Below are 144,179 nucleotides of genomic sequence, written 5' to 3'. Positions count from 1 at the left end.
TGATTACAATGATCATAATGTTGTATTGTCACATAAACTCAGTGTATATGTAAAGTTTTATAAGAATCGGATGAGGTAATTGAAGAATTCTTTGCGAATTTTTGAACAATTTACATAGATACGAACTAGGGTTCAGAACCGGGAAATCCCGGTCCCGAAAGATCCGGGAATTCCCGGTTCCTTTGAGACATCAAAGAACCGGGACTCGAAATTATTAATTCCAAATTCTTTCGGGACTGGGTAATAATAATTAAAAACATATTTTTTGTTACGTGCGAAGGACTTATGATACTTTCTAGCGGTTGAAATCAAACTGTTCTAAATAAATAATGAAGCTATCTTTTACTGTTCTTACTTCTGAAGTTATTTGAAGTTTCTATAATGTTATTAGCAATTATTGAAGTTTAAATATGTTATTTTATTATTTAGCATAATATTGCTGAATGTATTAGTTATTTTTTTTGTGTTATGTTTTTTTAGGCATTTGCACTGTTCGGTTTTTATATGATTCAAAATAAAAAATATATAAATTGTCAAATTAGTAATTTTTTAATGGCCATAATGCGTTCTTTCAAAATCATCGAACAACTAAATCATTTCCATAGATCCAGTGACGTACCGTGGCTTTGAATTTTGAGACCAAAAACTGAAACAATAATTTGTCAAAAAAATCATATTACAGCTATATGTTTTATTTTGCATAAAAATGTTAACTAATAAGTTAGAATAATTATATTTCTTCCCTAACTAAGTGGTTTTATCGCTAAATTTAACTAAAGCTAAGTACAACACAAATCTTAAATACGTGGACTATTATAACAACAAATACATCGTAAAAGACTATTTTGGTAGCATTCTAAACGAGGATTCAAGTTATTGCCGTTTAAAGCTAGTAATTATTTAAAATAAATTTTTAGACACTCTGTATAAGGTAATAAAGTTTTTATTATTGCAACACAATAACTGACCAATAAATAAACTTCAGTAAATATTTAGTATTAAAAACTTTGATACCCTCGGAGAAATGAAGCCTTAAAATTTATACTGCAATTTCACAAAATTGAAAATATTTCAAAAAGGGTAAGGTTTAAGTGTAATAAACCTTAATCAAATTTACCTTTATTTTAACCGTAGAAACTAAAAATGTAATAATATATAGGGTGTTCCGTTTAAAAAATACAACTTTGATATTTTTTATTTATTTGGGACACTCTGTATCTTGTAAAAATATTTTTAAATTGTAGCTCTAATAGTCCTTCAACGAACCCAAAACTTACAATTTGTAAAAATCTTGTCGTTTAGCTACAATACTCCGTGTCGTATGTGGTGAAAAACCCTGTATTTTTCTACGATTTGAATTAAAAGTGTTTATAACAATATTTTCTGAGTATAATTTGAAACTATTCAGTTTTTTAAAAAAATATGATTAGCTTGTTTTTGAGTTTGTTTATCTCTGAAAATGAAAAAAAAACAAACAAATATTTGCAATAGGATTTCAAATAAATTGTTATTAAATATTTTTTAAAGTGCATATCTATTATCGATAAAATTATTCTAAGTAACTAAACAGGAAAAATATCTCACTACAGTAACGAATAAAATAATAATAGTATTAAATAATGATAATTCGATTTAGTGCATAAGATGATGTCAGTTATAGTGATAAATTACAAATATAGAATTAGGTATGTTAATTTTTTGATGTATGTTTTCTGAAAAGAATTACATTTATTATATTACTACTTATTATCGGAACAATAATTGGGTGCAAACAAAATAAGTACCTTAAAATATAATATTTATATTTTGAGGTACTATTATTGGTCATACATTGGGTCATTCGTCTATATGGATATTTTTTTAATATTATTTTTCTTAAATATACACAAAACATCTTCTTCTTAAGGTGCCGTGCAGATTCCTGCGTAGGCGTTCATCTTTTTCTTCCTCATCAGATGGTTCTATTAATTGCAGCGAATTGGAGTGCTTGGAAGTCCTGTATGCCTGTCCAATAACGAATATTTCTCAGCCAGGATAGCTTCCTTCGGCCTATTCGCCTTTCCCCCCCCCCCTCGATTTTACCCTGGAGAATTAGGCCCTGAAAGTGATAACGTTCTCCATGTAGTATTGTCCCAAATAGCCTATTTTCCTCTTCTTGACGATTTCGAAGAGTTCACGTTCTTCTAGATCAGCTCTTCGGAGAATACCTTCATTCCTAACACGGTCGACCCAGGACACTTAGCATTCGTAGGGTCCACAATTCGAAGGTTTTAATTCTGTTTATTGTTGCTACCTTGAGTGTCCATGCTTCCACACCATATAACAAAACGGACCAGACATCACCATTCACACCATTCACTATTCTGTATCTAAGGCCGAAGTTCAAGTTCCTATCTGTGATGAGAAACCTTCGAAGTTTTAGAAAAATTGTTCTTGCTTGCTCGATCCTGCATTTGATCTCCTGATCTAGATCCCACGTTTGGTTACCCAAGCATCCCAAGTATTTAAATGGTGTGACCTGCTTGATGACCTGTTCATTTAAGTAAATTCTGGTGTTCGGGATGTTGTTTCTGCGAACAGCCATAAATTTAGTTTTTCTAGTATTAAAAAAATTCAAAGAAATATAATTTTTTTTGAAATTTTCTTGGACTGACATTGTTTTTAATTTTGATAATTTACACAATGTGACTAATCCAAATCCCAAAGCTACTGAGCTTTTCTTTGAGAGTTTTCGGGTTTGTTCTTGTTAAGAAGCTTTAGGAGATAGTCAAGGACGATAGAGAAAAACGCGAAAAAAATGCAAGACCGCAAGAGTTTTGCATGCTTGGTCTTGCAGATCAAATATTAGTCTTGGTCTGGCTTTTTATGCAAGACCAAGATCAGTGTCGCTCTTCACGACACTAATTATTAAAGATATTAGTTTGTATTCAATTGCATATAACGTTACTATGTCGTCAACGTACATCTGTAGGTTTAGTACTTTCTATGAGAAAGAAATGTTATAAAAATACATTTCTCAGATGCAAAAAAACGCAAAGGAGAAATATTTGGTCAAATTTGAAGTGTTGGTTTGTTCTTTTTAGCCCTATTTTCATGAATTTTTTAGCAAGCTGTATATAATTACATCAACTTTAATTCGTAAACTCATTTTTATGAACTTTAGTATTTGGCATATTATACAGGGTAAATCGAGGGGTTGTTTTTTTACCCTAACTTTAAAACACCCTGTGCAATAATTTCGTGTGTAAATTTTCCTAAAATATGATTTTGCAGTCAGAACCATGTCTCCTGAGCATTTTGGTTTTTGGATCATGTCAATACATGCCTTGGTTAAATTTTAAGTGCGAAATGAGCCACCAACAATTTGCAATTTTTTCAATAATTATCATTTCTTTTCAAGTCATTTTTTTCGGTAGGCGGCTTTGGTGATTATTGTGTTTATTATTATTATTAACTATATACTACTATGAACTGCCCATCATGTTCGACGTTTGGCAAATACTTGGCAGGAGGATAAAAGGTTGCGAAGCAGTATCAGCTTCATTAAATGAATTTTGCTTGGTCTTTAAAGAAGAATGGGAAAACCGAGGGGTGTCTCACTTGGGTAAAAAATGTACATGTACTGCCAAAATATCACTTTACTACCAAGCGACTGCCAATGACTGCAAAGAAGACTGCCTATGACTGCCATGTAATTTTTATAGGCGACTGCTGTAGGACTGCCAGCGACTGCCAAGAAAATGTACATGTAATTCCAATAGTGAGACGCCCCTCGGGGAAAACATAAAGCAATATGATATATGCAGCCTGAATCACATTATTAGGGTATTTTTTACATTTTTTTTTTCTGTTAGTATACTTGAGTATTATACAGATGTTTTATTTAATATCATTAGTTCTGTCATCGTTATTAATAAGTAATGATTTGAATATTATCAAAAAGTAATGATAATTAAAAAAAAATTGCAATTTGATCGTAATCAGTTCATTTCGTTCTTATAAATTAACCAAAGCATGTATTGACAATAATCAAAAAACCAAATGCCCAGGAGTCATGGTCCTGACCGTAAAATTATATATTAAGAAAATTCACACACGAAATTATTGCACAGGGTGTTTTAAAGCTAGGGTAAAAAAAACAACCCCTCGATTAACCCTGTATAATATGCCAAATACTAAAGTATATAAAACACTTAGTTTACAAATTAAAGTTTATATAATTATGTACAGCTTCCTAAATAATTCATGAAAATAGGGCTAAAAATAACAGAAATTTAACTTTATAGTTGACCAAAAATTTCTCCTTTGCGTTTTTTTTTTGCATCTGAGTGTAGATAGAAGAAACTTTATTTTATAAACATAAATTAGAAATAGTATATAAATAAATAAAAAAAATAATGCAGAGTTATTGTCAGAAATGATAGTATAAATAAATAAATAACATATTTATGGTTCTATTCTCTTTGGTTTAAATTATTAAATGTTAAATAAAAATATAAAAATAAAAATATAGACTTACTCGAATAATTCGGATCGCACTATACATTCGTAGACCTCCTGGAAGCTGGAACAGACGTGGCAGAATCCGTCTTTAAGTGGCAGCACGAAATAGTCCATTAAAAATTCCGCGACCCACCCGTCATCGTTTTTTTCCAGTCCTTGTTGTTTCTGGCTGTGACCCTCGCCCCACATGGGGTACACGAAACCTTTACCGAACTAAAACAAGAAAAGCACCAGCATAGTGTAAAAACGAGTAAAAAGAAAAACATAGTCGATGGGGAATTTTTCACGTCAACATTTCTGACAAATACTGACGCGCGACAGCTTAAAATGTCCCGAAATAAGTATACAGGATCGTTTCGAAAAAAGCTCTGTTTCTCCATCGAGAAAGTTACATATTTTAAACTTTATAGAAATAAAGGACAGAGAAGCCTAAACCTTACCGCTTTGCATAAAAGTAGAATATAGAATGAGTGGGTGGAGGGGTTAATCACCGCGACATTAATTTGATCTATTGTGTCCCTCTTCCTTGAGTTATAACTATACATACAGTCTATAACCCATAATACATGTTGTAGGTGGGACAGGGTATTTCCCATTTTCCTCTGACAACAGATGTACCTCATCCGAATATTAGGAGGTTACCTTTCCACAGGTACCCGTGAGGTGGAGGCTGGAGGATCTGTCTTCATTTTCTCCACCTCTTTAACTTGATTTCTCCTCAGACTTGATACCGGTGTTGTCCCGAATCTATAATAGAAGATATATCTCTCTCTATTGTCTCCTTGGATTTGAGGTCAATTCCTATTGTGAGGACATGACATCATCTTCCTCCCTCGAGTGGATGACTCGTCAACTCTATGTAGATTTCCCGACATTAGAGTTCTCTGAGCCTGGATAAGGCTCAGCAGGTAGGTGGTGTCATTCCCCTTGCTCCTCGGCAGAAATACCGTAATGGGCACCCCTTTTGGGATGTTTCCTTTCTTCACTGCAATCAGTCCCGACCTCTTCTTCTTCTTAAAGTGCCTATCCTCTTTGGATGTTGGCTATCACATTGATCCATATTACTTTGTCCACTGCCGTTCTGAACAAAGCTGTTGACGTCATTCCGGTCCATGTTAGTAGATTTCGAAGCCACAATATTCGTCTGCGTCCCGCTGATCTACTGCCTTCTATTTTCCACTGCAGTATGAGTTGGAGTAGGCGGTATTTCTCGTTCCGCATGATGTGTTCGAAGTATTCCAATTTTCTGCGTTTGACATTCACCAGAAACTCCAACTCCTAGTTGATGCGGTATAGTACAGTCTCATTTGACACGCGATGCACCCACGAAATCCTAAGCATGCGCCGATAGCATCACATCTCAAATGCCTCCACACGCTTGCATGCTGCGTCGGTAAGGGTCCACGCCTCTGCTCCATACAGAAGGGGAGAGCACGTAGCATCTCAGGATTCTGATTCTAGTGCGGACGTTGAGGGACAGGTTGCATAGTATATGTTTTCGCATTTTGTTAAATGTCCCTCTCGCGATTTCGATTCCTAACCTAACCCGACCTCTTACTTTGGTATTACTGGACGCCTTATTGAGCTTACTAAATACACTACAAGGTGTCTCGCCAATGCAATTATAAACCAGATATTGATGGTATGATTTAGTCGGTATGATATAGGCGACATTTCCACAATTCTTTTATGTAAATACAAATAAATAAAATACTACGAAAAAAAATTGCCTGTTAAGATGAAATAGAAATAACGCTCAGTGAGACATACCGGGAGCGTCTTAAAAGTGGGTTACCCCTATAACTTTATATTTTTTCAGTTAAAAAACGAGATTTGGTATGTTAGTATATAACATAAATTATGATTGATTGGCGTATTCAATTATTTTCGGTCACTTCCTGTTTCACCGGAAATGCCCAAGTAGCACAATACATTATTATGAGAGTGAAGTGTTTTATATACGATTTATTAAAGCGATCTCATACACTGAATTGTTATATAATAAACGCAAAGAATACAAATTAATCATAGAGACAAATGTGTTTTATTATTTTGTTATATAGATGTTTTGGCGACTAATTTATAAAACATTTTTATAAATATATTCGTTACTATGCTCAGGAACGTTTATATAACAAATCTTATACAACTATCTATGCTTGAGCTAGATATATTTTATAACTGATTTATAATATAATTTAAAACAATTATAAAATATTTACAAAACAGCTATAAAAATATGCATTTTAGTTTATTAAAACATTATCGACATGTTTTATAGCTGTTTTTACGACTGATTTATAAAACAATTTGGTCTTCGCTATAATTTAGTCGCGACCGCTACTCTAAGAAAACAATTTTATAATTGCTGTTAAAGAAACGAATTAAAATTCTTATAAAGCGATTAAAAAACAAAAGTGTTTCCCCAAATACAAAAATGTTATTTAGGAAACCTTATAAGCATACTATAGAACTAACCTCAAACTTTGGTTTTGGTCAGAATTTAAAATATATTTTAAAATTGTGACTTTATCTCTAAAACTTAAAATGTCAAGTCTTTCTAACTGGAAGATTTTATTGTTGATATTAAACATATTTGTGTCTAAGTGTAGCTAACAAAAAATAAATAACATATAAAAAATAATCTGGTTTTTAAATAGCAGGATAACACGTGAGGTGCAACAATATTGCTATATTAAAACCCTACGTTATTATTCCGTGGCGTTCGTATCTAAAAGGTGAAGGATAGAAAGTCATCCAATGTTGCCAGAAAAAAAGTCTGCAAGTATAATTAAAAGTCAAATTTGTGTTTAATTATATATTTTTTCCTTATTATTTGCCGTAGAAAAATCGATAAAAATTTTAAATTTTAAAAATATTTTCCTATGTTTTAAGTATCGATGAACCTACTAGCGAATTTAAAAACGCACGTCTATAATTTTATTGTTGTAAATGTGACAGCACCGGAAGATATAGACGAATTTAATTGTATTTTGCCGACATTATTTTAAGTAATAAAACAAATATGTTCCGTATAGCATCATTGTAAAACAAGTTAATTGTATAACTGCTCCTTGAGCAACAAAAATGTTTTGTTAGTCGACGCCATGATTTTATGATGATGATTTGGACGACTGTATGTTGGCCATTTTATCGAGTCGGGATTTACAAAACAAAGTAATCGAAATTTAATTCAAAATAAACGTATTTATAAGAAACGAATTAGTTTTCAATAATATTGGATATTGGACAATGTCGATTTTCCAGTTGACAGGTAATTTTGCAGTAATTTCCTAAAAATTAAATACTTATTATAACTGCAAAATCTTATTAAAATGAAAGCGCCTTAAAATATTTCCACAAATATGGATATATAATATCAGTAAAATTTTCTCCGCAGGAAAATTTGACTCCTGGAGCGCTTTAGGCGATATACTTTTTACACAATTTACATCTTTCTTTAAATTAGCCATGTCTGTCATTTAAATAGAATATATTTGTACTTTGCAATTTTAAAATCAGTTTTATCTTGGTCACTATAAATACACGATATTATAATTTTATTCTTGATAACTAAAAAATAAAAATGCAGATGTATGCTACAAAAACCATCTATTAAACATTACAAAAGAAGCAGCTTAGCGATGGGATATATACCAACCATCTGGAGAAGAGCTAAAGTCATCTTCATACCCAAAATAGGCAAAACTGACTGGGCTAACCCCAAATCATTTAGGCCTATTAGTCTCACATCGTTCATATTAAAAACGATGGAGAAAGTAGTGGACAACCATATTAGAGTAAATCATCTACAGGTTAAACCACTGCACGATAGTCAGCATGCATATAGAGCGGGTAGATCCACAGAAACTACTCTGTACCAGTTAACTGAGCTAAGACAGGCAAGCCTGGATAGCAAAGAAACAGCACTTTGTGCCTTCTTGGACATTGCAGTGAGGTACATTTGACAATATACCTCACAACGTGGTCAAGCGATCTCTTGAAACAAGAGGGGTGAACAGTACGATAATTCGCTGGTTTTGGGAAATGCTCTCAACACGAACAGCAGTTGTACCAAAACTGTAGTTGTTAAAACAACGCAAGGAACTCCACAAGGTGGAGTGACCTCCCCCCTACTGTGGAGCTTGGTAGTGGATGAACTAATGGAAGAATTAACTCTAGCGGGAATACACTGCATATGGTATGCAGATGACATAGTCATCATTGCACGGGGGAAACATGAAGGCACCCTGTGTGATATTATCCAAAGAGGACTCCGCATCGCTGAGAGATGGTGCAGGACTGTCGGGCTGAGTATTAACTCAGATAAAACAGCAGTAGTGCCATTCACCAGAAAGCGAAGTTTGAAAAACTTGAAAAGAATGTATCTAGATGGAAAGGAAATACTGCCATCGCTGGAAGTGAAATATCTGGGAATAACCCTGGATAGTAAACTTCTCTGGAACAGGCATATTAAGAACATTACTAGCAAAGCCACAAAGACTCTCTGATATGCAGAAGACTGGGGGGAAATAGGTGGGGCTGCGCCCCTAACATTTTGCGCTGGTTGTATTACCATGATAGTAAGACCCATGATTACTTATGGAGCAGTTGCTTGGTATACAAAACTAGAGCAACGTACAGCAAGGCAAAACCTGTGCAAAGTAAAGAGACTGGCATGTATCTGCATCACAGGTGCATGAGAACATGTCCAACAGCAGCAATGGAGGTCATTCTAGACCTAACACCACTGCACATCGTCGTCGGCAGTTATGCCAATGCGACAATGATTAGAATGGTCATTGACGGAAACAGTACTGGGAGAATTTTCAGGTCGGGGGCTTGGAACACCCTCAAAAATAAAATTCCACTTCTCCACCTCCCAGTGGATGACATACCAATAATTTACAACTTTGAGAAACACCTCACTGTAGTATTGAGTAATAAAAAGAATTGGAAGAAAGAAACGCTTACTCAGCATATAAAAGACCATACCATCACTTGGTATACTGATGCTTTCAAAACCAAAGCAGGGACAGGGATAGGAGTATTTGGGCCGAAAACTAAATACTCCGAACTAATGGGCACCTACCCCAGTATCCTTCAGGCAGAAATTTACGCTATCGAAAGATGCGTACAATTTATCTTAGATAGAAACTATCGAAAACAGGAAATTGCCATCCTATCCGATAGTCAAGCAGCACTTAACGCGATCAACTCAGTAACCATCAATTCGAAGTTGGCCAAAGAATGCCTAGAGAAGCTTAACAAATTAGGCAAAGAAAATAAAGTCGGTGTAGTTTGGGTGCCTGCTCACCAAGGGATAGAAGGCAATGAAAAAGCAAATGATCTAGCTAGAAAAGAAGCGAACACTCCACTAACTGGACCAGAACCGTTCTGTTTTCCTAACGGGAACCAACTGAAAGCGGAACTGAAGAATCTGGAAGACTCCATCCGTAATATAGAATGGGTGTCCTCCAACGGTCTAAGACACTCGAAAAAGTTCCTCAGAACTTACGACCGAGAAAAATCAAAGGTTTTCCTTGATTTAAGTAAAAACAATCTTTGGATTGTCACGGGGTTTCTAACAGGACACTTTCTCCTCAACGAACACCTCAGTAGGCTGAAACTGAGAAACAACGGCGAATGCAGATTTTGTGGGGAAAATGGGGAAACACCAGAACACCTTATCACTGAGTGCGCCGAGACGACAACCATTCGTGCCATGAACCTTGGCACGTCTGATGTCGAGGATGGAGAGCTGGCCTCTGTGGAGCCGTCTCAGATACTGGCTTTTCTTAAAGCCCTGAGACTGTATGATGAGTTATAACTCGTTATAACTCAAGAAAGGGGAACACACAATAGATCTATAAGGTCGCGGTGATTAACTCCCCTTCTAAACATTCTACATTCTACATGCTACAAAAATATTTTAACTGAGACAAATATGTTATTTTTAAAATATTTATAAATCTTTTATAAAACAGTTTTATAAATATTTTATAATGTACTCAATATTATTTTGTAAGTGTTATCGGAGAGTTTTTAACGTACTTCTAAATAAGTATATTGTTTTATAAACCTGCGCCTATTTTGCGCGTGTTTATAACTATCGTATTAGGGTTTATTAAGCACTTAAAAAATACTATACTCTGTTTTTTTTCTCAGGTAAGATTTCGACAGACGATGACAGAAGAAAAGCAGATGACGTCCCATACCAATCTATTTATTTTACTAAAAAAAGTTTCTAATCATTTTTAAGTTATCTATGGATGGGTTTAAATATAAATCCGTCATACGTCGTGTCTTGTTGTTTTTAACCAGTTTTATTGGTTTATTTAAAAAATGACAGATCGTATTTCAATTTTATTGGTTTGACGGAACGATGAACGACAAACGGACGCCGATGCGTATGAACTCGCCTTTAGATTTTTGTCATTTTTGACGCTTGTCAAAGTCTTGCCAAATTCTAGGTTATAATTTTGTGTCAACTTTTGTTAAATACCCTGCGTTTTGGAATATGATGCATTTTGATTCGTATTATTACGTGTGTTTTGTGTCTTTTGAAGTCAAGTGGAGGAAAAATCGAGTGAAAATTAACTGTAGACCCAGAGCACAGTTTATGGTTAATACTCGCTGCCAGGGCAGAAAGTCTTATACACCAATGAAGTTGCTATCGATAAAGTTTGTATACCATTTCGTCGTAGATAAGTGCATCTTGTATATGGTAGAAGGATCAAACTAAACACATACTAAAAACTGGAGTAGCTGTAAAATATCGATATCACACGATAGGTAAATAATGGATTTTAGTACTGCAGAAAAATAATGTCAAAAGGTACTGGTTTAAAAAAATTAAGATTAAAGTTAATTAATCAACCTTTAAGGTATAAAATTTGGTAGGTGTTATTATTAATAAAATAGTTTGTTTTATTTACCTATGTTGTTTTATTTATTCCTGTGGAATATTACAAATTTGTATTTGTACATAAGTTATATTGATAAATATAATCATAAATGCGGGTAGTTTCATAAAGCTTGTAAGTAAATAATAGTTCTTTTTTATATTTTTTTGGTATGTAGTGTCTTGTTCTTGTTTGTTTTGTATTAACACATACCGTTTTTATTAAATAAAATAACTCGATTACATTTTTTCAATTTTATACAGTTTTTTCATAATATTTTGAAGTAATCACTTGTCATCTTGTCAATCGAATTTTAAATATTTCCTGCTATGCGTTCCAGTTGTACCAACTTATTTCTTTGTAAAATAAAATAAACTACTTTGAAATTAAAATGACAGACACATCTATCACTGTCAAGGATCTTCTCGTTGGACAGACTATACATAGTTATCATGAATTGTTATATAGCACTCTATATAACCATTTTAAGCACATTTATGCCACTTGGGTGACTATAACTTTTGATTTTTAAATGACACCCTCGGTATTTTTTTTACTTTATTCGATAGAAAATGTCATTCTGAACAGAATGACATATCATATGTCAACTTTTGACATTCTCGCTTAATATTTTTTTTTATTTTAAAATTCAATCTAGAGTGCCATATGGCTATGTTAAAACACTAATTCTTAATCAAGGGGCCTTGGAAAAATAAATTTGATCGTTTTTTTACGTGTTACGTATCCTGGCCAGTTAAAAAATGCTCAAATCGTATTTTTAATCATATCTCAATTTTTTCAAATGGAGCGAGCATGGTTCATTAGCATATTTGGAAAACGCATTTTTTACGAATAATTTGATACCATACACTTGGTATTTCGAGTCAAATTTTCGTTACGAACCGCAAGTTATAATTTTAAATAAACCATATGCGAAAATGTCAAAAGTTGACATATGATATGTCATTCTATTCAGATTCTTATTTTCTATCGAATAAAGTAAAATAATACCGAGGGTGTCATTTAAAAATCAAAAGTTGTAGTAATTTTCCGGTGAAACAGGAAGTGACCGAAAACAATTGAATACGTCAATCAATCCTAATTTATGTCGTATACTAACATACCAAATCTCTTTTTTTTATCTGAAAAATAAAAAAGTTATAGGAATGAGCCACTTTTGAGACGCACTCGGTATAAAAGGCACAGATATTCATTTACAAGCCTTTTTTTATTGAAATTTATTGAGGATTAAAAATTTCAAATATGTTTTTTTTCTTGCAGATATACTTACTTTTATTGACAAACACTTATTGGATTAAAAAAAACGTAAAAAAATAAATTTTATACAGAATCCCTTATACTTAGTCCTGAATATAAAGTGGTGGAAAAAGCATCCTTTTTTACCTTAGCGGCTCCGAACTGATTTGTTTCATTTTTTGTATTTTCTTCCAGATTTCCAGATGACACGCAGTCGATACCAGGAGCGAAACAGCAACAATATGGATTGCCTACGAATTTCAACATTTCAGAACACCCGCCTGTTGTGATGAGAGTTAAATCTCATAGAGACAGGTAAAAATTTTGTAAATTATTTATTTAGGTTTATTTAGGTAAATCACAGTTTAAATCAATCTACAAAAAATCATCCGCCTTGAATATTGATACTATTATCGCTAATAAAAATCATGATTCCAGTGATCAGAGTGAAACCCAGAGAAAAAGGAGATCGAGAAACCGATTATCCAACAGAAGAAGTACCGGGTACGTCACACCTGAACAAATAGAAGAAGCTAAAAATATGGGCGAAAGTGGTACTAGTCCTCAAGTTTAACAAAATTATTTTAAAGGAACATGCAGCCCACTTTAAATTATTTTAGTAATACCTAAAACTGATTTTTTTAGTTTGTAACTAACAATGATATTTTGTTCTGTAAATGTCAATCATATATCTTATTGTATTTTTATAAACTTATGTAAAATGAGTACTCAGTACCTGAAACTTAAAGTGCAGCATTGCTTTCTTAAATTGATATGAAAATCCAACAATGAAATGTCAAGCCTTGTCTAGACATAACGTTTTACCTGTCAGTCTTACCTGTTCAGTCAAAACGTTTCAAGTAAATATTTTCTGTAGACGAAAAAAAAAAGGACGTTTTACTTGAACTGAATTAAGACGAAAGGTTTTAATTCTTCTGTCTAGAGAATTGACGGGATCATTTAGTTCTACAACAAAATTGTCATTTTGCCTACAATAGAAAATTAAAAATCTAATAGTTTTGCATAGTTTCAAAAAATAATGTAATTTTACAAATTTCTTGGAGATATTTGATCATTATTAATGATTGTTACCAAATACGACAAAGAGTTATGTATAGATGGGGTTAAGATGGCCGACCGTCTTGAGAACTGTTGTCAGTTTACTAAAAAGTCTTCCGTTTTACCTCACAAGCAAAACTGAACGTTATGTGTGGACAGGACTTAATGTATCAAAAATAAAACAATGCTTATACCGATCGTGATGGTATCTTTAGATAGATATTTTTCAATTTACTATTTTTAATACTAATTGCTAATAACAAATGAGAGAAAAATTTAAAACTCAATAAAAAGAATTCCTGTGAAAACTTGGAATATCAAGGAAAAAATTGAGAGAGAAAAAAATTGCCGGATGGTGCTTCGGCTTTGGAAACAGGAAATCCCATGCAAATTTTGAACTGTCAAAATATTGGCACTCTTTTACAGCGAAGTGGTAAATAGGTTTTTCTAAAGGTTTGAGTATGCTGAAAACATGCCAAATTTGAACAATTTTGTGCAAACCGTTTCTAACTAATTTAAGAAAAACTGTATCCTGTATCTATTTTTAAATCAAAACTGAACAGGTGGTAATGCAAAACCAGGTAAATGCCAACATACAAACATCTTTCAAAACACAAAATACACTTAGATCTATTTTATCACAGACTAAACCAATGAATAAAGAACAACAAACAAAAAAATGTAATACACAAAATACCATGTGAATACGATAAATTTTACTTTGGTGAAATATAAAGATTATTTACGAAAGGGAGATTTTCACAAATCTAAGATTTGTCAGCATTCATGGGACACAGGGCAAGAACAAATTTTAATAACGCCAAAATTATACTTAATGAAAGAAGCGATAGCCTCTAAAAGAAAAATAAAAGAGGCTTTTTTAATACAATCTATATAATAAAAATAAATGTATTGCTCATGCATCTGTAGATGTTAGTAATGTATGGCAATCGCTTCTTTGATTTTAAAGAACGTAACATAAATAAACATAACATATGTAAAAATTAAAAATAATCATACAGAAAGTTTGGGGCTTTTTGGTTTTACCTTATTATGTAATTGTAATCAGGTAGTAATTGTTAATTTTGAAGTTTAACTTGATATAATGTCATTTTAACAGAACGTCAACGGTTTTTCTAGACGTATCTGTTTTAAAAAGCGAAAGTGTTTTCGAATAGTTGAATTTTCAATATTTTAAATAGTTTTTTTCTTTATTCTTTGTATTTTTAGCTTCCGACGACGGAAAGAGATAAACTTTCCGAAACGTTAAGCAATTTTTTTGTTCATTAGGCAAATTTGTATGTCTGGAAACTTAACTTCTGACAAGTAGTTTCCGTTTGGATTAACGCCAGAAGTGTTTACAAAAAATAACTATTTTATTTTGTAAATTTTCTTGCAGTGGCGAAATACTCCTGTAGGATTTTTTGGAGAGATGAATCCGCCACACAGATATATAGTCATTTTTTAAGAAAGAGATATATTTCTACAACATATTAACAAATTGCATTCAAGCATAGGTTGCAATTTAAGCTAGTTGCAATTTAAGCTATGTGAACATTTGCCTGGTTCTGCATTCTTGCCTGTTCAGTTTTCATTTAAAAATAGAAGTAGTTTTTCTCAAATCAAACGCAGTTTTTCTCAAATTAGTTAAAAACGGCTTGTCCAAAATTGTTAAAATTTGATATTTGTATTCAACATACGCAGACCTTTAATAAACCTATTTACGACACTTCGCTGTAAAAACAACAGGGGAGCTAGTACTAGAACAGTTCAAAATTTGATTGATTTCCTGTTTCCAACGTCGATGCACCACCCGGTATAGTGCCATAAAGTGTACTCAGGTAAAATTTTACATCCTTTTTAATAATACTTATCTAATGGTTTAATAAATCCTTTAATAGTGTTTAACAACCTTTGTTGTTCAAGTGATTTAGATTAAAGAGTAAAGAGTGTATCACTCTATTGATATTCTAACTAGTTTTAGGAAATTGTAAAAAGACTTACTTACAATAAAATAGAAATCTAAGCAGTGTTTTTTTTTCTAAACAATGTTTCAATAGTTTCTGTATGTAATTAGATAAAAAAAATAAGTAATGTCTCATACAAATTCAATCTGACATAAAATAGTAAATACAGAGTGTTTCAAAGAACATGTGCTATCTCTAGTCGCGAGATTCTTCACGTAAAAATAAGATTTATTTTTATACTGGCTTTTGTCTCACTGAGACTGTATCATGAGTTGGGGAACAGCACTTCTCTTATCAGGCAACAGCTTGGCGTAGTTTTGAGAAAGTCACCTATCCAAATGTTCAGTTTGCTTAATGTCGCTTAGGGAATGCAATCCCGCACCAAAATGTCAATCCCGCAAACCCGCGGGATTAAAGCAATCAATTCCGCGGATCCGCAAAATTGCGGCACTGTAAACAATAGTCATACATTTGGTCCTAAATGGTACAAAAGGCATTGTACATTTTGCATAGGCCCATAATATATTGATATAGCGTGTATCTTAAACTAGCTGTACAGAAATTTGAACCGATGTATACAGAATGTTCAAAAGTATACTCGTATTTAATATTAAATAAACTTAAATTTTATTATAATTTATCTACTTATTTTATAAATAAAAATATTATTCTGATGTTGAAGTTTTTTTAACTTGTGTTAGTTATCTGCTTTTAGATACACTCTATATGAATAATGTTTTGGCATATGCAGAATGTACAAAGCTTTTTGTACCATTTAGGACCATACGTATGACTAAAAATAGATATTTTTCGATAAAACGTCGTATTTTCCTTAAAACAAAAAAAAACCGATCGAACTGCTTTTTCTAATTTCAATACAGATTAGTCGTACTTGGTAAAAATTTCGATTTTTTAATAATTGTAAATTTGCAGTAAAAAAGATTCTTGACCAAATTTTCACACTCTTATAAAACACCCTGTATACGAGAATTCACTAAATATATTTTCGAAAACCACATAGCATCTTAATCACAATAGATGCATCTAAAACCAGGTCCAAACCGCATTAAATTTACCCTAAAATTTTACTTGTCCCGATAATTATGTCCGGCGCCGGCGGTTTATTTGACGAAATTGTCCACAAGTACTAGTTAAACGCTATTCTTCACTTCACATACGTCAGAAAGAACTCTAACAATGTTTGTTTCACTTATTTTTAATGGCCAATCTATAAGGGGAATCCCCGGGTTCCGAGCGTCGACGCATCGACCCGGAACGAAGTGGTTTGATCTTGTTTGAGATCGATTCGGCTACCCAGTAGTAATGTATCGATCCCGCAGATCCCGCACTGTAAACCCCGCAACTTTGATCCCGCGGAATCTCCAGCAATCCAACATCCAGCATCCTAGCGGAGAACCGATATACCGACACAGCTGAGCTTTTTCTGTCTAGTTTTTTTTTCTTTTAATGCAAATTATATTAACGTGAATATTGAAATAAATAAATAAATAATTTTATTTGTTTTAGAAAAATGTATATATTTTTACATTAAAAAGAGTTTATCTGCCCATTGAATTTTGCAAAGGTTATTTTTATACAAATACATTTAGTGAAATTGAATTAACAATATATATTTTACAATATAGGTTACAACACAATAGGATAGTCCTCTGTTATTGCCAATTTAACATCTATCAATTTAACAATCAATACATTTAAAAGTTATTTTAGATAGAAGTTTTTAGTTTAGTTGTGATAGCAAACCATCCCATACTATATGAAAAAAATATAGAAACATTTGATATTTTTTAACACCAATAGAGTAACAGTGAAGGGTTTTAGGCGATATTAGGAATTTATTTGAAAAAGAACAATGAGCAAGCAGTAAGCATTGATTTAATTTATTATATGTATGGTGTTATATATTAGTATAATTCAATGATAAATTTAACAGTATAAAGACTTTGAAAAACATTAATAGATTCAAATGAAATTAAAATATTAATTAATACAATATTCAACTTCTTATTGATTTACGCGTTTTATTAATAACTACTAACTTTTTCCCGCGACTACGTTCGCGTTACACTTTGAATCGTTCATGCATTGATTTAAATGATTATTTAACTCTTTATAGATAGAGCTAGTGAGCCTTATAAATGCACTATTTAAACTATGTTTTTAACAGTTTTAGAGCTACTCGTATTTCATATGTAAGTTAGCAATTGTTGATTTTCTCGATATTATACAGGGCGAGTCTTGAATAAGTGCAAATATTTTCAGGACTGGTAGATCTCAATAAAAGAAACATATTTCCTCTTTACCGTTTTTCAAATAACTTTTAAATAACCGAGTTATTTTACTTTAAAGATTTTCAAAAAAAAAACATATGTTTTGCTTAAATTTTGAGAACCACTGGAGCTTTTCGGGTTTTTCTGTCTGGTAAATTTATTCTACTAACGGATAAGCAAAATTATCGGGAATTCTTGCTTAATGGAAACTGATCTAGAAAAAGAAACTTTGGTTGTGATAATAATTCGAGCATACAAAATTAAACTTTTTGTGTTTTTACAGTATCGCATCAGTTTTGTTTTAAAAGTAAATAAATCACTTTAAACACAAGTGCTGAAATTTTTCTTATTATGGTATACGGTTCCTTAAAATATCTGGCATTATTATCAAAAATTAGCCACCTCAAAAAAGCTGCTTTTCCGGTTCGTTCATCAATTAAATGCTATTCAATCTCTTTTTTGCAAAAAATTGACCTGTCTGAACAACTCATTTACAATTTTTTTTTTGGAATTAAACTCTATTGAAAAAGCAGAATCATGCGTGAAATTTCAAAAAAGGATATTGTAAAAATTTCAATATTTGACATTTCTGCTATTTTATCAAACTGTGTGTTTCGTATTTTAACATTAGGAGGAACTGATCCTAACTGTATACCGGGTGTGTTTAAAAAGTGGTTCACCCTATAACTTTTTTATTTTTTCAGATAAAACAACGAGATTTGGTATGTTAGTATATGACATAAATTAGGATTGGTTGACATATTCAATTGTTCAATGACTACAACTTTTGATTTTTAAATGGCACCCTCGGTATTTTTTTACTTTATTCGATAGAAAATGACACTGTGAATACAATGACATATCATATGTCAACTTTTGATATTTTCGTATATGGTTTATTAGAAATTGTAACCTGCGGTTCATAACGACAATTTGACTTGAAATACCTAGTGTGTGGTATCAATTTATTCGAAAAAAATGCTTTTTCCAAATATGCTAATGAACCACCCTCGTTCCATTTGAAAAAAATTAGATATGATTAAAAATGCGATTTGGGTATTTTTAAAAAATCAAAAGTGCCATTTAAAAATCAAAAGTTGTAGTCATTTCCGGTGAAACAGGAAGTGGCCGAAAATTGAATACGTTAATCAATCCTAATTTATGTCATATACTAACATACCAAATCTCATTTTTTTATCTAAAAAAATAAAAAAGTTATAGGGGTGAGTCACTTTTGAGACGCACCCGGTATAGTTTACCAACTTGGTTAATTAGGATGTAGGTATTGTAAAGCCAGGTTACAAGCAAAATACTTTACCCTTAATAAAAGTGACATTACAATTTAAACACTGAAATCATGCAATAATATAAATAGTAGTCTAAAAATTATACAGGGTATTTAAAAAAAACATGTGTCATCTGTCGTTGTCCCTACGACAGATGACACATTTTAAATTTCAGATTTACAGAGTTTCAATATACAGGGTGTCTGAAAAAACATGTGCGTGTGGAGATTCTTCTTTGTTTCGTAGCTACGGGAGGTTCAACTCTTCAATTTTTTTTCGATTTATTATAATTTTCTTCCAAATAATTTTAGCGATTCGAATGAAATTTGGAAGGTAAAAGACAGATTCACCAGGTACGTGCATATGGGTGATCACTGGGATATTTTTCTAAAAAACATGTGCGCCGCTGACTTTTTTCCCCTTATTAGCTAGTATGTAGGCTATTTAATGCCGATTAAAAGTTGTATCTTGATATTTTGTCCATTTTGATCTTCTCCATGAGATAAACGCAATTTTATTAATTACAATTAATAAAATAAAAATAAAAACAAAATTAATAAATTATTTATTTAATGTAATATATTACTAAATTTTATTAAAATTACCACACTAAAGTAAAGTGCTAAATACAGCAAATTTACCCCAAAAACAATGGTATTTAAGATAATTACAAATTGCTTATTATTTAAAAGTTTTTTTTCCTTCATTCTGTAACTTTAAAATTATGCATTTCCGGCACCCATGATATAGGAACTTTTTTATATTTTTTGATGAGGAATCAATGAGTAATTATTTAACATTATAGCAAGTTAATGATATTAAGTTTTTTTAAAGATTACTATTAAAATTAGCAAAAAAGGATGCTGGAAAACATTAATACAGGATATAGACTCAAACCCTTGGGGTACCTAAAAATTAGTAATACATAAGCTTGGTGCACTAATATCAGGAAACGTCATGGACGCGAACACAACGAAAAATATTGTAGACACTTTATTCCCCACGCACATTGTGCGCTCTGATGTCGCCATAGAGCTGGTAGAGGATATTCCTGCTTTCTCACTAGAAGAACTACAAAAAGCCGTCGGGAGTTTAAAAAATAAAAAGGCTCCTGGCCCAGACGGCATGCAGGCGGAAGTTCTTAAGATAGCACTTCAATCAAACCCTGATCTATTGCTGACAATGTATAATGCTTGCCTGTCGACAGGAGTTTTTAGCAAGCGTTGGAAAGTTGCACGCCTTGTCCTGATCAGCAAAGGAAAAGGAGATCCAACAGAGCCGTCCTCATACCGACCATTGTGCATGCTTGACGCAGCGGGGAAAGCCTTGGAGAAATTACTGAAGCCACGATTGCTTAGCGCAATAGAAGATGCTGGGGGATTATCTCCTAAACAATATGGTTTTCGGTGTAGAAGATCTACAACTGATGCTGTGATGGAGGTAGTCGAAGCTGTTCGAAGAGCGGAAAACCGCAACCGCCATTCACGCCGCATTGTCCTACTCGTGACCTTTGACGTTAGGAATGCATTCAATTCAGCAAACTGGAACGATGTGCTTACAGCCTTAGAAAAATCTTTTCACATACCGAAATATCTTCTACTAATGATAGACGACTACTTAAGAAATTGCGTTCTCATTTACGAAACTAAAGAAGGGTAGAGAAGGAAGGCGATAACATCGGGGGCTGCACAAGGATCTATCCTTGGTCCGGATCTATGGAATGCGTCTTACGATGGCCTATTGAGAACAAATATGCCCGAGGAAACAGTATTGGTCGGATACGCCGATGACGTCGCCGCACTTATCGCAGCTAGAGATATGGAGATGGCCCAAATCAAATTAAGGAGTGTGATGCTAACTATTAATAACTGGATGACGAACCATGGACTATCACTGGCTCTTATGAAAATAGGAATTGTGGTTCTCACAAAAAGCAGAATAAACACAGTGCTCCCATTCTACATAGGGGGAGAGTTACATCAAAACCAGCAGTAAAATATCTTGGCATCAACCTAGACAATAAAATGACCTTCTGGAAACAGATAAAAATGACCGCAGATAAGGCCGCTAAAGGTGTCACAGCACTGAGTAGACTTATGGCCAACACGAGTGGACCCAAGTCAAGTAAACGGCGATTATTGATGTCGACTGTTCAATCGGTCCTTCTATATGGCGCTGAGATTTGGGCAGTAATTCTGTCGAAGGAAAAATATAGAAAACGTCTAGCCCAAGTGCAGAGACAGGCAGCACTCAGAGTAGCTTCATCTTACCGCACAGTTTCCGAACCTGCAGTGCTGGTTATCGCAGGGATAGCACCTATAGCTCTACTTGCCAGAGTATGGTATGCCATATACCAAAGAAAAACCGAATTGAACCAAAAAGAAGTTAAAAAGGAGGAAATCAACAGGACTTATGAAGCATGGCAGAGATTGTGGGAACAGGAGAGTAGGGGTCGCTGGACTGCGCGACTTATTAAATCGCTGAAAACCTGGACACAAAGGGAACACGGGGAAATAAATTATTACTTGACCCAGTTTCTTAGCGGCCACGGCTATTTTTTATCGTATCTTGAAAAAATGAGACAGGTAACATCACCAGTATGCCTTTACTGCGAAGGTTATGACGACGCAGAACATACCTTTTTTACATGCAAGAAGTGGAGCGTATACAAAAGGAATATCGAGGAAGAAATTGAAGTATAACTATCCCCTGATAACATCGTCCAAAAAATGCATCAAAGCCCTGAAAACTTGAACCGCATATCAAGGTATGTGGAAAAGATACTGAGGGAAAAGAAAAGCGACCTGGATAACCGCTGATACCATAAACAGAAGCGAGCCCGAAGGCGATAAAAAACGGACTAGTCTCGAAGTAATGTGCCAAACGGTCCCGAACTAGAGTCCAAGACGTAAAAGGACGTGTTTTAGTCGGTATTTATTAAGAGAACCCGACACTTCGTACTAAATTCAATTCTAAATTGCATTTCACCTTCTTACAAAAAAAAAATTAAATTGCGTTTAGCTCATCGAGGAGATCAAAATGGATATAATATCAACTTTTAATCGGCATCAAATAGCCGCACACTTTTGCTAATAAGAGTAAAAAAAGTCAGTAGCGCACATATTTTTTTTTAGAAAAATATTGCAGTGACAACCCCTATACAGGGTGGCGCACCTCATTCGCCTAGGTTGATTATACGAAAACGGAAAGATGTAGAAACAAAATATTTTATGAGTACATGTGGTAAGGCGATGTGGATAATTTAAAATTATTTTGAAATGTACAGGGTGTGTCAGAACTAAGATCCATACCAAAGTTATGTTTTTTCTTATGGAACACCTGTTATTTTATTTCATTTTTGGATTCTTGGGCATAAAATAAGGCATTTACTGTAAGGGTTTAATATGTCTAAAAGTTTTGGTTTTTGAAATATTTAAAGATATTTAAATATGCATGCTATAATAAAAAAGTTTCTCAACACCTCGTACATTACTTTTCAGAATTAATTCTTGTGCTGACTTTCAAGCTAGAGAAATAAACTTTACTAAAAAGCCTGATTGCTTCCTTAAATGTATACAGGGTTATCAAAAATTGCTGGTCTATTTTAAATATTTATTTTAACTGGACTTTATTTAAATTTATAAATGTTTATTTTCACTTAATTTATCTACAATAAGGTTAATAAGTAAGTATTTATTATTTTATCAAGAAAAATGAAGCAGTATCTGCTAGCCGAAGGAATAGATGTGTTACTAGTGATTTTATTTTGTGAGGACAATTGCTTGGGGGGGGGGGTTAGTCTGAAGGGTTTATGCTCAAAGATATTCAAATAAAAATTTTCTTGACAAGCGTACCTTTGAAAAACAACTTTTCCTATTTCGCAGAGCTGATACTGTGGTATATGAAAGACCTATCAGGCAGAAACCTGTCGTTGGAAGTGAAGAAAATTAATTTGCCTTAATTGGTTCTTTTATAGAAAATCCAATATTTCTACAAGTCATCGTAAAATAAATCAAAAAGAACTACTTCTTTATTTTTCTTGAAAAAATAATGAATACTTACTTATTAAACCATTGTAGAAAAATTAAATAAAAGTAAACTGTTATAAATTTAAATAAAGTCCATAAACTAATGTCGATTTTGAAAATAGCTAGTGTCACTAGAAAATTGCCATGGCGACACCAGCCATCTTGATTACAATTTTATTGAAAAAATTTAGGGCACTCTTAGCATTCGTCGAAGGATCCACATTTCGAAGGCTTCAATCATTATTCAATTCGGTTTATTGTTGCTACCTTCAGTGTCCACACCATATAAGAAAACAGACCAGAAATAGCACTTCACCATTCTGTATCTAAGGCCGAAGTTCACGTTCCTATCTGTGAGAAGCCTTTGAAGTTCCAGAAAAGTAGATCTTGTTTGTTCGATCCTGCATTTGATCTCCTGATCTGGATCCCACGTTTCGTTAACCATGGATCCCAAATATTTAAATTGTGTGACCTGCTTGATAACCTCTCCATTTAAGTAAATTCTGGTGTTCGGAATGCTGTTTCTGCTAACAGCCATAAATTTAGTTTTTTTAGTATTTATGCTTAAACCCAGTCTTTGGCTTTTATTGTTAACCTTATTTAGAGAGATTTGGAGATCATTTGCATTGTCTGTCAATATCACTGTGTCCTCTGCATATCGGATATTATTAATTGTAATGCCATTTATTTTTAAATCAATAGGACTGTCGGAGATAGACTCAGCAAATGCTTTTTGTGAAGAAAATTATAATAAATGAAAAAAATGAAGATTTTACCTCCTGTAGTTACGAGTTACGAAACAAAGCAGGAATCGGACCTATGCTAATTTCAAAAATAAATCTGATTTTTACGGGAGGAATCTCTCCACGAGAGATGGCACATGTTTTTTGAAACACCCTGTTTAAGAGAAAATACAAATTTGAAAGCTATTGAAGTTGTTACGTCGAATTCTACAATATTATAGTTTTGAGGTTTCAATAATATTATTGTTACGGATTCCGTGGGTCCACTATTTAAACTCACGATAAAATACTTAACGAATTTATTTGTTTCACTCTGTACACAAAACTTATACTGTTTACAACACAACTTATGCAACTACTATTACTCTAACGGTATTTCGCGGTATTATCAAACTTCAGACTATCTTCAGACTTTAGACTTCAAAACTTCAAACTTGTCCAACTGTCAAAGCGCGGGCCTTATATACCTCCTGGCGGTTGTTTCTAGATTTTTCTAATGAATTCTATAATTTTCTTTACTTTCTGGCGAATGCGCCAGGTTCCTCAATGCACGCCGCGACTTTTTAGCAGTATGCAGTTATGCAACCAGTAATACACCTTGACATTGCCCCCTTCTCAAATTTGATCGTCCCGATCAAGGTTTCCTGTCTGGTATCTCTTCAATCGATCCAGATGAACTACTTTCATCTTACTTCTAGGGCTGCGTTGAATCTGGTACACAACATCATTTATCCTCTTGATGACTGTCTAAGGACCTTCCCATGCTGGAGTTAACTTTGGGGACCTTCCTTTCTTGCGCTGTGGGTTATACAACCATACCCTATCGTCTTGTTGAAATCCCGTAGAATTAGCTCTGAGGTCGTAACGAGCTTTCATCCGGTCACTGGCTAGCGTAATCTTACTTCTCACGTGCTTATGAACGTCCAGTAATTTTTCCTTCCTAACGATTCTTTCGAACGACAGTCCAACGTTATCTTGTTCCATTTTTCCTCCAGATCGAGTACTTGGTCCTTGTCTAGCTGCGCCAATCTTACAACGTTGACACCATTTCTTAACATCTTCACAATAATCCACCCAGTAAAAACGGTCTCTCAGCTTGCTCAGGGTCTTGTTTACCCCAAGATGGGCTCCAGTTTTACCACCATGAATTTCTTCCAATACCTGGGTAACTTTCTTCCTTGGTACCAGTAACTGAGTTGTTACAGTCCTGCCATCCGCACTTTCCCACGTGCGCTTTAACAATCCATTCTCAATAACCAGTGAATTCCACTGAGCCCAGAGAGCTTTGAAAACGAGCCCTCTGTCCGCAATATCCTGCCACGGTGGTCTCTCGCCGTTATCTTCCTTGAGCCCTAGTATTGCTCCGATGTCTGGATCTTCCATTTGGTCTTTCCTCAACTGTGCCGTCGTCCACTGTTCATCAGCTCCAAGCTTAAAACTTCTTATTCTGATAGTGCTTTCGCGATGTTTCATTTTCTTGTCCAAGGTAGCTCGTCGTCGATCTAGGTCGTTGTCGATAATTTGTACCCGTCCTACACGGCACCCAGCGGTTTTCTCTAGTTTCCCAAACACAGTCTTCTTGGTATCACCAGGTATCATCACAATTTCCGCTGATCTTTCTTCCATATTTCCTGCTATCTTCTCTTTAGACACAGCAAATTCCTCATTTCCGATTTTCAGGATATTTCTCTGGTGATCGAACGAAAATCCATGTTGACGAATCACATCCATGCCCAAGATGAAGTCATCTTCAATATCTGCCACTAAGACGCTATGCTGAAACTTCAAATTTCCTAACTTCAGTTCGACGATAGCCTCTCCCCGTACAACGGCCATTTCCCCCGTAACTGTACGTAAACACACTCTTCTTCTCAGAGGCATCAGCTTCAATCCTTGCACTGAGTTAGCCCGCACCAACGATACCATAGCGCCAGTGTCCACTGTCATTCGGATTCCCTTTCCATTGACTTTCCCGTCGATCACCAAACTGTCAGCGGTTCTTCCTAGACTTCTAATGGAAAAAATCCTGGGGGCTCTGTTCTCCCCAGTCAATACTCGCTCATTACTATTTATTTCCTGGTGCCTATGTTCTCTTGATGGTAAACGGAATCGCACTTGGGCGCGGCAATCCCGTTTAATGTGGCCATTCCTGCCACATCTATAGCAACTTATGTCCTGGGATCTTCCGATGTGCCGATGTTCTCTTGCTGATGAACGGAATGGCATATGGATGCGGCAATCCCGTTGGATATGGCCATTCCTGCCACATCTATAGCACCTAATGGATCTTCTCTGGTTCTCTGTCTGGGTGTTGTTGACTCTCTTGTTCACTAGTAATTCACATAGTTTATTAAACATCTCCTCCAAACGTATGTGAGAACTCTTTGGCTGTTCCTCAACCGATACCGAGCCTATCTTCGGTTTAGGAATGGCGCTAAATGCAGCTTCTATTTCCAGCGCCCTGACGAGTACTTCGCTGCTGGTAGAAAATCGGGATATTTGCAGCGCCCTCTGCAATTCGTTGTCCCTCAGTCCGCTGATAAAGCACTGAGCAGCGAGTTCCTCCCTAAATCCTTCCGGTGCTTCTGGATATGCCAGGTGTACCAGCCGACGTAAGTCTGCTTCAAATTCCTGCAGACTCTCTCCGGACCTCTGCAGGCGTGTCTTGATCTGGGCCTGGTAAAGTTGACGTCGATGTTGGTCGCCATATCTTCTGTCCAGTGCAGCAATCAAAGATTGGTATTCCTGCTGTTGGGCTGCAGGAATAGTTTGCAACAGTTCCAGGGCAGGGCGTCGCAGCGCGATGACAAGCGCTGCTGCTTTCTCTTGGTCAGTCCGTCCATTGGCAGCAGCCGCTGCTTCAAACTGGCGGTGGTACATCGTCCAGGTGGTTTGTCCATCGTAGGTCGGAGCCTTGAGGTTCGCAGTTCCATGAACGCCAGGTGTCCTTACTTGTACCTTGGTCTTCTGTAGGTCCATCTCTAATTTTTCCATTTTCTGCTGAAGGCGTTCCTCAAGACCTTCTACGGCTTCTTGAAGGTGAATGTCTTGCCTTTTTTCCAGTTCTTCAAAGTTCTTCTTAAAACGGTTTTGATCTTCTATTTTGTCCTTCTGGCGACGTACTTCTAAATCTTCAACAATTTTCTCCAACCGTTCTTGTCTAATTTCTTGATTTTCTAGAATTTTCTGAACACGGTCCTGTTCTTCTTGTCTTTCTCTATGACGTCGCTCCTCCAAACGAATTTCCAAATTTCCTATTATTTTCTCAAGCCGGTCCTGTTCTTCTTGTTTTTCTTTCTTTTGACGCGCTTCTAAACCTTCTAACATTTTTTCTTGATTTTCCATAAGTATTTTCTGTAGGCGGTCTTGTTCCTCTTCTTTCTCTCTTCTCATATTCTCCATAAAATCGCCTAATAGTTTGCTTACTTCCTCCATTTTCTTCGCCTGTTCCCTTGTACCAACCATAAAAATACTCTAATCCGGTCCAAAAATCTTCCAATCCACTTAATTTCTTCTTAAAATCCTCTTGAATCGCACTTCCGACACCAATTGTTACGGATTCCGTGGGTCCACTATTTAAACTCACGATAAAATACTTAACGAATTTATTTGTTTCACTCTGTACACAAAACTTATACTGTTTACAACACAACTTATGCAACTACTATTACTCTAACGGTATTTCGCGGTATTATCAAACTTCAGACTATCTTCAGACTTTAGACTTAAAACTTCAAACTTGTCCAACTGTCAAAGCGCGGGCCTTATATACCTCCTGGCGGTTGTTTCTAGATTTTTCTAATGAATTCTATAATTTTCTTTACTTTCTGGCGAATGCGCCAGGTTCCTCAATGCACGCCGCGACTTTTTAGCAGTATGCAGTTATGCAACCAGTAATACACCTTGACATTATAATAGATTTTGACCAGTAGTATTAGTAGCAGAATTATAGAAAAATTAAGATAGATCAAAAGATAATTAGTAACAACAAAAAACAAATAAGTATATACCGCTATTATATACATAGAATGGTACTGTGATCATAAAAAGTCAAGGTAATCAACACCATAAAAACAAAAATATTCATATTCTAGTAATATGGGGATATACCCAAATGTTTTCAGAAATAACAGTATGTTACATAGACTTACTTTAAAATAGAAAAGTAATAAATAATAAAAAAGTAAAATCTAGTTAAAAATATATAGAAAGTATATATGCAACTATAATATTTATTTTAAAACATCTTAAAATTATTCATATAAGATGTATATTATTAATACTAAAAATGATAGAAAACAGAAAAATTCACGGAAAAAAAATTGCACAGAAAAATAATTTTTAAATAAATTAGGTTTGGAATTCCGCTATCTTCGACAATTGACAGCTAGCGTCACGCATGATAATAGGTTATACTAGAGTTGCCAACTTCTGAAATAAAAAAGAGAGGACGATAGTATGGTAATTAAAGTTTTTAAATAATATCAATGATTGAAAATTTTAGAGTGGGTTGTTCAATGGTTAAAAAACTGATATTGAAAGCTACAAATTTGCTGACTTTTCCTGAAACTTATTTATATATAACTTTGTTTTGTTTGATCTTATATATACTTTGTTTTGTTTGATCTTAAAAAGAGCTTTTCAAAATGTTAAAGTAACGATCAACCCCCCTCCCCAGGTCCTGTTTCGTATTTTCATAGTCCAATGTCCTTTTTTTTTACTTTGCAAAAAGGTGGCAATATAAAGTGGCAGAAAAAGAACAAAGGATTTGACAAGGAGTAAAGCTACTAGTTTCCTTATACTATGGCAATAGTATCATCTAGAAACAAATAACAATCTAACTTAATCAATTATGAAAACATTTCTCGCGACTGAATTCATTAAACCGATCACGAGATTTAACTAATTAACATTTTAGTCTTGTCCATTTGCTTGTTTCTTAATTCCTGAAGGCAAAGTATCACATACACCGAACAAATACAATATTTTTTAAATCCACGACAATTTAATATTTTTTTTTAAAATAAAATTAGCTTTTTCTATCTTTTTCTTTTCTTTTTTCTATTATTTTTTCTTCTTATTATTTTTAAAAAAAGTCAAAATATGGTCTTCTAGGTGATGAATAAGGGATTTTCTGAAATTCATCGCATAAAAGAAGGTGAAGGTAGGAGTAAAATTCACTATAAAATTCTTTTAAAATCTATCCTAGGTGTATGAAATTTTGCACAGACATCTCAGAGCAAAGAATATTATAGTTGCCTTAAGGTATGAAAGTGAGTATTCGTAACGAGATGCATATACAATTTTCGAAAATGTTTACCCTAAAACTGTAAAATTATGGGTTTCAAAGTCAGAATCGAGATTTTTACTGGAGTGATCCAACCACCATATTGTATTGACTAATAGTGGGTCCAATGGGACCCTCCACTGCGGCCGCGAGGGCCTATTGTTTTTCAGTTTCTACAAGCTCTTTAGTATAAAAGAGCGTTAAAGTTATACCCTCAAGACCCAGCCTTTTAACATAGGCCGTTATGTCCGAGGGTGATATGTTTCCTAGGTCTGATAGGTCTAGCATGGGTTTGCCAAACATCTCAAACCTGGTCCTGCCCCCAGCGGGGCAGGTACACATAACGTGCTTCATTGTTTCGTCATCTTCCATACAGAGTCGGCATACGGCGTCTTCCACCAGTCCCATCCTCTGTAGACCCGTGTACACTGCAGTAAGTGTACGCGCTTCATTCCTACCAACCTTTAGGAGTTTTCCTGTTCTATGTTTGGATGGCCCTGATAGGATTTTCTTGGCATGTTCCATGACTGGAATGACAGTTCCGGGTCGCACCCCTAACCCATTCACAGAGCCTGTCTCTTGCGATATTCTTTGAAACGTTAAGTGTCTGTTCTGGGCCCACGATTGGCGAGCCTGCACCAATTTTGGCGATGGAATCAGCACGTTCATTTCCCTCTAGATACATGTCCCGGTATCCATATTAGCGACACTTTATCCCTATCTCCTAATATATTGATAGTTTCTTACAATGTAGTTGTAAGCATTGTAGTTTCTTACAATGAAGAATCGTAATAGACGTGCTTTTCGTTGCCTCAAATGCTTTCAACGCGGCTTGACAAACCGAAAATATGCATATTGTTTTCCCGGTGTATTGCTGTTCTACCAGCAGTTGCACACAGGTTTCAATAGCATATAGCTCAGCTTAGAAAATTGTGGTGTGTTTTTCAAGACTGAGGTAGATCTCCGTCTTTGGACTGCTGAAGTAAATTGCTGCGCCAGATCCTTTTTCGTTTTTGAATCCGTCCGTGTACCAACACATTTCCGCATGTAATAAACCGTTTCTCGGCTTATCCTATTCGTCCCTATTCGGAAACAGGACGTTGTAGGTGCATGTCAAGAGTTGGACTGGTGGTGTGAGATCCGTAACCATTCCCAGAATCTCATCCGACTGTAGTTCGTCTACTAGTCCGTTTTGTATGAACATGATTGTTCCGTGACTTTCTCGTACCATATTTAGAAACCTCTATGTAGCCCATCTCGCCTCTCATTCCTAAAGAATTTGAAGAGGAGGTAAGTCGAGTAGGGTTTCCATAGCTTTTGACGGCGTGGAATGGAAGGCACCAGTCACCGCTAAGCATGTTTGTCGTTGTAGTTTCGACAATTTATTCTTTGCCGTTGTTTGGTTGTCTGCCACCAGGCAACTGCACCATATGTGATCCAACCACTAGTAATAGCCGCCGAATTGCCAACCAAACGAGCAAAATGAGGATAGCTAACTATTTCAATCATTGTTGATCGCTGCGTATTAGTCTAAAATCTCAACGAGTTTGATCACCGACAATACCGTGGTGTGTAACCGCGTTTAACTCAACCGGTTCTGATCGATTCCTTTTCATATTTATTTGCTGGTAGTTCCGTGAGAGTACGCGTATAGTAAATGATAAAAATGGTTGGTCCAAACTGGATAAAATCGGTTTAAAAAGGATTTTATGAATGAATCCTAGTAATTGACTTGTTTTGTTTGTTTTTATAGTACAACCGGTGTTTACGAAAGGGGCTCATTATAATAAGAGTAGATGTAAATAGAAATGGAGAAATCGTGAGTATATTTTTTTAATTAGAACATCTAAACAAATTTTGGAAAATATTTTTTATTTTTTTTATACTATTATTATTTTTTATTTTTACTATTTTATATATTGTTTTCTGTTATATCGTCTAATTTTTAAAATATTACAAAAAGAATATTTTTTTTAAATATACAGATATATTAAAATTATTTTTATTATTAAAATATTTTTCTAATTTTCCATTTTGCAAAAGAAATTTTTTTAATAACTATTTTGAAGGGAAACTATATGCAGGGTGTTCTTTAGTTGCATGCGAATATTTAATGGGGTGATTCTTGGACGTATTCTAAGATAAAAATTCTTAGAATATATGTCCGAAACATCTTAACTTTTGAGATACAAGGTGGTAAAATTATCTTATCTTCTTTATCAGAGTTATTAAGCAAAAAAAAATCATTACAACTTACATGTTATTACAGACATTTTTGTGAAATTTGATACACGTCTTCTATGCATCAAAATGCATTTTTTGATGTATAAAAAATGTTTTTGATGTATCTGAAGAAAACTTGAATATAAATATAGAAAATTCAGATAAAATTTTTAAAGCATAAATAAAAACGTGGGTGTTTTTTAAATACTGTATTCTTTGGAATTTTAATATTTTATAACATTTGATTTTCAAAAAGAATCTCTTAAAAAATATAACTAAAAAAGAGTCTATTGCGCTGTACTATTCGGGTCGCCCTCAAGGGTCCGGTAATGAAGGTAAGGGCTTAGCCCGATCCTGTCGTGTTAAGCCACACCCAAAATTCCAAACACACGTGCTTTGATTCAGCCTTGATTAAGGTTTGCATGCAGAGCTTCACCATTTGCCATAAAATAGCGAGCAATTTGTTACAAAACAAATAATAATAATAATAACAATAATAAATAACAATATTTTGTTGATGTTTGACCAAAATCTTAAAAATAAAGAAGTTGTCTAAAAATGTGCTACAATACGGATATAGTAATAATCCTTTATCTTTCATTTCCTTCTTCATTTGTGTAAAAATACCTAGCCAGTTTACATAAAACCTGTGATAAAACGTTAAATGCCGAACGCTTATTTTGCTACTTCTTCGGACTAGTGAAATAGACTCTTAGTCTCTCAGTCCACCTCCAATTTGGCACTGAAACAAAAATGTTGAAATCTAAAGAAGAAACATACTTTTTTCTACGATCGTGCAAAAAGTAGCTATTTTTTATAGGGGTCGTCATTTTCTTGACAACTTATTGATCTTGTCTTGAAATGATTTTTGATTTTCAAGACAAGATAAGCAATTACTTCTCAAGATCAAGATTTCTTGACAAGAAATCAAGAAAATCTTGAAATGGATTTTTTCACTTGCCACAAGGTTGAACGATCAGGTGGGGTAGGTAGTTGCTAGATAGCTGTTCTGTGACTTATGCGTTATTTAATGTGTGTTTTTCGGATGAGTGTACTTTCTTTTTAAACGGTGTAGCTAATCGGCACAACTGTCGGTACTGGGCTGAGGACAAATGCACACAAAACCCTCAGAAATTGAACGTGTGGGCTGGTATTTTTGGAAATTCTATTGTGGGTCCTTTTTGTTCTTCCTGGAAATCTAACAGGTAATATGTACTTGGATTTACTGGAAAATACCATCGTTCCAGCCTTAACTGACATCATAGAGAACAATCCTGGATACGTTGAAGCAGAACTAATATTTCAACAAGACGGTGCACCTCCACATTACCCTCAAAATGTGCGTAATTATTTAAACAATAACTTTCCCGTTCGGTGGATAAGACGAAGGGGTGCAATTGAGTGGCCTCCCCGGTCACCAGACTTGACCCCTGTAGACTTTTTTCTATGGGGACACATAAAAAGTAAAGTGTATGGCACTCCACCCGCCTCATTAGAAGACTTACGAAGACGAATTATTGATGTTTGTCGCGTAGTGACCCCGCAAATTCTTCAGGATGTTCGAGAACGGTTTGAAAATAATTTGTATTACTGTATGGAGGTTGACGGGCAACATTTTGAGCATTTGCTTCATTAATAAGTTAAGTTTTTTTAATTAATTCAATTTATGCGTTTTTTTGCAAAAAGTATATACTTTTCAAACTTCAATCCTTCATATTTTCAAAATGACTGATTTTTAAAAACGAAGCGGGGAAATATAGAGAATAGAAAGCCCTTTTCATTGCGGCACCACTTGACCCCCCTTCCCTTTTGAAAAAAGTTGGGGGATGACACCCCCGCTTAGAGGGTTGAAGATTTTGCAATCATTTTTGGGGCAAAAGTTGTCCCCCTCACGAACAAAATTGACGTGTTTTTGGACTTTTTCAAAAAATAAATACCCTGGTCGTTATGCCTTGCGGAACGTTTTCAATGGGCCACCCTGTATTATATGAATATCCATTAAATTGATGGATAAAAATGGATAAAAAAATTATTAAGCAAAAAATATTTGAACGAAGCGGCACTTTGTCGGATGTCCAATGTCCAAAGTTGACATAAGTACGTCTAAAGTCGGATGTCCAAAGTTGGCATACTGTGGGCTAAATTAAATTGGAATCTTTTTAATGCCTAATAAATTTTTAAATTTTAAATGTTTTTTTATAATTTTTTGGATATGTAATGGCCTACAATATTAGAATAAAAAAAATTTTTGCAAAGCGGGTCTACTTTAGTGGCATACAGACTTTTTGAATTAATGTAAAACTTTTAAAATAAAAAAAATAATAATACATTTTAATGTACGCCACTGAAGTAGAGTAGCTTTTATCATTGTTGTTTTGACTGTTTTTATCTGTAGTAGTATTATCACCGTCACTATACTGTCAAAGTCACTAATTAAACTTCTACGTTCAGGTGTCTGAGGTGGTAGGTATTCTAAACCAGATTCAATTACCAGGGCCTTCTTAGGGGCCCGGGCGGCCGTCCGGGGCGGCCGTTTATCTGTGGCGGCCATTTGCCTGGGTTCATTTTTTAAAGTTGGAATTAAAAAATATTTATTTTAAAACAACACATCCGTTATCATAACACAACTACCTATTCAATATTTAACAATAAAATTTCAAAATATGTGATATCAAAATTATTAACTTTTAACCAAGGTTGTCCCTTGATGAATATGAGGAAGACCCTGCTTTATGGCCTTTTCGAATTTCCACCAAATGCTTAGACTATCTCGCAAAAAAAGTCCAGTTCAGTTAACAGAGAATAATTGCACGTTTCCCATAAATGAAAAAGGAAGAAGGTTTACTAGTAAAAATTATTGCAGACAATTAGCCAACGGAGAAAATACTCTAAGGGAATGGCTAATATATTCTAAATTACTGGATTCAGTTTATTGCTTTCCATGTAAGTTATTCTTTTCTGCAAATGATAAATGTACAGGGTGAGTCAACGATAGAGTAAAGTCCATTATCTCATTTGTTTCGAGGTTTACAAAAAAATGTTAAATATAAAAGTTATAGGGAAGGTTAGGATACACATTTTAAAATTATTATAGAGTATACAGGGTGCTTCAAAAAAGTGTGGCGGATATAACATATGTTTTTTTAAATGCAACACCCTATTTTTTATTTTATTTTTAGATTCTGCGTAAAATTTCATAACTTTTTTATATATAATAGAAAACAAATTTCTTGCAGTAGAGGTATATAATAAAATTATATAAAGATTCTTGCCACTTAACTGCTAATATAGAAATTTAATTCTACGCTGTGTTTGTCATAATGCGGATCAACCTGCACTCACTACCGGTTTCGGAGCCCTACTCCATCATCAGGTGAGCTTGGGAGTTCCACAAAATGACAACCACAGCGCAGAGATAGTTAATTCCGACTTGTCGCGAAAAAAGCCTTTATTTACTATCGATAGTTGTGCCTCGGTGGTACGAAAGTACTACCATTGCACGCAGGCCGCTATCTCGCGATGCGGGACTTAATATCTTACCGCTACTTTACGACAAGTCGTGTATATATACTCTGCGCTGTGCTCGACATATTGTGGAAAGACCCAAGCTCACCTGATGATGGAGTAGGGCCCCGAAACCGGTAGTGAGAGCAGGTTGATCCACATTATGTCGAACACAGCGTGGAATTAATTTCTATATTAGCAGTTCAAGGCAAGAAACTCTTATATAATTTTATTATATATAAAAAAGTAATGGAATTTTAGGCAGAATCTAAAAATAAAATAAAAAATAGGGTGTTGCATTTAAAAAAAACATATATTATATCCGCCACACTTTTTTGAAGCGCCCTGTATATTCTACAATAATTTTAAAATGTGAATCTTAACCTTCCCTATAACTTTTATATTTAACATTCTTTTGCAAACCTCGAAACAAATGAGATAATGGACTTTACTCTATCGTTGACTCACCCTGTACATCATTAATTGATAAAAACGGCTTTCGGGATTGGAAACATCTTTCAGAAACATAACCAAACCGAACTTCTCATGAAGTTAGCAAAATGCATATTATGAATTGTTATGATAAGTGGAAAATGCTTCAAGAATCTTTTGAGAACAACACTACCATTGATGCCACTCACCAGGAAGTGCTAAATTTAATAAAAGAACATTGGAAAAATATTTTGAAAAGAATAATATCTATTATACCTTTTCTGGCTGGCCAAAATCTTGCTTTGCGCGGGTCATCCGAAAAGTTATACGTTAAAAATAATGGGAATTTTTTGAAAACAGTTGAGTTGCTTGCTCAGTTTGATTCCATCATGAAAGAGCATCTTAATAAAATTGAAAAAACTCAAAATTTGGAAAGAAAAACCATTATTTAGGACACAATACCCAAATTGAATTAATAATTTACATTTCAAATAATATTAAAAAGAGTATAATTTCTGATATTCTGAACTCAAAATATGTTTCCATTATCTTAGACTATACTCCAGATAACAACAGAGTAGAGCAGCTTACAATCATATTGCGATATAAAAAGGAAAACCCGTTCACAGTTAAAGAGTTTCATAGAATATTCACCTGTAAATGATACAACTGGCTGGGGTCTTACCAGAGAAGAACACGATTGTTCTTCTCTGGTCTTACAAAAACTCTGGTCATGCTGTCAAAACTTAATGAATTGGGCTTGGACATTAAAAATGTTCGTGGTCAGGGTCAATTCTTGTATGAAGCTCAGGATAAACCAATAAACGACCCATGGCAAAAATTTAAAATTAAAATTTTCTTTGTCGTTGTGGATAAAATTACTAACTCAATTGACGAGAGATTTCAATTATTGAGAGTTCATTCTAATTACTTTTCATTTTTATATAATATTCCTGAAGGAATTCTCCAAAACAATAAAGAAGATCTACTGAAACATTGCCTTGAAAGAGTTATACTTAACTGATGGCGAAAGCAAAGATTTAAATGGTCTTGAACTGCGAGATGAACTGATTTCTTTTGGTGTCTTGATTGAAAAAGAAAATGAGAAAATAAATAACCCACAAAAATTTTTAGAATTTATCTATTCAAAAAATTTGGATGGAAATCTACCAAATATTGTAATAGCACTAAGGATTTTGCTTACACTACCAGTTTCGGTAGCTTCCGGGGAGCGAAGCTTTTCCAAACTAAAAATAATTGAAAATTATTTGCGATTCAGTATGTCTCAAGAACGCCTTACTGGATTAGCATTACTCTCAATGGAAAATGAAATTGCCAGTAATTTAAATTATGATGAACTAATTTGCTCCTTTGCGGAAAAGAAAGCTCGAATTATGTTTTAGTTATGTTTAGTTTATTATAAGATTATTCTTCTGTTTTTCTAAATTTGTATATTAATATTTTTGTAAATATAATTTATAATAAGTAACGTTTCCGAAAAAATATTTTAAAAAAAAAAATTTTGTGGTATTTTTAGAGAGGAGAGGCATCAGCTATTTCAGAAAGTTTACCCGGGGCGGCCAAAAACCTAGGGTCGGCCCTGTCAATTACGAACGGCTCAGATTTGCTGCTCAACGAACCATCACAGTCACTCATTTTAATGTTAGATAATAATAATAATAATTAACAAAATTATGTAAATCTGATGATTTTGGCTACTGTAGTATAATGGGCCCAAAGTTTTTGAATTTTTTGAAAATTAAATGACCCTCGATTTTACGCATAAACCTCACATTAACCAATCTCACCGCGGCTTTTAAACAGGGGGTTCCCCTTTAATAAACGAATTTTAAACGGGGGTTCCCCTTTTGTCAAGATATCAGATATCAAATTTCAAGATTTCTTGAATCAAGACAAGAAATCAAGTCTCAAGAAATGGTCAAGATTTTTTTTAATTCTTGAAAATATTTCAAGACAAGACAAGAAATTGCTTGTCAAGACAAGATTTCTTGTCTTGCCGATCCCTAATTTTTTACACTATCTATTGTATTAAAAGTCAAATTTTTTACACTAAAAAATGTTAGTGTCTTCTTCAAAGGTGAATATCTAAAAAAATAAAGCTCTTGAGATAAATCAGAAAACAAACTATCGAAAAAAGATACACCTAGATGACGAAATGACATTTAAATTCCTTGCAGTATTAACGTAATCAGGGTGTTTCGAAGCCAAAATATCAACATTTTGTTTTTCCTCGTATAATTTATAGATGGCAACTTTCATTTTAATATAGAAAGAGGCACTAGAAAGTCAAATAATTTAGCTACAAATTGCTTAAAAAATCATCAAGATCGGTCCACTACATCACAATATACAGGTTTATTCACCACATACGACACGGAGTATTGTAGCTAAACGATTAGATTTTTGCAAATTGTAAGTTTTGGGTTCGCTGAAGGACTATTATGGTGCGTTTAGACTTGAGCACGCACGAGCTGAGCGTGCGCGCACGGCATTCGTTCGCGCTCTCGGCTCCGATCAAATTAAAAACTTATTTTTCGACGAATGAAGTGATCCATTTGTGCGCGCACAGTAGAGTTATGTTGGCAAAAATAATGGACGACCAAGAAATAGTCGAGGCTGCAGGCATTGTTATGCACAGCTTAATTATTAAAAAGAACAAAAATCGAAAACATCGTCGTTGGTGGCAAACCCAAATTTTTAGAAATCGATATAATTTACTGCAACAACTTAGTGTCTGAGGAGGGCTATGATCAGTTCAAAAACTTTACAAGAATGACCAGGCCCGACTTTGAATATTTAGAAAATTTAATAACACCAAAAATTACGAACAAAAGATACAAATTTTAGAATAGCAATTTCATTAATATCGACACATTCAATACTAATTTTATTTACAAGGTTTTGCCATGCGTTATATTTTTTTTTGATTTTTTAATAATACAAAGAATCTTTAACATCCCAAAATATGGGCAACTTTTCATATTTTTCAATTAATAATAACGAAGATTCATTGATCCACTCCATAATTTTAATAAAGAAAACGAAAAAAAAAAATACACACGCACATTACAATTGCCGGTCCAATTGAGCGTTCGTGCACACATAAAATCCCTTTGAGCACGGACCAAAAACCGACACCAGACAGCTCACGTTCGCGGCTGCTCGCGCACAGACAGATTCATAGTGAGCGTGCGCGCACAGCCGTTTACACTTGAGCATTCGCGGAGGATCAGTGCGTGCGTGCTCAAGTCTAAACGCACCATAGACCTACAATTTAAAAATATTTTTACAAGATACAGAGTGTCCCAATTAAATAACAAATATTAAAGTTTTATTTTTTTAAATGAAACACCTTGTATATTATTACAGTTTCAGTTTCTACGGTTAAAATAAAGGTAAATTTGATTAAGGTTTACCGCATTAATCTTACCGTTTTTTAAATATTTAGGTTTATGTCAAAATACAGTAATAATTTTAATGCTTCATTTCTCTAGGCGTATTTAAGTTTTTAAAACCAAATATGGAAGTGAAGTATTTCTATTTACTAAATTTTGTGTTATAATAACAAAAATTCGTACTACTGTACTACCTTATTGAGGGTGTCTAAACATTTATTTTAAAACGATTTTAAGAGAATCAGATGCACAATTTAATTGTCTACCAAATTTTTTTTACCAACCTCTTCAAGTTTTCGTAGAAAATGCATTTTCTTATAATTTGGACCTCATTTACCCATGGAATATTATCACTTAACATTAATTTTAAAGATGTAACAAATTTTTAAAGAGTACATATACTAGTATTGTAGATATAGATCGTTTATTTCATTAAAAAATAAAAAAAAATTATTTAATTATTTGTTAAGAGGGACAATTAATATGATCCCAGTATTCAAACTACATTAATTGACTGTTTTCGTTGATTAATTATAATTGCTCCAAATATTAAGAAACTGAATTTTGTATGTGTATTAGATAAGTGGTAAAAAGTAACACCTTAAAAATTTTATTTAATTTTTTGACGAATGCTTATTTATAACAACAGAGACGTTTATTTTCATAACTTATTATTATATTGATTTCTGATTCAAATCCACATTTATTTAGAATAATTTATTAACTAACACAATTAAGTATGCAATTAATTAATATTTGGGCGGAAATAATGGTGGTATATTTAATTAATGGCATACTCTTTTATAAAGATTTAAATAGTTTTCTTTTTGTATATAAATGGGCTAGTAATATTATCGTTTTTAGTACCTGTACAATTTGTACATTTGTTGGTTTAAAAACAATCTAAAACGTCAATATTCCATGGGTATATTGATAAATGAGGACTAAATTATACGAAAATGCATTTTCTACGAGAACTTGAAGGGATAGTTAAAAAATGGTATAACACAATTTGATAGCACAATTAAATTGTGCATTTCATTCCTCTAAATATACAGGGTCTTCCATTTAAATTAAACAAGTTATTGCCGTTTAAAGCTAGAAATTATTTAAAATAAATTTTTAGACACTCTAGAATTGTTGTTGAGGTACTAGATATTTTAGAATTGTTGTTGAGGTAGTATTATTTTTATTATTGCAACACGATAACTGATCAATAAAATAAACTTCAATAAATATTTAGTGTTAAAAACGTTGATACTCTTAGAGAAATGAAGGCTTAAAATTTTTACTACAATTTCACAAAATTTAAAATATTTCAAAAACTGTAAGGTTTAAGTGTGATAAACCTTAATCAAGTTTACCTTTATTTTAATAGTAGAAACCAAAAATGTAATAATATACAGCGTGTTCCATTTTAAAAATACAACTTTGATATTTTTTATTTATTTGGAACACTCTGTATCTTGTAAAAATATTTTTAAATTGTAGGTCTATACTCCTTCAGAGAACCCAAAACTTAACATTTGAAAAAATCTAATCGTTTAGCTACAATACTCCGTGTCGTATGTGGTGAACCACCCTGTGTAAAACTTTAAAATAGATGAAAATTTTTAGGTTTTTCCCAGTTTTATGTGCCGGTGCACAGTGGCTCCCCTTAATAAGCTGCGCGGTCATAACTGTTAAATATCTAGATATAGCTTGACTGCACCTTTTTTAATAGAAATTGATAACAAATGCTAAATAAATGTATATAAAAAACTTAATGTAGTATGTATTAAAAAAATTGGTCCCAGTTCATGTGATTTGCATTTTAAGTTCTAACTATTCGGAAAGGTATACAGATTATGTTTGCACATATGTACAGGGTGGGTCAAATTCGACGCTTTTAAATGGAAACACCCTTTCCTACAGGAGATAGACAAAAACTAATATCGGAGCTCAATTTTTGTCAAAAACATGATGGTGAAAACCGCATATCGATATCTGTTACCGTTTCGGAGTTACGGGGTGTTTTTCAAAAATATGCGTTTTTAACAAATCGCTGTAACTTTTTTGCTATTGAAAATTTTGTATTTTTATGAAAACATTTCCAAAGCACCTTTTTACGTAGAATTTAATGGTTCAAGTATACTTTTTTTTAAATTAATAATTTCAGAATTATCAACAGAAAATTTGATTTTTTATATGGGACACCCTGTATATTTTTAATTTATTGAAAAGAATTTAAAATTTCCTTTCCAAAAATGTAACATACTTGATATTTTGCTCGATTCTTCTTCGAGATATAGAGTATATAAAAATTCGCCCCCTTTAAACAAGTAGGCTTTGAACGGCACCGGCTGTAATGCAAAAAAATCTAGCTGTGAGCATCAATTAAAACGAAAATAATATTTGCTATGAGAGATGCAGAATTTTATTACAATTTAAAATATATTTAACCAACATTAACACATTTAAACTATATCTAATAACAATAAAAATAAATAGCAAACCAAGGCATGAGATTTTGCTACAGGTGTTCGACATATCGACCGTCTTCTGTTATGGACAGATGGGGCAGTTTTCGAACATTTCTCGCGTTATTCATTAATTCAGTGGGGGTGAAGGATACCCTCTCATAACTGCTAAGTATTTTTAATTCTTGTCTAGATTATACGGAAGAATAAGAAACCTTTATTCTTCCGCAAATATATCCATAGGATTAGATCCATGGGCACTAAGTCAGGCGGCCTCGACGACAACGGCTGGGATCTTGGTTAGCTATCCAATTATTCTTGAAATTGGCTGCAAAAATTTGCTGATAACTTCAGCGTTCAGAGGCGGTGCGTCGTCTTGCGGGAAAAATATGTTTTCGAGTTCCATTAAGGGCATATCATCAATAAGGGGCCCAAAGCCTACTAGCGTTGATTGAAGGAAATAAGAAGATGCGCAACCTTATGTGTATTATCAGTTCTTTCAATCAACGCTACTTGTTAAAAGTGACCAACTTTTAAAAATCCTGTATTTCGAAGGGGATTATAACAAAATATCAAGTGTGCTATATTTTTAGAAAGGTAATTTTAAATTATTTTCAGTTAATTAAAAATATAGAGGGTGTCCCAAATAAAAAATCAATTTTCCTGTTGATAACTCTTAAATTATTAATTTAAAAAAAAATATACTTAAACCATTAAATTCTACGTAAAAAGGTGCTTTGAAAATGTTTTCATAGAAATACAAAATTTTCCATAGCAAAAAAGTTACAGAGATTTGCTAAAAATGCACTTTTTTGAAAAACGCCCCGTAACTCCGGAACGGTAACAGATATCGATATGCGGTTTTCACCATCATGTTTTTGACAAAAATTGAGCTCCAGACACCGATATTAGTTTTTGTCTATCTCCTATAGAAAAGGTTGTTTCCGTTTAAAAGCGTCGAATTTGACCCACCCTGTACATGTCTTTTCATATTGAAGAGGTCAAATTTATTTTAAATGTTGAAAAAATTAAAGAGACAGTTGTTTCATTTTATAAATACAATTTTATTGTCAATTGATATACAGTGTGTCCACGACCACGAAATAAGTTGACACGAAGAGGAAAAAATAAGTTACTTTTATTTTTAGACAAAAACTCAATCTTTAACCACCCGGTATAAGATCCGGCGACAATTCGCGGCAGCCAGTGGCAATTAATTTATATGCAATATACTTTAAGCAACAAGTATTATCATGCCGTTTAAGAGGATTTGAAAGGGAAAGTAGTTAAAAGTCTTAAAGAGTGACAAGCAAAAATGTAAAAATACTATTTTTGTTGCCTTCAAATAAATTGCCATAAACTAATATTATGTATAGGTTTAATTAAGTGCAAAAAAGAAAAAACAGTTCTTTTTACCTTCTTTTCGAACGTCCATTACAGAAAAAGCAACAGCTTTTATCAATTTTAATAAAATAAATAATTAATTGGCGTTATCTGAAAACTGTTTATGTCAGCTTGATACCAGTAGCAAAAAGGTGACATTTCTAATAAAAAAAGCGCTACACTAGGCTTACTTGATTTTGTTATTTATTATGTATCGTTTACAGGGGAATATAAGAAAAGTATTAGCAACAGTTTATTATATTTTTTTTTTATTTTTTTGTGTTTGAATAATGTTTAATAGAGATTATGTTATACCGATTATAATATTATTTTGGCGTTGAAGTAAATACAATTTTATTTGCCTTCATTTTTTTATGGGAAATGAGATTATTTTCTGCGAAAATAGACCGCCTAATTACGACACGTGCAATTCATAAATTTACACTAGTAACATTACATTTTATTGCCGTATATTGATTATTCTTGGTCTTTTATATGTGTGTTTGTAATAAAATGCGGTATGGAAAATAACAAGTTATGCATATTACGAGATATATTTGTACTGTATATAATGTTTCTATATGCATGTGCATATATAGGGGAGACGTGTGCTATTAGTAACACAGATAAATCTTAAATATATGAGTCAAACCGCTTAGCATTCATAACTTTTTATATTTATAACATTTTTCCAAATATTAGAGAAATGTTTATCTCTGACGTTTTGAAAACTATTATGAATATATAAAGTGGTTTTACCGTTGATTGAAGAAATAAGTTTCCAATTTTTCCAAATAAGTTTCCCAAATTTTCCCAATTCATTCATTCAACGGTTTTACACTTAATGTAAGATTTTTCATAAAGTGGAGTTAATCGAATTGTGCAGTGGAACGGCTCATATAAAGGTATATTTTGTCTATTAGATATACAGGGTGAGTCTTAAATAAGTGCAAATATTTTCAGGGCTGGTAGATCTAGATAAAAGAATGATATATTACATACCGAGGAGGGAAGTGTTTCATTAGGGCTCGAACTCACTGACGACCAGGTCGCAACGACCTGGCCGTCGGCTGGCCGGATGTATTGCGTTTTTAGCTGTGGCCAGATGAACGACCAGTTTCAACAGAGTCTAACGATTTTTTACGTTTTACCAATTAGAAAATATTGTTTCAGAAATGTTAAAATATCCGAGTTAACTAAAAAGCGAAGTTGCTAATCACAACAAACAAAAAGCATTGTGTACGCGTGACCGAGAAAAGGGAGATATTCTGTTTCTTTTTTCTACTGATATGGCGCCCTTATCGACTTTAGAAGTAAATATTAGGGCCATCATGAAAAAAGATCGTCAGACACTGGCTCTAAATATAAGCAGGTAGAAAGTTTAGCTTCCAGTTATTTCAATGTTTACAATATAACGAAGAATCTACACCGGTAATTACTTCTATTTTTATGAATGTTTAAGTTACTTTCTTAATTTTTTTTTAAGTAATGTACCTAGTAGAAATATAGTCTAATGAACCCTGTTTGAAAAACGTTAAATTAAATATCATATTTAAAATACAGTTGTCCTCCTTGTACATAACTACAATACAACTAAAAAAACTAATTTAATAAAAAAAAACAAGTGGTTGTAGAAAAACTTTAAATATTATTTTTTTTATTTTTTAAACATCGAAACTCAAAGGTATAATAACAGAGGTATCATACCAACCATAAATAGAGTCGGTATGTCATATAAAAATGTTTTGAGTTTTTACTAGAATCGATCCTTGATAAAAAAAAGGGATTAGATTTAAGTTTACCTTTGATCCAGTCTGTATACTATTTTTTGGATTTTCTGCACGTGTGCAAAAACTACACTAAAACACTATAACTTATAGAAAATAAAATATTGTGCCTTGAATTTGAGGGATTTCATCTGAAAAATTATTAATTTGGAAGAAAACCGGCAACAAGCGGCAGAAAATAATAATATTTCCGTGCAGTCTTCTGGTCGCAACGACCAACGGACGGCCAGGACGTTAGTGTGCGCCATAGAGAAATATAAAATAAAAGAGTTGTCATTTCCATAGTCAAAAGTAGGCAACACGTTTAACGAGGATCGATTGTAGCGCACCCTTGAGCCCTAACTGAACTAATCGAAATATGACAGACGTTATCGGTAAAATAGGTATCTGCATTGCCTACCACAAAAAAGGCGGGCTGTTTAAATGTGAATATAAAATTTTATGTATTTTTAAAAATATTACGAAATTAAAACTGCAAAAAATATAATGAAAGTTTATTTTTAAAAACGGAATATTTGAAAAGTATAAACTATTGTACACTTTTCAAATGCTTACAGTTAAATGCTAAATTAAATTTGATAATATAAAACATATATGCTGAATTAACTTCGAGGGGTAAACTCCTGATGAATTTCTGTACACTAATGCCAAAGTAATGCCAAATAATTTAGTACTAATACCGATAATGCAAATCTTGTACACCACCAAAATACACCAGCGGTTTACCCTTCGATTTACCTATAGTATTATAAAACGTATTTAACAACGCCACTAACAAAGCATATAAGATCGCAGGGTTTGCAATCTATGCTATTATAACAGATAAAGATTTAAATAAGACATCATCAAAAATTAATTCACCTTTAAGTTGAATTTACAAACTCAGCAGTCAGCAGTTGAAGTTCCAGTTGAGGTAGCAAATGTTCAACACTGTTAAATGAAGGCGCAAATTTATAGTCAGTTCGTTTTACGTTCACAGAGTTCAGAGATGGGCAATGTCTTTACATATCGAACTTGCTTTGCATGATACCCTTTCCTGGATCGTGTTCAAATCACATCATCGGCTGAACAAAATATTACATGATGATGGCAAAACACAGCACAAAATATAAAGTTCAAATCATAGAGAAATATAAGGTCTCTGGTTCCTCGGGAAATAAAACTTCGTCCATAATTTCTGTACGCACAAACACAAAACAAACAAACAAAGTTTATGCTACACAAAATAATAACAAAATTCCAAAATTCAAAACAAAATTGTAAACAATTGCAAAATACAAATAATTTGCCGTCATGTCACTTGTCATTCTTGTAATGACACGTGACAGGTAGCAGGTGGCGACGCTTTGGAGCCCTAACTGAACTATGCAACATTATGGCCAAGTTAGACAACCTTTCAAACACTCTTTTATTTTAGTTACTTTATGGTGTGCGCTATCAGGGCCAGTCAAACTGAGATATACGACCTTGAACGATCCGTTTGTGGGGTAGTAATTTCCTGCGGCGCTAGATGGCGTATTTTTATTTGAATTTTTATAGTTGCCTAATAATTGCGTACAAAATTATTTTTGTAGTTGCCTAAATAGGCCTATTAATTATGTTCTGTCATTATTCTGTATGTCAAATCAGTTTTCCGTTTCCGGCTTCTACCTTCCTCTTCAGTTGTGTTTTACCATTGAACGGAGATGTGCGTTTCGCTGTTTTCTGGTTGTTTCGCTGTGTTTTTTTGCAATCTTCATTTTACAATCGTGATTTTGTATTTTTGAATTTTTTTGAACTTTGTTTTGTGTTTGATTTTTAAGATCTTTATTAAAGGTAAGGTCTGAGTTAAAGATCTTTGATTTATCTAAAAATTTTATTTACTAATCCCAGAAAAAAAAAAAAAAATGGTTTTAGAGGTAGCTGCGGCCTGGCCGGTGCGACCTGGTCGTCAATGTGTTCGAGCCCTTACTGTCGAGAGATTGATATTCTTAATCGAAGTGCGTAGCGTTGAGATTAACTAAATCTCGAGACAATAATGAAAACTTTCCTCCCAGGTTTGTATACTATTTTATTTTCAACCATATCATTAATTAAAAAAGAGAGACAGTATTTTATTTTGAAAAAAAATTAAATATGCGAAAAATTTTCGTTTTCTGTTTTGGCATTTCCATATCTATAGTTACCGGTTGGTTGTTATGGCGCAAACCTTCAACAGCAAAACAAATGATTAAATCACAGTTTTGAATTTCTCGTTCGCTTTTTCGAATTCATATAACATAGAAAGTCAGAATGTTGTCGGAAAGTTCTGATAATGAAGATTATACTTTATTATTGGTACTCCACCAGAACTTACAGAAGCTGCAAAAAGAGCAGAAGCCAGTTTGCTTCCAGAGCAAAGTAGGGGGCGCTATGAAATAGCATTGAAAGTCTACGGAAAATGTTGTGCCGAAAGAAATGCTAAGAATATTGCTTCGGGGACAGTCTTGATGGCATATTTTAGCGACATGGCAAGGCAGAAAAAGCCATCTACTCTTTGGGCTACATATAGCATGATACGGACAATGCTGATACGCGCAATCTTTAAAAAAATGTTTTCGTCTTAATTTAAAAATCTGTATTTACTTCCCGCCCACGGGAGGGAGTTTCCACCCGTGGGTGGGAAGTAAAAGATAGAAAACTGACATTTTCCAACCTCCAAAAAGTCGGAAATGTCAACATTACTTATATGGTTGTAAATAAACATATTTTCTCTTACTCGTTTTTCAAATTTTTGTACAAAAAAAATCATTTTTTTTTGGACAAAAAAAATCAATTTGGACAAAAAAAAAGTCCAAAATAACCGAGTTATTTTACTTTGAAAATTTCCAAAAAAAGTTTTTGCTTAAATTTTGAAAACCACTGGATCTATTCTGGGTTTTCTTTCTTGTAAATTTAATCTACTCCCTATGTTGCCATATTATCAAGAAATTAAGTTTTTTAGCTAAAAACTAAAAAAAAATCAATAATTTTAAAAAAAAAAATTCAAATTTTCAAAATTTTCTTTTTGCGAAAAAAAAAACTTATAATCGTGTTTCTGGGATCGAAATATATTACCCCTAAAAATATTTGCACTTATTTAAGGCTCACCCTGTATAGATAAATATAAGATAAAAACATACTAAACCAGAGTATAGTATAACAGGCACTTGCTTCTCCTACAATTTTTTATTTATTTCCAACCAAAGTTGAAAGTGTCTTTTACTAACTGCATTAGCAACATTAATTTTAATAAAAATACTAGTATATATTTAAATTTAAAGTATACTTACAATTGAAATATGTCCTAAAATTATACACAAATTACAATAAAAAGCTCTTTAAAATTAAAATTAACTTCTGTTTTAAAACACTACAAAAAATGTTGTTTACTAGTAGAAAATATTGTTGACATGACCACAGACAACGAATGTATTATCTGCGGTAAAACTAATTAGGACTAAATCAGTAATGTACCCAAACTATCTTTTTTTTCTTATAAGTCTAACTTAAAAATAAAACTCATTTAGTTCGTTGTTGAGTGTCATTTAACACAGCAGGAAAAATGTAAGTTAATGTCTATTTTAATAGAACTATTTTTTACTATACCTATGTAATAAAATTTCAGATATTGTTTATACAGGGTGTATCAAAAAACATGTGCCATCTCTCATGGGGAGATTCCTCACCTAAAAATAAAATTAATTTTTCATGTCAAGATAGGTCCGATTCCGCTTTGTTTCGTAGCTACAGGGTGTTAAAGTCTTAATATTTTGTCGATTTATTATAATTTTCTTCCAAATACTTTTAACGTTTCGAATGAAATTTTCAGGGTAAAAGTTATTATAAGTGCGAATATTTTAAAGCTAAAAAAGTGTTGACATATTCAGCAGGGACGTGTATATGGGTTATCACTAGAATATTTTTCTAAAAAAAACATGTACGCCATTGCCTTTTTTCTCTTGTTAGCGAAATAGTGTAAGCAATTTAATGCCGATTAAAAATTGTCTCTTGATATTTTGTCGATTTTGTCCTCCTTGATAAAGTAAACACAATTTTATTAATTTGCCTTGATCCAAGTCTATAATAGCAACCTTTAAAAATAATTTTAATATCATTAACTTGCGAAAGTTTTAAATAAGTACTCACTAACTCCTCATCAAAAAATATGAAAATAAGTATCTATAGACATGAGTATTGAAATGCATAGTTTTAGAGTTTATAAGATGTAACTTATAAGATGTTAAATATTTACTTATAAGATGTTAAATATATTAAAAATAATATCTATTTTATTTTTTATTTGAAATTAATCTAGGTTGGACTAATAGTAGTAATAGCTAACAGTAATAATATTTAATAATAAATTAGGTAAAATACATAATTCTTTAATTTTATTTTTATTTTAATTTTATCAATAATTGTGATTAATAAAATTGCGTTTATCTTATCAAGGAGGCCGAATTCAACAATATATCAAGAGATAAATTTTAATTGGCATTAAATGGCCTATACAATTTTGATATCAAAAGAAAAAAGTCAGTGGCGCACAGTGTTTTTTTTTTGAAAAATATTCCAGTTGTAACCCATATGCACCTCCTTGATGAATTTATTGACAGTTTTTTAGCATTAAAATATGTAGCACTTATAGTAACTTTTACCCCCAAAATTTCATTCGAATTACTGAAAGTACTTGGAAGAAAATTAGAACAAATCAAAAGATTATTAAGATTTTAACACCCTGTAGCTACGAAACAAAGCAGAATCGGACCTATGTTGATATGAAAAATAAATCTTATTTTTACGTGAGGAATCTCCCCACGAGAAATGGTACATGTTTTTTGAAACACCCTGTATACCGGACGTTTCTCAAAATAATTTTTATAATATATCTGTTTTTTTTCAGGAGTACCATAATAGAACATGTACCTACCACATTTCAAAATGATTCGACAGCGATAGTAACAAATAAAAATTCTTGTGATGAACTTAAAAATATTTTGTACAAACTTGGAGCTAGTGATGGTGTGCTATACGAAGCCAAATCGAAAAAATTGCCTCATTTTCGATATAGTGACGGGTATCTGAATATGGCTTTTGAAGACGTCGACGGGTAAGTATTTTTTTTATTTTACTATTATTATATCGTACATGGTTATTATATACAGGATGAAATTCCTGCCCTAAATTATACGTGTGACCTCATACTATTTTTGTTACTTTTTTTTATTTTTGTCAATGAATAGGCTGTGACTTGGGGTGTATTCCGTTGCTTACCTTGGTTATGGTTTTATGTTCCGTTTCTATCGGTTTCCTGAAAGATTTCTTATTACGGAACACGATTCCTGAAAAATTCGGTTATAACTGTCACCAATCTAACCAGTGCGGGAAGGCTGGTTTTTCTGGTTTTGTTTGTCAATCAATGTCATTTATGTGACAGAAATCAAGCAAATATTGGAAGTTCGAGTGAAATTCTGATTTAATTTCTAAAATTTGTAATAATATTTTGTATTTACATCCAAAAGCAATAGAGGTAGGCGGTAAAGGTAAATAAATTTCATTAACTAAATAGAATGACTTTTTAGGACCATTTAAACTTATCATGCAGCCATTGTGTCTTACAGTCAGGAACATTTAAAGAAAACATAAAAAACAAGACACCAAGTAATCGCGAATGTTTTGTAAGCCATAAAAATATAAATATTGATTAGATTTGTTTATTTATTATTGATCTGTTTTAATATTGGACCTGCAAATCTTCACTTGAGTTGTCTAACGAGTTTAACAGTTTATTAATAAAGTACTGTTCAATATTAAACTCCATTGAAAAGAAGAAGCAAACGTAAAAGCAGAGAATAGGTAGGTACATTAAAAATGCATAAAAGATAAATTTTATAATAGAGGTATTGAAATTTAGAAAACGTCAACATTTGACAGTTCCAGTATTTTCCCAAACCGTTCCGTATCAAACCGATGTTTTTCACGAACCGTTGTTTACCGTAGTTTACCGGTCGGGTTCGCCTGGTTTTGCAACGGAATACAGCCTTTTGAGGAGCTCTGAAGGAGAGAAAAGCAGCAGGTACTAATTTTTAACCCCTTATAGGTTGATGGTCGCCTAATCGACCACTTTAATTTAACCAACTAATCAGTCGCGTTGAAGCGTATTATTGCCCAGTTTGTTTGCTATGCTTATTTCTATGCGCGCTTTTGCCATTTAATCAACCATATCTATACGTTGGCCGAATTGGCGTGAAGAGTTAATGTAAGTGGTTGAATATTCGACCAGTGAGCGTTGATAACACTGAGTTCGCTGTGTGTCATATAGGTAATAATTGACATCTAACCATTTTCTATGCAAATTTCGTGTGATAAAAATTTAAACATATAGAAACAAATATATCTGTGACGTTTATTTCTTTTTATTTAGTGCACTAAATTTACGGCTCGCATGATATTTTCTAAAATTGTTAACAGATCCTATATACAAGGTACTACGGCTGTAGGACGCACTATTCGTCGGGCATGTAGCTCCTAGAATAAAAAACTTGAACATTTTGTTTAAGTGCAAACCTAAAGTACATACGAGGATGTATTTCAGGAAAATATTTTAACTTCTATAGGGTGGCCCATAAAAGTATCAGTGAATCGGGATATTTATTTTAAATGGAACACCCTGCATATTATTGCATTTTTGGCTTCATTTCAGATCACTTTACATAATCCTAAGATATGAGTAAATAAGTTTCGATAGTTTCAGAGATATTAATAAATAAATAAAAAATCTCTTTTTTAGCCTTTTTTAAAAAAATTATTAAAAATACAGGAAATGTTCTGAAATCAAACTTATTTAGGTATTTACTTTGGATGGTCTATACCTACTTTGCTATAAATATCGTAATCGTAAATCATACAGGTTGTTCAAAATTCTACGCCAAACTTTCTAAAATATAAAATAATTTTTCTTTGTTTTTATAAATGGAACACCCTGTATATTATTCTTTTATTAGATCGAGAGTTAAAAACTGAACAATTTTTGTATTTAAAGTATTTCAAAATTTTTAATGGTTTCGCAGGTACACGCAGTATTATTTCATATGGCTTTTTCAACGGTAAAATACCAGAGAAAAGCTAATACCAGATAAAAATTTACTATGGAAAATGCCATATGAAATATAAAACCGCGGATATCTGCGAAACTGTTAAGAAGTTTGAAACACTCTAAATACAAAAAATGTTAATTTTTTAATTCTCCATCTAATGAAAAAATCATATATGGGGTGTTCCATTTAAAAAAAGGAAGAAAAACTATTTTAAATTTGAGAAAGTTTGGCGTAGAATTTTGAACATTGTGTGTGATTTACGATTACCATATTTAGAGTAAATTAAGTATAGACCATCTAAAGTAAATACCTAATATAGTTTTGATCTCAGGAGATTTCTTGTATTTTTAATAATTTTTTTAAGAAAGGCTGAAAAATATATATTTTTTATTTATTTATTAATATCTCTGAAACTATCGAAACATATTTATTCATATTTTAGGATTATGTAAACTGATCTGAAAGAAAGCCAAAAATGCAATAATATACAGGGGGTTCCATTTAAAAAAAATCATCCCAATCCACTCACACTTTTTTGAGCCACCTTATAGAAGTTAAAATATTTTCTTGAAATACATCCTCGTACATACTTTATGTTTACACTTAAACAAAATTACCAAGCTTATTATTCTAGGAGCTACAGATGCCCGACGCACTATTGCCGGACCCTGTATTTTCGATCATTTCTCATAGGATGCGAGTTTCTAGATAAACAAAATTTGATTTATTTGATATGGGATGGGCATACTTTTGAATAGAGAGCTAACAGAGATAATCAAAATTAACTTACTTTTTTCTTACATTGGATGATACATACAGTTTATACATTGGGTCATTACATATTATATATTTGCTTTAACAGTCTCTGGTTGAAAAATGCGCCACCACCCCCTCACACCCTTATTTTTTAACTTTTTAAAAAAAAATTATTAAGAAGATATGCTCTCTTTGTGCCAGTTTAATATTTTTGAAGTCAATTTGATAAAACTAGAAAATAATTAGTATTTCCCTATAAAGGGTTAAAATATGCATAATTCTCAGTCACTGATACAATTATCTAAAAATACAATTTGGAGATATGTATGTAGTTTTTGTCACAAAAGTGAGCGATATGTTTTTATTATTTATTTTGTATTCTCTATTTTTTCTCAACAAACTAGAAGATTGAACTAACCATATTTGGTTTTATTATTTATGAGGCGTTAAGCAATTTACAGCTCTTAATTAGATATCAAAAATTACGGTAGGCAATTTAACTATTATCAAGTTTAAGGCCTTATATCTCTGGAGGCAATTTATATGTACCCTTCAACTCCGACGTTTATACCCGCGTAGTATTGAATAATATAAAAGGTACCAGCGAAATACCAATCTTAAACTCATTAATTTACTACATTATACGCATTTCGGGACGGAGCCAAAGGTTGGATGGGCCAATGGGGACGAAGGGCAATTGTCTGAGGCTCGAGTGGTTTTACAGATTTAAAATGCTTTCTAAAATGTAACTTTTTCGCTAAAAAGTGATATTTAGCAGATACTTAATGTAAATTTAATAAGTATATTGCAGAGTTGCAAGCTCATAGAAAACTTATTTTTTTTTATTTAAATCATTTTAATGACTTAAGTCATTTAACTAGTGACATTAAGTCGGCTTAAGCCATTTTTCAGAAGGTGACTTATCTATAAGACTTAAAATTTAAGTCTTTCAAAATGACTTGTGATTTAAATCTTTCATTGTTTTTAGAAAAGAATTAAATCATTAAAAAAATTTAAGTCATTTTATAAAAGGCTTAAGTCAGATTTTTATATATTTATATGATTTATTTTTAACAGCAGCTTTTCTTTTTAAACTGTTAGGCGGCAGCAAGCAGCAGAATAAAAGACACGATACTCAATACCACTAATCACTAGCAAATAAAATAATTTTCGAAAGGAGTATGTTGTCTTTCAAGTGATTCCCCGACTCCGTTATGTAGCCCGAAAGACGAACAAAAGAAATTGATTTCGAACATATTGAAGAGTACCTTAAAATCCTCTAGCCCTCAGCTTTTATACCATCGACATATTACATAGTGATCAGAACACATCACCACTTTTTAATTCTTTACAAAAATGACATACATGTCTTGAATTAAAATGATCTATCTAAGACTTAAGACTGAAATCATTTAAACTTTATGTTGAATTTGACTTAAGATGTAAATCATTTTGATTTTAGAATTGACTTAAAACTTAAGTATTTTTGAAAGTGACTTGTTGCAATTTTGGTTTACTGTAAGTTATGTCAAAGAAACCCATTTAACACCCATTACTTATCTATGAATTGTTCTTAATTAAATTATCTTGGTAATCAAAAAGTACAGGGTGGTCCAATAGGGGATACCCTCGTCGGCTGTAGACACTGTCAGTATAGAGAGAAAGCTGAGACACGTCGGCTGAGACACTGTTAGTATATTTATGTACAAATCAGCAAAGAGAAATTTTAGTTTCAAATTTTGCCCGTTAAGGACTGTAACAGCAACACAAAATCGAAAATACCATTTTTTCTTAATTTTTTTTAATCGAGAACTATCTATTTAAGAACTACCCCATACAGCACATCAAATCATATTTACGATGTGTTTACATTATTAGACGTAGACACAGGGTGACACAATTCCCCCGATGTAAATATGCGACGTTTACACATTGTAGTTCAACACGTATGCACAAAGGTTAAACGTCCGTCTCACAATGTAGCCACAGTATAGCATTTACGTATACACAAAGTAAGGGATACACAGTGTGCCGTAGGATACACAGTGCTTGTGTATTACATTTAAACTCTGTTTACACATTTTTTTTTTTTTTTTTTGAGGTGTAAAATACCTTTACGTACGGAGTGTGGGACTCCGTACGTAAAGTACTCCGTCTCTCCTTAAGCTGTCTGGAGGACACTACCCACTAAACGTCACCCCCTTGCTCCTGCCACGTCTACCTGGACCCGCTGGACGCATCTTTATCTTTTTTTATCGTTTACACATTGCAGTTGTGACTACCGCGTGTGTACGTATGTATTTTGCTTCGTATATACATCTTGTGCTAGATAAAACAACTTCTTATGAATGAACTTAGGAAATAATACAAGTTTTGGTGCCTAACTTTTCGTTCTTTTTAAGAAATATTTATTCAATAACACCAATTACATCTTTTTAAAACGAAAATTAGGAAGGCAAAACTTTGTATTTTCCAAAAGCATCTCGATCGTAAGTTCAAGAGAAGTAGCCTTAAAATTATTGTTCCATTTTTGTTTTGTATTAAATGTACCATTTTTCTTCCATAAAATGGATTAAGTGGTTAAAAAATAAAATTCTTATATTTCTTTATATCATGAAACGCAATAGCGCAAATAACACAATAATAATTATTATTTACACTGCAGAAACCAGAAGTAAGAAAACACTGTAAAAGAACAAAATTTGTATCAAAATGTATTAAAAATATAAGTACCTAGTATAACAACATACTAAAATCACGCTAAAATAGTAAACACTGGTATATCGCCACGATTTGGTGGACCTCGTTTAGTTATTTTTTTCTCCTCTTTTCCCTCCAAACAGTTGGTTTGTTAGCATACTCATTGAACGAGCACTCTGTTGGACTTTGTTGTATTTTATTTCCAGTTTCACAATCTCACCCTTAAATTTTATATGAAACTGATTATTGAATATTAAACATATCTGTATATTGATCCATCAATAACTTACCGAATATTAGTGTAAGAAGTTCTTTGAAGTTGAAGTGTTTAAATCTTTCTTCCTCTGGTCCATTTAGATTTTTGTTATTTCCAAATTAAAAAAAAATTATATTACAGAGCTAACCTCTTTATCATTATACGAGAATATTTGGAGTTTTCATTCATTGGAGTCAAAATTTGGTAAATTGGGTATCGAGTAAGGGAAGAGTCGCTGCTATAATATTAATAATACTCTTAAGAAGGTGTAACAACTAACAAGGTAATTAAAAACTTGTGCTTACCTCAGGGGTGGATACAGGAATTTATTTTAGGGGGGGCCCAAAATGAAAAGCAATGTAGATTATGCTTTTTAGGACGCCATTTTTAACCCAAAAGCCTAATATTTTACACAATTCACAGGCTTTAGGGGGGGGTCCGGGCCCCATGGGCCCTCCCCCTGTATCCGCCACTGGCTTACCTTAAAATATCATTTAAACTACACTACACAAACAGAACATTTATATAGAGCTTCCGAATGATAAAACAATAATGGCTGCTAACAACTCTTAGAAAGGAGAAAGGAGAGAGGACACATAAGATACACTTGGTCGGTGTATCTACGCTGAGGCTACCTGCGCGTGCGCACACCTTCATTTCTGGCTAGAATGTAGACACAACAGTAAACTATTACAAAGTGTCTATATAGATAATTTATATTATGTGTATACGTCACATTTTTACAAGATGCGTACTATAGGCACACATATGATACGAAGTATCACTAAAAATAAAAAAAACCTGCGTGTATCTCATATGTATATGTTAGAACTAGATGAACACTAAGGTTCACTTTAACATATTTTGTTTCTCATGTGTCTCCCGTGTAGAAACGTAATTTCATTTGGACGTGCTGTATGGGACATATCTCTTCAACCAGCTACACACTTTTTTGCTAAAGACTATTTTTATGTATTTTCACAAATTAAGTGTAGGAATGGTGGTTAAATTTTTTTACATTCAAATGTTGATATCTGTGTTTTGGATGATCCGATTTTAATCTCCTTGGTGTTTAAAAAAGTACTTTTTTCTCTAATAGTGATGGATAACGAAAATTTTAGATATCATGTAGCTTTCATCTTCAGACTGATCACTCAGAAAAGTGATCTTGGTCATAATATTAAAATAAAATTTACCTTCATTATGTGTTACAAATTACAAACTACTGATTCATTTGGAGTGTCCTTAGAGTGTCCTTAGTCAGGTTACGGATGTAGTCTTCCAGATTTTTGAGTTTGCACTCTGAGAAAGGTCTCTTGAACTACTAACAGTACCTACCATCCACCGTACCAGCAGTTTTCTATTAATCGGATCTAATCAAATTAAAATCTTTATAACTACATACTTATTACATTAAAATTGTCAGGAATGCAGTACATTTTAAACTATATCCTCGCTCAACCTCATGCAAAATCAACACATTTTTATTCTCCCACCGCATTCTTCACCTGCCCGTCCATCACCTTGCCTACTCGGGCGCGCGATTTCTCCATACATATCGCCCGTTTCTCCCGTAATAAAATCGGGAAGTGTTCCCCCAGGAGCCCTTCCCACACTCCCCCCATCCAACTTCCAATCTGCCGTTTAACCTGTGTGCCTGTGCCCTGCCGGCCATAAATACGGCGGGCCGATGGCAGGAGGAAGTCGATCGTGGTGGTGCTAAGGATTGGAGGTAAAAAACGGGTCGGTTTGGTTTCGGAGCTGGTTTAGAGTGATAAAAGCAGTGGCATAAACCGTTGAAAACCCGTAGAGTTAGATCTGAGATCGTAACGCGCTTTCATCCGATCGCTTAATAGCAGGGGTGGATGGGGAAGTGGAACCGGCCCGGGAAAAACAGGCAACCGGCCCAAATCCACAAAAACAAAATGACCATAACGAAGAAACATATTTTATTTATTAATATATAAGTAAGGGTGTTTTTCGCTCGTGCGAAAAAGCTCTTTTGTCTCCGGTTTTAAAAATAAAAATAAATCGTCTTGATCAAAATTTTCGTAAAGACCAATATTGGGTCGGATATCTGAATTTTTACTACAAAATGGCTCAGTTTTACAGGATTCTACTACTTTATTTCCATTATCGATAACGGTAATTTGATCTTGAATAGGCTACGATTTTGAGTCACGATTTTGAAACAATATAAGACTTCCTGATCATTCTATTCAGCTGACCCAATATTCTGTGAAATGCATTACTTTTAGCTTTTCGGGTATATACTTCTTACACATTGTAGAAAGAAATTCTCTCTTTTCTGCTACAGCCGCAGCCTCCCCATGTACACGTGTTTTTAACTGAATGAGGTCGGCATTAAAACTGCAGCATTTTTTAGGTTATTATATAGTTCTTATCACGAAACTTTTCCTCTATACTTTTCTACATTTGGCATCTTGTATAATAATGCCATGACTCAAACGAAAAAAACCTAGGCAATACCTAGCCAGCGGATATAAATTTGTTCTCATGTAATGTTGTTACACTCCATAATAAGAATATTTGGATTTTCGAGACATATTAATATTTTATTATCTAATCTAGTTTAAACCTTCTCTTCTCTACTGTCTCAGTAATTTTTTAAAAATTCATTTTAGCAACATTTTAAACAACAATTTAGACTTGGCTTTTAGTTCTCAGACTTGGCTTTCCAGTCCGTCCCCAATTCAAACCAAGTATAGATATGTTTTCTCCGTCAACCGCAGAGTTCGCGTCAAATTCGTCTACTTTTTTACAAAGGGGAGCTCGAAAAATATTGCACCGAGGCCCCCAGTTGTCAATCTACGCTACCGTATTCTTAGTATACATTTAGATCGAGACTATTTAAATTTACCTAATGCTATTCATTCTTTTTTTTTGCTGCCAGTCTAGTTATTAATAAAAGAATAGTGGGCAAAACTATACAGGGTGAGTCATATAAGTGCAAATATTTTCAGGGGTGGTATATATTTCGACCCCAGGAACTCGTCTATGAGTTTTTTTACAAAAATAGATGTTAAAAATCGAGCTTTTCTTTTAAATTTTCCTGTATATTTTAGAAAACGTTTTAGAACTTCCTGTTCAGCGCAAATTTTCCCCTACGGTGTAGTTTCTTAATCTCTGATATTACGGCACTAAAAGAAATGCAAATACCGAAGGTGGCTCAATTTTTTTAAAAAATAAATCTATTTTTTTTTTCAATTTCCAAACTTTAATAACTCGATAGGACTTTTTTGAAACTCGATAAAGAGAATATATTATGTTTATTTTATTAAGATCTACCAGCCCTGAAAATATTTGCACTTATAGACTCACCTTGTATAATAAAAATTTTCAAACCGAACAAACAACAGATGATTATTAAAATTATAAGTGTCTCAAAGAAAGACATTTTATAATAGTTATTTTACAAATTGGTGTTTATGTATAAAAGCAATTGCTAATACAATCTTTTTTGGGCTCTGATCGGGACCGGCCCACCGGCCCATCTTTCCACCGGCCCACCGGGAATTTTCCCGTTTTCCCATATGGGCCATCCACCCCTGCTTAATAGTAGAGATGAGCAATAAATCGCAAACTCCGATCCAACTGCAGCGATTTTAAAATCGCTATCGCAACCTGCGATTGGCTCTCATAGAAAACTACGATTAAGATTTCTTCTATTTGCAAGTTTCAATATAGACAACCAGTATTACTGGTATATAGCTGCGATTTGCAGCTTTGTTGCGATTTGCGATTTTGCTGCGATTGTGATTTTGTAAACTCTATACGCGAGTTTGAATTTTTAGGAGTTCCGATTTGCGTTATTGTTGTGAATGTATAATTTTTTCGTCTATTGAAGCATTTTATAGTCAATTGAGATTGTTTTTTTTTTCTCTGATGTTATTTATTTATAGAGAAAGTATATTATTTTCTAGGACCACAATTATAATGTTTCTCAAGAATGGTTCGCCCCTCTAACTTTTTTATTTTTTTTATAAAAAAAAATTAAATTTGGTATGTTAGTTATTTGTATGTCATATTATGTTTAAAAAATCTAGTACAATGTTAGTTTTTTCGTTTTATATGTTTTTTTTTCATTGTAGAAATTAAACAGAAAAAAGTGACGGTAATATTCTGAGGTTATCCCAAAAACTTTTTTTTATTAACAATATTTACATACATTTGCTTTGCATTATGGGTACGTTCTCTAATTTTGAACACCCTGTATGACCTAAGATTACGATATTTATACCCAAGTAAGTACAGACCAACTGTAGTAAATATAGGTACCTTAGTTTACTACTTTAGTTAGTAGTTTTTATTTCAGGACAGGTTCTTGTATTTTTAATATGTTTTTTTAACGTAGGCGTAAAACATATTTTTATTTATTTATTAATATTTCTTAAACTATACTTATTAAAACATATTTAATAATATCGTACGATTATGTAAAGTGATGTGAAAAGTTGTTGATGTGTTGTGATGTGCACATTATTTGTTACTCCAAACTCTCGTGTTGCGTGTTGTATCATCTACAGGTCCTATCTCAGGGGCGGATACAGAAATTTGTTTTAGGGGGGGGCCCAAATAAAAAGTAATGTAGAATATGTTTTTTAGGCGCCATTTTTAACCAAAAAGGCAAATATTTAACCCAATTTATAGATTTTAGAGGGGGGGGGGGCCCGATGGTCCCCCCGCTGTATCCGCCACTGTCCTACCTCATCGCATCCCCTAAAACATTTCAAGTTTATTTCGTTTTTTATCGAGGAATCACACACTATTGAGACTGTTTTGGTTTAATTTTATTCACCCTTTTCCGCTTTATATCCATCTAGTTTTTGCTTAATAAGCATTCAAACTTTCTTAGATTTTCGATTTTTGTATTGTAGCATATAAAATAGGTAGATAGATCTACCTACTTTTGGAGCCCTTATTCATTAGTAGATACTAGAATTGCTGGATGCTACTACACAATAATAAAAGCTATAAATGTAATAAATTTTCGAGCAATACACATTTAAATTTAAATTTAATATTATGCCTATCTTGTATAGCTCCCGTAACAAAATTTAAAATAGAACATAATAAAATTTTCCTTGTTATATCACCTACCAAAAGGTAACTTTTGTCATCTGGCCCATTAGCTCAGTTGGTTAGAGCGTCGTGCTAATAACGCGAAGGTCGCGGGTTCGATCCCCTCATGGGCCACACATTTTTTTGTTTTTTTTTTGCAGAAATAATTTCATTGAAAATTAAAAATATCTTCCTAATTTAACTAATTTATTTATTATATTTTCAGTTATATTTTTATTTCTAACGTCTTAATTTAAAAATCTAAATTAATTGTAGTGCGTACGAAACATTAAATAAAACTCCTTTATTAAATTCAGTTTTTGTACAAACTCAAAATGATAAAATAACAAGAAAATATATTGCATATTAATTATTACTCAAGAAGTATTTTCATAATATCAAAGCTCATAAAATAATAATAATATGCATTTTTGAATACCTTTTAATACTATGTTGCCATCTATACACAATATCTAGAACTGATCTTTAATACCTTTTTAGATTTCTAGGTTCCCTTTACCTAGTCTCTGATTCAGGGTACAGATGTCGCCACATGTACTAGCGCTGATCGATATCCCAATAAATCACATCAGAGGTTGCCAGTAACGCAAAACTAATTTATTTTTAATGTTTTATTTATTATTTTCTAGCTATATTTGTTGTTCTTTTTAAGTGATATAGTTGGAAATTATTAATATAAAATTTTATGTGTATATGAGGCAAATCAAAATGACTTTTTTTAATGATTTTGTAGAATGTATAAACATGACAACGTCGTAGGCTTATCGAGATACAAGAAATTATCTTTGCTATTTTAGTAGAAAATAAACAGAACCAAATAAATTGCATAGAACTTTTTTAAACAAAATAATTTTAGTAAATTTAAATTATTCAATGCCATTTTTGACCGCCTGACAAGTGAATCACCAATCAAAAAGCAGGTTGCATTTGACAGTTGACGAAGTAGATCAGTAGATAAACGTCAGTTTCGATTGTACCTCGCCGTTGAAGAACTTCTCTGAGCGTTTTTACCCGAGAAAAATCACAAAACTTGAAATAAACAGTTTCTTAAGATAGTTTAGGTAAGCTCTAATGATTAAGTAGTATTATCTTAGTGTTTTTTGGGTATATTATTCATATTTTGGGAGTTGTCGTTCAGAATGTATTAGGAAAAATCAATATCATGAGTTACAGGGAAATAAGTTAGCTATTTTCTATTAGAAATAGATGGTGTATACTTAAAAATGTTTCCGAACATAATTTGTTTCATTCGTTACGTATTTGCGCTAGTTATAAACAATTATAGTTTATTGTTTAATAGCATTGTTTGTTTTTAATATCTGGCGGCTGATTTACAAAATGTAACCTTGCAATAGCATGTTCAAGTCCCTTTTTTATGTTTTTTGTTTTATACTTATTTCTTTGAAGTTGCTGAGTTAAAAAAGAATCAGTGATTTTGTTGCTAAATAATTTTCATGAAAAAATCTTATGAATAGATTTAGTACCTACTTTTATTGTATTTTATGTCCCAGATCAATTGGTATTTTGTAAACAATTTTTCTTCATTAATTCGGAGGAAAATATTGCGTTTTATTTCCACCAACTGAATCTGGTGTAAATCTAGTTTTAACCGATTTCACTTAACTCACCAAACCGCATCCATTGAAGATGTTAAATAATATGATATTTAGGTAACTATCTGATCAGCAGGTTCAAATTTTTGGCATGAATGTTTTCAGTTTTTCAAATTTTAATGTTGAAGTTCAGCCGAGTGTAGAATGCCCATTTAGAGAAACTACTTATTAGAACTGATATTTGTTTTAATCATAATTAAATATACCTAATCTTGAATTAAAATTTCGTTTAGGTAGGAGAATATTACAATTTATGAATTTATACACTTGAGGGATTTATTGGGTAGTACTGGTATTTTAAATTAAGTGTGATTGTCATTTTAGAGTTGTTACATACAAACTTATTATTACCCAAAAAGATAGGTACTCTGACACTTAATAATTGTGGCACAACTACAAACTTAAAATTAATTACACATTTTATGTTTGTTCTCAAACTTGGTAGACAATTTTAGTAAAAATACTAGATTTAACTTACGGTTTGGTTTGTATATTGTAGAATTAGGTAGTCAAAATGTTAATTTAAAGTAACAACAGAAATTCTAAAATAACATAAACTATAGGTTAACTATTACTTAGTTAAATTTAAATTAGGTTGAATTAAAGTACATACTATACATTACTAACTAGATTGAAACGATTTTATATCCTTTTTTTACATTTTTTTTTCAGAAACCCGTTTCATATATTTTAATATTAAAACTTTATATACGGATAAAGTCCCATCTACACAACATTTTACCGGTCTGTTTAGTAGATACTGATAGTTGACGGCAGTGACGGAACTTCTTTCTGTAGATCTCTAGACACGGCCTTTTGTCTTAGCCCCGTCTAGACATAAATTATTACCTGACAGATAAAATTTTAAGGCGGGTTAAGTTTGAACAGGTAAGACTAACAGGTAAAGCGCTATGTGTAGATGGGGCTTTAGGCTCTAATATAAATATTTAGTTACATTTACAACTTTTTGTATTATGTTTTAGAGCTGAAATAATTATTTTATTTCAAACAAAATATTTTACATTTATTTACATTAGCTTCTAGCCTCCACAGGCAAATTTGGATTGAATAAATACGGAAAATTTTATTGGAAAGTAACGTAAATAAATATACGATATAAAAAATTTCCGGGAAAAATTAGAAAACTTTTATTTTTATAAGATATCCCGACTAAAAAAAAAGCGAAGATGAAATTATAGAGAAAAAGAAATAAGAAATAAGAAAAAAATGTTAAAGAAACAACTAATATAAAGTTTGGTTTGGTTAAGTTATTAATAAAAGTTCTTTCTTTAAGTAATTTATGAAATTGTGTGGTTATTGTAAGCTTTTAACCTTTTAAAGAAACTGACTGGTATTTTTTCGATAGGTGAATTTTTGGGAATATGTTCTAAATCTAAGTATAACTACCTGATACTCTTAGGTAAAGTAGTTTTAAACTCAATGGGCATTCTAAGTGAGGTCTTATAAGTGGAACAAGGCTTCCTTACCGTTTTCAAATATTCATTCCCTGAAAATTAAATTTATTCAAATTTTTAGGGAACTTTTATCATAATATGTATAGTGTGGGATGCAGGAAAACCGATAAGCTTAACATATACACTTCATAACACAGAAATTGGTAATAATATCTATACTGTTGCGACATTTCTAGAAATAAGTTGGGTATTTGGCCACTGAAAAGGAAATCTAAAGGTGCGTTTACAATGGTGCGCTGCGACGCGAACACGCAGCGCGCGCTCCCGGCTTTTGTCGCGCGTTATTTTTACTATTTTTACGAATATTTCGCGATCTATAAAAATCGTGCGAACATTCGTTTAGTCATTAATCTCTGTCATGCGAAAAGAACTGTACAATTTTAATAGGGAGCAAGTGCGGCTTTTTGATCACTCGATTAATAAACAATATTCAAAGAAAACACAGAAAAAGAGAATGTATTCAAAGAAAACACACATAGTCACAGATAAATGCGCTTCTTGATGATGTCTTTACCGGCCGTCCCAATTGCCTGAACCAATTTATCTTAACGCGATACTGGAGGCAGAATAAGCCTTTTCCCTCTGTTTAAAGTGGACTAGCCTTGAGCCTCATAATATGGTATTCTTTCGTGTCTCACTACTATATTCCCTCACTAACCCCCATTCGGCTGAACTTCCCCACCCTGTACATACACATACATCGGCCCGTGTCCGCAGGCCTATTCTAGGTGGGCAGCATGAAGGCTGCCGCAGTGCAGGGCAGCGGCGCGTACGCCTCCCTGTCCAGGGGGGCCACGGAGAACGTGTACCGCCCCACCACGGGCACGGTGGCCGTCCCGGGGCTGCTGGACGGCCTGAAAAGGGTCTTGGGGCTGAGCGTTGCCGCAACACCAGTCAGGGAGAAGAGGGAACCGCTTCTGGAACAGGTGGGTGGTACCGGAAGAAGAGCCGTGGTCGTGGCAGCAAGCAGGTAGGTTATGGAGGAACGTGTGGATGGTGTTGGTGCGGGAGGTGGTGGTAGTAGTGTTGGCAACGCTGGATGATTTATTGTTATTAATAATAACTTTCATAAAGCAGTTTGGTTTGGTTTGTAATCCGAAAAAGTAGCAAAATAAGCGTTGGGCATTTAACGTTTTATGTAAAACTGGCTATAGGTATTTTTACACAAATGAAGAAGGAAATTAAAGATGAAGGATTATATTATATCCGTATTGTAGCACATTTTTAGACAACTTCTTTATTTTTAAGATTTTGATAATCAAACATCAACAAAATATTTCTGAATGTTTGGACTAAATTTTCTCGAAAATAAAGACATAATTTAAAATTTCGTTATAATACTGAACTAGATTTAAGTTTTGTGATTACAGTGATATATAATTTATATGGTTTTGTAATAAATTGCTCGCTATTTTACGGCAAATGCTAAAGCTTTGCAAACCTTAATCAATCCTTATTCAAAGAACGTGTGTTTGGAATTTTGGGTATGGCTTAACACGACAGGATCGGGCTAAACCTTAGGCAGATTTCTGAAATATGTAGTTCCTTCGGCCATACACCCGCTTCCCGTTCCCTAAGAGCGATCCGAACAGTACAGCGTAATAGACTTAACTAGTAATTTAGTTGGATTTATCGGTAAGTGCAGGCTTTTCGCTAGAAAGTGACATTTTTTCAGATTAGAGATCGGAGTATTAATTGTAAACTAAATTGTCACTTTTCAATCCATTAAATGAAGTGTGCAGTCAAGAAGAAAGATGTGATATTTATAGATAGAAATTTCTATCATCATTTTACGTCTTGGAGGTATCTTATCTGTCTGTCTGTCTGTCCGTCTGTCTGTAACACGATAACTCAAAAACCGCTAAACCGATTTTAACCAAATTTGGCACAAAAATACTGTGGCACCCGAGAATCTGGCTATTAGTTTTTGGTGTGGTGGGGGGTTGGTAAGGGGGTATGGGAGGTGGTTAAAAATTTGAAAAAATTGTAACTCCAAAATTACAGTAGCTAGTGAAACGCGGTTTTCAATTTAAGATTAGGAATAATATTTGCAACAAAATTTGTAATAACATCAAAATCAGTCAAAGTCGCAGTTTTTGAGATAATTGAAACCAAAGGAACTGCCTACCAACTTTTTATTAACATATTTTAGTATGGGCGGCTATACGTATACGTGCCTCCCTGCGCCAATTTTTTTTAATATCTTAAAGTTTCTAATTGATTTTAGCACTCCATTTTCTAATTCAAGCACATGTTTTTTCGGGTAATTTCGTATTTATCTTGATTTTCTCTCTGATGATGCGCTTCTAAACCTTCTAAACCTTCAACAATTTTCACCAGCCGTCTTTGTCTAATTTCTAGATTTTCTAGAATTTTCTGTAGGAGGTCTTGTTCTTCTGGATGACGTAATTTTTCCTCTTTCTTTTCTTTTTCTAATCGAGCTCGCTCTTTTCCTTTTTTACGTATCTCTTTTCTTATATTTTCCATAAAATATCCTAATAATTTGCTTACTTCCTGCATTTTCTTTGCTTGTTCTTTTTCCCCAACCATAAAAATTCAAATCCGGTCTAAAATCTTCAAAATCCACTTAATTTCTTCTTAAAATATAAAAATTCTTTAAAATCCCACTTCTGACACAAATTGTTACGGATTCCGTGGGTCCTTAATTCAAAACACACTATAAAACACTTAAGATTGGTTTACCCCTGTGGGGCAGTTTCCAGTGACGACACCTACAATTATTTATTAGGTTCTTTTTGTGCTCTAGTAGTTTTTGTCTTTTTGTTATCTACCACTGGCCACAGTCTTCGAGTCTTCACGATGTTGTTACGTCTCTTTCTAAGCCTTCTAAATCTTCAAAAATTTTCTTCAGCCGTTCTTGTCTAATTTCTTGACTTTTTGTCGGCGGTTTTGCTCTTATTGATGTAGTAATTTTTCTTCTTCCTTTTCTTTTTCTAATCGGGCTCACTTTTCTTGTTCTTTACCTAGTCTTTCTTGTTCCTCTGGTTTCTCTTTTCTCATATTTTCTATGAAATCTCTTAATAATTTGCTTACTTCCTCCATTTTCTTCTCTTGCCCCATCCATAAACATTCTCAAATCCGGTCAAAGCTTCAAAATCCAATTAATTTCTTCTTAAAATTTAAAACTCCTTTGATATCCCAGTTCTGCCACAAATTGTTACGGATTCTGTTGGTCCCTAATTCAAAACATACGATAAAACACTTAACTAATTTGTTCTATTAATGTAAGTTTATTAATTATGACATGGAAATTTACTACAAGCAATGTATTTAATTGGTGTTGTCCAATAGAGAAAATAAAACCATTAAATATAAAGCAATATTTATGAAGTGTTAAGTGGGCACGAAAAATATTAAAGCATTTAAGAAAGATATCAATCTAAATTAAAGGAAAACGGTCCAAATTTTCTTTCATTTTCTTCAGTCTATTATAATTTTATTATTATGCCATGCCGTTGGTATCGATTACGACCTTACAAACAAAACGCGAGAAAGGGAAATTGAAACATTAAATATCAGGTTATAATACTTCAATCGTAATAATATGTAAGTATGCATAGTAAAAATCGAATTTTGAAATTAATAATAAATCATCTAGTGTTGCCTTTGTTTGTTGTTTCTCGGCTTTTATTTGTTTTTCTCATTTTGGTGCTTTTTGTAGTTATTATTTGTTTAATATTTACTAATCAATATTTAATGGAGACAATACTCGTATTTTAGTAGATCTTTAGCATAATGATAGCAAATAGAAATTATTATGAATTGTGTTACGATGTAGGCCGTATATTATTAGTAAGCCAAATATAATAAAGGGTATTTTATTCATTTATTTTTAGCCTATTTATAAAATGAATCAATCGATTTAAGGTCACGGTTTTTATAGTCATAAACCGTTTTCAGGACACCTATCAATACATACAGGGTCTCAAAACACATGCCTAATCTTTTGTGAGGATGTGATTTCCCACGTAAAATCAATATTTATTTTTTATATCAACATAGGTCCGATTCTACTTTGTTTCGTAGCTACAGGGGGTTAAAGTCTTCAATTTTTTTTTCGATTTATTTTAATTTTCTTTGAAGTGCTTTTAGCGATTCGAATGAAATTTTGAGGGAAAAGTTAGTATAAGTGAAACATCTACCTATACTAATATATAAAATCCTTAAGTGCCTGACATACTGATTAATCACGATCCTGCTCAAACCCCTCAACGTAAGAAGCTCAATTTTGGCATACAGATTGATTCTAAGGTGTAGAGCAGTGATTCCCAAAGTGGTCCAGGTGGACCCCCAGGGGTCCACGGGAGACTTGCTGGGGGTCTACGTAGGCGTGAACAAAAAATGGGGGTCCATAAGATGTTAATGGGGGTCCACGAAAATTTATCTGCTTTTGATAGTAAAGAGCAAAAATGTAAGCATAGTTTTTATAAATGTATACAGGGTGTTTCGAAAAATCTGGTCATTGATTAATTACGATCCTGCTTAAAGCGCTTGACGTAAAAAGCTGATTTTTGGAAAACAGATTGACTATAGGGTGTAGAGATTCGATAAGAAAGGATTTTTCGAAACTCGAATTCTAAGAGGGTGAAACTATTCTTCAAATATTAAAATATTTTTTATTTAAAAACCGGTGAGTTTTTCGGAAAAAACTCTTAAACACGTATATTTTATTTTGTTGTTTTACATATTTTAAGATTTTTATAAATTTATACAGGGTGTTTCATAAAAATATGACCATTGAGTAATCACGATTCTGCTTTAAACTGCTTGATGTTTAAAGCTGATTTTTGGCAAACGGATTGACTGTGGGGTGCAGAGGTTCGATAAGGAGGGGTTTCTCGAATCTCAAATTCCAAGAGGGTGAAAACGCTCCTCAAATATTACAATATTTGTTATTTAAAAAACGGTTAGTCTTTCGGGAAAACGCTTGGGCAAACATAATTTATTTAGGTTTTTACATATTTTGAAATTTTTTAAAAAATCGTACAGGGTGTTCCAAAAAGTTGGGTAATTTCTTAACCACGATTCTGCTTAAACTGCTTGACGTAAAAAGCTTATTTTTGGCAAACGGATTTTTCGAAAGTCAAATTCCAACGAGATGAAACTACCCTTCAAATATTATCAAGTTATATAATAATATCGCCATATTGTTTTTTCTCATGCTGACATAAATGTGAGAAAATTTTATCCAGTTTGTATGTTAATGGAAATTCTTGCTTTGCTTTATCATCACCATTACAAATGATTAATTCGACGCGAACGAAGTCGCTGGTACACGCTAGTATTTTAATAAAACGTTTCATTCGTTGTCACTGGAATATCAGTTGGCCGAATGAAAATTACCCGAAAAGATGGATGCCCGAAAAAAATATCACCTAATTACAATTGACGGAAATAAAAATTTCCTGAAATTTCGATTTGTCGTAAAAGATTTTCTATAATACAGGACATTTCAATGCAGTTTAGATATCATTTTAAAAACAAAACTACTGAATTTCTGAATCTTGATATACCTATTTGTGTTATACAGGGTGAGTCTTAAATAAGTGCAAATATTTTCAGGGTTGGTAGATCTCGATAAAAGAAATATATTTTCTTTTTACCGTTTTTCGAAGAAGTCCAAAATAACCCAGTTATTGTACTATGAAAATTAAAAAAAAAATTAAGCCAAAGTAACCGAACCACTGGATCTTTTCTGGAGTTTCTTTCTTGTAAATTTAATCTACTACCTATACTGCTATATTGTCAAAAAATTATGTTTTTTGACTAAAAACTAAAAAATCCAAATTTTCAATTTTTTTTCACGAAAAAAACTAATAATCGTGTTTCTGGGGTCAAAATGTACTGCCCCTTAAAATATTTTCACTTATTCAAGACTCACCCTGTATAGGGATCCTATGTATCCTCGTAAAAAATTAGAGATCAAGTCCTATTTCATATTTGAGACACTAGTTTACGTGACCCAGCATATTTCTGAAAAAATAATATCTTTTAGATTTAGATAATCACCTTATAGATAGAATAGTTACAGCTTCATATTTTGGAAATCCAAAAAAATTCCAAATACCTAATTAAATTAAAATTTACCAAGTAAAATAAATGCATATGGATAAAAACACTAATTAACAAACTGATAAAAGGAACTCAACCTAAACAACTAACAAATTGATAAAAGAAAAAGAACTAATAATGTTAAAAGAAAAGAAATGCTTTGGCTTCCATATTGCCGCAGCTTATTCATATGGCCATGGCGTATCTTACGTCAGTACATAAAATAGCTAATAAAGTAGGTACGCTAGAGATCCAAACCGTAGGAAATAACTTTAGTTTTGCTAGGAATATAAATTGCCCTTGCCGTACATTAAAGCGGTCCGATATCGATTCGGCTTTTCTAGGTAAGTTCTTGTAAAGGGAACATTAGGACGATAAGCACGGGCACTATACATATGTTGAAACATTTCAGATACATCTAATGGAACTAATATTCTATAATTTTGTATTAATTATGAACATTATTTTTGAATAAATACATTGATAAGTGGAAGTATCTACTCACATATCTTCTTCCATGAACTAATAGTGCGGTCGAGCTACAAAAATCCGTGTGTTTTTATAAGGGGGCCTATTTTTTTAATTCTAAATAATTTTTAAGGTGTAACGTTGAAATTAAGCCTGGAAGTCACTTCGAAAATTTTGGCGTTTGGTCGCTACATTATATCATAGTATAAGGAAACTAGTAGCTTTATTCCTTGTCAAATCCTTTGTTCTTTTTCTGCCACTTTATATGACCTTGTTATCGCCTCCCGTGACCACTGACGTAGCTGTATAGTCGTGGTCTATTAACTAGGCCGAGTATAGTCGTGGCACTCGCCATAGTTTCACAGATATGTATTTAGGAAAATATGAGTTCACAATAAAATAAAATAAAAAAAAATTGATCATCGAGTAAAAACTTCCTTCTAAACAGAATATTTTCACATTTCGCGCAGGTAACAATTAAAATATATAATGCCATATTTTTATAATATTACCTATTTCAGAGATTTTCTACAACTTTCTTGTGATTTAAAACTAGATTAATTTTCTGTAGATAACTGGATTCGGCATAAAATTCTGCATATAGTACACTGTCTTTATTTAAAGCACACTGCGGTGTTGCCATTCTATATCTTATTGACTAAAAAACTTTGGTTAAAAACATTATATACGAAAAGTGGTAAAAAACTAGAGTGAATATAATAACTTTATTAATACTTCGCTGAAAGATACAAATGAAGGATACTAGAATAAATTCGTGTAGGAAAATTTACTTTATCGTATACAAAGTATTTTTATGGCGTCACCAAAATCGTAATATTTAAAATGTTCAATCTCATTTTTTTTAAATGCAACACCTTGTATACTATTTTTCTTTCAGATGTAGAACGACCAGTGAGGCCTCTACAGGTGATATAGAGCTAGCGGAGCTCTATTCTCTATTCGCCCCATTCAAACTGTGTTTCAAAGATGCTCAGTTTCCGAGATATTTAATAAGATTTTTTTGATTTTTTAGGAATTTTCGAAACATAGTTTAAATGGAGCGACTACTTACCGTTTCCAAGATAATTGCGTTTTTCGATATTGGCAAAATTTCAACTTTAAATTGTTTTCTAGGAGTTCTTATGAAAATCTAAGAAACGAAAAATTGATCATGGGAGAGCGTAATAGACCGACGCGACGGTGGGTAAATGGTTTATTAGAATTGAAGGGTTTGGTAGATATTATAAAAAAAAGTTACAAAAAGCAAAAAAAAAATTGTAGACGTGTTGGTATCATTTTTTTTATTCATTCATTCATTGCCATTACTCGCTGACGAGTATTTGACACGCATCAGAAGATAGTTACGCAAGGAGTTTTCTTGCATGAGCTTTCCTGTGACTGATGTTATACGTGATGCGTGATGAATACGCGATGTTATCTCTCTTACGCATTCCGGACATTCAAAAATCTCATTACTTTGTTGTCGCCTTACTTTTTGGTTGTCGTTGTTAACTGAGTTTACAATTCTTCGCCATTGCGTTCTGTTGTGCACTGATTCCTGCCAATTTCCTTATACTATACTAATCCTCCTACTTCCTCCCATTTTTATACTATATTCGTATCCCTAGCCCATAACCTCTATAATAACCCAGGTTACATTTCTATCTTGAAATATTTTTAGTCGAATTGCCGCAACGATAATTCTACAACTGTTTTAAGTTTCTTCTAGATTTTTTTAAATGTCGATTTGTCTAAATGTAAAAACTCTTTCTATATCAGTAGAACTGGTTTAGAGTAGAACATTCCGTAGATATATAGTGGTCTCATTATTTTCAATTCGTTAATCCTCCTGGATACAGGTGTTTCTGACGCGAATTAAATCACCATTAGTACACAAATTCAAATAATTTATGCCACTCTGGACATTAACTGCGTTCTATTTTAGTGCGGAAAAACTCTGCATTATCGAATTAAGCTGCGACCTTTCTCTGTTCCTCTGGTCTCCTATTTATTTTTAGATATCAATTTTTTAATAGAAACGATTAAACCTGTCCATTATCCTATCATCATAATGTATTCTTTGTAAACAAAACGCAGTAATAGTCGTAGTAGCTTGTGCTTTGTTTTTTATGGCTCCAAAATACAGTATGAGATATGAACTTTTTAAATTAAACATATTTCTTGGAAGGGTTGCTGATCATCACGGCTACTTCATTTTTTGGCATATCATCATCATCATCATTTTCAGCTTATTCAACCATTTTCAATTATTGCGTAGCCTTCCTCATATATTTAGATACTTTCTTTGTATTAGTTGGGCCCATTATAGTCTATTGTTGGCTATGCGGGCCCAAGTTATCCCTGCTAATTTCTTAATGTCATGGTCCTATCTCAGGTTCGGTCTTCTTCTAGGTCTCTTTAATTCCTCGTGGCTACCATGCTGTAATTTATATGATCGATCTGTTTTCCGTTCTTGCCAGGTGTCCTGCCCATTGCCATTTGAGGGATTTCTACTTTTTGACGTATACAGGGTGCTACAAATTCGAGGTACGAGCATTGGTATCTCGGTAACCGTAATAGATACGAAGATGGTTAAATTGGGGCAAAGTTACGCCTTGGGATGTTCACCAAAATGCCATCAAAAAAGTTTTAAAAATTTCAAGGATTGCTGAGTTTTTTCGAAAAAACGGATTTTTTTGAAAATATTGATAATTTGTGAGATACAGAGACCACCTTAATCTGTTTAAACACGGACCTGCATTTTTTATTTCAGATTTTGAAAGAACTCGGTCTCCTGAGTACAATGATATGCCACACTTTATACTTTTTTTTTGTTTCGGACATTTAAACACAAAATTTATTTAAACTAATTTCAAGTCCGGCTCTGTTTTTTAAATACAGGCAGTCCTCGTACTTACGGCAGGTTAAGTTCAGGATGATTCACGGTACCCGGACCGTACCCGAGCCGGGCACGTTTCGTGAAGTAGACACCGCGCCACGTCCGGGCCTTCTGTTTATGCTACACCGAGTTGATAATGGGGCTGTATTGGTTCTGGAGTATATTATAAAACACAGCCCCATAAACACACGAAGATTTAATACGAACAATGCCAAAGTTCTCATTTGTTCGCAAGTGAAGTTGTACCAATTAAAGTTGATGAAGAAAGAACAACACCTGCTCAAAGGGCAAGATGAAGAACCTATCTTTTAATTACATCCTTTCATTGTCCAGTTTTATGCATTCCCTGTCATTAAATACTGCTGTAAGATTCACTACCTACTACAGACATGATAAAAAGTGTACTTTGTGTATACCATAACTGCAGATTGCAGTCGGGGCACCAGGAAAAGTCCATTCATGCTTTCCGCAACGTGGCGGGAAAGGAGTGGATCCGAGAAAAAAATGTACGCCGACATTTCTGGGACGGGGCACGGACGAGTTCCGGCGAAGCTCGGATCGTGCTCGAAGCCTGGCATGAATGTATATGTGTAAAGGATGATCCACGGTACACCGGACCGTACCCGAGCCGGGCACGTTCCGTAAAGTAGACACCGAGCCACGTCCGGGCCTTCAATATATGCAACACCGAGTGGACAACGGGGATCATGACTATCATGTCCGTGCCGATTATATTCTAGAAAACAGTGTTGCCGCAGTGGTACATTTGTACCAAATTTGATACTTTTAGTTCTATTTGGTACAGTGGTACTACATTTTCAAATCCAGGATGATTCGGTATAATAATTATTTCCCACGCGCACCAAAAATGAATATATATTTAATAATTATCGTCGTTGATATTGCATTAAACGCGCTTACCGATACCATTCGGAGACAATCCGCATTAATTAACGACGTATTATAAACGTTGTAATGTCTATAGGGTTGCATATATTAAATAACCCGAAGAAAAAAACTTAAAAATTTTCTGTTTCTAACATGCTTCTATATTTGCGTTTTTTTTAATAAAATTTAAGTTTTCCAAGTATCGTGTGTAGTATTAGAATTACTTACATTTCTTCAACCTATACATACTTATAATTGGGTTTTCTGAATTTCTATTTCATGTTTTTCGTCTCGATTTGTGTCTTTCTCCAGGAAGTTTTTTTTATGTAGAAATTTATGAAGAAATTCACAACGACCAAACCGGTTAAAGTCATTTGCAGATGTATTTTGTTGTGCTTTAAAAAATTGTACCAAAGTGGTACATTTTTAGTTTATAATGTGGTACGCGCTAAAAGTTGGGTGCGGCAACACTGCTAGAAAACAGCCGCTATAGGCCCGTAGATGAACGAAGTATTTAGCCCGGGCGACTCATTTATGTTTGCCGCAACGGGGCCGGACCGTAGCGGATCCGAGGAAAAATGTACACCGACATTTCTCGGACGGGGCACGGACGCGTTCCGGCGAAGCTTGGCCCGTGCTCGGCTTAGCATGAATGCATAAGTATAAATAACATTTGACAATGTTTGGCGTGCCTTCACCGTCGCACGGCTCCGGCCCGTCACGGTGTACCGTGAATCACCCTTTACGGTGTAGCGTGAAGCATCCTTTCTTCAAAAGTCGAAACGACCCGCGACGTAAGTCGAATCTTATTTTGTCATAAGATACTATAGAAAATGGAGAAGTTAGGTACTTTTGTAAGATAAAAATACGATAAAACAGATAAAGAGATGTGGGTTTGTATATATTAATATTATTGTATTTTTAAATAATTGAGGTATGAGAAACAGTGTATTGTAATGTAGTTAAACTTATAATAATACAAGAAACAAAAAAAAAACTGAAAAAAAACAAAAATATAAAAAAAGTATTTTTTTTTATGAAAAACAAATTAGGGCAAGTATTTTTAGTCCCGTTTTTTCATTATCTAATCAAAAAAGTATTTTTAACTATCCATATAACAGTAAATATAATACATATATACTAATATGACAACTACAGAAATACCAGAGAGTAAAGTAGACATATTTAGAAAGTATATATTTATTTTTTTTGGTTGGAACTTTTATTGTGGGTATCGTCAAAAGTCGTAATAGTTGCTAATTAAGTAACGATCAACACTGTCCCACTTTTTCATTATGAGGATCTGTCAACCCTGCTTGTATGTTGCTAAAATTTTATTGTTTATGTCCAAACATCTTTTAAAATTTGGATCGTTCTTTTCAAAAAATGACGTAACTCGAAACAGTGGGACGTAACTTTGAGGAATAGTGACAAAAATTTGTTCGACGTAACTCGAAACGACGTAAATCGAGGACTGCCTGTATTTAAATTATTCATCGTTACAATATTGATAAGCCTTCAAATTTAATTACGTGGGGTAAAACATTGAATACGAAAAATCAAATTCAATAAAAAAAATAATTGCATTACTTGACGTCATTTGTAAAGTGAAATCAATATTTTTTCAACATTTACAATAAAGAGTACAAAATGCATTCGAAGGATATAAGAAGAAGATATGTTCAAAGAGCTATAAATAAAATCGAAAGAATAATAAATTTGTGCAATAGGCAAGGTGGTAATCCTTTCGAACATGTAGAGCATTAGAAACTAGTTTGTAGAAGGTGATTTATTTATAATAACTACAATTAATATTATGCATATTGTAAGATCGTACACTGAGAATTTCAAATTCACAATAAAAAAGTTAAAAATATCTTTAAATTGCTGAGCTGATATTATTTATTTGAATCTTCAATTGACTCGATTTTTTCTAATTCGATGTTAATTAGCGCTGATCAATATTGTTGCAATGAATATAATCAGATTAAATATTTTAAGAAATATACCAGGGTCGGACTTGAAAATATTTTAAATAATAATTAAATAGTTTTGTTGTTGTTATTAAAGTACCCAAAACAAAAAAAAGTATAAAGTGTGGCATATCGTTGTACTCAGGAGACCGAGTTCTTCAAAAGCTGCAATAAAAATGCAGGTCCCTATTAAAAAAAAGAAGTCGGCATCTGTATCTCACACAAATTATCAGCTAATTTGAAAATCTAAAAATACTGTCAGATAGCCCTAATAAAGTGGCTATGAGAATATGCAATTAGTTTTTCGATTTTCTAAAAAGTAACGAAAAAATAAAATTGATTTTCAAAAAAATCCGTTTTTTTCCAAAAAACTCAGCGATCCTTGAAATTTTTAAAACTTTTTTGATTGCATTTTGGTGAACATCCCAAGGCGCAACTTTGCCCCAATCGTATCGTATCGTATCTATTACGATTTCCGAGATACCAATGCTCGTACCTCGAATTTGTAGCACCCTGTATAGTTGTGTATTACTGTGTAGCAGAAAACGTGCCTTATTTAATCCATCCCAGAAATTGTCAAAAAACATCTGAAAGTCCACATATCAAATTCGTCCAATTATATCGATAGTCTTTATATGTTATAAAGTAGTATTAGGAACACTATCATTGTTTTAGAGCTTTTAAGTATCAAGACTTTCTTCACCATAACGGATTTTACTCGATAATGGATATACTTAACGGATAACTTTCTTAAAGATATCAAAATTCTTTTATGTTGTTATTTTGAACTGATAACGGTTAGTCAGACTTAAATTAGTTCACACTTGATCACAGTCAGTGATACTTCTGACCGAAACGTTATGTAAACAAAAAATAAATAAAGTCAATGGAAGTCCGAAATTCTTGAATACCGTAAAAGTTTTAATACCGTAAAATTAGTGCACAGTTCCATAAAAAATTACAACATAAAAGAATTTTTGGACGAAAAAAAAATTTTCTTTGAAAGAAACGTTGTATAAGCAAAATAAATAAAGACAATGGAAGTCCAAAATTCTTTTAGTTTTCATACTGAATTTTACGGTGTTTAGGAAATATTTTTCATTCTTGTGCATCTCACATTTTGATGCATGATTTAATGATAAAATGCTAATTTTCTCATGCATGTATACTATCTTCCCACATTATCTAGGGCAGAATCCTTGAAACAAAAAACAACGTAGAAGCACTAAACTGCGTTTGTTTAGTATGCATTTGCGGAACATCAATTATGGTCATTCGTTTAAACAATTAGTTCGTTAAAACAGTTAATAAAGGATTAGCTTAGGAATGTAAACGTACGCCTGGTACTAACTACATAATGAAGAAGATTAGAATTTGAAAAAATAATCTGCTTTTAACGTAAAAATTTGAGTTAAATGGAGTTAAATGCTGGGCGGACTGCCAGGGTTCCTAAAATTAAAAACAGATAAAAGTAACTCTGGAAAAGACTTGATATTTCACCTCCTCCTCCTCCTTCCTCTTACTCTATAAGAGTATGGTGACATTATGATATCGCATTGATTGTGTCTTGATTGATGTCATGTTGTTCTGTTTTGCGCAGCAGTACTGGCCTTGTGCAAACTATGGCCTATTATCGTCTTCATTTGGTCTACCCATCAACGGTTTGGAGATCTCCGTCTGGGAAGTTTCCCGTCACTTTTCCCTACACAATTAGTTTTTCTAGGCTATTGGTGTTCCTGGATATGTAGCCAAAGTATCTTAAATATGGTTGATTTATTGATGTTGATATATTCGATATTCAGTTGTTTGTACGTTGAGCTGTGTACGGTATTCGCAGCATCCGTTTATAACAACACATTTCAAAAGTATCGATTTTACTTCGCATTGCCAACTTAATGTTCAGGTCTCTGAGGCATAAGTGGTAATGGGGAAAATTAGGGCTCTTAGTAGTCGTAGGTTATTGCTATTTGAAATAGATGAGTCTTTCCATATTTTATTGAGTTTGGTCATGGAATTGCGTGCTATACACAGTCTTCTCTTGATTTCTGCATTACATACTCCTTTGTTTGATATCAAAGAGCCGAGATATATGTATCTACAACTTCGGAATCTGTTGTATTCGTGGGTTTTCGATCGATAAAATTATTAATTTTGTTATCTTTTATTTAATTTTAACCCATATCTCTGCTGACCACCTCTAATTTGTGCATAATAATTTAAATTTAGCGGAGGATACGAGTAAAGTTTATCATCTGCGTACTTTAAATTCGTTATTTGTTTACCGCCTATAGTGATACCACCGTTGTAATCTTCCATAACTTCTCTCATTATAGATTGGCATATATATTGAAGAATAAAGGAGATAAAATGCATCCCTGTAAGGTGTTGAGGTACTCCCACGTCCTCTAATACAGACCAAAGTTTGCTCCACTTAATACAATCAAATGATTTGCTGTAGTCCACGAAACACATATGACTCGTGATAAATAAAATAAAATAAATAAATTTGCTCTTTAGTGCCTTCGTCGGGCATGAAACCCGTTTGCTCTTCAGATATTTCTTTTAGAATGAAGTATTTTAGACGGCTATTGATAATGTGTAGCAGTACTTTACTAGTGTGATTAATAAGCGCTATCGTTCTATAATTAGTGCAGTCAGTGGAGCAGCCTTTCTTCAAAAGTCCTAACGGCTATCTATCAGATTCCAATATGATATAGCATAGTTTGTGTAAGTGCGAGTATGCAAATTATATTTCTCCACTAATATATTACGATATTTCATCAATGAAACATCTACATAAATGTGTTATGGTAAGACATTTGTGTACATTTTTCAGTATAAACTCCTGTGCTACCAGGGCTACATTTTCATCTCTTTCTTCAGTTTTTTTATGCTCCACTACTTCGAGTTCTTCAATTAGTTCAACAATATGTAGGCCTTTTACATCTTCCTGATGCAAATCATTAAACTCCTTTCTAGACAACGACTTTCCTAAATCAGCTATTTACTTATTAATTTGGTCTCTGATACCTAACCAAACCAAACACTTGTTTTGTAGATTTCTCTTCTAGTTGTTAAAACATACTTTTTTCGGGAATTTGGCCCACTGCAAAGGTATATAGACATTATAAATCAAAATATTTTTACATTTAAAGCGCCCTCTATATAAAGTATGGCTAATATTATATTAACATGGTTTCATACCCATTAATTTTATTATGAAGTCTAGAAAATATCTTTAGAAAAACAAACATCGTCATCAACCTAGAAGTGTACTTTCGGGACTTTGTGCTCTATTTTTAAATTGGAAACATCGAAAAATAAACAAGTTTCGTTGGCGAATTTTCCTCGGTGCGCCATTGCCATTTCCAAACTTTTCTCTATCTCAAACTATAGTTTGTTAAACGTTTTCCTTGCCACAAGGGATTTGTTTTACTGTCCCGTTATCGTAAAAGTTGTTTTTTGTAGCCATTGTCCAGTTTTATTTTTAATGTTGTTTTCTAATTCAAACGATTTTTTTCGAATCTTTTTTTATTATTAGTAAATTATGATTGATGTAACAGTGTCCTGCTAATTTTTTGTTTGCTCTTGGAACAGAAATTTGAGTGATCGGACCCTCCCCTTAGCTTCTAGCTCATAAGTAAGGCGGTCTAGCTCATAAGTCCAATTCGGCCAGAAGGTTGGGTCGATTTAAGGTTCATTCCCACACCATCAGAAAACTATCTAAAATAGTTAACATCTAAACACCTTTAGTTTTTGAGATAATTTTCTGTAGGTAGACCGTACATCAATGTTATGAATTTTAATAAAATTTTATAATTAATTATATCAAATAAATAATGTATTAATTATATTTTAACTAGTTGAAGCCTGGCGCATCCGCCATGACATCAGGAAAAAAATATTTTTTTTAATTAAATGAAAAACAAAAAATCCGGCGACGACAGTTTTTAAAAGAGCCAATTAGCTATCTTTTAGTAAAAAAAGCAACTTTCTAGAGCAAGTCGTAACTTTAGTAGAGACGACACAGATAAACATTAGCATTTTATATATGTAGATTTTATTAATCGTGATTAATAAAATTGGATTTATCTCATCGATGAGATCGTAGTGGACAATGAAACAACCTATGAAACAATGCAGAATCGGACTTATGTTGATATGAAAGTAAATCTTATTTTTACGAGAGTAATATCCGCACGAGAGATGGCAGAATGTTTTTGAAATGCGTATTATAAACATAGAAAAGCGCATCAAGCTGGCAAAATTCAAATTTCTCAAGAGTTGTCAAGAAGAAAAGTCAAAGAAAACTAACAAATAAAGTTATTTAAAATGGTTATAATGGCCTAGCTTCATATTTAATGTTTTTATTTTGTATGTAAACGAGTTTTTATGCTGCAGTTTCCTAAATTAAAAGACTGATTTATACAGAATATTTTGTATTATTAACAATTGATGACTACTGTGTATCCTGCTAATTTTATTAACAACTCCAAGAAAATTTAGAAAACAAACATAATATATTCGCCGACCTAGACCAGAGTGTTTTCGAGTTTCTGGTTTATTTTTGAACTTGAAATATTGGAAAACAAATGTTTTTGTTGACGAAGTTTCCTGCGTAATTCTATTTTTTAGCAGCCTTTACGAGGGTGGTTCTAATATTGATAAGGATTTTTTATTATTATATGAATTTCTATTATTTTTTTAAATGTGGACCTGGATTTTTTACTTCAATTATTGAAGCTTATGATCTTCTAAATTCAATGGTGTAATACTCTTGCCCAAAAAATGTGTAATAAAAAACACACTTTAATTATTTGTGTGTGTGTTCAAGTGAATCAACATTTTTGGAGTATTGAAAGTAAAAAAAATTGGATTTTTATTTTATATATTTATATTTACTTACACAAGGTTTCTGTCAAATATAGTACTGGCCGATATCAAGTGTGAACTAATCTAAATCCTAAAACTACTGAGCTAATATATTAGAACAGAGTATTCAACTGGGAAAAAGTTGGATGCAGTCAAGCATGAGGTTGTCCACTGAGAGTTGGTTTTAGTAGGTGAGTGGAAATTTTCAGACAATTTTCATTTTTTTTGTGGCTGTACTTAAACTGCCGTTAAACTGTAGCTTACTAAAATGCCGTTAATAGGTATGACGTCGTTGATGTGACGCACTTGACGGCTTTATGAAATATAGGACTTTTATAAGGACTAACCAACGCTATCCACCCCACCAAATAACCAACTTAACCAACGCAACTAACCTCGACACTGATAAAAAAATTTAAGAGACAAATATAAATTAGTAAAAACCAACCAACCCCACCAAATAACCAACTAACCAATGAATTAACACTCTCCAAATAACCACGCTAACCAACCCGCCAAATAACTAAACCAATCCAACCAAAAAGAGTTAAACCAATGCAATAAGATCACGCTATAAGCAAAAAAAAATATAAAAAAGTCTTGGTCAGCGTGAGATTTGAACCCCGGACCATTCGCTCACGAACCTATAGCTTCAGCCACGGAGCCACAGGTGCTCTTGCAATATGCTTATGGCTAGGCATTACTTTCCGCCGACATGAACGATGTCACAATATCTATTAACGGCATTTTAGTAGGCTACCGTTTAACGGCTGTTTAAGTACATCGTTTTTTTATTGTTAGATAGGAATCTTTTTTTTAAATTTACGCTTTTTCCAACGAGATTTTTTTTTGATAACCTGAGCTTCCGACCATTATATGTAGTAGTGGTGCTTGGACCACACATGGTCTGCAACCTCTGACTTCATTGTTTCATATCTTTGACATTGAAAGTCCGAAATTCTTTTAGTTTCAATACTGAATCATTGTCTATCATATTCAAAGAAACGTTTTTTGAGTAACTGTGATACAGCAGAGGCGAGGATCGTGCTTTGGGGTACGTCAGAAGAAGTTTTGACTCGCCTCAATACTAAAAAAGACTTCTACTTCAACTTTCTGTCTATGATGAACAGTACCTAGAAAACTTTAAGTACCTGCAGGGCAGCTAGGAAAACAACTTGGCTCATACACCACTTTAGGAACTTGGGAGAGTTCCTAATTAATATACGGTATATATGAGACAATGGCCAATTGATGAACACGCGGCTAGAATGGGTATTCCTTTCCCTTTTTATCAAAATTGAGTGAATCTGCATAGACCCAAAAAAAGAGGAAACGGTCACACAGCCCGGAATCGTTTCCTCAGGGCTACAGCTTTGTAGATCTTGAAGATGTTGTCGGCAAGAGCATAACGGTTTTCTCAATGCCACTGAATGGTTATAACTGAGAGTGCATAAGTGTTATCAAAGCGGCAATTCTGTTAACTGTAGTACGATAAGCAGTTGTATTTGGCACTTGAACAAACCAATCAACCGTGATACATCAGTGCATTTGCATTGATAAGCTTTTAAAAAGGATAGAAAAAATCCAACTCCATATTTAATAAAATAAAGTATCTGGGAAACAAAACGTTAGATATGGAATTTAATTGTACCATCTTATAAAAAGAAAAAATGCCAATAATGAAGTGACATTTATTTTAAAACATCTCTGCAAATATAACCAAGAAATATTGAAAACGATTTTACTTTGTAATATTTCTTTTTTTTAGAATGTCTTTGGAAGTATTTGCATCTATTGGTCATAAAACCAAACCAAACCAAACTTATCATTATTTGACCTCCTTTGTACCCCTTATGGTTTCCGGGATCACACTCGTCATATTCAAATTTGGTAGCCCTTGTTTCCTGGTTCATATTTTCCCGCATTAAGATTTTTTTTTATATCGGTCCCACCGCGTATATAAATTTATTTTTAGCTCTAACAACTCCGTTATAGATTCCGGACGGACCAATGGCACTCGCTCTCCCGTCTCCGTTAGAGCGTCTCCAGTTTTTAGCCGAGAGCCAGCGACAGATTCTCCGCAGTACCGGCGTAATTAATTAAAGTGAAATTAATGTTGTTATGCCGCTGAGTGTATTATGTACGTGACCAGGGGCATGATACGGGCGCCACGCTAAACAGCATAAAAGGAAGATTCGCTTGAAAAAAACGGACATTGTTTATTTGGAAATTGTCTTGAGCGAATATTTTTTGTTTTGGTTTATTCTTCTTCGAGTGTTGTTCTTGTGTTTGGAGATCATATAGGCTTAAGGGCGCAAGATGTGAGTATTTTTGTATTTTTTGTTACTACCCAATCATCATATTCATTTCTATTCTACTGTTGAGGCCTTGACAATTTTTAGATTTGGGCCTATAACTTATAGGCCTTGAGTATTTCAAAAGTGTCCTAAAACTTTCTCTTCGGCGGTGCAAGGGTCGGACATAACATGTGGCGTCATAAAAGACTAAAAAGAGTATTTTAAGATAGACAGTAATATTTTAGATTGTGAGAATATTTTTGTTGTTGGCAGAGACTTGTGTGATGTCCCTGCGTTATTGTATTCTCAAGTTTAAAAGTTGTAAAAGTTAATGTATTTACTGTTCGGTTTAAATATACATTTTTGTAATCCAGCGAGTATCGAGTGTCTTTATTTAGTTCCAAAAAATTACCCGAACTACGCAAGAGCTCATCCACCTACCGTTGATAACATCCGTTTATTATTTTTATAACATCCTCCATATGTTTTGTTAATATGCTGTTTTATGTTATTTTGTTCCAATTTGTTTGCTAATGGTATAGTTCTATCTTAGATGAGGGTGACTATTTCGTCTCACGGGCATTTTAATTTTTGTGGTTCAACTCTTACCAGCCCATCTCACTAGCTGATACACTTTGTTATTGTCATTTATGAGGTATAAATCCTTGTCTGCACAGCTGTTACTTGTTATGTTTTTGTTATGTTTTCTTTCATTTGCATCCATATATTTTGTTGCATGCTGCAGTTTTTTAAACTAAACGAATGATTTATTCAGAATATTTTGTCTTTTTAACAATTGATGACTGGTGTGCGTGCTGCTAATTTTATGATCAACTCTAAGAATGTTTAAAAAACAAAAAAAGCTCGCCGGCGACCTAGACCGGAGTGTTTTCTAGTTTCTGGTTTACAGAACACTACCGGTAACGAAATCTCTTGTCTTGGTTTACTATTTAATATTATTGTTGTTAGATATAGTTTAAAGATGTTGTAATTTAAAGAATTAATTAATAAAGAAATATGTATACTTAAATCGTTAAATTTTACGTAAAGGGGTGCCTTGAAATATTTTTTTTGAAATACAAAATTTTCTATAGTTAAAAAGTTACCATGGGTTTTTAAAAAGGCTGTACTTAAAGTGCCGTTAAACGGTAGCTTACTAAAATGCCGTTAATAGGTATGACGTCGTTGATGAGACGCACTTGACGGCTTTATGAAATATAGGAATTTTATATGGACTAACCAACGCTATCCACCCCAACAAATAACCAACTTAACCAACGCAACTAACCTCGACACTTATAAAAAAAATATAAAAAACAAATATAAATTAGTAAAAACCAACCAGTTCCACCAAATAACCAACTAACCAATGAATTAACACCCTTCAAATAACCACGCTAACCATCCCGCCAAGTAACTAAACCAATCCAACCAAAAAGAGTGAAACCAATGCAATAAGATCACGCTATAAGCAAAAAAAAAAATAAGTCGGCGTGAGATTTGAACCACGGACCATTCGCTCACGAAGCGATAGCTTCAGCCACGGAGGTGCTCTTGCAAAATGCTTATAGCTAGGCATTACTTTCCGCCGACATGACCGACGTCACAATATCTATTAACGGCATTTTAGTAGTTGCCACACAAAATGCACTGTGTTTACCTTTAGAGACCATATAAATCACTCTCTATCTTTGAAATTTCCAAAATAATTTTCCTCAGCATAAAAAATAGATCCTACAGCATGGATCTCCCAAAAATGTAATAGATACTAGTTGATCATCAAGTAGTTTCGGAGAAATGCTAACTCTGGATTATTTATTATTATTCTATATTATTACATACATTAATTCAAATATTTACATAAACCATATTACGTGGTAAAATACAGGTAAACCACAGCCACTGTATAAATAAAGCGTTATATATAAGACTTGGCAAACTCCTAATTCGCACAGATATGTTGATTAGTTGATTACTTTGTTTTTATGTTATTTTTGCGGAAACTGAAGTGTTTACATCTCTCATCTGGGAACATCGTTTTATTTTTGGATTTAAGCTGATTTAAATTTTGATTTGTTAAATATCTTTCATATTTATAAAAAAAATCAAAAATGTATAAATATCCGTCATATTTACCTAACTAAAGATTCCTTATAGGTTACTTTCTCTTTTTTATTCTTTATAGTGCCTAAATAGTAACCTATTTTTATTAAAAAGATATGTTATATTTTAGTTAAGTGCAGGAAAAGTATGCTTTTTTTTAGACAATGACATAATTTGTCTTCCGGTAGACAATAGTTAAATTATGTAGCCCCAGTTTTACTATAATGAGTTACAACAGCAGATACTGACCGAAGAGTGTTAAATATGGAGCTTTGTTTAAATAATTTACATGAACAGTACGAAAAACCGATACCTTAAAACTTTTTATATAGGTTCCTAGAAGACTTTTTAAGTGTTTTGTAGCTAAATTATTTGACTTTTTGCCTTCTTTTTAAATTAATAATTAATATTTAATCTGTTTATACGAAGAAAAACGAAATGTTATTTTGGTGAAAGCTTGAAATACCCTGTAGAATAGTTTACCAAAGTAAGGAATTTTAGGACCACTTTATCCCCAAGACCCATCTTTTCTCGATAGTTTGTGTCGATAGTGATCATTTGAAACATTTAAGAGCCAGCTTTCTACAAGAGCAATTTTTAGAGCACTGACTCTCTTGCAAAATATTAATTTTAGTAGGTCAGGAAGCATCATCTTCTGTTGATTAAATAGGTGTCAGATTGCCTTTTTGATCTTTCTTCCATCCATATTGTAAACTATCTAACTTGATACCAATCTATTCTTCAATCTAAAAAAATACATCTTAACATTTCCTATAATAAATACAGTTACCTGAAATTATGTCCTGAGTAAATGGAGTTTTGCAGAGTTCTCAGCTGGAGGCAAATTAGCTAAATTAAAGGTAGTCTTAAGGGCTTGTCTTGTCGTATATTGTATAGAGTGTATCTCAGATGGTTAGTATATTTATAGTTTAGTATATAATATAGCTTGGGCAGTGATATAGCTTTAAAAGATAATTTAATCCTGAATGAAACAAGTCATCTTTGTTAGGATTTCTTTCTAATACGTCTAAAGGTATTGACAAATATCGTCATCTTTTTTCAGTACCGACAGGAACATTTTTTTTGTTTCAGTCAGGATTAAATAATCTTTTAAAGCTATATCACTGCCCAAGCTATATTAAACATATGAATCATCTGAGAATCCCTTGACTTAAGACCACCTTTAATTTAGCTAATTTGATTTCAACTGACAACTCTGCAAAACTCCATTTACTCAGGACATACTTTTAGGTAACTGTAAAGATATATCTATTATAGGAAATGTTATAGCTATATTTTTTAGATTCAAGAATGGATTGGTAACAAGTTAGATCCTTTACAATATGGATGGAAGAAAGATCAAAAAGGCAATCTGACACCTATTCAATCAACAGAAGATGTGGCGCCTCCTGATCTACTAAAATTATTTTATTGCGGTTGCAAAGGGAGTCAGTATTCTAAAAATTGCTCTTGTAGAAAACTGGGTTTTGCATATTCTTTAAAGTGTGGTCAACTGCTACGGAATCAGTTGCACAGACGTTTGTATTTTAGTTGAGGCTAAAATGACGCTCAGGATGACGTCATAGTAGATTTTATTTAATAACTTTAATTTAATAAAAAAAATCACAATAATTTTATTTAATAAATAATATTTAGACGTTATTTTTAATTGTTTTAATGCTTAAATTTATACTTGGTTTATCTATTATATCACTATACTGTTAACGCAAAAATTATAGCGGATTGGTTTAAAAAAACTTGAAAATGTATAAACCGTATAGTAAAAAAATGCTCTATCTCTATTACTATTCATTTTAGAAAAAAAAAATGATTGAAGGTAGAATATTCTAAATTTAATTCTCTACAAAAAACATATCTTTAGTTTTTTCGAAAAAAGTTATGCAAACGGACATATTTGAAAAAAACGAAAAAATCCAAGATGGCGGCTATTTTTTGCAAACTTCCCCCATTGGGACCGAATGGGACTTTTGAGGGGTTAAATAGGAGATCATTATCAACTGTCTGTAAGCATTTGAAATGTGGTTACATAGATGAATGATAAGAATACCATGGGTGGCTATGTAAAGAAATGAAGCAGTATTAATGCAAATGCAGTTCGTGAACTTTTGATAACAGTTAACTGCTGAAAGCTGTCATACCTCGGCCATGTTCTTAGAGGAAATTGTTACAGGATTCTACAACTTATAAAGAAGGGTAAAATAGAGGGCCGCTGGGGCCTAGGAAGGACACAAATCTCCTGGTTGATGAACACTGGGAATGGACAGGCACACATAGCGCCGAACAATTGTTTAGAGTGGAAAAAAAAACAAGGATCAGATCACCATCGTGATTGCCAACGTTAGGACCTGACAAGGCACAGTAAGAAGAAGAAATATCATCTGGACTTAAACCCATCTCGACTTATCTCGAGTATCTGCCAACAAACAATTGTAATCTTTTTTTTGTTAATTGTCTATAGCATATATATATATATATATATATATATATATATATATATATATATATATATATATATATATATATATATATATATATGCTGCTATATATATATATATATATATATATATATTATATTCAAACAGGTGTCTTGGGGATGCAGTCTAATAAGAAGGCCGTTAGTTCAAGGAAAAACCCTTTATTGTTTAGTCAAGCTTTCGAGAATTCAGTTGTTCTCTTCTTCAGGACTCTTCTACAATTATAGTAATTAAATACAATTTCTATTCTGTAAAAAACTATTAAAATGCAACTCACCAAAGTGGGATTATGGTAAAGTTTACAACATTGCTCAACAATCAAAAGAATCCTCATTTCTCAAATGCAGCAGTAAAAATCAACTTTTAAAATACACGTGAAAACTAACTACAAAAACTTTATAAAAAAACAATACAACGTGTATGTGAGTACAAAGTCAAAGCACGAAAATTGCATGTCAAAAATCTTAAAATACAATAGCAATTAACTCTGCTTCATGAACGTGCCCGCTCAAATATATTGAAATGAACAAAATTCTTACAGCTTTAGTGTATATTTACGACCCCCCTTTACGACAAGCAAAACAATTTTCTTTTTACTTTTTATTTTTTTTTTAATTTTTTCTCTACTTTCGATTTTTCGAAATTAGAAAAAATACACAGCTAAAGGCAAGAAAATATTATTTATTAATATACACTAAAGCTGTAAGAATTTTGTTCATTTCAATATATTTGAGCGGGCCGAAAAACGCTCTTTACCATCTTTTGACGGGAGATGCACTAATATCTCACCGACACTTTACGACATCGTCTGTTGATATAGAAGAAGTTTTGCTTGCCGTATCGGTGAGAACCAGCCCCTGGACAGCCCACCTGATGAAGGGTAGGCCCAGAAACCGGTTGTGGGAGTGGAGCTTGGTTCCCCCTTTACGACAAGCAAAACAATTTTCTTTTATTTTTTATTTTTTTTTAATTTTTCTCTACTTTCGATTTTTCGAAATTAGAAAAAATACACAGCTAAAGGCAAGAAAATATTATTTATTATATATATATATATATATATATATATATATATATATATATATATATATATATATATATATATATATATATATATATATATATATATATATATATATATATATATATATATATATATATTTATATATATATATATATATATATATATTAGTCGGTTTAGAACGTTTTTCTACGTTTTCTGATACCCAATTTCCAGCCTGTTCTATTCGTACAATCCTCTGTTGACAGGTTTCTTTCACTCATCGCTTTGTGTACGCTTTTTTGCCATTCCAGTTTCGGTCTTCCCTGTTTTCTTCTGCTCTTTGGTTGCCAATTGATTATTTTCTTGGGCCATAGTGTCCTTCATTCGCTCTACATGTCCGTACCAGATCAGCTGCTTTTTCTCTATACCCTGTGTTATCGTATCTTCTATACCCATTTGTTGTTTTATGGTATTATTCCTTATTTGTTGTTGTATTGAAATTCCCATTGATCTTCGAATGACATCCATTTCTACGGCCTCTATCCTCTTCTTGTATCTCTCAGTTATTCTCCATGTTTCTGCTCCATACAGGAGGTTGCTCTTTATCATGGTTTCATATATATTGAATTTTCTTCGCTTTGTTATTGATTTGCTCCATAAGATTCCATTTAGACATCCGATTATTTTTTTCGCGTTGATAATCCTTTTCTCTATTTCTCTGCCGTCAGTTCCAGTGTTATCAAATATAATTCCCAGGTACTCATACTCTTGACACTGCTTAATTTCGTGACCGTTGTCCAAGTTCAAGTTTCCTTCTTGTGCGCCTATACATAGATATTTTGTTTTGGCTATGTTAACTGTCAAGCCCCATTCTCCGTATTCTTCAATAAGTTTTCTTAGCATATATTGTATATCGTCTTTGTCATTGGCAACTATTATTTGATCGTCTGCGAATTGAAGTGTGAACAAACATTCATTGTCAATCTCTATGCCCATACCACGGATCTTTCTTTTCCAATTTTTTAAAGCGACTGCAACGTATATTTTAAAAAGATTAGGGAAGATGCAACAACCTTGACGCAAGCCTTTGTCGGTTATAAATGTTTCTGTAAGCTCTTTTCCTACCTTTATTTTTGATTTTGCGTCCTTATATAGTTCTTTAAGAGCTGTTATATAAGTATAGTTGATTGTTCTAGTACCCTCCATAGTCTTGATATTGGGACAGTGTCGTACGCTTTCCGTAAGTCAACAAATGTTATATGTGTGTCCAAGTTTCTTGCCGATCTTTTTTCTATAACTTGTTTTAAACAGAACACGTTATCTGTACACGACCTTCCTGCTCTAAAACCATTCTGTTCTTCCTCCTTTTCTCTATAATCTTCTTCTATGAGATCACGTAAAATTCTACCATATAACCTGCTCATTGTGCTCGTCACTGATATACCACGGTAGTTGCTGCAGTCCAGCTTATTGCCTTTTTTATGGATCGAAGATATATAAGCCAGCTTCCAGTCTTCTGGAACGGGATGTCCGTTTAAGCAAATATTGAAAATTAATGCCAAGCTTCTAAATAGTTTCTGCGTACCATTTTTCAACGTTTCGGAGTATATTCCTTCTGGGCCGCTTGCTTTGCCTGATTTTAAGTTCTTGGCAGCCATTCTTATTGTTTCTTCCGATATTTCAACTACTTCTCCCTGTACGTCGATGTTTCTTGGTGAATCAATTAAGTATTCTCGTCTAGATTCCTGAAGGAGGCTCCTATAATGTTCGAACCATTGTTCAGGTTTAATTAAGTGTATATTAGCCTTGTTTTTTTCCTGGGTTCTTAACATTTGAAATAAATTTCGGAGCATTTTCTTCCACCTATGTAGTTATTAATTTGCTCACACTTTATATCCCATGCTTTGTTCTTAGCTCTGTTAATATGTGTCCTTAGTTGCCTTTTTGAATTCTTGTATTCTTCAAGATCGCGTTCTGTTTTAGTAGATAGCCATTTCAGATATTTTTGTTTTTTTCTTGGCCATAAGACTCCATCTCATCGTTCCACCAGTATTTCTTGTTGTTAGAGTATTCTTTTGTTCCTATTGCTTCTTTGGTAGCGGCAATATAATATATTGCCTAATATAATATAGTGCCTGTGGTAATTTAGCCAGTGTGTAAAATAAAACACTAATGCACCACAATACACCAAAACCCTACTTTTAATCGTTAACGTTATCAGTATATGATTAAAAAACTGCGGATGTCTTAATCATCTGCTGATGGTGCTAACATGGTTAGCGATGCGTATCCAGTGTTGAAAGTAATCTGTTTTGGGGTATTGTGAATTATTATTTTATTTTGCTATTGTAACGATAAAGGTTCCAACCTTAACTGTATTATCACGTATGACTCGTATGAGTGATATCACGTATCGTGTATGAGTGATAATTCATTTTTATCAGAAAAAATATACTCCTTTACTTTTGATTTAAAGATGTAAAATTGATATGGTTTTCCATTTCTGTATTTTTATTATTAAGTTCAAGGCCTCGTAAGTTCGATTTTCTTGTCCTATTTATTTGTCATTATACCAGAACAGAATAAAGGTAAGTTTTTGCATGGTTTCATTAATGCTTTGTTATTGTTTTGTATATTTTTTGTAAAATTATTCTGTAATTTTACGCTGCAATGAATCAATGATATTCACAAGCTTGTATTTAGTTTCATAGCATTCGATGCGTCATGTTTTTCAATCTCATTATATTATTTCCTATTTCACTTCAATTATATCGGTGGATTTTTTTCTCAGCCTATATCAAATAACCCAGCTGAATTGCTCGATATAAAATATGAATGTTGTGGCAAAGAATATTATAGTTGTGGTCAGAATGGTCGGTGTTCTAAAAATAACAAATAACCCTACAAATATTAGATTAATGAATAATATGAATATGTCAATATAAAAATTAAATATTGTGATATTTTTATTCTAATATTGCGTGCTATTTAATTAACAAATACCGTATGATCGAAAAAAAAACTGCGTCCAGTTAGCTTAGAAATGACGATCGATGATATTCCCCATATAATGTTGCATACACAATGAAAATGATCTTCATTTTTCATAGCCATCGTTGACGCTGTTTTTTTCGGTCATATTGTATTAGTTCTAACAACTTAGTAACTAACCTAAGGTGGTAGATGGTATGGTCTGTTCAACGAGTCAGGAAAGATTTTGACTGAACACATCCAAAAAAATAGCAGATAATGTGCATTTTAATGCAGACACAAGTGCCAATGTCATGAATCCTTTTGTTGGATAGACTATACTATTCATTTATATAGACTTAACTATTCATAAACTTTAATATTATAAAGAGGTCTGCGATGTTCATTTTATTTTACTCAAGGAAATAGCTATTTTTTTCTGAAAAAATCTCATTATTAAACTTACAAGAAACAGTAATCATGCAAGAAAATACGTCCTTAAATTACTGTTGTTAGTTGGTAATGGTATACAGGGTGCTACAAATTCGGGGTACGAGCATGGGTATCTCCGTAACAGTAATAGATACGAACATAGCTAAATTGGAACAAAGTTGCGCTTTGGGATGTTCACCAAGATGCCGTCAAGACAGTTTAAAAAATTTCAAGGATCGCTGAGTTTTATGAAGAAAAAAAACGTTTTTTTTTGAAAATCAATTTTATTTTTTTCTGTCGTTACTTTTTACGAAATCAAAAAACTAATTACATATTCTCATAGCCACTTTATTAGGGCTATCTGATAGTATTTTTATATTTTCAAATTAGCTGATAATTTGTGAGATACAGGGGCCAACTTAATATTTTTAAATACGTTATGAGAATGTGCAATTAGTTTTTTGATTTTCTAAAAAGTAACGACAGGAAAAAAATAAAATTGATTTTCAAAAAAAACCGTTTTTTCCTAAATACTGAGCAGTCCTTGAAATTTTTAAAACCCTTTTGATGGCATCTTGCTGACAAGGTCCCACTTTGCCCCAATTTAACTATCTTCGTATCTATTGAGAGTTTCCAAGATACAAATGCTCGTACCTCGAATTTGTAGCACCCTGTATAAATCTATAAAATCTGTTTACTTATTATTATGATATTTTAATTATTTATGACAATTTAGATTTAATCTCCATAATTCCAAAATAAATTTTATAACATTTTAACATATACAGGGTTTTTGTACAGTATGTTCTCGGATTGTCTTTACAAGAGGAAATACTTTTTTATTATTGACATTTTGAGAAAAATGTACTCTCTTTTGCTTGTTCTAAAATAATTTTTCCCGTTTATACTTTTCCAGATTTTTATAACCGTTTTAGAGAAAATTAAAAAAAAACATGAAGATCTGGTTATGTCCTATAAATCAAAATTCATTTCTATGGTAATATGATTTCGATTTCATTTTTGATAGATTGTTAATGATAGAATTTTCTCCAAAAAAATCCTTTATGGGTATTTTGCCACTGCACTGCAAGAAAATTTACAAAATAAAATAGTTATTTTTTGTAAACACTTCTGCCACAAATTACCTATAACAGATGCGAAAGAAAGCGACTGCATCGAAAACCGCTCGGCAAACCCGACACGCCTATTGAGTGGTGTAAATACACCAGTCGTTTAGTCCGGAAACCTATGCTGTGTCGTATTCGCTTGCTGGAATGACATAGTGCGTGGTTATATGTTTCTTTTTAAAACGCGTGTAGGATTTTTGTTGAACTTTTTTGAACTGTTATTTCTAAGTTTGGTAATTTGTATATCTTATTTAAAATGGGATGCAAATGTGTTTATTTATAAGGAAAAAAAAGATATTTATAGTATAAAAAATTAATTTATTTAACAAAATTTAATTAAAAATGTTACAAAATAGTTACCTTTCTATTGGTTCTATCGGACTTTTTTCGACTATATAAATCTTTATTTGTAAACTTTAATACATCAAATATTTTCAATCTAATTAATCATTTAATGATGTAAATAAGAGGAAATTTCTCACATGGGTGGTCAAATTTTATAGTTTTCATTATATCAAACAGCCTCTGAGAAATGTTTTCAACTCAAAATGCCTTTAATTATGTTTGACTACATCATTAAAAAGGGTGTTCAAATACATCAATGTGATATTTGTCTAAAATTTGCAAAAAAATCCGAATCTCTGGATAACTCGAAATTATTTACCCATTTAAAAGCCTTTGATCATGAAAGTGGAAAAATTTGTTCATTTTATTTACAGGCTGGAAAAATTATTTAAATTAAATTTTGATGAGTTTTGCACTGAAGAAAACGTTCAGAGGCTGTTTGATATAATGAAAACTATAGAATTTGACCACCCATGTGAGAAATTTCCTCTTATTTACATCATTAAATTATTTATTAGATTGAAAATATTTTATTCATTAAAGTTTACAAAAAATAAAGATTTATATAGTTGAAAAAAGTCCGATAGAACCAATAGAAATGTAACTATTTTGTCACATCTTTAATTAAATTTTGTTAAATAAATTAATTTTTTATACTATAAATATCTTTTTTTTCCTAATCTCCTACGAGCTGATATAATATGACGAGCAATCTATTAAATTACTGCGAGATTATACAGAAAAGTCCACAGACTTCGAGACATAGGAAAATCAAGTCCATTTAGCGTGTGTCCAAATTTTGACAAGTTTTCAAAAATTACAGTTTTGTTTAGACTGACGTTTAATTTCACCTGACTTCTCGGTGAATGATTTCTTTTTATGGGGGTACATAAAATCTAAAATTTACGGCCATGAAGAAATTCAAAACTTGGAGCAGTTAAGGCAGAAAATATTTAATGCCTTTGACACTGTCACCCCTGATATGTTATCCAATGTGAGGAGGGGATTTTATGATCGTTTGGGTTATTGTTTAATGCAAGATGGAGGCACTTTTGAACAATTTTTGTAATTTTTTAAATTTCATTATCCTGTTTTTTTACCCTTTACCCATAACCTACCTTGGCGAACATGGGAAAACGAAGGTCCTTTTCAGGACCACTAATATTTTGATTGAGAAAATTGGTAACTTTTTTTGGATTAAAAACCAAAAGTTGTTAATACAATACCAATTTAAAAGTGTTTTAGTAGTTTTAATACACACTATGATATAAAATTTATTATTATTATAATGTACATTATTAATACTATCGTTCATTCGAAATGGCATTAAGGCCCAATTGCAACAATAATTTTTAATTTTTTCTTAAAGATAAGTAGAGCTTAGAATGAGCTGTATTTATATTTACTTTAATATTCACCTTAAATGAGGGAATTTGACTGATACAATTTTTGAATTTGAATTGTTTTTAATGATAGTAACAATTTTAGTTCAATTTTTAATAAAATTTATTTAATATTAATAGAAATCCAAGAGATTTGAAACCTCTTTTAGCGATTTATAACATTCTCAAATGAATTACAGGTGCCCTTATTTTCTATGAAAATCACACAGCTCTTTTCATAGTCGCTGCAATTGCTATAGCTATAAAAAACTAATTTTTTAAGGTGTGAAAATTGCGACACACGCTAAATGGACTTGATTTTTCGTATGTCTCGAAGTCTGTGTGTCTCGAAGTCTCAAACAAATAGTAACCCAAACTATACATTGATGCGGATTGTCTATGAACTCTTTCTGAAGGTCACAGAAACCTGAACGCGTAATTCGGTGTTCTTTCGCATCTGTTATAGGTAATTTGTGCTTCTGCGTTAAACCTAAACGGACGCTGCTTGCCAGAAGTTATGTTTACAGTAATACAAATTTGCCTAACAAAGAAAAAATGCTTAACGTTTCGGAAAGTTATCTCTTTCCGTCGTCGGAAGCAAAAAAATACAAAGAATAAAGAAAAGAACTATTTAAAATATTTAAATTGAACTATTCGAGAACACTTTACTTTTTAAAACAGATACTTCTACAAGAAACCGTTGACGTTCTGTTAAAATGACATTATATTAAGTTAAACTTCAAAATTAACAATTATTACCTTATAACAATTACTTAATAAGGTAAAACCAAAAAGCCCAAACTTTCTGTATGATTATCTTTAAATTTTACGTATATTATGTTTATTTATGTGATGTTCTTTAAAATTAAAGAAGCGTTTGCCATACATTATTAACATCTACAGATGCATGAGCAATATATTTATTTTTATTAGATTGAATTAAAAAAGCCTCTTTTATTTTTCTTTTAGAGGCTATCGCTTCTTTCATTATAATTTTGGCTTTATTAAAATTTATTCTGTGCCCTGTGTCCCATGAATGCTGACAAATCTTAGATTTGTGAAAATCTCCTTTTCTTAAATAATATTTATATCCTTTAATTCTAACATATAAGGGTCTAGGTGTTTCACCAATGTAAAATATATCGCATTCACATGGTATTTGGTATATTACATTTTTTGTTTGTTGTTCTGTATTGATTGGTGATAGAATTTTAATTAACGTCATATTTTTGGCTGTTTTAAAATGTTAAAGAAGCAGAAAATTTAGTTAGTAATGCTACGGAAAGGGTAACTCTAACAACAGCAAAAAATATGACGTTAATCAAAATTAATAATAACCATGTATGAAAGAATGAAATCGAATCGAAATTATATTACCATAGAAACGCCTCTTTATTTTTAGGACTTAAATTCAACCATATTTTCATGTTTTTTTTTTAAATTAACGGTATGAAAATTTGGAAAAATATAAATAGGAATAACCATTTTAGAACAAGCAAAATTTTTTTATGAAGAGTTTGTTTTTCTCAAAATGTGAATAATATTTTTTTTCTCTTGGAAAGACAATCCGGGGACATACTGTAGATTTTTGTAGCGGAATTTTAACACTTAGTCCCTGAATTCCTCGTTTTTTCTTCATTTGCCCTTTTTATTTTCAATTAATCTATGAACTGTGAAAGTATTATTGTGATCTGCTGATTCACTCTGTATAGTACTAAAATTGGTATACCATTTATATTCTGTAACAATGTAATATTGTAAGAAAAGGGAATGGTCTAAAGAAAATAGATTCTATTTTTACTTCTTCAATGAACTAAAAAACTCAGACTTCTATATCTAACCCAAGGTGAAGGAAAGAACTCCTATAGACTTAATTTTCTAACCTTTAATCCTATTTAGGGCGTGGGACCTTCAGTTTTTCTTTTCCTCTGGGAATAGCTATTTTCGCGTGGAAAAATCCACACGTTCCTAACCGGAATCTGTTTGTTTTAGGACGCAAGTGGAGACCCTTGGAGCCAGCAACAAAATGCCAACTTCCGGTATTGCCGAGGAGGCGGCCCTTTTGGGGTAAGAAAAGCGAAAGAAATGCTCTATTTCCGTTGTGTTTTATGTGTATATTTTGTTGGTTTGATTTTTATACCTTGAGGTCACACGTATAAGAAAAACAAATGTATTTTATTCCTCTTAAGCCTCATTCAGAACCTCGAAATTAGAGGAATAATTTAGTGGTTTCAACTATACTTCGTACTTAACACAATTTCTCTTGACGGATGATAATCAAAGGCCAAAATGCCATTAGAAGCAAATTTTGAAATACTAGTGAAAAAAGTTAGAAGTTTTTTGCCTTTTTCTACCAATTGAAAATTACTACCTACTACTAATTTTGACGATCTGAATAATTACTAGGGCAACGGCCTAGCAACGTTGAAACACCGGTTCCCATTAGAACACCGAAGTTAAGCGACGTAAGGCGATACTGGTGGATGGACGGGTGACCGGTTCGAAACTCTGTATCGTGCTGTTGTCCAAGGGAAAAGTGTAAAATCTATTGATACACACTGCTCATTCACGCCGGTTCGAGGCCGGATGAGATCGGATATCTCGTGAGTAAGAGTTGATTTAGACAGTTCCTAAGTCGGTAGGCCATTGACCATTAGATTCCGCTTAAACAAAGTAGGCCCCGTCCAGATTAGCCCTGGCAGCAAAAAGGAGACGTTAACTGAAATCTTTACTTTGAATAATTACTTTTAAATTACAGGTACAAACTTCTACGCTAATTAATTGAAACAACTAATTTGTTCTACTAATTTCGAGGTTCTTAATGAATCTTTAGAGTTAAGAAAAACGAAATGGTGCTAATTAGCATATTTATTTTAGTTTTTTATTAGGTTACTTCCGAGGGGTAAACCGCAGAGGAATTATGGTGTACACTATGAAGGAATTCTACAGGAATTCCAAGACATTACGAGGAATTCCAAGGAATTCCATAGGAATTACTAGGAATTCCAATTATTTCCGTAAGAATTCCAATGAATTCCAAGGAATTTCTTAGAAATTTAGAGGAATTCCACAGGAATTAAGAGGAATTACAAGCAACTTTATAAAAAATTAACGAACATTAGTAAACCATGAATACTATAATAGGTAGTACTAAATTTAAAGAAAAACGTTTTGCAGGCGATTTTTTACTATCCGTTTTTCGTTTTAGAATCGCTTCCAAAGTTTCCCAATATCAAATATCTACAGGTTAGATAGATATTCTTTTAATTTAATATTGTACCCTCGATTATATATCTAAAATATATTCCAATAGTACGGCCGAACCACCCCCGAGAGATCTACTTATAACGTTCCCTGATTTCGCCATTTTAAAGAAACCCTCATAAGATTTTTTTGTAAAATTAATACAACTTTGGGTGCACTTCATCAATGATACCATGCGTAATCTTATGGAATTTACTGGTGATCGTATTATGACGCAACTCAAGTTTTATTAATTTCCTTTCCTATAGATACGAGTATAACTAGGTACCTATCATTTTCAAAAAATCTCGAGAAAAATTAATTTTAATAAGTAAGTTCCGACATATTTCCAGTATTTTCACCTCATGATCCCCTATTAGTCCTAAAATTTAACTAAAAAAAGTGAATCTCGTAAGAGTACTTTTTATTGTTAGATCTAGTACTTATAGAGACATTAGACATTTATAAAAATCACCAGAAAATTCATAGCGGAACTGCGAAACCGAGGTGGCAACGCTGGTTCAGACTGAAAGAGTTACCGAGTTCGTACCAAGGAATTCCAAGGAAGACCTTGAATGATTGACCTTGACCTCGAAGACCAGGAATTCCAAGGAATTCCGAAGGAATTACGAGGAATTCTGAGGAATTATTTGAGTAAAAGGAATTACGGTGTACACTTTTCCCTCTGCGGTTTACCCCTCGGTTACTTCCTTTTTATTGACAATTGCTTGTTTTAAGAGTTTGATTTTTGTTATTTGAGGTCACACGTATAAAGAAAAGAAATATGTACAAAGTCGGTATTACACTGGTCTAGTAAATTAGTTATTTATTAAGTTATATTAAGTTTAGTAAACTTAATATAACAAATAATTAATTCAAGTGTGACCACACGTTGTGGATGATATTTTTGTCAATCTGTAAGCTAATCGTTTCGTTTTAAGAGGCCACACTATTATTTACAAAAAATCTGGGTATTCTTGGTAAATCTTAAGTACACTTATTTTTGTATTATTTTTTTTAATTTTCAGTTCAATAACATATCTTGATAATATTGCAACATAGGCATAATTTAGAGAAACGAAAAGACAGAAATAAACTCGGTGGTTCGCAAAATTTAAGCAAAAAATATATATTTTTTTCAATTTTGTAAATAAAATAACAAGACTATTTTAGACGTATTTGAAAAAGGGCGAAGAGAAAATATTGTTTCTTTTATCGAGATCTACCCGTTCTAAAAATATGTCCATTTATTTAAAACTCCTCTAGATTTTTGCTTTCTGGATTCGTCATAATATTTTTTGCGTTCTTTAAACACCATTATGTTATTGTTTACACCGAGTAATTTTTGAAATAATGGTTATTTGCCTATATTTTCCGAATGTTTAAAGATCCTTTCAAAATGTAAACTCGTAAATTTTATTGTTGCTTTTAGTTGGAAATAGGAAAATCACTCAATTGATAATATCAATTGAGGGATATTTTGAAAGGAAGTGAGTTCCAGAACATCATTGACACTATCTTAAAATACTTATAAAAATATTATATTTTAAAAACTACCCAAAGCAAGCCATAATGTCATACATTTTCTGACAAACGCACTAAACCAAAAATTAGCATTCAGAACCAAAAATTTGCATTCAGCCATAACAAACCTTTTAACATATCACTATTAATTGAATTACATACTTTCAACAGTATGTAACAAGACAATGTTTCAATCTGTAATCTGTAAATTACGCTAACATGGTTAGCGAAATATTTCCGCAGAATAAAGTGTTGTTGTTGACAAGTCTATATTTTTTACTGTTAAACTAGGCTCCAACTTATACCTATTATTTTCAATTATATTTTTTTAAAATTTGCATAATGTATTGTGATTGTTCAAAATACGTACGTAGCTCTTTATACTTTTATACCCTTTATAATTGGGTATACAGGGTGTCCCAGGTTGAGCGTGCATTAGAAGTTTCTAGAGAACTACAAAATCTAGCTCCGAGATTTCTTGCATATCATAGTTTCACAACGAGATCTATCGATCAAAAATATTTTTAATATGGCGGCACTTCCGGAAATACCGGAAGTTGACAACAACTTTCTTATTTTAAATGGGTGCCCCTATTTTTTATTACATACTTAAATTATCTGTAAAATTTTATGAATTTTGATATTAAACACTTTATATCTAACATTGATCGTTTTTGAGAAAAAAAAAATATTTAAAATTTTTGAACGAAAAAAACTGCCTGTCAAAAATATGTGTATAGCCTTAATGTCAAATTTAGTGATTACCATGGCCACTGTGCCATAAAGAGAAAACATGTTGCTATCTATTTCAAAAATTAAATTGTTCGAATGTCATATAATCATGGCCACAGCTGTCATCATTTTTTTTTCAAATGGAAACCCACTTTTTTTATTTCATTAGTGAAAATGTTTTTTAATTCGTTACTTTTTGATTATACATGTTCCTATACCTAAAATAAATGGTTTTTAAGTTATTTAAGATTTAGTTTTAAATGGTATATTTTTTTTGTTTTTTTTAACCAGTAGCCTAAGCCTTTAAACGTCACGCGACGTAAAACTATATCTGGCCATGTCATATTGCCACTAACTGTCACTAAAATACGAGATATATTTTTATAAATACACTTTATAAAGTTTTACCAACAGTATTTATAATACTATACGAAATTCAAATAATTAGTTTTTTGACAGAAGGAAATACATTGTCTGATGGTTTGACACTTAATGTCAAAGGAAGCTAGCTAAAATCAAGAAAAAATTATGCTTTAAAACTAAATCTTAGATAACTTAAAAACCATTTATTTTAGGTATAGGAACATGTATAATCAAAAAGTAACGAATTAAAAAACCTTTTCACTAGTGAAATAAAAAAAGTGGGTTTCCATTTAAAAAAAAATGATTTATGATAATTTTTTAATCGTTCAATTCTATGACAGCTACGGCCAATACTATATGACATTCGAACAATTTAATTTTTGAAATAGATAGCCAAATGTCTTCTCTTTATGTCCCAGTGGCTGTGGTAATCGCTAAATTTGACGTTTAGGCTATACAACTTTTTTTGACAGGCAGTTTTTTTCCTCCAAAAATATTAAATATTTTTTTTTCTCAAAAATTGTTAATGTTAGGTATAGAGTGTTTGAGATCAAAATTCACAAAATTTTACAGAGAATTTAAGTATGTAATAAAAAATGGGGGTACCCATTTAAAATAAGAAAGTTGCTGTCAACTTCCGGTATTTCCGGAAATGCCGCCATATTGAAAATATTTTTAATCGATAGATCTCGTTGTGAAACAAGGATGTGCAAAAAATCTCCGGTCTAGATATTGTGGTTCTCCAGAAACTTCTAATGCACGCTCAGACTGGGACACCCTGTATAACACTCTTTTAAATTAAAATACATTTTAGATATCATGACCTCCATTTATCAATGCTCATCCTCGCTACATTCATACCTTAATAACATGCTACTATTTAAGGGGATGATTCTTGAACCTATAGCCTAAAAGAAAAACATTCATATGAATGTATGTCCTAAACTTGTTAACTTTTGAGATACAGGGTTGGAAAATTTTTTAAAATGGCACTTTTTTTCATAATTAATTTGACGTTATTATAGATATCTTTTTGAAATTTGATTTATGTTTTCTATGCATCAAAGTGCCTTTTTTGATGTACAAACTATTTTATTTACTTCGACCTTACGGGCGTCCTTACGGGGTTTACATTGAATATTTTGGAAGAAAATATGGTACGCCACTGGTTTCTCTTATTTTAAGAGATCTTCATTCATTTCTAAACAATTTTCCTCTCTTGATTTTTTTCGTACGACCCGTAGTTTTTGCTTAAAAAAAATTAAAATCATTTTACTTCAGGATCATATCGCTAAAAATCTGATGCGATGATTGTTGTGAGGAAATCATTTTTGCTTCGGCTGGATGGAAATTAAGACATACAACAAAAATTTTGTTTGGTTTGGTTTGGAAAAAATTGGAAGGAATTTTGTTTGTACATCAAAAAATTCGTTTTTAGGCATAGAAGACAAAGACATTTTTTAGTAAATTTTATCACCCTGTATCTCAAAAGTTAATATATTTAAAACATACATTCATATGAAGTTTTTTTCTTGAAATAGATGAATTGAAGTTTTTTTCTTGAATCGCCCCATTAAATATTAGCATGTCATTAAGGAATACCCTGTATATCTAGACAAGAGGTTCCTAAACTTTTATTTCTCGTAGACCACTTTCCAAATTTTACTGGTTTTGGTGGACCCCCGCTGCTTAATTTTTACCATATTTACAAAATTCGTCAAAAAATGTGAAGTGTAGATCTGAAAGTAGAAATTTGCGTTGTGTCGTGGACCCCTAGGGGTCTACCTGTACTACTTTGGGAATCACTGAATCTAGACACTCTATCATAGTATGTGTCATAATAGACTTAAACATATCAGTACACTTACATAGAGTTCGAAAAAACATAGTTAGAGTTCTTTAGATAATAGACATTACAATATTCACAGTCCAATTATTAAAAATCTAATTTGAAAACAGTGTAATACCGGCTAAGATTCCAGAATATATGGACGATGTCTATAACCTTTAATTTTTAACTACTAATTAAATTTCTAGTACGATGCCTTCAGATTCCATGGACGACATCGAGTTGAAAAACATCAAATTACAATTTCCCAGCGCTAGATCCATGTCAAGAGAGGATTCCAACGCTCAAGAAGAGGTGGTAGAGACTGATCGTGGAAATATTGTCGTTGCAGTGCAAGGAAATAGGAATAAGCCAGCCATATTGACTTACCACGATTTGGGATTGAATTGTAGGTATTTTTTATGTATTAGAAGTTTGAATTAACTTTACTGTGCATTTTCGTTGATAAGACAAGTCATAAAAAATACAAATGGATCTGAAACTACGGGGCAAAGGTAAGGGAAACGCAGTTTTCTAAAAAATGGCCGATTTCATTCATAAATATTCAGGTGCTTGCGGTGTTTTATGAAAATATATCAGGAATTTCTAAAATGTTTTACAGTAAAATAACACTGTCTTATTTACAACCATATATGTAATACTGACATGGCTTTAAAAAAAATTGAAAGTGTCAAATTATCTACATTTCTTCCCTCTTCCATTTCCCTCTCTCGGTTTTTCTTATTTCTCGCCTCATTTAATTAAGCAAAATCTTCTTAAAATATCTTTATTAAATACTTATCTAACATCAACAAAAATAAACAAGATTAACAATAATAATTGAAGATTTTAATACATTTATTTGTTGAAAAGTTTTGCCTGGTAAAAATGCTAGACTTCTTCAACCTAACCTAATCTACATTCTGGCGTTTTAAAAAAGCGACGAGTTTGTGATATTATGATATGTCAGTCTTTTCCTTTAATTCTAGCATTGTCCGTATCATGCTGTACGTAGCCCAAAGAGTAGATGGATTTTTCTGCCTTGCCATGTCGTCGCTAAGATATGCCATCAAAACTGTCTCCGAAACAATATTCTTAGCATTTCTTTCGGCACACCATTTTTGGTAGACTTTCAATGCTATTTCATATCGCCCCTACTTTTATCTGGAAGTAAACTGGCTTCTGCTCTTTTTGCAGCTTCTGTAAGTTCTGGTGGAGTACCAATATTAAAGTAGTCTTCATTATCAGAACTTTCCGACAACATTCTGGCTTTCTATGTTATATAAATTCGAAAAATCGAACCAGAAATTCAAAACTGTCACTTAGTTGTTTGTTTTGCTGTTGAAGCATAGACAAAGAAATAAAAAGAGACTGGCAAATCCCATGGTAAAGAGTGGGACCGCGTTCCCGTAGCGCAACTCAGAATAACAATTTTGAAACCAATTAGCAGGACCATGGCAGGACGTACGTCTTTATTGCTATCTTTCTTTATTATGTGTGCTTTATATGAAAAAGAAAGAGATAGGTATAAAACGTATCGTAAGACATTATCGCACATTCTGGCTGGCGGAAAATTTAAATTAGACATTATTAGTAGTATTCTTTCATTCTGAAACTGAACATTTTCACTTAAACTGATTTATTCCCTATACCACGTAAAGGGAACGTGGTGTAGGGAATAAATCAGTGCAAGTGAAAATTTGCAGTTTCTTTCAGAACGAAAGAATACTACTATTATAAGGGAAATTATAAAAAAAGCAAAAATTTTACTGTTTTATAAACATATTTATTTATACATAAAAATAAATAAACTTTTTATAATATAATAACAAAAAATAACAGTGTTTATTCCACCCACCTACCAATTTTAAATGCAGAAGAACTGACTGTTGCAGGAAATGATCGGCCAATTTTTTTAAAGGGCATTAAAAATCTCATTTTCGAAAAAACTGCCTAATTGCAATAACAAAGTGAATATCCAAGCCAAGAAGACTTTACGAGAATCATGATCCTGAACATTTTCAAGTTCAGTTTTAATCCTAAAACAAAAGTAAAATAGGTATATTAATAAAGTTTCTGGTTACTATAAACCAGCTATAACTACCTACCCAAAAAATGAAAAAAATTAATTGTATTAATTTGTTATGTTAAGAGAGGTTCGAAATATCTTTGACACTACTACTTCTACTTTTTTCTTAATAAGATGATAAATATAACTACTTACTTTTATTTTATCGGGTGTCTTTAACATGCCTATCAGAGAAAGGGGGCACCAATACATATAAAAAATAGATGATACTGGCTCCTGCAGCAAATAAAATGACAAATAGTATAACCTAAAATTATAAGTAACAAAATATAAATACCTATATGGAACAAAGGAATTTGTTCCCTATCCATATTCGTAAGTCAATAAAATGGAGAGTTTAGAAAAAAAAGGTAAATCACGAAAATAAAAATTAACAAACATGACGAATTGTCATGATGTTGTCATCTTGGTTGTCATGATGACGAAAACGAAAGGCGATTGTTCTAATTTCTATTTAGAAAGTACGTTTTATATGGCTGCTTCTTTCTCTCTTGTTATATTAGAATGAGATAGTGGACCCAATAGACGCAATGCGCAGATCAACATAATTAGAACGAAATTTTGCGTTCTGAGTTGCGCTAAGGGAACGTTGTCCCTCTCTTTGCCATTTAATTTGCCAGGCTCTTTTTATTTGTTTGTCTATGTGTTGAAGGTTTGCGCTATAACAACCATTGGTACCGGTAACTATAGAATATGACTATAGATATGGAAATGCCAAAACAGAAAACGAAAAATTTTCGCATATTTATTTTTTTTTTCATATAAAATACTGTCCCTATTTTTTAATTAATGATGTGGTTGTAAATAAAATAGTATACAAACCTCGGAGGAAAGTTTTCAATTATTGTCTCGAGATTTAGTTAATCTCTCGACAGTAATGAAACACTTCCCTCCTCGGTATGTAATATACTATTACTTTACTATTTATCTACATTTTTTGGGGGGGATTTCCTAAATATAGTAATACATTTTAGAAAGCGTGTACTTTTAATACACAACACAAGTTGTAAGTATAAAATACAATATAATAACACTAATCAATATTTCTACACTTTCTGGGAAGAGGTAAACCAAACCAAACCAAACCAAACTGGCCAATAGGAAAACGTTTTCAGCATGGCATGGCTAGGCCTTTTAGTGCCGTAACCATGATAATAAAAGAAATTAAAAAAATATACCGTAGGAAAATTTACGGTGAACGTTACGGTGCAGTTCTGAAAAGTTTTCTAAAAAATATACAGGGAAATTTAAAAGAAAAATAAAAATATTTGCACTTATTTAAGGCTCACCCTGTATATCTTACCAAAGGAATGTATAAAATAAACAAAACGGTGATATACGTAGTACAATAAACTTTAGAGTCATAAAGAATTGGGCGACGCTATCCTTACACTAATAATTTACCCCAGCTTTTACTGGCTCTTGCCAGAATATATTCTTAGTGTTCCGAAGTCCGTTTTTATTAAATAAATTAAGTTAATTTTAGTAATATGGTATATTTTTTCAAGTTGATTTAAGCGTCATTAACAAATAATATATTTTTGGAACATGGAAATGTTCAAAAGCAGGTTGAATAATCTCATAAAACATATATTTTTGTTTTTTTTTATGTAAACATAATCGGTCTGTATTTGTTTTATTATCTTTGCTGTTCCAAGTGATATACGATGTTATAATAGAGGATTATTGATTCTGAACGCCTACGATTAAATGGAATTAGTCATATTTTTGCAGCTTTGTTGTAAACAGCAACTTGATAGACATTTGATATACATTTCTAGCGCTAGATCCACACATGATAGACATTTCTCTTTATGTTAAGTATACACTAACTAATCTAATTAAACAATATCTTAAGAATTGATGAAGAATAATAGAAGAGATGCAATAATCAGAGGCATTTTAACAAATTTTGCCAGTCAAACAAGGCAGCTCTAATAGGTGTTCTTGCTCCAAACTGAAAGCAAGGTAGCTCCAATAACGTGCCCATATACCGTCCGTGCTGCCAAGTCTTGCTATTGGTTCTATCAGTCTCAAATTATTATGAAAGACGATTTGATGTGAAAAATTAATCATATTATTTAAACATCTTTTATTGTGATTTGGGTTTACATTAAATATTCTTTTGATACCACGTTAAAATCGAAATCCATTTCTTTTCAGACCTGTCTAATTTCCAAGCTTTCTTTAACTACATCGATATGAGAGCCCTGGTGGAAAACTTTTGCGTGTACCATGTCACTGCTCCAGGCCAAGAAGAAGGTGCTGGGATATTTCCAGAAGAGTAATTTATACTTAATTTAAATTATTTTTTTTTTAATTATAAATTATTTTTTTTAGTTATGTTTATCCTTCGATGGACGAGCTGGCTGAACAAATTAGCCAAGTGACCAGACATTTTAATTTGAAGCAGTTTATTGGATTTGGAGTGGGAGCTGGTGCGAATATTTTGTGCAGATATACGCTAAATCATCCCGAAATGGTAAGTAAAAGAGACTGATAAAACTTACATATAATATTTTTACTGTTTCGAATGTAGATGTAATAATTATTGAAACGAAAAGTTCATTTCAGATTTTTTTTTGAAAAACTTATCCGTGAGTTGTCCGTCCAGTTACCCCAAGCCTTTTATGAAACTATTACACATTTATGTATGTAAAATCTCTCTAACGAGTCAGGGAAGATTTCGATAGACGTCTTCCAAATATTGACAGAAATGACACTTTACTTATAAATTAATTAATACAGCAGATAACAGCTGTCGCTGTTTAAGCGTTTTGTTGTTGGTTAGACTTTACACAATATACTAGAATCTGTCGAACACACATATACCTATAAAAGAATATACTGCAGCCTTCCTATTGAAGCAATGAGAGGATTTATGTCCCAGTATTGAAGGAAAGAAAATCAAGTTTGTATTGTTTGGGAACATATATGTGCGTCCTTGTTTAGGAGAAGAAAGTAATATGCTTGCGCCGAATTTCTATTTTTCTATTGGTCGAATGGGGTTGAGGTCGATTATCGGTTGATTTTTGCTTTATTCAGGGATATGGATGTGGTTATCCCCTCTATATCTCTGGTTATATTTGAACGTATTTAACCTCAATTTCAAACATATAATTTGGAATGGTCCAATCAAACTGCTCGCATCATTTTCAATAGAGGAATAGAACTTTAGAATATAAAAGCATTTTCCACATATCTATCCTTCAATAGAGAACAACGGCCTACGGTCGAGTCGGCCGCTGCTGGCACGTATAGACGTAAAGAATCTTTTACGTATATAAAAAATAAAAAATATAAGAAATGCGCATGCGTACGTAAACGTTTACGTGTTTTTAGTGTGTGCCGTTGTTCTCTATTATTGGAACAAAGATGTATGCGGTACCCACAGTATATTCTTTTATATATGCATGGTTTAACAAGTCAGGTAAAATTTTGTCAGACGACATCCAAAAAAGAGAGTATATACAATTTACTTATGAATTAAAATAACAGCAAACAATATAGTAAGGAAAATTCAAATTGTGTATAGTATTTTATTAAGAGATATTAGCAAAAGAGATGTGACAAAATGACAGAAAATACAATTTACCTGTGAACTAAAATTATAGACACTTCCTCACTGTAGTGTTCTTTCGTTAGATAGTTAATCATACCTGTCTGGTCTGGGTTGTTCTTACTATGTTGGCTTCAAACCTATATTTTTTCTAGTAGGACTTCTTTTAGTATCGTCTAGAAAATATTAAGACCATTTTTCAGACCTTTTCTTAGTGGATAGTTCCAAAGAAGTTGTCTTTAAGATGCCCTAAGCTTCTTCTGTTGATTTTTTTTCTTGTCTTTTTTGGATATCGTTTTGGCTTGTCCTAGGATGATTTTTTAAACCTATGATGATTTTTTCAAGCAATACTTTATTTTATTCTTTCTCGAATTATATATTTTGTATTTTACCTAAAACGGTTCCTTGGTAGGGCCCTTCTCTGCGGCTGCAAGTGTCTATCGTGGCTCAGTTCTACAAACTTGAAAATTCACCCTCAAGGCTTTTTATATAGGTGGTTATATCCGACGGCGATATGTTACCAAGGTCTGATGAGTTTCCAAGTTCTGCGTTTGGATGTATCTGCCAAAATTATAGAATTCTTTCTGTAATTATATCTTATAGGTTCTTGAGATTGAACTTTCTTTTGCTTAGGGATCAGAAGTAAAGTAAGGTAAAGATTTTAGTTAACGTCTCCTTTTTGCTGCCAGGACTAATCTGGACGGGGCCTACTTTGTTTGAGCCTCGAACCTTCGTGAATGAGTAGTGTGTATCAATAGATTTTACACTTTTGCCTTTTTTTGGACAACAGCACGATACAGAGTTTCGAACCGGTCTCCCGTCCATCCACTAGTATCGCCTTACGTCGCTTAACTTCGGTGTTCTAATGGGAACCGGTGTTTCAACGTAGCTGGGCCGTTGCCCTTAGGTACTAGATTTTTTATTGTTTTTTAGAGTTTTATATCAAACATATGAGGTGAAATAAACATTGTTAAAAAAATGTTTTAGGTTTCCGCGCTTTGCTTGATCAATTGCGTCAGCACTCAACCAGGTTGGATCGAATGGGGCTACCAGAAACTGAACACCAGACACCTCAGATCTAAAGGCATGACCCAGGGAGTACTGGACTACCTCATGTGGCACCACTTCGGAAGGGTAATTACCTATTTTCAGTTTTACAGAATGTCTTATAATATCCTGTCGTTTTTTTTTATCAAACCTAGAATACGGAGGAACGTAATCACGACCTGGTGCAAGTATACAAATCCTACTTCGAGCGGAACGTGAATCCCACCAATCTCGCCCTGTTCATCGACAGTTACGTGAAGAGGAACGATTTGAACATTCACAGGGATCCGGACCCGAACAAACGGAACAGCTCGACGCTGAAAGTGCCCGTGATCAATATCACGGCCGCTTACAGTCCCCATGCCGACGATACCGTTACTTTCAACGGACGTCTGGACCCCACAAACTCATCGTGGATGAAGGTGAGTTTTAGGTTATTTCTAAGTAAGTTTTGGCAACGTGGTATTCTGGTATTTTAACTAATAGTGGGTCTCGCGATGGAAATTCTCCAGTGTCTCGCAAAGATATCAGTTACAGTTGTCAGATTTGAGCAGGATTTATAAACTCAGGAGTTGACGTTCAGTTGAGGTTCCATTGCAGTTCGATATCCGCGGCAGTTGAGGTTTAACATTTTTCCATTTATAAACTGTCAGTTTCGGTCGTAGGTTAGATTTGGAATTGTGAAAATTTCGAACTTTTTTCTTTCGATTTAAAAATATTGTTGATATTTTTCAAAGTTCAAACCAAGGATATATAGAAGAAGGATATTCAACTCCCTATAGCGGGCTATGTAGGAAAATATGCCGTATTTTGTCGAGGAAGACGATTTCGTCACGACCAATGAGCGTCGAGTATTTGAAATTGAAAACATATAAATTGACGGTAACCTATGTTTTTTGACTCATTTCACTGACAGATGTGATGAGATTATTATTGTAATTTATAGATCCAAACGTTTTTGAAAAAAAATAATGTATTTTAAAGTTATTTCCTAGAGTTTGGTTTGGCCTTCTATATTTTGGTATTTGTCTACTAATAAATAATATCTTATTTTGTATTTCGATGTATGGAAATCCGCAAGTTTTGTATCTGAAGCCGCAAAGAAATTTCGCTCTATAGTGAGAAAAATGTTATTATATCTTTTTAGACGTGTAGAATTACAAAATTTCTTATTTCAGATGTTCTAAATGTGAGTGCATGTCAAAAATTTAAATATATACTTGAAATATTATTTCAAGTTATATGCTTTGACATTTTTTGGAAGTAAACAAATATTGAAGAAAGTGTTGTGCCTTCACAGAATTTAAATTGGCATTAGGAATAGATTTCCTTGATTTAGTAATAATATTGCTCATAGAAATTGATAATGTGAAGAATAACAATACAGGAACATAGAATAACAAGAAAGAAATTCTAGCAGCAAGTTAGGTTATGAGATAAATTTTATTTATATAGTTTGTTTAAAGAGTTTAGTTTGAAAAAGTTAAAACAATTATTTTTGTCCAGGTCATATTTTGATAACTGTTGTTAATTGATAACATATTACAGGGACACAAAGTAAAAAAGACAAAACATTTAGACCCTTTGAAAGAGAAATGTTTGCAATGGATATTAATAAATTCTAGCCAATTTGTATGATGTACAATGCAGGCAATATTTCTGCCTCCTAACGCACTATTCGCGTAAAAGAAGATGTGGGTATTGTAGTTATACTACCTAGGTAGTTAATGATACATGGAATATATTTCTATATTATTGCAATAATGATGTCTTTATGTTGTATTTTTTTTAGAAAAAGATTTATTATTAGTTGGCTAGTGTGTTAGTAGGATAGCCATTGGTAGTTATAAAGTATGAAGTCGTCAGGTATTAATAATGGAATTGATCAAAGCTTATATATTTATTGTGATATTTATATTGTGAATTTAAGTAGTTAGAGTTTTTAGTTTGTTTAATAAACGAATTAATGTGCTTATTGTGTATCTAATTAAAAGAACAATGAAAAGTTGAATACCATAGGGGTACGTATGTTATACAAAGAATTTGCATCAACATTTTTTTGGTTATATACTTGTACTGATATTTGTTTCTTGAACTAAAGAATTATACAGTACCTACTACACAATATAATAATCTGCAGCTACATAGGTAGGTAGCTGTTGGTAATTAAATTTTTTATCTAATATAATATCTAACATCAGAAATATTGTTAATTATCAACTATAAACAACTAAGAACTAGAATTATCAACTATAAACACAATATAATATACTGTATCTTAAGCAATATGTAATTATTTAACAATTATTTTTTTTGGGAAATAAAAACTGGTACTAAATTCTTTTTGACTATTTAATTTCTAAGTCACAAATAATGGTGGACAAATAGCAAGAAAATTATACAAGTAAAACATAATTTTAACTTATTTCTCTAATGGAATTTTGGTATTGATCTACTTAGTAGGATATGCAGTTTATCATATTTTTGAATATTTATATTCAATATTGTTCAGGAACAGCCCAATTACTCTGAAAAAAAAATATATGGTCAAATTCTTTGAAAAGAAACTTTTAAAATCAGTAATGATAAAAAAATATATAATTGTTGTATAGCAGAACCAGGGGACACAGAATTAGGGGAATTAACAATAGATTATTAAAAACTGCCTTCTCTTAAAAAAGTAGTATTATATGCACTTAGAAAGACTATAAAGGATATAAGTACGCATAGAAAGAAAGTAAGTATCTATACTACTGATATATATATAACTATATATGAATACGATACCTACAGTATACAATATTACTAGTATAAAAATAACAGCAGAGTCGGCACACTTTAAAATAAAAAAGCAGCATAATATTCAGGTATGTATCTAAGTAAAATTTTCTCAAAAATATTAGAATATGAAATAAATTGATAAAAAAAAATAATCAATATTGGCACTTGAAATTTTAATTTCTTATGTCCTTAAATTATTTATATCGTGTTATACATAATACTTACATAAATATTCAATTTAAAAATAGATCAGCACTTGAACGAGTGAATATAAAATAGTATATTATCAATTTCTATGAGCAATATCATTACTAAATCAAGGAAATCTATTCCTAATGCCAATTTAAATTCTGTGAAGGCACAACACTTTCTTCAATATTTGTTTACTTCCAAACAATGTCAAAGCATGTAACTTGAAATAATATTTCAAGTATATATTTTAATTTTTGACATTAAGCACTCACATTTAGAACATCTGAAATAAGAAATTTTGTAATTCTACACGTCTAAAAAGATATAATAACATTTTTCTCACTACAGAGCGAAATTTCTTTGCGGCTTCAGATACAAAACTTGCGAATTTCCATACATCGAAATACAAAATAAGATATTATTTATTAGTAGACAAATACCAGAATATAGAAGGCCAAACCAAACCTCTAGGAAATAACTTTAAAATAAATTATTTATTCAAAAAACGTTTGGGTTTTGGATCTATAAATTACAATAACAATCTCATCACATTTGTCAGTGAAATGAGTCAAAAAACATAGGTTACCGTCAATTTATATGTTTTCAATTTCAAATACTCGACGCCCATTGGTCGTGACGAAATCGTCTTCCTCGACAAAATACGGCACGTTTTTTTTTGGCCAGTCGAATATCCTTATTCTATATATCCTTGGTTCAAACATAATAATCCAGCATTGCGCAAAATATAAACATTACAAAAACAGAAATAATGAAACAACAATAAGGATGATTTTCCAGTGCATCGCTTTTCTGTGCTTCACGTGATCGACAGGTCCTTAGTATTGGCTGCAGTTCCAACTGCCGACTGAGTGCTGCTAGAAATTTTCGAGCGAATTCCTTCAACGCAACGGAGTCTTAAAAAACCTTCATATTCCTTCAACTTCACAAAAATTCTAGATCTTGTGAAAAATTACCAAATTTCCTGTATTTTACCTATTTTATAATTAGGAGAAAATTTTTAAAAACTTATTTCTGGTAATTTTTGGATACCGATGTTTTTTTTATATAAACTTCTTATTAAAAAAATAACACGATCAAAAATGCTATGATATATACTCCATAACAGTATTAAAAAGTATATTTCAAAAAATGCATTGCTTACAGTGATTGCTTCAACAGAGAATAATTAATCGTACAAGACGCCATAATCAGGGGACTTATTAGATGTATGTTTTCCGTTTGCCTATTTCTTTCTTCTCAACATCAATTTCAAATTGCGGTTCTTTTACAGCAATACATCATTGTGCAAAACTGCCAGAAGTCCTCATATCCTTCAGCCCTTCAATCGACGAAATTTCACTATAAATTCCTTCATATTGAAGGAAATCCTTCAATTCTGGCAACACTGTGCCGACTTAAATTTTGACCATATCTGAACTCCCCTGAACATAAAACGAACTACCAACTGTTCGACCAACCGACTTTATAAATGCGCACATTCATTTCATAGTGTTGAACATTTTGAACGTCAACTGAACCTCAGCTGCCGAGTTTATAAATCCAGCTATGGAATTGCCCAACATTTCGAACGTTTTTCTTTGGATTTAAAAATACTTTTTGACATTTTTATAAGTTCAGACATATGGCGCTTACTCATTGGCCCAACTTAAACAATGTCTATCTCGAAACTAAGTGAGCATAAAACGAATTGTCAACTTTTGGATGAACTGTCTTTATAATGCCTAATAATAATATACTAATCTATCTATATAATAATTTTTTTATACAGGGTTTTTCAAAAAACATATTAGCTACAGGGTGTTAAAATCTTAATATTTTTTCGATTTATTATAATTTTCTTCCAAATACTTTTAGCGATTTCAATGAAATTTTGAGGGTAAAAGTTACTACAAATGCGACATATTTTAAAGCTAAAAAAGTGTCGACATATTCACCAGGGACGTGCATATGGGTTATCACTGGAATATTTTTCTAAAAAAAGCATGTACGCCACTGACTTTTTTTTCTCTTGTTAGCGAAATAGTGTAAGCAATTTAATGCCGATTAAAAGTTGTCTCGATATTTTGTCGATTTCAGCCTCCTTGATGAGATAAACGCAATTTTATTAATTTGCCTTGATCCAAGTCTAATAAAGCCTTTAAAAAATTTTAATATCATTAACTTGCGAAAGTTTTAAATAGATACTCATCGATTTTTTACCAAAAAATATAACAAAAAGTTCCTATAAACTAGTAATGGGCAAAACTGTTATTTTTAGATAACAGTTGAAACTGTTATAGTTATTTATAAAAAACAGCTTAAAATAACAGCTTAAAAATAACAGGTTTCTTTATTTTACTGCTAAATATCTGAAAGTATGAGGCGGTCACCGCCAGGCGTATTAACGCAGTTGCAAGTTGCAACAATGACGTGCTCGGTGGTAATATTTCCAGGGTGTCAAAACATTTCTAAATATCGATTGTTACCTAAAATACCTCTCTAAAAACGGTGGTTGTTTACAAATAAGCGCTGTTGTTTACAAATTGCGATATAAAAAAAGCCAAAATTCCGCCACCCGTCTATACCTAAACATTCCGATCTACCTACGCCCTGCCGCTCGATCCGCGTAGATCCTGAATTGAGTAGCAGTGTACAGGGTGCATCTTACTCGACGGGCGAGAAGCTCTTAGTTATGATTTTACCATTTGCGGTCAAAAAATAACAATATAAGAAAATGTGTAGTATATTCTTCATAAGTAAACCAACTACACACTAGAGTTCGAATTTATTTTACACTTAAACTAGCGTGTACCCGCGACTTCGTTCGTGTCGAATTAATAATTTCTAATGGTGATGATAAAGCAAAACAAGAATTTCCATTAACATACAGACTGGATAAAATTTTCTCACGTGTGCCAAAAATAAGCTTTAAACGTCAAGCAGTTTAAACAGAATCGTGGTTAATCAATTACTCAGCTTTTTGGAACACCCTGTATGCTTTTTGAAAAAATGTCAACATATGTAAAAAAACAAAATAAATTATGCGTGTCCAGGCGTTTTCCCGAAAGACTAACCGTTTTTTAAATAACAAATATTGTAATATTTGAGGGCGTTTTTCACCCTGTTGGAATTTGAGATTCGAGAAACCCCTCCTTATCGAACCTCAACCCCAGTCAATCCGTTTGCCAAAAATCAGCTTTAATTTAAACGTCAAGCAGTTTAAGCAGAATAGTGATTACTCAATGGTCATATTTTATGAAACACCCTGTATATATTTTTTAAAATCTGAATATATGTAAAACAACATAATAAAATATACGTGTTTTAAGAGTTTTTCCGAAAAACTCACCGGTTTTAAATAAAAAATATTCTAATATTTGAGGGTAGTTTCACCCCTTAGAATTCGAGTTTCGAAAAATCCCTTCTTATCGAACCTCTACACCCTAAAGTCAATCCGTTTTCCAAAAATCAGCTTTTTACGTCAAGGGCTTTAAGCAGGATCGTGATTAATCAATCACCAGATTTTTCAAAACACCCTGTATACATTTTTAAAAAATCTTAAAATATTATTCTGAAAATTTTTCAGAATAAATAAATACCTAAATATTGAAACTTAATATTAAGTACTGAAACATACAGCGCCATAATATCTCGACCTCCGCCCGTTATGCTCGTAACAGGTTGAAAAACAATGTACTATCTAAAATAACTGATGCGTTATTCTCCAAACTGTTTCGAACCTCCATCGACAATCGACCGATGCAGCAGCGTTCCTTTCCCACTCCGATTATCTCGACCACCGCCCTGTTATGCTCATAACAGGTTGAAAAACAACGTATCTAAAATGACTGCTTCTCCAACCCGTTGCGAGCCTCCATCGACAATCGACCGATGCAGCAGCTTTCCTTTCCCACTCCTGTTATCTCGATCGCCAGGCGTTATGCCCGCAATTGTTTCAAAAAACCTGCTTCTTTTATATCCTATTATTTTTAAGCGGTATCGACCGAAGCAGCTACGTTCGCCGAAGCGCATTCCCCACTCCGTTGTCCGTTGTCTCGCCGCCTGTATCGATGGTTGACGAAATAACATGTTTTCCATCCATACTAGTTGTTTTTTGGAATTGCTTCGAGCAGCATAGAATTTCGTGACGGTGCAGAGCGCCGACTTCGTTTAGAGCGGCCGATCTCTACCTGTCGTTATTTTATATCTGTTATTTTTTAGAAGTAGTAACGGTTGCGTTATGTTATTTATAAATAATTGTTATAAAATAACAGATAGTTAAATAACAACCCATCACTACTATAAACATGGGTATGGAAATGCATAGTTTTAGAGTTACAGGATGTTAAAATTTTTAAAATTAGTTTTTTTGTAATTATCTTAAATACCATAATTTTTCTATTTGAAATGGCTGTAGGTTGGATTAATAGTAGTAAAAACTAATAAATAATTAATAAATTAGATAAAATATATAATTTATTAATTTTATTTCTATTTTAATTTTATTAATTATGATTAATAAAATTGCGTTTATCTCATCAAGGAGGCCGAATTTGACAAAATATCAAGAGATAACTTTTAATTGGCATTAAACGGCATTCACAATTTTGATGTCAAAAGAGAAAAGTCAGTGGCGTACATGTTTCTTTTTGAAAAATATTCCAGTGATAACCCATATGTACGTCCCTGATGAATGTATCGACACTGTTTTAGCATTAAAATATGAGGCTCTTATAGTAACATTTACCCTCAATATTTAAAAAAGTACTTATAATAAATCGAAATCGGTAAATTATAATAAATCGAAAAAATATTAAGACTTTAACACCCTGTAGCTACGAAACAAAGCAGAATCGGATCTATGTTGATATGAAAAATAAATATTATTTTTACGTGAGGAATCTCCCCACGAGAGATGGCAGATGTTTTTTGAAACACCCTGTATATTTATTAATTTTATTGACAAGACATCGATCAAAATCGTGTCAAAATTTTCTTTTAGTAATTGTCATTGTCATTATTTGATTTTGGGGTTAATTTTATTGTCAGACATTGATCAAAGTGAAAATTCAAAATCTCGATTATCGATTGTTGCTGTCAAATTTACGTTCCTATATTATTGATTGAGCGAAACTTTGCGCTCAATCAATGATATAGGAACGTAGTTAAAATTTTCTATACAATATGAACTGATCTTAGACACACCCTAAAACTCATATTTGACAAATAATGATGACGTAACGTTGAACGATGGCCGAACAGTCTTTATGGTATTATTTTTGCTGTTGATTTTATAATACCTAGTTAGTTAAAAAGCCTAAAGGCGGGCGGCCACTGCGAGCGTAACTAAACTAAGCCAAGCGAAGATAAGATTTGTAAAAATCAGCTCCCATACTTTTAAATGAATCAGCGGCCACTTGAGCGAAACTAAACGAAAATATTTGAACGAAGATTCAAATCGTAATTTAGTTTCGCTCGTTTTAGTTTGTGACAGGTTCCAGCGATTTTTCGCAGCGATTAGTATGATAGCTCAGACACAAACGCAGCTAACTTAGCTGACTACTAAGCAAAAATCGTTCCCAGTGGCCGATGAAACTTATTTTCGTTTAGTTACCGTTTCCTTCTATATTCTTAGCTTAGTTTAGTTTCGCTTGCAGTGGCCGCCTGCCTTAATAACTTGGAGACTGCTGAACCTTCCTTCTTTATTTCCCATCTCGTTTTGATTAATCTCACGTTATTATTGCAAACGAATTTAAATATCGTCAAAAGTAAATCATATTATACCTTTTTTTATTTGTTATATTTAATATTTTTAAATTTGTCTCTAGATATCGGACTGCGGAATGGTTCTAGAAGAACAGCCCGGCAAAGTGAGCGAAGCCTTCAGACTGTTCTTGCAAGGCGAAGGTTATGGTAAGTAAGCTTGGTCGAAAGTCCACAGAAGAATTTTTTTGTACTTGCTCCATTGGGGATGAAAAAACACGCGACAATAATATCATTTCGAGCGATTTTTACTCCCGACTGGATTCACCTTTTTTAAAGCTTATCTCTCATAAGGTGTTATTGTTAAGGCTAAAATTAAGTGGTAGCTCAAATAATGTTAAAACCGGTTTTTTGACTCATGAGTGTTATTTCGGTGATATTTCTATAAATAACTTATATTAGTTTTGGTTCAAAAATAAACATGTTTTTTTTTATTTTTATTCAAACCATGTGCTTTTTATGGTTTAAGACAGTTTTTAAATATGACTTAGCCCAAAGTTTGCATGAACGTTTCCAATGAGCAAAATTTATAGAGTAAACTTTGTTCTAAGAACATATTTAAAAGCTATTCTCTAAAGTCTGTAGGAAAGACCTAGTGTCTCTAGGATCGATCAATTTTATAAGACTTACAGGAGGTTGTTACGAAGTTCTATCAGGAACTATTTTGCATCGGTTTTACAGCATTTTGGTTCTATAAGCAAGGTTACTCTAAAATTATGTTACTTTACACTCTTATAAGGCAACATTAGCACTTATAGATGCCCGATTATTAAGTTTTATGAACATTCTTACAATAAATGTAAAAAATCATTCAGTGTCTGAAAGCAAAACTGTCTCATGTGATAAACAAATCAGTGTTCTAAATACCACTATAAAACAATAATGGAATATAAAAGTTCTATAAGTCTAAATTGATAGAACTATTTTGCTAGCTTGGTATCTTTAATACTAGCCAAATATCGTTGTTTAATTTATATCGAACACCCTGTACATTTTGCGAGCATCAGATGCAAAATTTAATCTATCAAATTGTTTGACACCATTTTTAGATAAAGCCTGTCCAACGAATCAATCTCAAAAATAATAGAAAATTCAGTTTAACTGTGAAATAAAATGACAGACAGCAATTGTCGCTGTCATTTATCATCTCATTGGACAGGATCTCTTACGGTTTTTTTTTATTTTAGTATTTTTATATTTCAACCTTTATTTATTCCAATACAAGGATAGAGTTATCTTTATTAATATGGAATCTTGACATACAGGGTGTTCTGTTAAAAAATACAGGTGACAGTTAGGTGACAAATTTTGATATCTTGTCACCTAACTCAACTGTTTGCATATATGTAAAGAGTTTTTTGTAATTTGTCTTCATCACAGCTGTCTCGTCATATAGTCAAATGATTCATATTTGTTGCGAAGTTTTTGGCACACCCTGTACAATGTAATATCTTCTTAGATAATCTTTTATTATTTAAAGACGTAATTCATTTGTTCCAAATAAAATTGAGTCAAAGAATCGGTGATTTTCCGATTAAAAAAAATTAACAAATTATATTTACTGTTAAACATAATGATAACGACGTTGCCACTAAGAATAATAATACTTTTAAGATATACCTATATAATAATAAAGCTTTAAATACCACGCTCAAGAAACACCGCTTCTAGCGTGTATTAGAGGATCTTAGTTTCTTTTTAGGCCTTTTTGGAAATCAATTTTTTATAGTCGTAAAATACGAGGGGTATTCCCCTTTAATTCATAATTACTCAAATGGTACGAGGGGTATTTTAAACGTAATATTTTGAATCAGTTTCTTTAAAAGGGCCTTTCATTAAGTCGTTTGATATGTCAGCGACTCGAGAATATTTAGTCTTTTAAAAGTAGTTAGAATTATTATTGAATATACACGAATATACACTGAGTTTTATTTTATTTTTTCAAATGATTGCGTTATGGCTGGACAATGTGCGCGAATGGTATGTATATTGTTCACATTGTAATTTATTTATTTTCTTGGTTTGTGTTGTTTCGAATGTTTTATTTTTTATTTACTTTTTGATTATCCAGCGGCTTCTGTTAAAATTTATCCCAAGATCGAGCCGGTCCTGGAGCGATATTGAAAATTTTATTAACGATATTTGAAATTATTTAATCTGTGCCAAAATATTTGAAATGTATTATCAAAGTGTGTTATGAAAGGACGTTTCTATAGCTGAAAGTGTATTTGTTGCTATAGTTTGTCTAAAGTATTGTTATTTTATTTATTTTTTAGTAGTTTCTATGAAAACAATTAGTATAATGTTTATTATATATATATTATATATAATATATTTTATAGTATATTGTATACGTTTTGTCATTGAAATGATGTCATTATTTGATTGTATAAAGTGTAACGTAAATACAATCGCCTGCCCCTGTATCCTTTAGAACCAGCCGCCACTGATAATTATTATTAAAATAGAAATGTTTTTGGTTAAAACTGTATTATAAGTTATCCAACATATAGATCATACCAAATAAACTTCTAGTCACGTGGTTTTACATGACCGGCACAGCGTTGCCGACTTATACATATTTTCTTTTAATCAAAATATTTTAAGAAACAAAAATGAATTAATTATAAATATAAGGGTGGTCCGAACTGTATTCCGGAAACTTCGGCAGCATATTCTGCAGATAAAAATAAGTAAAAAAGTACCTATAAATGTATGCCCTAAAATGCTTAATTTCGGAGATACAGGGTGTAGAAGTTTCATTTTTTTTTCGATTTTTTCCAAATAAATTCTGAAGTAACTTCAACATTTGGATGAAAATTGGTGTCTGGTAGTTTTTGGACATGAGAAATTTGATTTTGATGTCAATATGACTCCTATTTGTACAGGGCGCCATTTACATGTGTTTAACTGTTTTGGAGGGTAATAACTTTTCGTCCGTACCTGTATAAAACTACTGAGTGAAAAAATATTCATTTCTGTGATTTTTTACGTAAAAAATGCCTCTTGGTATAAGTCGCTACGACCAACCGTTCTCAAGATATTTAGAATGGAAATAATCAATACATGTCATTATTGACAAAAAATAGGCATGTTGAGTAGACAGATATTTGACTGAAATGATAAATTTGGGAACTTTTTATTTTTTTTAAATTAATCTTAAATTTTTCTGAGAAAAAATGATGATAAAGAACTTTTAGCACAAAAACATTTCAAATTTATGATTTCAGCCTAATAACTATTTAGTCAACATGCTTAATTTATGACAAAGATGACAGGTTTTGATAATTTCGATTCGAAATATCTCGAGAACCATTACTCGTAGCGATTTTTACTAAGAGACATTTTTTACATAAAAAACATTGTAAATACACATTTTTTTACTCAGTTGTTTTATACAGGTACGGACGAAAAGTTATTACTCTTCAAAACAGTTAAAAATATGTAGGTGGCGCCCTCTACAAGTAGGAGTGCTATTGACATGAAAATCAAATTTGTCGTGTCAAAAAACTCCCAGACACCAATTTTCATCCAAATATTTACATTACTTCAGAAATTATTTGGAAAAAATCGAAATGATGAATGAGTTTTTTGCGACGGCTGTTAAGCTGGTTCGGCATCTTGTACAATTCGCACTAAAAGCGGTTCTAAAGTGAACACTTTTCGGCTGCAAGGTCTGCTAGTAAAAAAATTTTAACTTAAGTATCGCCAACACAATTCACTTAAACCAAAAACTCGTAATCGAAGGGTGTCTCACTGTTAGAATTACATGTACATTTTTTTGGCAGTTCCTGGCAGTCGCTGGCATCAGTCTTAGGGCAGTTGACTATACTTTAGATCGATATAGGCTCTAGATCGAGCCATACTTATACTATAGCAGATCGGCTGTCCCAAGGAGAAACACAGTATATTTATGCATTTTTTGTAAATATCATTTTTATATACTTCATTTGTATATACTTGGTGATTATCTATCTATTACAATCGTAAACATTTAGATTTACAGCAAAATAACGAAGATACAGACTAAAAAAAAACAGTATCTTATGTGATCGGTATAACAAAGCAACTTTAATTTCTCATAAAAACATTTTTATCATATACTGCGTTTTTTCTTGGGATAGCCGAGATATGGGCAGTCTTCTTCGCAGTCATTGGTAGTCGTTTGGCAGTAAAATTATATTTTGGCAGTACATTTAAATTCTTTACCCAAGTGAGGTACCCCTCGCACGTAATAAAAAACTAAAATGTCAAAACGAATGACCGGAAATTAATAAATAAATGTGGCAACTTGACATTTTTTACAGCAGTGCTACCACCTGAAGCGGGAAATTTAAATTCCAGTTAGTCAGACTGGCGCCGAATATGTTCATGGTTGGCAACAATAAATTTTATAATCGCGCCCTTGATGATGTAACTAAAAGTTTATTTGGTATCACTTATATTATTATGTGCGAAGTAGTTGATTTACCGATGATTGTTGTGCCGTAAATTAAAAAAATGTCACATTGGCATTTAGAATTACTTGATTGGCAAAGATCACTGTGACGTCGTTCTTTTCACTCGTATGATACTTGCAGCTTAGTTATTAGAGTAATTTGATTTATAAAAGTACAGTTTTTTAAGTCTTTTAAATTATTCTAGACAAACTATAGCAGATACCTTAAAGCTACTGTATGATTAAAATTAAGTAATTTTAAGTGTTACGATATTGTATTTTGAATCTGGCATTGCTTATTTTTATTTATTTTAATTATACGGTCCAGAAAATGTCCTTTTATATGCTTGATACTCAGTAATGAACAAAAGTACATAGACAGTAATATTTTGTATTATTTCTGATGAAATAATACTAATCTTATTATATTTTATAGTAAATATTTTTTATATATCAAACACAAACGGCAAAAAGTTAATTTTGATCAATTTTGCTCAACAAATTCTATGCACTTCGTGAATATTGTACCTGAATCAAAGAAATGTTTTAATTATATTGAAGTCTTATATACTTATGTACAATACTGAATGTAGCTTTTATGTTGATATAATTATTCATACATATTAGAATTATTGTGCCAATTGTAATGTAATAATCCAAAAAAATAAAACATATATTTTATCTTGTAGCGGATGTATATTTTAGTGCCTTTTGTGGTGGCTCAAAAGATAGTGTTTGTGGAATGACAAAGAAAACCATATTGAAACAGAGAATATCTTGTTTTTATTAATATTTAACTGAAAATTAAGTAGAGATTTAGAGAATGATGGTTTCAAAAATCTAGTAAACTTCAAATCGACTTTAAAACAACCTTTTTCATTGGTATTTCTTGTATTTTTTCGATATCTTCTCATCCAATTAGTTTTTTACATTTTTAAAAAGTATTATTATTAGCTTAATTTTATACCGTGATATTTGTCACAAAACACACATGTATTTTTTTGAGCGTGCTGAACTGATTCTGTAGTATTGTGTCTGTAGTATAGAGTATCAACAATGAATGAAGTAGTTGGCAATACTGTGCTGGATGGATTTTAGCATTAGTGATTGGTACTGAAGCTAAAACAAATAATTGATCAAACATTTTTAACAAATTATGTCAATTCATTGACGTCAATTTTTATGGCTTTTCAAGTTTTGATTTTGTTGTTTCGACATGTTTTTCATTGTAAAAATACTATCTTTCAATATAACTATAGTGTTTAACAGCAGAGGTTAGTTCTCCATCTCTGATATTAGTCGTATCAAAGTTTATGGCATGAATGGTTGTTGTCTCGATGCACTCAGCAATGAGATATTCTGGTGTTTTCCCATTTTCTCCACAGAATCTGCGCTCGCCGTTGTTTTTAGCTTCAATCTACTGAGGTATTCATTGAGGAGACTGTTAAAAACCCCGTGACAACCCGAAGATTGTTCTTACTTAAATCTAAGAAAAAAATTTGATTTTTCTCGGTCGTAGGTTAGGTTGCTGGGGTTTAGGATCATATTGGATCCCTCACTCGGAGGCCTTGGGTCCATTACGATACCCCTGTATTATTGTACCAAACACTCCTCTCATTCTTTCTTTGCGTTAAAGTACTTCCAGCTCTTTGCAAAGTTCCCGATGTCGCTGATGTTGGCTCCTGCTGCTTTTTCTAGTCCTTCCAAAAAACCTTGCCCTAAAGTTTTAAAGCGTCGGTATTCCAGTACTGGACAGTGGCACAGCAGGTGCTCTATGGATCTTCTTCCTCCTCCGCATTCTCTGCAGTAGTCATCTTTGTAAATCTTCCATCTCACGAGGTTTACCCCCGTGGTTCCAGTGATGACACCTACAATTATGCGTACTAGAGTCTTTTTGCGCTCTAGTAGTTGTTTTGTTTTTTTTTCTATCTACCACTGGCCACAGTCTTCGAGCTGTAGTGCAGTCCTCACGGTCTTGCCATGTCTCTTGCTGCTTGGCTTCGATGGTAGTTTCTTTCTAGTGGTAGCTTCCTTCCATGTGTTGATCGCCACAAGTGGTGGGTCATGCGAGTCTGTCTGCTTCTTGGTTGCCCACCACATTGCTTTGGCCTGGCACCCAGGACAGAGTAGCCCCGCCTTAACCCAGCTAGAACAGTGCTTCTCGGCAGTCCATTACAGTTTTCGATCTCATTGATTGCATAGCGATGCTTCTTAAAGCGCCCAAGCTGTGAGAGTGTATCAGGATATTTTCTATTGGTCTATCAACGACTTTCCATCGTATACAACTGGCGGCTTCCTTTATGGCGTAAACCGGTTTCGGTAAACGTTCTCGGTCGTAATTACGGAGAAACTTCTTTGAGTATCTTAGACCGTTGCAAGATTCCCACTTCAGGTTAGCAATGGATCTTGCAAGTTCTTGAGTTCCGTTTAATTGACTTCCAATTGGAAAACAGAACGGTTCTGGTCCGGTTATTGGAGTATTCGCTCCATTTCTATCTATAAATACTTACATAGTCACAATGCGATACTTTCAAAATTTTAAAGTCAGTAACGTCAACATTAGATATATAGTTTAAAATAATATATTTTAATTTGGAGTCACCTTTTTGGATAATTCTTTGTACAATGACGTGAATAGTGTAAATTAAGTGTTAAGAAAAACTTAATAATTGAAATTATATGGCTAACTATAATCATATGTTTAATGTCATTCGACAAATTACTGTATATTTTAACGCCACCTATACACAAAACTCAGTAAACCATATATACATTTTTTTATCATTAATTTTATTTATTTATTTTATTTTTTGCATAGTACTATATTAACGTTCTCTTTGTTTTCATTTTTCGTTTAATCAAAGATAGCGTTATAATATGGTATATAATTATTATTTTAAGGTTTATTTATTTTTCTTGCATCTCTGTAACGACAAAGCTGTCAATTTGTTTTCTTTTAGCGGTGCACGTGAGGCGACGATCTAGCTGTATGAGTGTGAGTTCGTTAGGGTCTCGAAAATAAATCATCCTAGGCTTTAAGGTCACCTTAGGTTAAGGTCGTTAGTACGGACCTTTGCGTTATCCCTTCTCATGTAAGTTTAGTGCGATCATGGCACGTTCGATTTGATTATACTAACATACTAACAAACATTTTCAATTTTAAAATTGCACATAAAATTACTACATAATTGTAAAATAAAGTAAAGTTATTTTAAGGTAATGAAATCGGTCTAAATCAGAGATATGAAGATAGGGAGAATGCGCATCCAAAAATATTCTTATGCCGTGTTGGCAGCTGGCAGCCATGTTTTGGTCTTCCTACCTTTATATCCTTGGTCTAGCTTCAAACAACTCTAAATTTAGAAATATACAAATAATAATAATATAATGAAAAAAATTGTTTTTATTGGGACCCGTTTTATAAATAAACATTCAAAGAAATTACAGAATTTTTTCATAGGTATGGTTTTAACACAAATGAAAACAGTATGTTTTTGAATAGATTTTTTGCTTTTTAATTTGAGTTACACTGTACCTATTTTGTTCCTTATTATTTTTTGTTATTATGGCAGCATGTAGTTAGTTTACCTTTTTTTAATGCACAAAACACAACTAACCTTAAATTTAAGAAACAAAAATCTTGGATTTTTCTTTTATATTGTAAGTTTAGGGATTATGAGGCAATCATAATTTACCAAAAAGAAAAAATCAAGTTTTTATATACAAGCTTAATCTGTCCAACGACAGCAGCAACGATTTTAACAGACATACTAAAAATGTCAGAAGAAAGTTGTTTTTGAATCAAATTAACAGGCAACTGTCACTGTTAGAATTATATCGTTGGGCAGACTACAAGGTTATATTAAACAGGTTGTTAGCGATGTGTTAGTTGGTGCGATTATATCAGCTAGGGGGACATTTAAAATAACTATTAACAAAAGGTTTAATAATAATAACAGTTACACAAGTTAAATTCTTCTATACAATCTTTATTTTTCTCTAATTTTGCTGAAATTTAACATTTTTAAGCAATACTTGTATTCGAAAAAAAAAATAGTTTTAGTTTTTTACTATGTTAAAATATCGAAACCTAGTTGAAATAATTTATTATACATATGCATCACTCAGCAAAAACAATACTGAACATTATAGGTTGTTGTAGGTAGGAATGATCTCTATTTCTAAGGAAAATTTTATAAATAATTTTAAAAGAATATCTGGTTCATTAATTATAATACATTAAGTAGACTAAATGTAAGATAAATATAGTATGTCCACTAAAACTGCCCTATAATACACTTAATACACGGAAAACAATATAAAATTATTTGTAAACAAGCTGAAATCTGCTGGGTACAACACGATGATACGGCGGCTAATGTTGCGCAATACGGCGGCTAATGTTGCGAAGCAACCTGTTTAATTTATTAATCTTGGGACTATACCAACTAATTTCCAGTTATGTCAGATACCAAACTATGGTTTCACAAAAAGGCAGCTCAGATTTGTGAAAACCGCAAAGTTCTCACAAATCTTTACTAATACGTGAGATATCCCTCATTTACAACCAAATGGGACACATTACATTAAGGTGTGTACCAACAAAGTTTTTAGTTTTTGTGTTTGCAACTTTTCAGGAAATTACCAGCTCAAGCCATAATTAAAAAAATCTGAAATGTTAAGCTGAGTCTCCACTAAAATCGTAAATAAATTTTGGGAACATTGTGTTTATCTTTTGCGGTAAACGTCAAATATTGTTAGCAGATATGGGGACAGACAACAGCATTTTACTGATTTGGATGTCTGTTTTACTTATCGCTTATTTGTTCTGCTTTTGCCATCTGTTAGTGTTTTTGCTATCAGTTCTTTTTATTTCATAATCTTTTATGAAATAGCCAAAACAGTAAAAGAGATAAATATAAAAGGTAAGGCAATAAAAGCTGTAAAATAGACAGCAAAATCAGTAAAATGCTGTTGTTGACATTTAAGCTTCATTCAGAACCTCGCAATTAGTGGAATAAATTAGTGGTTTTAATTAGCGTAGAAGTTTGTTTCTTTAATGTCAATGTAAGCATTCAGAACGTCAAAATTAGCGATAGACATTTTCACTTAGTAGAAAAAGTTATCAAACTTTTAACTTTTTCACTAATTATACTTCAAAATTTGCGAGAAATGTCATTTTAGCTTTTGGTTATCTTCAGTCAAGAGAAATTGGGGTTAGAAATCAAAACTTGATTGTTTTGTAAACTAAATATTATACTTTCTCTATGGATACAACTAACTAGCCCCAGCTGTTGCTAGGATGTTCTATTAATTTTAATTGTGTATTTTAAACATTGCGAATGATCGTAAACTAAAAAGTATAAAGTGTAAGCCCGCGGTTACATTGGATTCGTGTCCGTACGTTTTTTTGGTCGTACGTGCTCGAACGTGCGTGCAGCAAAAAACAAACATTATGGTATCTACGCAGGCGGTTACATTGCACCGGAGTTTGCGCGTCCGTGCACTTACGTCAATTTCCGTTGGTGGGATGAAAACAAACTGGTTTGTTTTTTTAATACGTGCACGGTCCGAGCGTTCGAATTTTTATATTACTGGGCCCAATACATTCCCTAAAAAATTTAATATTTTTGAATACCAGGTTTATTTTTATTTTAGATATATTATGTTGCTGGAAACATTCTAAAATATTCAAAAAATTTGACCAGTTGCTGTTTTAATTCACTAAATATTTTACATATTCATTTTCTTCCCCTTTTCTTGCATATAAATCATATCATCAGGAATTTTCTTCTGTTCATCAGTAGTTATTTTAACATTAAATCCTCAGACAGCATCAAAGTAGTGGCGTCCGTTTTGAAAAACTCGACACACAGGACACCATGAACGCGCATCTAATGTAACCACTAAAATAAAATAGTCGTGTGAGTAAATTCCGTCAGAGCTCGCACGTTTAAAAAAAACGCAATGTAACCGCGGGCTAATTGAAACCACTAATTTATTCCACTAATTGCGAGGTTCTGAATGAAGCTTTAGTCTCTGTGTGTACTCTCGCCTAGTTGAAGACAGTACTTAGATATGTCTGTCATATGGACCAACGAATGATTCTGACTATTAAACACTGTGGTGGAGACAACTAGTTATCAACTAGAACATCCCTAAATTGTTGACATCTTTATTGTCATTTGGTATATTCAACATGAAAACAAAGTTTGGAGACCTTCTGAGAAGTTACGAACTCAAAAATTGTTAACTTTTTCAGTGGACACGCACCTTTTAGTATACATAGCATTTAAACCTTCAAAATTCACCATTCAAATATCATCCCGCCAAATAAAACTAATATTGCTCCCGTTTTGTTTTTCGATTTCAGTGGCGCCGTTGTCCCCGGTCAAGATGGCGCTGTTCCGGAAACAGTCGCTGGAAGAACTGTTCCGGTCCCGGCTCCACAGCACCGGCCAGTGTTTACAGGGCGTTATTAATATCACCGAAAACCCCATTTCGGCAGTGGTGTGTTAAGGTGCGCACGTGCCTCGAGCATGCGCCGACCGGCGCTCGGCTCGCATCGGTAGCGCTGTAGATTAGAAAATTAGAGGAGTCATCTACTCCGATTTAAAAAAAATTAAAAAAGGTTTGTTAAAGATCTACAAGTTTTATTTTAAAAATTTTATGAAAAAAGCTCGTGCACAATCTAAAAAAAGCTGATTAACATTTCTTTGTTGCTTTACTTGAGCGGAGATAGAGTATGATGATTCCTCTTAGTTTATAATCTATAGATAAGTGACTGTATTGAAATTTATGTGATCGAATCGAGAAGGGTATTAGAAACAAAAAGAGGAAAACAAAATGATCTTATTTTGTTTACTCTCGTGTAGGTAGTTTAGTAAATTAATATGAATAAATGTATCCGCATCACATCGGACAGAGTATTTATATAGGGTGCGCATTTTAACGATAAATTTCAATACAGGATGAGTTTTGTTCTTTTCGAATAAACTGCCTAAATAACAGTCGAGCACACATATCTTCCCTGTTTCACAAATAAATGAACCAGTTGCAGATTAAGAATTGTGTTTGTACCGACGCGACGTGACAAAAGAATAATTGGAAATGGTATATCTGGTCAAATATAGAATTATATTTGGCGATTTGGATATCAGCATATTCAAGCAATGAGAATGCATTCAGCGCAATATTGGTACAATATCATTCCAATAACGAGTGAAATTTGACATCTAAATTTTTCTCACAGACTGTATAGAATTCGATTCTCATCATTGGAATCTCGGATATACTAGGTCAGTAATATGAAGTCAAAGTTTTTTACTGATCAAAATGACACTTTAAAGTTTAAAAATTCTTAATATTTCCGAAGGTCTTTGAAGAAAAAAAACGAATATTTGCGATTGCATTTTTATTCTTATGGCCCTATTACAGGAAATATACCAAAATAGTCTCATTCTCATTGCAACTTTTTTTTTCTACATGAAGGTGTTATCAGGTTTTCAAACTGACGTTTCGACTTTAAGCTCTGTCGTTATCAACATTTTTTTAAATACGGCACTATCTATCTTTCGTATGGCAACACAAAACAAACATCACAAACAAAACACATGAGACATGAGACCGATCATCGTACAAGTAAAGTAAAAAGATAAATATGTGTGTAAATAATAATCAGACAGCGTTTAAAATGTACAAACCAAGTAGGTAAGGTCCCAAAACCAATGATGTAAAAATTTATTTTAATGGAAAAAATATAAACAGAAAATATATTTTTGGTAAGATTATTTTACCAGAAAATCATTAAAATTATTTTTTCGAATAAGTGCAATATATCGTTGGTTTTGGTACCTTAGAAGCTTTAAAATTCGCAATGAAAAATGCGGGGTAGTGTTTAAAAACAGAAAGTTTATAATGGCAGGGCTCAAAAATGAAACATCCATCGGTTTGAAAATCTGATAACGCCATCTTGTAGAAGAATAAAGTTAGCAATGAGAATCTAAAGTTTATTTTGTTATATCTATTCAGATAGAGTTATAAAAAATAAAAATGAAATCGAAACGAATATTCGTTTTTTTTTTCCAAAATATTCGGAAGTATTCGAAATTTTTAAACTTCCAATATGGTATTTTTATCAGCATGAAATTGCGTAACTTTGCCTTCATTTAATCGAATTCGTATATCTTCCTAGTTTCCGAGATCCGATTGATAAGTCTCGAATTTGGGACACCCTGTACACGTGCACCACGCCTTTAGCACAAACTAAACCTCTGTCGATGCCCGACTGTCTACATCTATAGAAGAGCGTCGCATCTGAAGATGCTTGTAAAATTAATAGGGTTCTAGTGCATCAATTTTTCTTGATGGGAATGAAAATACTATAGGGTAACAGAGTTCATAGTGAATACATCTTTGGGTGTTGTTAGTATACGTCAGCTATGTCAGCTGTCAATACTTAAAAGGTTTTTTAACTGGTTTGTATTATATAATAATATGAATAATCTGCAACTGCATTTTTTTTGTTAAACAGTTGGAACTTTAAAACCGTATGGTACGTACCCTTTAGGAATCTGCTACTATTTTAAAGTACTATTGGCCTACACATTATAAAACTAACTGGATTATCGAAAAACAAGCACCTAGAATTTGCATTCACTATACAGAAGTTCGGTTTTTATTTACGCCCGATTAAAACAATCAAGTGAGAATCCGTTTTTTTTCAATCGAACAATGTATTTTGTTTATACTTTTATTTATTGTGAAGAAATCAAATTAAGCTTCTTCAGTAGTTTATTAACGTTGAAAAGAAAATTTTACCGATAAAATAAATTAAATATGGCTCTATATAAAGCTACACGTCCTTTCATTTATATTAGGCGTAAATAAAATTCAGAAGTGGGATTTCAAAGATAATAAAGCATAAAATAGAACTCATATTGCATTAATCATTTATCAGTATTACTTAAAATTAACATTGCTATGTATAATTTTCTCATATAATCATACGTGAGTTACTTTATGAAAAATAAAGAGACAGATAAATATAAACTATGCTCAAGTGAAAACAACGTCATAGTAAGCAAAGAAGTAAGCAATCAAAGAAGTCACATATCGTTTCACTGTTCTTACAGTAACTATTGGTGATGAGCTATTTGAAGTCCGTATTAAACTTTAAAACTACAGTATTTGTCTATAAATCATACTAAAGAAACTTTGAGTTACGTGATTAAGCTTGAGCGGCACAGCGATGTGGACTTTTACATATTTTCTTTTAATCAAAATATTTTAAAAAACAAAAACGAATTAATTATAAATATATAAACAGTTCTTATTTACATCAACAAAACTCACCTTAACAGTACTTAAGGGACATATAGGGCCATTACTACCACTTTCCCGTTCAGAATATCTTCATAAGGTTGCGATGTTTAAACCAAAAATTCGTAATACAAAATTAAAATGTCAAAACGAATCAAAATATCAGGAAATAAATAAATAAATGTGGCAAGTTAACATTTTGTTACAGCAGTGCTACCACCTGAATAGCCAGCGGGAAATTTAAATTCCAGCCCGGTGCCGAATATGTCCATGGTTGGCAACAATGAATTTAATAATCGCGCCCTCGATGACGTAACTAAAAGTTCATTTGGTATCGGTTATATAAAGCATTCTTTTATTGAAGACTACATTTTTTATTATACAGGGTGTCCCAGAAATAAGTGCAAATATTTTAACTGGTAGTATAGTTCAACCTCAGAAACACGCCTATGAGGTTTTTTTCGCGAAAAAAAAATTTCAAAATTCGAATTTTTTTGGAATTTTTTTTAGTTTTTAATTAAAAAACATAATTTCTTGATAATATGGCAACATAGGTATTAGATTAAATTTACAAGAAAGAAAATCCAGAAAAGATCCGGTGGTTCTCAAAATTTTAGCAAAAAATCATTTTTTTGGAAATTTTCAAAGTAAAATAACTCCTATATTTTGGACTTATTTAAAAAACGATAAAGAGAAAATGTGTTTCTTTTATCGAGATCTACCACCCCTTAAAATATTTGCACTTATTTCTGTGACACCCTGTATATCAATGTATATGACAATATGACAGTTTCATTTATCAATATTGATTTAAAGTTTCTAAATTACTAATAAAGCATATCTGAACGAATGTCACATTAGTTGGTACTATTTAGGGCCTATTATAACATTAAGACATGGGTACGTACCTCTACTTCTACTACTATTTTTCTCGTATTTAGGGTTGCTTGTAGACTATATAATGTACTCGGTTTCCGTAATTTTTTTAGTGGGGGTGCTTCTTCCAAACGCCCTGTATACATTAATAATACAGCGCGTTCCAAAATATCAACTATCTCGAAAAAATACACTGCAATAAAATCATAATATTTATTTCTCTATGTCGAGATAGTCTCAGAACGCGCTGTGCTTTACAAACACCCTGTGTAACGTCGTAGCCTTTAACTGCTTTTAAACAGAATTACAACTATCAGTGATGATTTTTCGAGATTTCTCGTCATTTTTGGAGATAATTTCGAAGAAATAACACTATATTATTACACTAAGAAACAAAGATTGAAGTTTAACATAGCAAAAATGTTATTAAATATTTTACCCCAGTTTGGCTGTAGGATACGGCTTATTTTTTGTACCTCGGTTTAAGTATTTATTGTTAAGTGCAAATAAAACTGTTTTAAATGTGATTAAAACGAAATATATATGAATATACTTTATGGAATAATAAATATGTAAAAACAAATGGAGTATAAAGTAAACGCGCATTGTGCCTCACTTTGATTATTTAAGTTAAGCACTTATTAATTTTAATAAAATTGTTTGAAAAAATGTTCAATTGTAGTTTTATTTAAGTACCACTTGAAAAAGTCATACGAAAACACAGTGGCGGATACAGATAGGGGGGAGGGGCTATGGGGTTCTGGACCTATGCACCCAAAAGTCTATAAATTGGGTTAAATATTAGGCTTTCGAGTTAAAAATGGCGCTCTAAAAAGCATATTCTACATTACTTTTTCCTTTATCCGCTCCTGATAAAACATCTGTTATTAAAGAGTACAGAAAGGTTTAATGTTTGACCACAAAATATGCCCGCAATTTTTTAAATGCATATATTTTTACACTGAATTTATGTTTTTAAAATATAGCAAAAATTTTGGCCTAACGGATAACGTTTAAAAAAGATCTATTCCAAAAATGAAATCACAATCTGCACTGAATTGGTTTTGAAATACGATAATTTTTAAATCAAAATTTTTGTATATGTAATTGTATGTTCCATAATTATTAGCTTTTTCAAAAATAAGTTTTGCCAGGTAAAGTTTGTCTAAAGAGTGAGGGAAGGTTTCGACAGACGACGTACAAACAGTGACAATATAACAATCTACCTATGACTTAAAATGACAGACAAACTGCCATTTATCCTCAATAGAGATATACATGTCATTATGTCATTGATAGTTGTGTCTGTCATTTTATTTCATACGTAAATTGTATTTTCTGGAGACTTTATACACTATACTGCATGGTATATACAGGGTGGCGCACCTCATTCGCCTCGGTTGATTATACGAAAACGGAAAGATGTAGAAACAAATTTTTTTATGGGTATATGTAGAGAGGTAATGTGCATAATTTAAAATTATTTTCAAATGTACAGGGCGCCACCTTGTATGGAGAGGCAAATATATATATGTTACGGCTAAAATGGATATTTGGCTAATTTTCAAACTAGCCAGCTATTTTGCTATAACAAATAGTAAAACCAACACCACAAACTGACACCTAACCAACAAAATAACAGCGCTTTTTGCAAAATAGCTGGCTAGTTTGAAAACTAGCCAAGTATCCACTTTAGCCGTAACATAATATATATATTTTGTCTACTATTTCGAATGAAAACACTGATATGTATTCACTTTTAATGATTATAAAATCCTATTAGTAAAAGAGTCACCCAGTTGCTAAAATACCTATTATTTATAATGTTTGTTGTTGTAGTATATAATATTATAATGTTAATTTTAGTATATAATATCTATTAAAATTATCGATACCTACAATATAGAAGGGGACTATTATAGGCTTGGTACATTTTCCGCCGGTGCTGCCACCCTCGGAGAGTATCGTAAACAACTAAAAAACAAAATAATAATATAATAAATAATCATATGATCGAAAAAAAAACGGCGTCAGCGATAGCTATGAAATGAAGATTGTCACTTCCCAGCCAACTGTACGCCGTTTTTTTTTCGATCATACGGTATACATTGTGAAAATTCTGAAAATAAAAATAAAAAAATAAATATTTTGATATCTTCAGAAGGTCTAATTTGTATTATAATTTATTATTCCAGCTAAAAAACTTTTTAGATGAGTTCAACTACGGTAGCGAGCATATAGTTTTGCTAGTGGGGTCATAATTGGGGCTATTTCGGCTATAACGAATTTTTTTAAAGGTACATAATTATAATTTTAGAGATATTCATAAAACATTTAATTACTAGTTGATTAAAAGAAGCATACCATTAATATTGCAAATTATATTTTATCCTCTCATAGTACAGGGTGGCGCCTCTCATACGCCGCGGAGGCTCCAAGGAGAACGACAGTTTCTATTGAAATGAAATTTTGTGAGCATATGTAGGTTAATTCAGAGCATTTTTTAAAAATATAGAGAGTTATACAGGGTGTCCCCAAAAAAACTTACATATCAAAGTTGTGTTTTTTGTAATGGAACACCCTATATATTAATTAGTTTTCGGATTCTGGGAGAAAAATAAAGCTGAGTTCTATAAGAGAAGTATATGACTAAAATGTAAGGTTTTTGACATATTTAACATTTTCTAGAAATAAAGAACAATTTTTAAATTAAATAAAAGCTACTTAAATTGGAATTTATCCGGTATAGCCTAATATGTAGTTAAATTAACTATTGTACTTTAAATCAAATTAAAACTTGATCCAAAAAGTTATACAAGGTGAGACAAAATTAATATTAAACATTGGTCACCTTTAAAAGCATGTTACTCTCTTATTTTAAATGGAACACCCAGTATATTATTCCGACATTCAATGGAGAATTCATGTCTCTTCAAAATACTATTAAGGTTGTCTACCCCTCAAACAAAGATTTTCCTAGATATTTTCATTTACATGATTTGATTTGAGTAGATCCTTATTATTTGACAAAATCTAGGTGGCTGTGATATGTCTGACGTTACTTCAACATAGCTGTCTAATTAATCCAACTTTAACAACTAGTTATCATTTTATGTGAGTTATAACACAAAAAAATTTCTCAGAAATTTGCCAAAAATGCAAACTTATCCTACATCAGAGAGAATCGATATGATTCTATGGTTTAGTTTATAGTTACCAATTAATAGAATACTTAAATGCTCCTGATCTTATCTAGTCTGTTTTTTTATGGGGTTATGTTAAAGACAGTGTTTACAAAACTCGACTAACTAGTGTTGACAACATGAGAGAAATTATTGTAGCTGCCTTTCGAGGTAGAACTCCACATATGCGTTTTAAAATGAAAAGATTCTTTTGAAAAGAACAATTATTTTATGCAGTTAACAGGAAAGGAAGCATTTTGAGCATTTGATTTCATCTAGCTAATTTTTGTCGCATTATAGGTTTATATCTAGTTTTAATTCTGTAATAATTAAAATTTGTTTTAAACGTGTATCTTTTTATTACCCTTGAGTATTTTACTCTACAATCTTTAATTTTTGATAAATTAACAAAAGGTATATCACACAGCCACCTAGATTTTTTTTAAATAATAAAGATCTACTGACGCAAAATCATAAAAATTAAAATATCTGGGAAAATCTTTGTCTGAGGGGTAGGCAACCTTAATAATATTTTGAAGATATATAAATTCCCCATTGAACACCGGAAAAATATACTGGGTGTTCTATTTAAAATAAAGGAGTAACTTGCTTTTAAAAGTGACTAATGTTCCATATTAATTTTGTCTCACCCTGTATAACTTTTCGGGTCAAATTTCAATATGGCTTAACATACAATTGTTACTGTAATTAAATATCAGGCTATACAAGGTCAACTAAAATTTAGGTAGCTGTTATCGAAATTTAAAATTTACTCTTCATTTTCACAAAATGTGAAATAGGTCAAAATCCTTAGATTTTAGGTATATGCTTCTTTAATAAAACTCACCTTTATTTTTTTCCTAGAATCCGAAAAGCAATTAATATATAGGGTGTTCCGTTAGAAAAAACACAACTTTGATGTGTAACTTTTTTTGGGGACACCCTGTATAATTCTATATATTTTTATAAAATGCTTTCAGTTAACCTACATATGCTGCCAAAATTTCATTTCTATATAAACTACCGTTCTCCTTGGACCTTCCGCGTATGAGAGGCGCCACCCTGTATAGGGGAGACTGGGGCACGTTCGGCTATGGGGCACAATCAGCCGTCAGTTATAAAAATTTGAATTTTAAAGTTTTCGCGCCGATTTTGTTCTTAAAAGTTGGCAACAAACCCCCGCCAGATAAAATATCCATCTCATGTGTTTAGTTGGAGGTCAAGAGGTTTTTATTCAGAAAACGGAGATTTTGGCAGAAAAAGGTAAGTTTCGCTAATATTCTTATTTATGGCATATTACCTGTTTATATTCATCCCAGTTTTTCCAAAATCGAGTTGTATTAGCTTTGGTATATGTACTTTAACTGTTTATATTAACATAACCTATAATTTATCCCATTTCAGTGCTAAATAAATTTTTATTTTAAAAAACCGGTTGGGGCACTTTCAGCACTGTTAGTGGAGCACCATCGGCCGGTGGCCGAAAGTACCCCACATCCTAAATGTATTGTACAATTTTATAGATGGTTTGCAATTATAAGCCCAAAACAAATAGGGCTAATATAAATGAAGATACAATGCGGCAGGCCTTGAGAGAAGTTTTATCCAAAAACATGTCCCAAAGAGAAGCTGTTCGAGTTTATGGCATTAAAAGGCAAACTTTGCAGTCCCGAATAAAACAGATATTAAGAACTATGACCGTCGAAGAGTATTTGCAAAGAACTGATGATGATAAACAAAAATAAGGGTAACGACAACAAACAACAACAAATAATGAGGTAAACAAAAATAATTACTTCTTCTTTGTTCGCCCTTTAATTAATTTTTTTGATTGCCAGAATGTAATAGGAATTTATTTTCTTATTCTAGGTAAATACGCTACTAGAAAACTTTTTTCGACATCGCGAGAAGAAAAGCTGGTAAATTATTTGAAGCAATGCTCAAATATGAATTATGGCTTAACTTATGAGCAAGTAAGGGTCATGGTTTATGACTACGCAAGAATTCTGCCAAGTTGCAAATACCCAAAAAACTGGAATACCCATAAGAAAGCAGGAGTTGACTGGTTGTATGGTTTTATGAGGCGAAATCGCACGTTGTCGTTACGAAAACCAGAGAGTACAAGTTTGGCAAGAGGATTGGGTTTTAATAGGAACCGAGTAAATGAATTTTTTAATAATTACAAGAACGTGTTAGAAAAACACAAATTTACACCTGAACGAATTTTTAACCTAGATGAGACCGGTGTGATTACGGTATTGAACCCACCAAAGGTCATAGCTACTAAAGGGAAAAAACAAATTGGTCTTATTGCTTCGGCCGAGAGAGGAGAATTAGTAACTGTAGTAGGAATTATCAACGCAACAGGAACTGCACTTCCTCCTGTATACATTTTCCCGAGAGTGAGAAATATAGAAGAGTATCTGGAACGTAGTCCTGCATTAAGTGCCGCTTTTGGAAATAAATCAGGATGGATGGCCGGGGAATTGTTTGTGAAGACACTAGAACATTGTAAAACATACAAAATGCAGCAGAGAAAATAAAATTCTCCTTCTTATGGATAATCACGAATCCCATACAACTTTGGATGTGATACTTTATGCAAGGGAAAATGGAGTAGTTCTTCTTTCATTTCCACCGCATACATCGCATAAACTCCAACCACTCGATATTGGAGTTTTTGGTACGTTTAAAAGCAAATGTTCGGTTTCTTTAAATGAATGGTTGTCAAGTAATCCTGGAAAAACAGTCACCGTTAAACTTATACCAAAACTCACTAAAATCCCATTTTTAGAAGCATTTACACCACGTAACATAACCAGTTCTTTTGAAAAACCAGGAATATGGCCAGTTAACTCCTTAGTTTTTACAGACCAAGATTTCGAAGCCACTTTGGTGTTTAATGACAACGAACCTACAGGAAATCCGTTAGCTGAGAAACAGGATGGAGGAACCGAAAATGACCTTATTAAACGAGAAGATTTTAGAAACCAACCGTCTACCTCTAAAGAAGCCGTGATATTGCCTGTTCTTGATGAAGTCGAAAGTGAGAGTTCTGTAAAAACTAATGCAGGAATCGAAATGTTAATTCCTGAATTGGTTCGACCCCTCCCAAAAGTTTTTAGACCCAAAACTATGCCAAGAAAGCCTAAAGCTAATCAGGGGAAGTCAAGAATTTACACTGAAACACCCGAGAAAAAGAGAATAGAGGAAATAGAAGAAAACAAGAAAACAAAGCAAGAGAATAGAATTGAAAAAGAAAATTGAAAGTTGAAGAGACTTTACACAGATAATGAATCAGTCAAAAATAAAAAAATAAAACAGGTCAAAAAGAAGGTATTTTCAAGCTCTAGTAGTGAATCATCGGGGTCTGGTTTGGACTATGATAGTGAGACAGAGGAAAACCTAAGTTTCGGATCACTACAAGAGAAAGAGAAAATAGAATTAAATAACTTTATTCTAGTAAAATTTTCAGTGAAAAATATCATAAAAACAAGTTTCTTTTAAAAGTGGTTGCATTATTTTAACAGTTTTAACAGAAAACGTCAATGTGCCGAAACTGCCCCAATAACTGGCTGATTGTGCCCCTATAGGGAGCACAATCAGCCAATATGCAGACATATTGTTATAACTAAATATTTTTTTTTGCAACACGTTATAAAACATTAGTCATGTAAAATAGCTGTGTAAAGAATGTGTCAATTGTCAGTGATTCTTTATTAGAACCTAAAATCGTCTGGAACATTTTTGTAGTAAAAAATCGATTATAAGGCCGAATGTGCCCCAGTCTCCCCTATGTCTATTTAATTTTTTTATTATGTCACGAGCACTTTTTACTCACTTATTTCGTCGAACTGCTTGAATCCATTTTTGCTTTTGTGATGAATCTGAGTGTCTTAAATCGGTGTGAGAAGCTATGAAGCTATAAAATGTTGTTTTGGGAGAGTTAAATATCCGAGAAAGTTGAGTTATTGAATGTTATTGCACCCAAGAACGTCCTAATTACGCTCTCCTTTACGCCTTAACATTTTTTTGGAAATCTTATTAACATTTGAAATTGTTTTTGTACAACACGACGCCGGCGCCGACATCTAGTTCGGATTCCTTTTCACTTATTTTTTACTACCCGAAACAGCGTTATATCACACAAAGTTCGTACCTGAGTATTTTATAGTTTCAATAACTACACTAGCAAAAGCTTAAACCTAAAATACTTAAATATTATGACAAAGCCCGGATTTCAATATTATTTTAATGCTATGAATTGTAACTGCGACGGCTTGAGATTACATACCGAAAATGACTGGTTTCTGCCGTATAGGTACAGCGCTGCAGTCGGAATTTTTTGAAATCAACTGAAATGCACCAAGCCTATAAGTGTACAAGCGATATCCCACTATAAGAATAGCTCTCGGCTGTATCGGAAAGTATTTAGCTCTAGAACTTGGCGGAAAAAAAAATTATAACTAAAGTGGACATGAGAAATTGCTGGAACAAGTTTGTAGAATGGCCGCTGATGGAGGGCGCAACTATGGCAAATAAGAAAATAGAATTTTTACAAAATTCTTTTACAGAATTTCTTCAATCAACGGTATTATACAGGATGCTACAAATTCGAGGTACGGGCATTGCATGGTTCTTGGTAACCGTAATAGATACGAAGATGGTTAAATTGGGGCTATTGGGTTAAGTTGCACTTTAGGATGTCCATTAAAAAAGTTTTAAAAATTTCAAGGATTGCTGAGTTAAAAAAAAATATTTTTTTGAATATCAATTTTATCTTTTCCTGTCGTTACTTTTTAGAAAATCAAAAAACTAATTGCACATTCTCATAGCCAGTTTATTAGAGCTATCTGGTGGTATTTTTACATTTTCAAATTAACTGATAATTTGTGAGATACAGAGGCCAACTTAATTTTTTTAAATACGGACCTTAATTGTTTATTTCAGGCTTTGAAAGAACTTGGTCTCCTGAGTACAATGATATGCCACATCTGCTACTTTTTTTTTGTTTTGGGTACCTTAACAATAACAAAACTATTTAATTGTTATTTAAAACAATTTCAAATTCCGCTTTGGTTTTTTAATTTATAATCTGATTATATTCATCACAATAATATTGATCAGCGCTAATTAACATTGAATAAGGAAAATCAATAAAAATTGTTTTGGACATTTTAAATCAATACATTTCAACATTAAGAGTACAAAAACAATTAACGAGTAATAAAAAACAATTAAAGAGTACAAAATGCATTCGGAAGTATAAGAAGAAGATCTGTTCAAAGAGCTATAAATAAGATTGAAAGAAAAACAAATGTGTGCATTATGGAGGGTGGCAACCCTTTCGAACATGCAGAGCATTAGAAACTAGTTTGTAGAAGTTGATTTATTTATAATAACTACGATTAATATTATGCATATTATTAGAACGTATACTGAGATTTCAAATTCACAATAAAAAAAATTAAAAATAATAGATATCTTTAAATTGCTGACCGGCATAATTTGAGTTTTTCAAATTGGCGTGATTTTTCTTATTCAATGTTAATTAGTTCTAATCACTATTGTTGTGCTGAATATAATCAGATTAAATAAATTAAAAAACCAGAGTCGGACTTCAAATTGTTTTAAATAACAGTTAAACAGTTTTGTTACTGTTAAGTTGCCCAAAACATAACAAAAGTATAGGAGTTCTTTGAAAAAAAACATTTTTACCTGAAATAAAACGTGCAGGTCAAAATACCATCAGATAATCCTAATAAAGTGGTTATGAGAATGTGCAATTAATTTTTTAATGGGTAGGGGAAGGCGGGGCAGAACGGGGTCACCCCAATATTAACCAAAAAAAAAATATTTTTGCATCGTTGTATTTCTAAATATTGTAAATTAAGCCTCTCGCCTTTTTTAACAGTTAAACAAATATTTTAAAGAAAATTATTATGAGAAACCAAAAAGGTGCATTTTGTCCCATTCCGCCCCAGGGGCGGGGCAGGATGAGGTTTTTATATATTTTACCAGAACTCATTAATATGTGGTAAGATTTCCTCTGAAATATAGCGTTAATGGTGAAAAATGGTAGTAATATTAAGTACACACAATTTTATCATAATTTTTTATATTAAAATAGGTAAAACCATTAGACACAATCAGACAAAAATCCACTTAGGATTGGCACTGTTCACAAACAAGCACAAATTCGTCGTCTTCGCTATCAACGCCGGCACAGGCATTGTGTGCCCATTTGTGACACGCTGAACAGGCAATCCATCCTTCAACAGACTTGGACCAGTATTCACAACAGCAAAGACATTCTACGTCACTAGTTTCATCTGAAGATGAAGCCCTAGAAATTTAATGACGCCGTTTTTATTATGGTTTTCGAGATTTCTAGCCAGAAAATGCTTGCGATGCAGAATATCTCTGGTGACATTGCGTTGGCATTCATATTCAGATGAGTTATACAAGCTAAGATTTCTGATTCGACTAATAAAAGCTCTAAAGCTATACAAAGCTTGTTTTGATGCCTTAAAAAGCGTAATGGGTGTATTTTTAATTCAACTAAATAACTATAGGATTCAGTTTTCTTTCAAACTTTCAAACAAAAAATGGATATGCTATTTTCGCTCCAAGTCAATTAAATGACGTATTGAAAAAGCCAATTGAAGCGCGATTTGACAAAGATTAAAAAAAATCAACCGATATTACGGATATAAATTTCACAAGAGGCGAATCATAATGAGTCAGAATCTACCTTTTTAATCGACACTTTCTTTGAAGGGTTTCGCTTAACTTTCTTAATGCTACTTGCTTTACTCTTATTTTCTTTGCCAATAATTTTTCTTTTAACGCCTTCTTTCTTCTTTTGCGAAACATTTTTTGCAGCTGCTGCTGCCTCAGTTCTTCCTTATACGGAGTTGAGGTCAATATTGCAGTTTTACCTCTCTTGCGATTAGCTCTCTTAACTGTTTGCTGGATTTTTGGAATAGGTAAAGCAACTTCTGGCGACAAGCAGGGAAAAGAAGATTTTTTGTTGACACCGGAGGCAGCAAATTCGTTTGGCGTTTTCCATAAAGAGCAACCTGGTAGGGGATTTAAAATGTCACTTGCTGATACAGTTAGAGGAGATTTAGTTGATTTTCTTAGATTAGATATTTTTGTAGCGGGAGGTGTTATTGAAATTGAAGGTTCCGTTGGCGTATGAGCTCTTGGTGAGTAGAAGGATCATTGGCTGATGGAGGGGTATTGTTTGTAATATCCGTGGTAGCAGCTGGTAAAAAATCAACTTCGGTAAAAACGTTTTCATCGGGTGGAAAAATACCAGTTTTGCGAAATCCGTTTATCGCCGTTTTCATGGTGGCTGCGTTTAAAAAGGCACTACCAAAAAGCGTGGAAATTTGAAGTATGGTTATTACCTTTCCTGGATTGCAACGCAGCCATGTCCGAGTTTCATGTTCATAAAATGTACTTAACGGCTTCATGAAGGAAACGTCCAACGGTTGCAGTCTATGACTTGTGTGTGGTGGAAAGCATAATAATATTACACCGTTCTCACGTGCAGGCGAAATTAGGTTAATATTTTTGGTATGGGTTGCATGTCCATCTAACAAAAGAAACACTGGATTTTCTTTTGTTGCTTTAGAAAACGTAACAAATAGCTTAAACCAATTTAAAAAAAGTTCAGAGGTTATCCATCCAGAATCACTAACTTCTACTACTGAACCAGGTGGCAAGCCTAACTCAAATGACTGTTGCTTCCGTTTTCTTGGAAAAATAAGCATAGGTGGCATATATGCTCCAGCAGCAGAAAAACAGATTTCAGCAGTTATGGTTTTTCCTCGTTCGGCGGAAGTTAGGGTGCCAACCTGACGCTTTCCTTTCAAGGCTAAGATTTTGGTATGGCCCTTTGGATTCACAGTCAACCCCGTTTCGTCACAGTTATAAATGCGTTCACCAACTAGCTTATATTTGTCTACTGTTTCCAAAAGAAGGTGGAAAAATTGTGCTACCGCAACCTTATTAAATCCCATAGCTAGAGCTCCAGAAGTTGATTCTGGTTTTCGCAGCGTCAAAGTAGGGTGGCGTTTTAAAAAACATTGCATCCAATCCTTGCCAGCCATTTCAGATGCAGCATTAAATTTATGTTGACACTGATTTCGTATAGCTAATTGAAAAGCCAGACGTCTAAAGTCAATCATGGTTAAGCCAAAAAGTCTTTTTTTGAATTTAAATAGATTAAATAATTTTAAATAGTCGACGAGTTCTATCTCCTGTTCTTGTGAAAAAACGCTGCGAAATTTTCCAACAGATTTATCAACAACAAAGTTTTGTTGATCCTTTCTTTTTTTCGCGACATATCTTTCTAAAGTTGTTTGGGGTACACCATGT

The 144,179-nt window shown here is 32.7% G+C and overlaps 4 protein-coding genes and 1 non-coding gene across 11 annotated transcripts in view; 4 read left to right on the top strand and 1 right to left on the bottom strand.

Annotated features, from left to right (window-relative positions):
- The window catches only part of LOC115880431, a 74,399-nt gene extending 60,021 nt beyond the window's left edge, over window positions 1-14,378 (top strand). For 2 of the 3 annotated variants that reach the window (XM_030897636.1, XM_030897635.1), the window contains exons 2-3: window positions 12,861-12,980; window positions 13,104-14,378. In XM_030897636.1, coding sequence (XP_030753496.1) covers window positions 12,861-12,980; window positions 13,104-13,239 — 256 coding nt within the window. In that variant the 3' untranslated portion in view covers window positions 13,240-14,378. Of the gene's footprint in view, window positions 1-1,591; window positions 1,686-12,860; window positions 12,981-13,103 lie in introns of those variants that run through there. The other variant, XM_030897634.1, reaches the window with a different exon arrangement.
- Window positions 14,379-60,482: 46,104 nt separating this feature from the next.
- On the top strand, window positions 60,483-60,556 carry Trnai-aau. Its single transcript has one exon. It is a non-coding gene; the product is annotated as a tRNA-Ile (tRNA).
- Window positions 60,557-61,377: 821 nt separating this feature from the next.
- LOC115880426 (protein NDRG3-like) lies at window positions 61,378-131,502 on the top strand. 5 transcript variants are annotated; one of them, XR_004049874.1, is made up of 11 exons: window positions 61,379-61,503; window positions 64,248-64,500; window positions 96,846-96,920; window positions 102,753-102,952; window positions 106,796-106,916; window positions 106,973-107,114; window positions 109,179-109,325; window positions 109,394-109,660; window positions 118,040-118,124; window positions 125,373-125,504; window positions 128,786-128,919. XR_004049874.1 is itself a non-coding variant. In XM_030897625.1 (10 exons), the coding sequence occupies exons 2-10, from the start codon at window positions 64,268-64,270 to the stop codon at window positions 128,929-128,931; spliced, it is 1,416 nt and encodes a 471-aa protein (XP_030753485.1). In that variant the 5' UTR covers window positions 61,378-61,503; window positions 64,248-64,267; the 3' UTR covers window positions 128,932-131,502. The 5 variants fall into 5 exon arrangements, 4 of the variants coding, with proteins under 4 accessions (XP_030753485.1, XP_030753487.1, XP_030753486.1 ...); XM_030897625.1 differs by lacking the exon at window positions 125,373-125,504 and having other exon boundaries at window positions 61,378-61,503; window positions 128,786-131,502; XM_030897627.1 differs by lacking the exons at window positions 64,248-64,500; window positions 125,373-125,504 and having other exon boundaries at window positions 61,378-61,503; window positions 128,786-131,502.
- A 6,235-nt stretch (window positions 131,503-137,737) lies between these two features.
- Window positions 137,738-138,334, top strand: LOC115880446 (jerky protein homolog-like). The gene has a single exon (XM_030897652.1). The coding sequence runs from the start codon at window positions 137,738-137,740 to the stop codon at window positions 138,332-138,334; it is 597 nt and encodes a 198-aa protein (XP_030753512.1).
- A 4,629-nt stretch (window positions 138,335-142,963) lies between these two features.
- The window catches only part of LOC115880445, a 1,278-nt gene continuing 62 nt past the window's right edge, over window positions 142,964-144,179 (bottom strand). Inside the window, exon 1 of the mRNA XM_030897650.1 lies at window positions 142,964-144,179. This exon is cut by the window's right edge and continues 62 nt beyond it. Coding sequence (XP_030753510.1) covers window positions 142,964-144,179 — 1,216 coding nt within the window.

Source organism: Sitophilus oryzae, unplaced genomic scaffold, assembly GCF_002938485.1.
Source record: "Sitophilus oryzae breed Bouriz unplaced genomic scaffold, Soryzae_2.0 scaffold_1623_pilon_pilon, whole genome shotgun sequence".
NCBI lineage: Eukaryota > Metazoa > Arthropoda > Insecta > Coleoptera > Curculionidae > Sitophilus > Sitophilus oryzae.
Note: the sequence above shows the minus strand (reverse complement) of the source record. Positions and strands in the feature narration are given on the sequence as shown.

Excerpts from the sequence above, each read along its gene's own strand:
- LOC115880426 (XM_030897625.1), top strand. The coding sequence starts at position 64,268 with ATGAAGGCTGCCGCAGTGCAGGGCAGCGGCGCGTACGCCTCCCTGTCC. Across the intron at positions 96,921-102,752 it reads GAGGAGGCGGCCCTTTTGGG|TACGATGCCTTCAGATTCCA; the intron begins GTAAGAAAAGCG and ends TTAAATTTCTAG. Across the intron at positions 109,326-109,393 it reads TGTGGCACCACTTCGGAAGG|AATACGGAGGAACGTAATCA; the intron begins GTAATTACCTAT and ends TATCAAACCTAG.
- LOC115880446 (XM_030897652.1), top strand. The coding sequence starts at position 137,738 with ATGAATTATGGCTTAACTTATGAGCAAGTAAGGGTCATGGTTTATGAC.